Here is a 116,991-nt window from a genome sequence, read left to right as displayed (position 1 = left end):
TCTTATTGATAACTCTTCTACTCAGTGTTGCATCTCCTCTGAGTTATTTGCCTTTTCATAATTCAACAGATTTACCTACAGCTAGGGTGTCATACCTGAACCAATGTTTCTTTGACTTGCCGTATTGATTTAGCCTTTTGGTCAGTGACAACTCAATGCAATTGAGAGACTTTTGGCACTTCAAGTCACATTCCAACAAGATTAGGCATCAACTGTTTGGTCTGCATCTACCCATTGCCTCTGAAATTTTGGAAGATACAGAATTCTGATCAATTTTTTCAGTGATTACGCTAGTGTTTTTCAAGTGTCTTTGAATTCAGAATCATAATACTGCTTGTATTTGGCGAAAGCCGTCCCTGTAACAAGTGAATGATGCTTGTGCAAAGGAACAGTCATATGACTCAGTGAAGATAAGCTTGGAAATGTGGTAAGTTCTGCAAGGATCAAACATTGATATGGCATTAGCTGCTATTCATATTTGCAGAAGGGGCACTTTATATATATATATATATATATATATATATATATATATATATATATATATATATATATATATATATATATATATATTCACATTTTACATGGGATGGCAAAGTTAAGAAGTAATGTTGCTTTATTTTGGGGTTTTCATATACTATAAATATGTATAAATTTTTATAAAGCATCTCTCCCATAAATCTATGTAAAAAATCTCTCTCAAATATTTGGTTGGTTAGAAACAATGCTAAAGTGTTTTATAGATTCGTTCTAACATATTAGTTTTCAGGATTATTAATGTCAAATATAGCTTCAATCAAATAGTTATTATATATATAGTATTAACAATCGACAGATAGAAATGGCTTGGTATACAAATGAGATTTTGTCTCACATCATACAAATGATAGCTTCAATTTGATGTGGCTTCTTGGTATACAAATGAATTCCACTAGGGATAGATATGAGATTTTCTTTTTTTATCTACTTGAAGTATTTTCAAAAGAGAAGCATTTTGCAATACTCTATCACTATTTTTAATACTTGTCTATAATTATAACCTGTAATAAAAAATATAAATATAATATATTTAAAATTTATGCACACAAAATATTCACGGATCATCATTCATATATATGTTGGTATGTGTTTGCATGTATTTATTTTACTACTCAATCACTTAAGTGAGTAACTAATATTTTTATCTATAAAATAGGATTTATAATTGGTAATCACTATAATTCTTTATAGCTTCATACAAGTGAGCATGTATTATGTCATATATATAATATTTTAAAATTATTTATATAAGATATTTATTATGAGGCATCTCATCCTATTTATATAACCCTATAATATAATAAATGCATAATAAGAAAGTAAAATTATATGTCAAAATAATTCAAAATGATTATGTGCACAAGTAAAAATAATAACAAATTCATGGACTTCTATTTATCATATCATAATGTGTATGTGTACTTTCACATTGCACGCCAATGTAAAATATACATATACCCTTATATTATATATCATAACATATATATACGTGTATTTCCACATCGCACTCTCATTTTATATGTATGCAGTCTCATATCATATGTTATAGCATATAAGTGTATTACACGTCATAACATATATGTACACTCCTATATCGCACGTCATAGAATTTATATGCACTTTTGCATCTCACATCATCATATATATATATACATGCATATAAGATATTTTTATCACAATTCATATTTTTTTATACTTATAATATATATATATATATATATATATATATATATCATATTCATATTTAGCACATACTTAGCTCATGATAATCATATCATTCAAAACATACTTTCCAAAATATATTATAAAGACGATAATTTATATGATAATTATTTTTTAGTAAATTAAACTTATACTTACTTTATTTAAATTAAAAATAAAAGATGTCAATAAAAGATCAAGTTCCTTAATGAGCGAGTGTGCAAATTTGGTATTCCTATTAAATTGGGAGTATAGGGTCATTAGATGTCTTAATTAAGAACCTATCTCTTGAATTATTGATTTATAATAATTTATAAAAAAAAATTGATAAAATCCATGATAAATTAGACTATACTCAGCCTAAAAATTTATCTAAATTTTATAATTAATATTTTAATAATTTACTTTATGATTATTGAACTGGTTATGATAACTCAAACCATTGCACAATTCTATCAAGAAATTTTAATCTTATATGACGATCTTGAATTATTATAAAATTTTATAAAAAAACTAAGAGACATATAATTTTTTAATTTAAAATAGAATCATTGAGGCTAAATACCCTCTTAATTCACTAACAACATATATTTTATTCTTAAAAAATTGGGTTGGGATTGTTTGAACTTGTATATCTTATATCTTGGTGCATAAAAATAGTATTCACTTAATTCCAAATCTCATAATACCCTAAGAAATTTTTTTAAAAAATATATCAAAATGATAAAACCTAATCATATCACTAAAGAGGTCAATTCAGCTTAAATAGAACATCTTCTTAGAAAATAAAAGCTTATAAGTACCTTAGATTGGGAAAGTAATAACTAAATTAGAGTCATATCGGATGATTTAAAATAATAAGATATTCATACAAAACATATCTAAAAATTAAAGATAAATTAAAAAATCTATGTTACTCAAAAGTAGATAAAAAGATCAACCTATAATCTATAAAGTTGAATCCCGAGGTATAACAAGGAAAGAATTGAGTTTTTCTTATCTTAATTTTTTTTAAAGTTGGGGTTTATTGACCTCCATAGGAAAAGTTGAAAAAATAATCGAAAAGAAAGAGAAATTTGAGGTGCTTTAGATGTTATCTTGAGATATAGTGTTCAATCCTATTATAGCTTATTTTAAGTTTTTTTTCTTTTATTAATATCATTATATAGTTATAGCAATTTCAATTGAATCTAATTTGATTTAACAAAGATGTTATTTTGGTCTAAACTTATCTTTGAATTATGTATCTCAACATTTAGTATAACACTTCTCTTTGATTTATATTTTTATTTAATTTTTATTACTCTATTTATATTTATGTAGTTTATGATCTTCCAAATATATAATATTAAAACTCAATTTTTTTACATTAATCATGGTTAAAATTATTAAGTCTTGAGATTTGCTTAAAACCGATTAAAATTCAATCGATCAACGATTAATATGTTATGCTTAAAGTAAACATTAATGTTTATACATGCTCAATCAATATTTCATATAACACCAAAAACATATACTTCAATCTTCAAAGCCGAAAACATGAACATATAAGTTATCATATATATATATATATATATATATATATAGCATAGACATTACGAATCATATTACTAAGTGAGGATAACATGGTTAAACTCGAACTCAATGCCTATAATTTTAATATTTCAGCATAGCTAATTTTAACTTACTTTTAATATAGTTAAAAATTTTGTAAATACTAATAAATAGAATATTCTATTAGAGTTGCTACACACACACATATATATATATATATATATATATATATATATATATATATATATATATATGGTTATGATTATATTTGGATATATAAATAATATCTCTATAATCGTTCGAGTTTATATACTATAATAATTAAAAAAGAAAAATAAGAAGAGAACGAGAAAACCATCTCATAGAAAATGCTTATATTCCTCTTTCTTATTCCCGTCATCTGTCTTCCTCGCTCGTCATCGACGGACAACTTTGATCGTGCCTCTCCCGTGTCCTCGATCACCATTCTCCCCGATCGATAAGCCATCATCCCCCGAGATCTCCTCCTCTTCCCTCACGCCTTCCATCTCCCTCTTCCAATTGACTCCAATATTGTGCAGCGGATGAGCCTTCTCAAAGATATTGTCAATTCCTTCTCCGAATTTTTCGCCCGCGGCCCCGCCGCCTCCGATCGATCCCCTCCGCCGGCCCCCGACCGCATGGAACCCTCGCCCTCCACTGCGCCGGCGGTCGTCGGCGAGCGGGTCGCCCTCAAGCTCAAGGGCTACTTCGATCTGGCCAAAGAAGAGATCGACAAGGCCGTCCGGGCCGAGGAGTGGGGCCTCACCGAGGATGCGGTCGCCCACTATAGGAACGCGCAGCGCGTGATGCTCGAGGCCAAGGCTGCTCGAGTCCCCGATGCCCTCGCGTCGAGGTCGACAATTCTGTGGACGTTTGTCTCTCTGTTTGTTGTGATTCGAGAGCGAGAGGAGTCGAGCGGTTTTCTGGTCCTCAGGGAATGATCCTCTTTTGCAGGGACAAAGGTCAGGTGAAGACCTATCAGCAAAAGATATCCACATGGCAGGAGCAGGTTGCGGAAAGGCTACGAGTGCTAACCCAGAGGACAGGTAAAATCCTTCTAAGGAAACAAGTTATTATGATGAGTCGTATCTTGCTCAAGATAATTAATCATCTTCCTTCTTCTTCTCTCTTATGATAAAGCAGGACTACCAACTATGAAGGTATGCATCTGTCGACTGCACTTTTAAGTAATCTTTAGTCTCCAGACTGATTACTTTCATGCAATTATTAACATTGCTTGTTTGGGGGTTTTGGATTGTTATTTTGGTTTATCAAAGAGATGGATGTTTGATTTCATGTTTTCTGTAATTTAATTGGAGGTTTGGAGAGTTGTCTTCCATCAAGTGTAGGTGCTTCTTTTGCTTCATATACTACTATGGAGAACAGATTTACATTCATCATATTTCTAATTTTTCTGGGAATATCTAATTGGTTAAGTTTGCTAATACAATCTGATCTTATTTGCTAATTGTTGCCTTTTTTTTGTATTTAGAAAGCCTTTTAGTAAAGGGGCCACATATCTCATTAACTTCATCTGTTACGTCATACCTGTTTTGTTGTGGTGCACTAGCTGCTAAACATGATGTTCAGATGGTTTGACATTTCATAACAAAGGGATTAGGCAGAGTTGTTGAATTATGCAAATAGTAACTGGAAATTCCACAGTATCTTAGGAGCATATTGTAACGTAGATAGTGTAGATTGTGAAATGAATAAAATCTGCACTGATAATTAAAACAGCAAATATCTGTACCTTTCCTGCTTCAAGATAATCTAGAATGCTGTTCAGTCATTAACTTTAATTTGCATGATCTAGAGGCCTGTTTAGATGGATGTTAATGTTAACTAGTGATCTAAATTGATTCAGACTAAGGTTTTAAATGTTGACATCACTGGTATTGACTGGTACAACCAAATACTAATATCGAAGCATATGGCTAAATATCAGTTCAATACCATTATTTTTATGTTTTTTGTTATTTTATTCAATGATATCAAGGCCAGTGCAGATTGGTATACTGTTCAATGTACTGGTATAGTACTAGTCCAATAGGTTATTGTAACTGGTATAGGACTGACATTTAAATCCTTGGTTTAGATAATAATAAAATTGTTGTGTAACTATATTCGTACGGAGATGTCAAATGTGGATTTAGATAGATAAACTAAATTAAATATACACAATCAATATCTTCTCCCTAATTACTTTAATTACATAGACCAACTAACTGAACAACATATATGACCAAATGTTAATTTTTAAGTGGCATATATATTTTTTGACAATTTTGCAAAATTTATACCAGTTTTTGGCTACTTACATCAACTGTCCTTCCTCTGAGCTTGGCATTGGCTGAGAGAATATGACACTATGTAACATGTGGATGGAACTCCACTGATTTTAGTAATAGACTAAAATGCAATTAAGTTATCCTATTTTCCAATTGATTTCTGCTTGTCTACAAACACATAAGTTGGAAAAATGTAGGTATACATGTTTTTGTACTTGTCTATATGCATATGCATGCCGTGAAAGTAACCTATGATTTTTGCATTTTCATGTGTACAGTGTCTATTTTCTGTTGTGTTATTTGGACATAATTTTTTCTTATCCCTTTTCTCTAATCCATGTGCTTTATTCAACTTTATAGACCTCCCCAAGTTATGCTACAAGTAGACCCATCTCAACTACAGTTCCCACTGCACAGAAAGTTACCAAAAATTTGCCAAGTTTCAATAGTAGTCATCAGATGATTGGTAATAAAAAAAATAGCATCAGCAACTCAAGGCCTGGTCAAGAATCTATCAAAAATTATGATGATCGGCTAGTTGAAATGATAAACACAGCAATAGTGGACAGAAGCCCTGCTGTTAAGTGGGATGATGTTGGTAAGAAATTGTGAGATCATAATTTTATTGTACTTTTTACATAGTATGTGAAATACTTTTATATGATATGCAGCTGGTCTTGATAAGGCCAAGCAAACTCTCATGGAAATGGTAATTCTACCAACTAAAAGAAGAGACTTATTCACCGGCCTTCGAAAGCCAGCTAGAGGTGCATCTTTAGCAGAGGATATTAGTGCAAGCTTTGGTATACAGAGGAGCCCTAACTTTTGACAGTAAAATTTGAAATTTCTTAGGTTTGCTTCTCTTTGGTCCTCCTGGTAATGGGAAAACAATGCTTGCCAAAGCTGTTGCATCAGAATCAGAGGCAACGTTTTTCAATGTTTCTGCTTCATCTTTAACTTCAAAATGGGTACTTGTCGTTAATATATTTGCATAAAAAGGTTCTCTGGATCTTTGTCTGGAAACTTTGACAGCAATAAATTGTTGTTGTTCTGTATTATTGGTGAACTAGGTGGGAGAAGCTGAGAAGCTTGTGCGGACTCTTTTCGAGGTTGCTGTTGCTAGGCAGCCATCTGTAATCTTCATGGATGAGGTATTCTACTCCAGTTCTATGCTTTATTTATTTTACACTAATTATGATGTTCCTTTCAGATATCTTTAAAATCTTAAATTTTTTTATTTGACCAATTTTATGTTAAATATCGTGTTCTATGCATTGATAGTCGATCGTCAGATTGCTGATTATTGTTTGGTCATCTTAAAAGAAGATTAATGTTGAAAATCTGGAAAGAGGTACTTTGTTAAATTAGGGAATCCTTAAATGCATGATGATGATCAATGGAAGGAAGTGTTTAGCACACAGACCTTGTCACTTTAACTTTCATTTGCATCAGTGGGATTATGTGCACAAAAAGAAATGAGGATTATTTGGACAAAAAGAAATAAAAATGGAGGGTAGAGAAGATAATCATGATCATGGTTAATTACTGAAATGAAAGATGTGAACTTCTTATTATATTAGGTTTGTTACTAGTAATCATACTGCCTGACAGAAGAAACAGTAAACTATCCTAAATGCCAACTATTTATCTTAAATTACTCATTAAGTAGACGGTAATTCTTGATGACTTATGATTAACAATATTCGTTTGTTGGTTTTAATTATAAAATCGTTGTCCATGTATTATGTTCAATTTCCTCTCAGAGCTCATCCTTTGGGTTTCTAAGGTTTATGGTCAAGTTGAACAATATCATCAGCAAACTGCATGAGTCCTGAAACCTTAATCCCTGATCATGGACTGAAAAAGAAAAGAAATCCTTGCTTTCCTAGTAGCTTTAACATTTTATTTATGAAAGAAGTTTTGGATCTAGCTATGGTTTTCCACTTCTGATGGTAGTCAGAATTAGCAACAGGAATCCTTGAAGCATAAAATATTTAATAAATCTGATATTCGTTTATATGCTAAAATAAGAGGAGGCAGAATTTAAAGTAAGTTCCAGACCTTGTACCGCATCTTAGAGTTTTTGGATGATGAGGGATTGAATAAAACTGAACCACCGTCTTAAAGAATATATATATTTTTTGCTTTATCTGATTTGAATAATTGTGGATCCTACATATTTTTTTGTTATTTCATCATCATAGGATATTAAGAGAGTATTATATATAGAATTGCTTCTGAAATTGGATCAGTGACTTTTCAAGCATGGTTTTTTTCTTTTATCTTGATCAATTTTCACTAGCTCCATACTATCAATTCTTTCATAAAAGAACCACTGTGTACTTCTGTAGGAGCTAATCTTATCATCTGCCTAGAGGCAATGACTCATGTTGTTATGTTTGAAAATCTGATTCAAGTTGTTTCGTTTGAGGTCTAGCTGGTTCCTCTGTTCAATCTTATGTAAAAGGTGAAAAATCATTTTATTAATACTGGATTTTGTTTTTATTTTTCATATTATTTCAAGTAAATTACATTGCATTCTGCAGATAGATAGTGTATTGTCTGCTAGGGTAGCTAATGAGAACGATGCTAGTAGAAGGCTAAAGTCAGAGTTCCTCGTCCAATTTGATGGAGTGACTTCTAAGCAGAATGACTTTGTAATCGTCATTGGTGAGAGAATACCTCTCCTTTTAGTTTGACATGTACAAGTTTTTATCTTCCCTCTCCTTTGGCTTTATCTACTTTCTCTCTTCATGCACATAAATGCATATTCAAGGGGCAAGTATTCGTGCAGGTGCAACTAATAAGCCACAGGAGTTAGATGATGCTGTTCTGCGCAGACTGGTGAGTTCAATGTTGGCATGCCTAGAGAAGGTTCAGCACATAAGGGATTATATCCACCTAAGTACTCACTTGCTTTCTCTGCTTTTGTTTTATGATTTGGTTACACTCAAAACCAAATGTGTAATCACATGGATGGTAATTTACATGATATATTAAAATTTAGTATTAGGATTTATAAGAAAAAGAACAGTCAGCCTATTTGAGAGATTTTGTTCAAGGAAAATTCTAGAAATAACTAATATATGAAAAAGGAAAAGTTAATACATGAAGCTAATGATTTTTCTTAATTTTTCCTAGAAAAAAGGGAGAAATCTAAGAAAATAAACCCTGTATCTTTTTATCTTATGTTGATTACTCTTTTATTCTGAACTTCTTTGGAACTGAACTTGTTGTAGCGAAGTTAGCAAAGTATGATGCAATAAATTGTTTGAATTTTTGAAATATTTATTTATTCAATGCAGATATATACACAATAGTTTGCATATATACCACATGGCTTGGACACAACAACTGTCTTATATTGCCAAAACAAAAACAAGTGACAAAGGGTTGATCTTTGAATACGAAAAAGAATGTACACGTTGCAAATGTTTGATATGCATGTTTGCTGCTTTTCTTTTACCTTTTTTTTTTTTGTTGGGTACTTTTTCATTATCTTAATGAAAAGATTTGGTTTGGATAGGTTTGTTTATCATCTGCTTAAAAAAAATAGTCAAGTGAGTCTCCTCCCCATTATTTTCAGTTGCTAATACTTCTTTTGATGGTTCCAATCATGTGGGCAGATGGGTTCCACCCACCCAGTTAAAAGAAATTACCAGCACAGCAGCACTGTAAAATAATGGAGGATCCTGGTCTGATATAGTCATACAAGTGTAACATCTATGATGCTTGGTTAGGAGAAAGATAGGTTTTAGATTTTTTGCATATCTTAATGCAGCTGAATCAAGGAAATAGACAAGGCATGCAGCTGGTTGAAGAATCATGTATTAAGGTGGATTATAAGAATCATACTTGAGAAGTCAGTTAACAAGAGGAACCCTGGATGTTTGCTCTTATGTATGTATGTTTTTGGACATACTGGATGCCTAAATTAATAATGGATTCTCAAATTATATAGTCATGTGGTGGGACAGCAATGTCTTTGAGAGTGGAAATGGCAATAAGAGAGAGCACAGGAAGTGAGGTTTTTCACTTTGCTGAAGCCACTGAACAGCAGAGTGAGAAAATTTTATGATGCTTACTAACTTGGGAATACAATTCAATTTTTCTTACAAAATTTTCAAGTTTTGATGTAAGCACCTTCTGTTATGTGAAAAGATAACATATATATTTTGGCTATTCTTTCCTTTCTTTCCATATTAGTCTACAATAGATTTCCAATAATTAGCGTGAGATGGCTTTCATTATGTAATGACGTGAGCAATCATCATTTGTTCCTAGACCACAATATTGTTTGTCTAGGTAGAATTGATGCCTCTGATGAACCATAACATCCTATAGAAACCCAGTCATCTTGTTTTGCATCAAGCTCCTTAGGAATTTCAAATGTTGAGGGGGATATAGAACAATTTATCAGTACTACATAGTATTGGGGAATCCCTCTGGCCCATATATCACAGATCTCGTGATAAAGATGAGACATGTAGTTTTTGGCATGTTTATCTTTAAAAAATGTCATGTTGGTGCTCTTTAATGACTTGTAGGAAGGTAGACCAGGTCATAGAGATAATCAGAAAATTATTGACACTAACGGATTTAGATTGGGATTTTTGGTGTTGGATTGGGCAATGGTGATAATATATTTTCTCGTTTGATAATTGGCTATGGGATGTCTTTAGAAAACAGATTGGGCACAAACAGTGTCTCTGATTCAGATATTTGTTTGAAAGCAAATCTCTGTTGTAATAGCAAATATTAGATGGTATCTACTGCCCGCAGTTAATTTCAAACAGGAGGAAATATGGAGGTGAGGAAATATATCTTTAATGAACTAAAAAATGTATTTGTTTGGTTGCCAAGGCGAGATTTATTTCCGGTCTTGGGTTTATATTAAAGGGACAGGCTGTGAAGTGGATTGGTGCAGTATTCTGTGGTCAACTGAAAACACACCAGACATTCATGAAAATTGATTTCTAATTAGTTTATACTTTGTATTATAGTGTAGATGCATTTAGGAATATATGGGATCTGACCTTGCTTATAGTACAGAGATATTTGTTAAAAGCAGGGATAATTAATGAGTTTGAAGGTGTGGTGTCAATTCATTGAGTTAAATCTGTGTATGGTAGCATCTTTTTCTTGTCTCTTTAATGTCCCACTGTTTGCTAACAAATATATTAGGTATTGAGGTTTTTACCTTTTTATTTTCATGCATTGAAATCTTGGATCAGGTAAAGAGAATATATATCCCACTACCAGACGAAAATGTGAGGAAGCTCCTCCTTAGAAATCAGCTGAAAGGTCGAGCATATTCATTACCTAGTAAGTATGAAATCATCACTTTGACTGCAAACTTCTCCAATAACACTGCTACAGGAAGTAAAGTAGAATTTCCTAAACAGCAGATGTACTGAGCTTCATGTTATCTTTCTTATTTGATGATTAATAGCAATATGTTGTACAGGTGGTGATCTGGAAAGACTCGCTAATATTACTGATGGTATTATCTTTTCTGATTCCATATATATTCAGATGATATGTTTTTCTTAACTAAGTATTATATGTTTAGGATATTCTGGAAGTGATTTGCAAGCCCTGTGTGAAGAAGCTGCGATGATGCCAATCAGAGAATTGGGTCCACAGCATATTCTTACTATAAAAGCAAGTCAGGTGAACATCAAAGCTTGTACCATGTTCCGATTTCTGCTTAGAAGTTGCAAATCATAACTTTTAAGGAGTCACATCAATCTTTCTTTGCGGATTAATCTCTGCCTGAATCCATTTTTTTTAAGATGGATCTCTATTCCAATCAGAGAATTGGGTCCACAGCATATTCTTACTATAAAAGCAAGTCAGGTGAACATCAAAGCTTGTACCATGTTCTGATTTCTGCTTAGAAGTTGCAAATCATAACTTTTAAGGAGTCACATCAATCTTTCTTTGCGGATTCATCTATGCCTGAATCCATTTTTTTTAAGATGGATCTCTATTTCCACTTCTAAGCCATGGTCACTCTGTAGATCTACTGAACTGAAACTGTTAGAACTTGAGCATCATTTGCCTTGATGCCAAGCTCATGTTAAAGCTTTCATGATGGTGTGGTGGATGTATATCATTTTTTGTCATGATGATCCCGGAAGGGTTTCTATGAAATTTTGGTCTCCACAAACCTAATAAATGATATATTGTTTCACTTTCATTGCTCACATATGCCTTGAGAAAGAAAATAATTAGACTTTCTAATTCTGATGTAGCCCCTTACAGTAACTCGTTGATAGAAAATTGAAGACATCTTTGTACTTCAGGTGAGACCACTAAGATACGAAGATTTTCAGAAAGCAATGGTGGTTATCAGACCAAGCTTACGGAAGAGCAAGTGGGAGGAGCTCGAGCGGTGGAATGAAGAATTCGGTTCAAGTTGAGTTACACAGCCAGATTGGGCAGAAATTGTATCCAACTGAACGGTAAACTTTCCTGTCATATAGATACACCAGAAAGAGTAAAATTGTATGCCTTAGTTAACTAGAATTTATACTGTCACAAAGTTTCGTATGGTCCCAACTTTTTAAAGTCAAACTTGTATATGTACAGTTTATTCCATGGTTGCTTGCATCCATGTGACTGCACAAAGTTGTAAATATGTTTTTTTTCATTGAACATTGAGCATGTTTTTTTATGTGCAAATCTATTGATGTGAAAAAGGATCAGTTCATGATGATTTTCCTGCTTGTGTTATCAAATTTCAGATGTTGTTTGCTTGTTTAGGATAATATGTTGGCCAGCCAATGCTTGCTAAGCTGTGCTTGCTTGATCACTATGATTCCTGAACTTTATATTATCTTATCACTCAAGTACTATTGCAACTTTCTTCCATTAGTCTTAATATAAAAGGCACATGTTTTGTTTACATGACATAAATATGAATGAGAAAAAACTGTATCACTTGAACATTAGTTGAAAAATTAAAATCCAGAGCATACTGAAGATTTTTACCACTGACACTTGTGCCAAGTTGATATTGTGTGCCCAAGTCAATTTTTAGTGAAGAATTTGGTGTATGGAAGTTGGTATTTGGCTAGTGGATTAAAATTTAAGAAGTCACTGAAAAATATTTTAGGGGCTCAATTAAATTTTGACTAAAAATCATATTTAGTGGTGTAATTTACCTTTTTTGTTTATGGTGTTATGGGCAGACCTCCTGTTGAGACTCATGTCCTAGTCATAAAATGGTCCAATTTCAAGATTGGTCTTCAATCACCGGTCTAGTAAAGGTTTTGAATCCCGGAGTACGAGATGGGGCATACATTATTTTGTGGCTGGAGAATATAATCCATTTGTCAATGGTTCCTGGACAAAACCAATCCTAATGTGAGATCACAAAGAGAAAGCAACTATGTGAGTGTTGGTCATTTGGGCAATACTTGATTCATATTTTCACCATCCATGGTAATTTGCATCCTTTGGGTCATGTTAGGCGTTACAGAGGCATTTCACTAATGAAACCGGAGACACTACTCGAAGATAAATTATTACTCCTACGCGACTCAAAGACGGTAGAAAGAAAACAGCAATCATAATAGACGCACCAATGCGACACACTCCGACGACTTCGACGAGGTGCCCATAACCGATCCCTTCACAAGCCCAGGCAGCGCATCATCGACTCCCGCACCTCCTCCTCCACCTCGGCGCCGCGGACGAGGTACGGCATGGAGTCGAAGGCGCGGGCGATGGCGCACAGCACGGCATCCCCGGCCGCGCACTCCCCCGCGCGGTGCCCGAGCGCCGCGATCATCGCCTCGGGCTCATGCCGCATCGCTCGAAGGGTGTCCGCGCACGACCGGCCGGGCACCGCCAGCGTCACCGCGAAGCAGTGCGGCCCGTCGCTCTGGGCCACCCGCACAACGCTCGGCCCCCCGAAGAGGTTGTGCAGCCCGCCGAGCGCCTCCTGGTACGCCCCTCCAAGAAACATCCCCAGGTAGTATTCTCCCCCCTTGATCTCGTGCAGCGGGAGGCTCGACTGCCCACCGATGAACCGATCCACCTTCCCATCGCTGTCGCACGTCAGATCGGATAGAATGCCCTTGACTCCCGGCTGCTGGTCGAGGTGGTGAATCGGGACGACCGGGAACAGCTGTCCGATCGCCCAGAAATCGGGCATCGAGGCGAAGAGCGAGAGGTTGATATGGTATGTCCTCACTGGATCAGCCACTCCCAGCTCCTCTGCCACGAGGTCGCAGAGACCGTCGACGGCCGCCAGGTGTTCGAGGCCGAGAACTCCGTCCTTGAAATGGTCGATGCATCTCTGCTTCAACTGGTTAGCATACACAGCGCAGGTCTCGTACTCGCCGCGGTAGGCAGCCGCCATCAAGTTGTTGTAATCGGAACCAGCATCGTCCGCCAGCTCGTCGAGAAATAATGCAGGGTTTGGGCCGACGGACGACAACGGCGCAGCTCTGGTGGCGTTGGATGAGACCGCTTCGAAGATGAGCACCGACTGGTGCGACACGAGCGCTCGACCGCTCTCGCTGCAAATGATCGGATGGCGTACACGCTTTCGGTCGCAAGCGAACATCACCGCCCGGACCACAGCGCCGGCGTATTCGTCGAGCCCGTAACCCACCGACATGTCCGAGGCATCAGAGTGAGAGCCGTCGTAATCGATTCCGAGGCCGCCGCCTATGTCGATGACGCGCATTGCGGCCCCGAGTCTCGCGAGCTCGCAGTAGATTTGAGCGGCCTCGCCGACCCCATCCGATAGCAGCGACGTCGTCGGGATCTGAGAGCCGATGTGGAAATGCAGGAGCTGAAGGCAATCGAGCATATCCAGGCGTTGAAGCTTCCGGGCGACGGAAAGGATCTGCGCGGTGGTCAACCCAAACTTGCCCTTCTCTCCAGAGGTGGATCCAAAATGGCCGTAGTGTTTGGTGCGGAGCTTGGCCCGGAGACCGATCACCGGCCGGACACCGAGTCTTTGACTGGTATCCACCACCGTGTCCAGCTCCTCCTCCTGCTCCAGTACGATCACCGTGTTGAGATCCATGCTCCGAGCGAAGAGGGCAAGGGCGATGTACTCCTCGTCCTTGTAGCCGTTGCAAATGAGGAACGCATCCGGGCTCCCTCTCGTGAGGCAGCTCATGGCGAGGAGGAGCTCCGCCTTCGACCCGGCCTCGAGGCCGAACCGGAACGGTGCTCCAAATTCCACGACGTCCTCCACGATGTACCGGTCCTGGTTGCACTTCACCGGGTAGACCCCCTGGTAGCGAGAGCCATATACGTTGGAGCGGATGGCGAAGTCGAAGGCTTGCTGCAGTGACTCGAGCCGGTGTTTGAGGACGTCGGGGAGGCGGACGAGGAGCGGGAGGCGGAGGCCTAGCCCGCCGGCGGACTTGGGGTCGGTGGCTTTCTTCACCACCTTCATGAGGTCGATCTCTTGGTGGGCGAGGGTGGCTGCGCCGTGCGGCCGGACGGCGATGTCGCCGTCAGAATTGACGCAGAAGTAAGGCGCGCCCCAGCCTTCGATCCGGTAGAGGGAGGCGGAGAGGTCGGTGGACCAGTTGGAGGGGCGGTCGGCGGTGACACCACCCGCCGTAGTCGGAGTGTCGCCGGGGAATGTCCCCGGCGCGGGAAGAGCGCCATCCCAAGCGAAGACGTAGCCAGGGGGCGGCGCTGCAGCATCTACGCACGCGAGGGCCGGCATCTCTTCCCGATCGCAGAACAATAGTCTACTTCTTCAGATCTCGGTCAAGATGGGGGCTTTGCAAGCCGCCGAGGCCGGGGCCCCGGCCACCCCCCCCAGACGAAGCAGTAAAAGTCTGATACAGAGAAGAAGAGCCCTAGCACGCCCTCAGACGACCCCGGAATCCCCCACGCCGGCCCTCAGAAGACGGCGTGACAAACAGATCGTTCGACGATCGAATACCAACAGGAACCCCAGAGCTGCCGGGAAACCGCAGAAAAAGCCACCGCCGATCCTGCCGCAGCCGCAGAGTGCCAAGAGGGGATTAAGAGGACGGAGTACCCTAACGATAGACCCAACGGAGAAGGGGCAGCGTTAGTATTCAAATAGGAAGAGACGAGGAACGACAACCCGGCGACGATGGTGGGCGAGGCGACGGGGTTTATATAGTGGGCGGCTTGATCTTTATTCGGCGGAAACAGAACGGTGACGATCAATTGATTTATCAGGTTATATATGGGTTTTAGTTGTTGGGGCGCTCGTATCCGTGTCCGACCCCATCGAATCGCCGCGTGGCCCCGCAAGGAGGGCGCCACGATGAGCCACGCATCAGCGAGTCGTGTGGATATAGCGGATTGTCTCGTGGGAATATCGCGTGAGATTAGTCGGGTGCTGTTGGAGATAAGCACGTCACTGCGTGCCAACATCTTTCTGCCCAAACCTATCGCGTCGTTTGCCGATTCTGTTTTAACGCGACTCCGGCGGAACAACGTCACTATTTACGTCGTTTTCCGCACTCGTCTTCGACTCACCCTCCGGACTTTGCGCCGGGTTTGACTTAGTTGAAAAATCTGGGCCCCGCGGGAGTCCGAAAATGTGGGCCATGATGACCCCATCCGTCAACAAAAGCGGTCCCCGCAACAACTCGAAGGTACGTGTCCGCAACGTAGGGGCAAGTAATTTACTGTTCCCTGTTTAAATCTAAATATATTATATGTATACCATTTCAAATCCTGCTGGTTTTTCAGAGAATTCCAAGTTAAATTAAACACTTGAGAAAAAGACTTGGAGTTTGTTCCAAGTGGCATTTGATTATTAAAATGGCATTCCCATCACATCTAGTAGTACTAATTAAATTATCTTTTGATGCGGTTTTACTAAAATCAAGATGCCAGTACACAAATAATTCTATTTTCTTTGCATCTTCTTTCTTCTGCATGTGAACAGAATGGCCCAGTAGTGATTGGACAATTGTCCTACACCCAGATGCAAATTCCAAAACCCTAACACTAGATTCATACTTGAGCACATTGCTTAGACTTAGGGATGAGTAGGACATGTCCCATGATGTTAGGCATCATTTGAGGCAGCTGGTGATCGGTCATACAATAATTTGGATGAGCCACTTAGGCGTACTGAATCAAATCTTACGGGTGATTTGGTCTCTCACGGACTTGATATATGAAACCCATGCACATGTCATCTCCATGAAGATTACAGAAGACTTTTCCTTGATTTATGGGGTCCATATGATTCATTTACCATCTCAATTCTATGACCCAAAGTTGTACCAATCAAATTATTGTTTCACCGATCGCTTCCAACCGGTCGAATTGAATTCGATCAACTCGGACCGGGGAAACCGTCCGGACGAGTAATCTTAAGAATAAAGCGTATACATACATACACATCACACACGTCGACGTATCAACTCTTAGTATATAGGCTGCCGTATACCATAAAACTAAGTTATCTCAACAGCGCATTCACATGAGACAATAGAAAAATACGCACGAGATACATGAGAGCGTGGACCGTTGTATATATTTCGTCCCTTTGATCACGTGATTGTCTTGTGACTGATCTGATGCGCGAGCACGTCGATGGATATTACCTTCCGCTTACCATCCTCGTTTTTTCGCGCTGTGGTTACATATATAAGACCAATCACGAGGCAGGTATATTTGTGGGTAGATAATTGTGCAGGGATGTTATCGTTTGTTGGTGATGACTTATGGCTGATTAGAGCCGTTGGATCTTATGGTTGGTGAGTTTTTGACCGTTCGATGGCATGGCTACGCCATCCCCTACAGATGGCGTTGGAGCATTGGACAGGCGGGTTCTGCCATCCCGCCACGTGCCCTTCTGTAACCCATTAAATCACCCGCTGCTCCGCGCAGCGACGAACACTACGGCAGACACTCCAAACCGGAATGGACGAGCTCATCATTTCCCCCTCCTGCTCCTCCTCCTTGAACGCGCCGGCGGCCGCCGACCTCCAGTACCGGCTGCAGAGCTTCCTCCTCGCGCGACCTGAGTGGTGGGCCTATGCCATCTTCTGGCGCGCCTCCCCCGACCATCGTGTACTCTCCTTCGGCGACGGCAACTTCCGCGGCGCCCGCAAGAGCCGGGGGTCCGACGACTCCGTCGACGACGGCGAGTGGTTCTACGTCGTGTCGCTCAGCCGATCGTTCGTGGTGGCCCGAGGCGGGGACGCAAATCCCGTCCCCGCCCGCGTCTACGGCTCGCTGGCGCCGGTCTGGCTGGCGGGCGTGCGCGCGCTCCAAGCGTGCGGGTGCGACCGGACCCGCGAGGCTCAGCTCCACGGCATCGAGACACTCGCGTGCTTCCCGGTCCCCGGCGGCGTCCTCGAGCTCGGCTCCGCCGACTACATCGCGGAGAACTGGGTCCTCGTGCAGCAGGTCAGTGCCATCTTCAACACGACGCCCCACGACGCCGCCATCGCCGGCGCAGAACCGACGGCCGCCCCGGCCCCTTTGTCGGCAGCGAGGAAGGATGGGGCCGGTCTCTCCTCTTCGGTCGACTCCGAGCACTCGGACTCCGACTGCCACCTGTTGGCGGAGCGCCGCAGGCCCAAGAAGCGAGGGCGGAAGCAGGAGAGCGGGTCGCACGAGGTGCCAGCAAACCACGTCGAGGCGGAACGGCAGCGCCGCGAGAAGCTGAACCACCGCTTCTACGCCCTCCGTTCGGTGGTGCCCAACGTATCGCGGATGGACAAGGCGTCCCTGCTGTCGGACGCCGTGGCCTACATCAAGGAGCTCGAGGCCAAGGTCGACAAGCTGGAGGCCGAAGCCAAGACTGCGAAGAAGGAGACAACCACCAGCACCACGACACACGGCACCACCACCACAACCACCTCAGCGACGGCGATGGAGGTGGAGGTGAAGCTGCTGGGAGAGGAGGCGCTGATAAGGGCGCAATCGGATGACCGGAACCATCCGCCGGCGAGGCTGATGGTTGCGCTACGCGACCTGGGGCTCCACGTGCACCACGCGAGCGTGTCCTGCGTCAAGGAATCCGTGCTGCAGGACGTGGTGGTGGAGGTGCCATGTGAGTTGCAGGGCCATGAAGGCCTCAGGGCTGCGCTCCTCGCCAAGCTCCAGACAAGCTAAGCTGAGCTTAGCTGAGCTGCCACGTTACTTAGTGTCTTCTTCCTCTTCTCCTTTGTGCGCATGTGACTCGTGCTCTTAAGGCCTCAGGGCTGCGCTCCTCGCCATTGGGATCTATTGCATGCGCATGACGAGGAAGACGCTCGAAGGAGATGGTGGAGTCTGTGTGTGCATGATTGAGGTAGGTAGCGCTTAGTTGGCAGAGGCTGTCGTCGTCTTGGATACGTGAAACGACAAGGCTATAACTTCTTTGCCGATGATATGTATCGATCGGGACTTGTCCCATCAAACTAAGACTATGTGATGGGTTAGTGATACGGGAATAAAGTTACGTAAGCTTTGGTTGCAACCGCGAATGACATTTAAATGTGATGAGGGGGACTATTCGTGTCATGAAATAAATGCATGCTTTATTGGATGATTATTTTCATGATAATAATCAGTGATGAGGATAGTAATTATGATAAAGACTCGGCTGATATCAGCCGACACCTCACGCCTCGATCGGCACGACTGCACCCGGTCAAACGAATCGGAACACCGACCGAGGCGCATTAACGCCTACTCAGGCTCGGTTCTTCACGCCACGCCAACGCCCATGTCAGACGCTACCAGTTTGCCTCATACAGGCGGGCACATCAAACAATAGTAAGCTTCCTTATAAATACCCTCTCGTTCATCAGAGAGGAGGAGGAAGAGACACACTCAAAACACTTCTTCATCTGAAACTCCCTCCACGTTTGCTAACTTGATCGTCGGACCGATATTTGTGTAGGTGCGAAGCCGAAGGGCCCCGCGGGACGAGCAGACGAGGAGTGCCTGCCCGGAGGAGGCGGCTACATCGTCCTGATCGGACGCCACACCCGACCCCCTCAACGGGCTCGAGTAACGCCCCAGGGAGATCCCCGTCGTTCGGACCCGAACCAAACCACGTCGGTCCCGAGGCCACGGCTCAAGGTTGTTTCCCACAACAATTAGGGTAGTTTATTGATAATCTCATGACATGTCATGTGTCCTACCAACTACCTTATCACATCGGTTAAACCATTCTTACACGTCACTCCACACTATATATTGGAAACTTAGTCAACCGACTCATTGACTTTTGTTTTCGCACGATAGTCACAATGTTAGATGCAATCCTCCACATGTTGAATGATGATGGTCGATGATTCTGTCTTATTACCTTATGGATTAACTCTTCGCTTTAAGTCAAATAATTATCCCAACTCCTCTATCATATATTTATCGGACATTCCTTTCATGTGATGCATCTCTTATTTTTTCGATACCAAATTTGTTCGATCTTGATTGGCTCCGAACCCTTGACGTAACGAATACTTAGAACCTATAAAATCACTTATATTGTATTGATTATCTCAATTATTTACACTAGTGTAAGTCTACTTGCATTGATCCTCCCTGGTATAATAATCTATGGAGATCTATTTTTTGAATTTGAGTCGTAAATCTAGTAATTTTTTTTATAAAATGATATAATTATATATTATATCAAAGATACAAAATATGTAGGAAATATCATAAATTTGACAATGAGAAAACTAATAGCGATAGAGAGGATGATATCGACGACCACAATAGAGAAATAATTGAGATACAACAAATATCATCCTTCGAGAACAAATAAAAAATCAAGAGTAATTTGATCCTCGTAACAATCACATAAATATTTACACTCACATGAACCTCATGCATTGTTTTTATTAGTGCATAAACACCTATAATAATGTAAGATTAAGATAAGAATCGACTAAATATGTTTATCGCAAACATCATCGGATACACCAACGGATAAAATAGAAGATCTACGTATAGTGATGGTAGGAACCAAAGAAGACAAGTGTAGGATAAAAAAAAATGGAACTCCATTCTCCATATCTTCTTGGAGACCTAATCCTACTTGAACTTAGTTAAAGATTAGATAGAGTAATGGTCGGCAATGACATAGACAACAAAAAACCATTAGAAAGGAGGAAGATCCAAACATCAGTGAGAAGATAAGTGGTTTAGGATAAAAAAAATAGAACATAATCCATTCCCATTTGTACTTAGATACATTATATATTAGGATCAGATCTTAAACTCTCAATCATAATTCAACTTCTGATAGATTATTTATGATTCAAATGCATGTGCATGAGAAGACAAATGTGGTTAGTGTCGAAATAATGCATGCCTTTCTTTCTCTCTCATATAAACTAATGCAAGCAAACACTTGACCGACCATTGTTGGGACTTCGAGAATGAGATTCCCTGATGCCCATTATGGAGAAGAAGATTGGGTGTGGCATGTGAAATACCATTCAAATGGAGATTTTATATGTGTTTATCCTACCAAGGTTTAGAAATAGAATATTTACACTCCATTCTGACTTTGGAATTAACATCTTGCACGTGTTAAGAGTATATTTAATTTTAAATTGATCCGAGATCTAAGTAAAGGTTATTAGTCTCGTTCTAACGATGAGTCTCGAGTGAATTTCATCCTAAATATATTTTTTTCGAACAACCCGTATCGACCGAGAAAGACTCGTGATGATGATGATGATGATGATGATAAAAATTAGCTTATTTCTCATAATCATGATCTTCTTGTTAAAACTACTTGATTGGATCAAACTTTAAAATTCAAATAAACGAGTTAGTTCGGATCGACTTAATCATGTTAAGTTGACAATCGAAAGCTATACTAGCAAAATATTTATGTGATAAATAAATAAATAAACTACTATCAATCGTGATTGTTATTAAATTTAAATATTTAAGATGCTTTTTATTACTTCTATGAATCATTTGACCTCCTATGCTGCTCGATATATTTATAAGTCTCGATTCAAGGAGGGCAGTTGGGAAATGTCTTTGATTTTTTTTAGAAGTATTTAATAAAAATAGATAATGTTTAGTAAGCTTGATTCGATGATTTTGCTATTTAGTTTTTTTTTATACCTTTTTAGTCACAATGTGAAAAATTAATGATGAATCAGATCGAGTTTAAGTCAAGTCAGACATATAGATTCAAGAATATATAGTGTTAGAAAAAAAATAGTCATGTATTTTGAAGGAAAAAAAAACCCACTAATCAAACATCATTTACATTTCCATCTACAATTTTTAATCTACATGGAATAGTTCCCACTCAATTTTCTACCTAAATCAAACATCCATTTGAGTCCAAACTAACATGACTTTCTTCCACCATGTTCACTTGGATCAGCCTGTCAATTAGAATGTCTACGTGATCTCTATCAATCATCAACCAATGCATGATTAGAAGACGGTTCATGGAACAATGCTGATGAGGGCAATAATGGCGATGCGTCAGCTGTGCTCGGATGACGCCTCGCGCCTCGGTTGACCTGATAGTGCCTGGCCAAAATAGATCGGAACGTCGACTGAGGCACATTAACATCCTGCGCGTGCCCGGTCCTTCACACCACGCCAACACCGATGTTAGACGTTACAAGGAGTACGATCCTGCTCCCTACAAGCGGGCACATCAGGCAACGGTAACCTTCCCTATAAATACCCTTGCGTTCAGAGAAAAAAAAGGAGAAAAAACAAAGCCAAAAACCCCCTAAGACTATCAACTAACTTGATCGTTGGAGGGGTCGGATCGAGCCTCCCGACCCGACCTGTGTGCTGGGACGAAGATGGAGCGCCTCCCACCGCGTGCTCAGGCGAGGAGTTCCCTTCCGGAGGAAATGACCGTCCCGTCGCAATCGAACCACCGCAATCGGCCACCTCAACGGTCTCAAGGGTCGCTCAGGAAGATCCCCAATCATTCGGACCCGAATCCAACCGTATCGACCCCGAGGCCACAGCTTAAAGTTGTTGACACCAACAAATGCAATGTGTTTATGGATTAAACCTTGTTGGTGGCACTAATATCTATATAGCAAGTAATTGATAAATACATGAATGTAATGAACAAGTTATAATATAATATCCATGTAAAAGAAGAAACGATCTTACCATTGCCACCTCTGACTTACCTAAAAATCTATTTTATGAATAGAAAATTTTATTTTATTTTATTTTATAAATAAAAAATAATTATTTATCGGTTTGGATTAGAACGTGTTTATTATTATGACGACGGAATAACAATGAGCCACTCGATTTGGATTCGAAATATACTCGGGTTAGGTGTAATCGGATTCGGGCGAAGTACGCGGGTGCGTACCCGAGCCATTTGTCATCGCTAGTTGGACCTTCGAAGACGACCACACTGTGGGCTGTAGGAAGCTTAGTGTGGCCAGAGCGGCTACTGAAACCCACACACCGGTAAACCGACCCGCTTCACTCGGCTGCCTTCCTCCCCCAATCGCCCCCCCATCCCCTTCCCCTATAAATCGGCGAGCGTGTCTCCGCCTCTCGCTTCCCCAAATTTCCATCAACCTCCTTCTCCTCCTCCTCCACCCATATCGGCGGTCTCGATCCACTTCGAGCCCCCCCCCCCCCCTCATTCCCCTCCGCGTCGCCTGCCCAATCCTGCTTCTCCTTAACCTACCCCGACTCGCTTCGAGAATTAGGGTTTCGTTTGCGGAGGATCCTTCGCGCGGTCGCGTCCAAACCCTAGGACCGTTTCTTGATTCCTGGGATCCCGTCTTGGAGGCTCGAGCGTCCTCGCTTGGGTGCGGAAAACCCTCGCGCTGTGCTCGATCGGCCCTGTCGAGGGGTCGTTCCCGGCCTGTCAGACCCGATGGAGGCTCCCTCGGGCCTTGGCGGAGCCGTTCCCGTGCCCGCATCCCAGGCTGCCAAAAAGGAGTGGCGTGCCATCCCCGAGCACTCCTTTCGGAGCAACGGAAGCGAGGTAAGGTTTAATGGTGTGTAGCTGTGTTTCGGATCTTACTTAAGATTTTCGTCATCCGCAGGAGCAAGAGCATGTTAAATTGGGACAATCAGCTGAGAGAACGATACACGAGGTATTTTTTCGCCTAGCTTGTTGTCTGAGAAGCCAAGTTCGTAGAACAAAGAATTTTTGAGTAAGTGACAATGTGCTTCCGGATGGAGGACTAATCATTTAAGGGTAAAACTGCTGTCGAAAGGTGCAGGTGGGTACAGGGTCGCGGGTGGACTACTGTGCGATCACAATTGATGCTGATGATGCCGAGTTGAATGGTGATATATTGCAGCGGAAGCTGCAAGAAATCATGAGGCAAAGAGAAGAGCTTCAGCAAATGGAGATTGAACTACAGGCCAGGGTGATTGCCAGGTCAGAGATCTTGGAAGTGCAGAATAGTTTTGAAGTGCAGCTCAAGGAGCACATGAATATCAATGCCGATCTAAAGGTTTCTGACATGCTCAGTTTTATCGTTCACGATATTGTTAAGATTTATGCTTAATCAATGTGGATTCCTGGTGTTTCTGTTTCGTGGCTCTGGGAATGCCAACTGTTATAAGTTGCCTGTGATAATTGGTTTTTCTAATTCTAATAATGATTTTGTTGGTGGGAGTGGTTGACATTAAAATGTTACCAGCTGCTGTCATAAATTTCCTTTGCTTTCTGTAGTCAAATAAACTTGCATGGGCCCCTTCAGAATCGTGTGCAACTTGTGCTTGAATTTTCAAAGGCTAAGGTTGTGTGTCTCAGACGAGATCGCTATATCACGAGTTAAACTTTTCTTGGTCAGTAGTCAACATCAAGCTTTTGGTTGTTATGGGATTTGATGCTACATTCTACATTTATTCTCGGCTGCACGATAGAGATGTACTGTTGAAATTTGATTTCGGATGTTTTTAGCAGCTGCTTTGCGGAATGTTGTGAATTACTAATAATAGAATTTGTCTAATTTTTAACATCCAGGTAGGTTAAATATAGTTGCCTATACGTGCTCTTAGCTAAGTTGGCCTTATCTCTGTTATGCTTTGTGTTCAAAGTCTGTTGTTGTTGTTTGTGTAATGTGTTTGTCTGGTTGTGTTTACTTCACTTAGATCCAATAACTAATTCATGGAGCCTGCTTAGCTTATTATATATGCTATTACTCTTTGAACAGGAGCAACTACATGAAAGGGAACAAAGCATACTTGAGCTGGAGAGGAAACTAGAAGAGAAGGATAGGGAGCTACGAGCTATGAAAATTGACACAGAAGCGGTTTGTTTCTCATCTTCTTTGTTCCTTCTGAGTGAGAAGCTTGAGTTTTATTTTGAGGTTGTTTTTCTCTTTCGCTTTTGGCTAGGCATGGGCTAAAGAAGATCTTCTCCGAGAACAAAACAAAGAGCTAGCCACCTTCAGGTATATGACATTCCTCTTAAAAATTGATGTTGGTTCTTCATTAAATGTTGCATACTAAATGATTGTTTCGTAATTTTTTGCAAAACCAATGTTGGTTGTGCCTTCATTAAATCTTGCATTATTGGTTTCACAATTGTCTTATAAAACAAATCTTTCCCATTTATATGAATTCATTAACCAAAAAGGGCAAGTAAATTAAACTCAAATTATGATTTATATAATTAATAATGAATTAAAAAAATATAAAATATCATTACATAGAAATTCATGGTCGGTTGGATAAGTTTGGATCATTAAGATCTATTAAGTACCAAGCATTAATAAAATGGTAACAAAAACTAATGATTGATGTACAATTCATATAAACTTGAATTGATCATGATTAGATGATTTGAACTAAGAGAGAAGATGATATTGATTTGTGAATTAATTGTTCGACAATCAATTTAATTGAGTTATAGTGATGTTTAGGTCCAGTCAAATTAGATAAATTTGGCTAACTATCTCACGATGAATTACTGATATATGCCTTTCTTGATAAGCTAACATTCAGCTGCTCTTCCTTTGGTGTCTTAACTATTTGCTGTTACATTATATTATCATGCTTATGGTTTTTCACATGTTCTCTTCCATATTGACATTTTTTAATAGTAACAATTGAGTGGCTAACCTATACCTTGTGGCTCTCTTCCAATGACTACTTGTTGACATCAGGCATAGTCTAACTAAAGTTGCTCTCGACAATATTGGTCCAACAAATTTGGTAACTTTTTTATTCTGCAAGCAATTTGAACATAGCATTCACCATTGCCTTTGTTTTATAAACAACGTTGGGTGTTTACTTAGCTATTGTCTCTTAAATATGACTAGTTCCTTTTAATTAAAGTAAATTGTAGGAGAAAAATGTGGGCATCATATGGAACCTCATCTTGCTTTTTATTAAAAAATATGGTAATGGGATCTCCCTCTTCGTAAGTCATATTTTGTTGGCCTATCAAATTCAATGTATATATTTTTGAATTGAATAATCTTCTGCATGTTCAAAGTAGTCTGCTGCATGTTTGCCATGGGCTTACTGTTAACTTATGCAGAAGGGAGCTTGATAATTCGGAAGCAGAAAGAGCACAACATATGAGCCAAATTCGTGATCTCCAAGAACATATTCAAGAGAAAGAGAGTCAGATCCTTGCATTGCAGGAGGAGGTTGATGCCTCAATTCTTTTCCCTATTTTTTTAAATTTATCTTTGATGATTGAAATCTGCCTTCTATTCGGTGGAATTGAGACCTATCCTGATAAAGTGATATCTTGTGTTAACAGTTGATGACACTTTTAGCATTAGGTAATATCTACTCTCCTTTTTGCAATGGTTGTTGAAAGACCCTATTTTGTTATTGAAAGTGTCTATCGTGTGTATGCCAATTGGTAATAACCTAACACCATTTGCATTGTGGGAATCGAGTTTTGGTTAGGAATGACAGCAAGCTTTGTCAGCTTCTAAGAAGTCAGGCCACATTCTAAGTCACACGTGGATTTCCAATGGATTTTTGGATGGCCTACTTGAATAAGGGACATCTATGTCACATGTGGATCATATGGAAGACAAAAAATTTTATACAAAGTTTGCAACTCTTTAGTCATTAATCACGTTATGTGAGAATCAATATTCTTCTCTAGGCCTTCTTTCTACATAAGGAGATTTTTGTTGTCATCTTGTCACATAACAATCTTTGCATATCTGCTCATGCTTTAAGCTTGTAAACCTACTCGCAAGTAACGTTTGTTGTACCGCCTGAGTCAATATGGTACGGGCGATATTAACCGGTCCGATTGACGATTCAAGATGCGGATTATCCAAGTCCCCATTGGCATGCCCCAACGTACCATGTGTCGATACACCGGTACAGATCGATATGTACTGACCTGACAAATCTCCAAGATAGGTTTGGTACACGAATTGACAAACCCTGCTCGCAAGTGTTCATAAAATCACATACGTTTTCTTGTAAGGTGCTACTCCATGAGTTCGATATCAAGGTTTTAGAGTCATGAAAAAAGCTTACTCTGCATGAACGGGGAGATTGTGTATTAGATCCCATATTGGCAGGAGCCATAAGCACTGAACCACCCTCATTATTGCTGAGTATAGTGCTAAACAAGTTGTGATGTTAATTGTACTACCTAGATTGCAAACTACATAAGAAATTTATCTTGCTAGTCATTAGATCTTTTGTTTTTTTATTAGATTTTTTTGTTTAATTAGGTTAAAAACAATGATATGTAGATACATAAAAGTTTTGAATGGGATGATTCTAGTAAATGTTTAGGTAATGTTGTTTGGAGGTTGTCAGAAGTGGGTTTTGTTTGCAATGTCAAATTTCTATCATGTTTCCAAGGGGTTATGGTGTTCCGGGTGACAATTCTTTTAATATAGCATATTATTTTTATATATTTTGTAATTACATTTTTTCAATTCAATAGCTATTTATATTATATGACATATTATATCATATTTTGTTTTAATCATTAAATCATGATGTTTTTATCACTGTGTTGTTTTAAGTTTATTTTAATTAAAGTATGTATATCTATATTGTTTTGGTTATAAAGGAAGGAGGGTTTGAAAGCAGAAAATATCTCTAGGAATCACGATCAAATTTTGAGGGTGAGTCCTGAATGAGATTCCAGTTTATATGGATAATCTGATTCCACTCAGTAATTAGAATGAGAAAGACATTATTAGATTCCAAACGCCATGCTCATTCCCAGGATGCTTTCCATGTAACAAATGGACCCTAAGTAGGCAGGATTCAGATCTGCCACATGGACTTGAATCTGATTGCTGTATTCTAAGACACTGTAGGCTATTGTGAAAACTAGTGAATTTACTCAACACATGTATCAATATGTATGAATAAACAATAAACTTTTTGTGTTTGCGCATCTGTGGAGTGATAATTGCTTGCAGCCATTAGCCATGTTCAAAAAGTAGAATTATGAAGGCATATTCTTCTTGCTGGGATTCAGAATAAATATGATGGCTTCCAGTTTCGACAACTTGGTGCATTCTTATGAATGCTTGGGAAGTCGCAATTCAGGTGATAGTTTCCTGGTGTAGTCAGTAGCATTCATGGTAATTTATTTGGATTTTTCTATAACTTGGAGGCCCTTGAGTTAATGAACATCTATGCTCTTCTCATGATTCAATGCTTAATGGCATGTTAGGTGAATTCAAAGTACCAAGAAAAGGTGATGTTCTAATCTGTATTTAAGGGTTATAACAGATCAAGGAATTGAGCCCCGATAAGTTCTATTATATGTTGCTGATCCAACTACCTATTGATTAGGCTTTGAAGGTGGGTGGGTGATGGAATGTCATGACAACACTATGTTTGAAGTTTTATGGTAAAAATGCTAGAACTTGTTAGTGTCAACTTAAGAAGATTATTCCCAGTTGCTGAAATTGATGTATCATGTGACTGGAGGCATTTTGTTACAAGAGAATGCCAAACACGTATATAAATGTCCAAGCTACTGTGAACACAGTATCAGACAATTGCTGAATTTGCTAACCGAACAGCAGAACAAATGTTCTACAAAGAGCATCACAAAGTCACTTGTACAGTGTTTTTCTTGAATTTTTTGATTGTTTCAATTATTTTTGGAAACGTTTTGTGCTAATTTTTCAGTGAATTAGTTTTAATATTTGCTAATAAGTAGGCATTCTCTGTTTGGTGGTTTTGTTTTATGATTTTGCATTTCTGTAGTGTTTGTCTGATTGTTCATCTTCCTTTTTAAAATAGAGTATATCCTTTGGTTTCATTAATTTATAAAAGAAGAAATATTTAAACAAATTCTTCTTTCAGCATAGAGTTGCACGAGAAACTATTCTTTTCAAGGATGAACAGTTAAGGGAGGCACAAGCTTGGGTTGCACGGGTTCAAGAAATGGATGCTTTGCAGTCCTCCACTAACCAGTCGTTGCAAGCTGAACTAAGAGAACGCACAGAGCAGTTTAACCAATATTGGATTGGTTTTCAAAGGCAGGTTAGATGGCAAATGCTTTGTTTCACTGTTAGTCTCTTTTGATTTGTTTATTACAATGTACATATCGATTGCTTGTTTATTGCAGTAAATTTGTGATTGGTTATTATGTTTAGCTTTGATTGTTGGCATCTTTCTCTTTCTGTTATTTGTTGTTTGATGCCTTTTGCTAGTTTGTTGAAATGGAGCGTCATCATCTGCAAGCCATACAGCAGCTTCAGCTGGAATTGGCTGAGGCAAGGAAAAAGAATGGAAATTATGAAGATGGTTCACAAATTACTCATGAAAACTCAACCGATTCATCTTCGTATAATGGAAATCAGATTAATGTGATAGATGGTGGCAAATCAAATGGTCACTTGGGATTTGCATCTAATGGAAGTGTAGATGGGACTTCATCTCATGTTTTATCTTCCAGTTCATCTTCTAAGGTAAGGTGAAGTATTAAAGATTTTAAAATTTTCCTTTTATACTGTGGTCAATTGTCAACAATCTCTCATGATATGCAAAGTGACTAACCAATGTTTCTTTTATTCATTGGGATCTGAAAAGGTTAAAAAAAAAGTACCATGATGTTGAGTTCTCACACTATTTTGCTTCATATCTAGTCAGGCTGAGAGGGGGAGGGCAAATCCATATATCCAGTGACCTATGTTTTCAAAATTTATTTCTTGCATGGAAATATAACGATGATATGCCATAAGATCCCAACTATTTGGGCCGGTTGCATGAATGTTCCTGCCGTGAGCCATGTTAACATTAACACCACTGGCCACAGAGTTATTAGTTCTTTTTTAATGTTTCTAGTGAGGAAACCTTGGCTCTCACACCCTTATTCCTAACTGACCTTATTTACTTCTTGCTTGTAGATGCATAAGCACCTTGGAAAATCATTTTCATGTGGGTTTATAAGACATGCTCTATTGCTATATTATCTTGTAGCTAGAATTAGAAGATTTTAGTATTTCACTAACTCAAAGTCCCGAAATTTTATCATTCTAAATTTCTAGTCTTTTGGACAACTTAGGCATGATCCATATATGAAACTTTGAGAGCGGGTGATTGAACAAAGACTGACATACAAAGTGAGTATTTCCAGAAATTAATTTGATTTTATACCTTAAAAGATCCACCATAGACCTATCTTTTTATTGAGACAATCAGTGAGAAACATCTAGGGAAGAATAAAGGTTTGCATATGCATTTTTTTGACTAAGGAAAGTTTGTGGTAGGTTAGAAGGATAGCATTGTAGGTGTACGTCTAAAGTTTTGCTTTGAGTCCTTATGTTTTCATTTTGGTAAAATGATTAACTTACTGTATTCAGGATAAACCTTTCTGGTATATGTTGTTGATATTATTATGCATTGATGATAGTTTAGTTGAGATTGATTTTGAACTTGAGCCATGGAGACAAATGTTAGAAACTACGTGTTTTAAGTTTAGAAAAACTACTACCAAAATACATCAAGTCTAACTTCAGCTTAGAAAAATATTGAAAGCATAGCTAAGGTAGATGAACAAGAGGTTTCCAGAAGTATGTGAATCTAACTCAAATTGGTATCATAGATTAATGAAGATGTTAAGGAGTCAAAGTGGGATGTTTAAAAAAGAGAAATAATAAAGAGTTTTGTGTAATATCTTTATGCCCTTTTAGGTTGGAAGGGGCATTTGTAAGGCTAGCATGTTTAATGTATATAACAATCAGTGATTGCAAAAGGCGCTCGGGCGAGGCGAGGCGAGGCCCGAGCGCCTCGCTAATGTCCCAGGTGGCGCGCTTCAATCAGGCGCCGCCTGGGCGCTCGCCCGAGCCCAGGCGCTGGGCGCTTCGGGCGAGCGCCTGGGTAAACCGAACCAGAATTTTAGGTCTGGTTCGGTCCTGGTTCGGTTGTTAGTTGGTTCAATCGAACCAACTAAACCGATATAACCCCAACCCTAACCTGCTGCCGCTGCTCGCCGCTGTCGCTGCTCGCGCCTCCCGCGAGCCTTCCCGTTGCTCGTGCCTCCCGCGAGCCCTCTCGCTGCTCGCGCCTCCTGCGAGCCCTCCTGCTGCTCGCGCCTCCCGCGAGCCCTCTCGCTGCTCGCGTCTCCTGCGAACCCTCCCGCGAGCCTTCCCGCTGCTCGCGCCTCCCTCGAGCCCTCCCGCTGCTCACGCCTCCCGCGAGCCCTCTCGCCTCCTGCGAGCCCTCCCGCGAGCCTTCCCGCTGCTCGCGCCTCCCTCGAGGCCTCCCGCTCCTCGCGCCTTCCGCTCCCTTTCCCTTTCCCGCTGCCGCTACCGCCGCTGCTGCTGCCGCCACTGCTGTCGCCGCTCGCCGCCGCTGCTGCCGCCGCTCGCCGCTGCTTCCTCGTTTCTCCGTCAGCAGATTTATACTGTTAATGTGATTATATTTATTAATTATATTATATATTTTTATATTTTTATTTAAAATTTTAAATAATTATATTTATTAATTATATTTTATATTTTTATATTTTAGCGCCTCGTTTCGCTCGGGCGAGCGCCTAGCGCCTCGGGCGTTTTTGGACCTTGGCGCCTTTTGGCGCCTAGCGCTTTTTAAATCACTGATAACAATTAGGAAACATGTGCAAAAATATTTGTTCAATTGTGAATGTTGATATGGATGTGTAGGGTTACAAAATAAAGGAAGAATGCTTTACATTTGCAATAATTAAGTATACCTCTAATAGAAGATTAAAATGGGTTAAAACCATTTAAGGCAATACTAACATCTCTAAATGAGGCATATATATGCCCTAGGTAGATGAGGTAAATATATTAGGATTAGTGGTGTTATTTGAGGTAGAGGGAGTTGTAGAAATAAGAAAACAAAAATTAGATGCTTTGAACTTGTGATATTGCCCTGTTCAGAGTTCAATGGTGGAAGATCCCAGTTTAAAAAGGACTGCACCATGTGTAAGGATCCTGGAAAAGATTAAAATCTTGATCCCATATCAAGATTGGTCATCTGTTGTACCTGTGTGGTACTGGGTATAGTTTGGTACCAACTCTGGGTCTAACAATTCCATCTAAACCCTGTATTTGGTTTTTGTCTCAATAATGAATCAAAATATGTTCTTGAGACCTATTATGAACCCTATTGTAAACCTTGTTTCTTTTTTTCTCTTTATGGATAAAATCTCATGTGATATTATGTATAATCAGAATAAACATTACAAGATTTCTTTTCTTGTCAGATTGAACATGCCCCCAGTGTTCCTGTTGTGCCATCGTCCATACTTGGAATGAATGCCTTCATTCCTCCTGGCCCAGTGGCTGCATTACATCCTTATGTAATGAATCCATTAGGTGTTCCACAAGCTGTAGCTTCCAGCAATTCACCTATTCCACAATCTCACATAGATCATTTTCAATCAGTGCCTGTGGTTCTAACTCAACAACATTTGCAAAATCAACAGGTATGGGTACCAGAGTATTTCAAAGGCTTTTTTTGGTTGATTGTATAATACAACTACCAGTATTAATCTCTAGATATCTCCTTTAGGCCCTTTCAGATATCTCACAGATACCTGAAAGCAAGCATCCACCATCACAGACAGAGCAGGAATTTTTAAGATCAGATACCCATTATAGCTTTGATATGCCTGGTGAAATGCAGATGGTTCATCTAGACAATCTTAACAGCCATAGAGACCAGCAACAGATGTCTGGACATTCAGGCTTTGACTCTAGTGATGAAGTCCAGGTTATCAATATAAACTGTATTTCTAGATCTTAATTATTACTCTGAGGTCTTATGTTAAATGTTGTACTAACTTTGATGCTAGGTGCTCCAATCAAATGTGAAACAGCACCCAGTTATCCAAGAATCACAAGGGACCTCAGATGCACCTTCTCACTTGGACTCTGCAAGAGGGTTCGTGCCACCAGAAAAGAAGAATGCAACCAAGGTTTGTTTCCTTTTAAGCCGCCTTATGATGTTACAGATTGATGCAGGAAGCTGGCAAGTTTATGTCTTAGTGAACATTGATATCCTTGTTAGAAAAGGTAATGAATCAGTCTACAAGTGTGAAGATAGTTTTATGTAGTATTATTGCTTCATTGCTTGTGCAGGCCGAGGACATTGTGGCTGCAGGGAAACAATCACAAGAGCAGGTGCCGAGAACTGGACAACAACAACCTACATCTAACATAATGTTATCCGCTAGTAAAAACTCTGTCAGTTCAAATGAATCTACCGCCTTGGCTGCCCCAATTTCAAGTACTTTGATGTCTAGTAAACCACCAGTGGATCCCAATCTCTTAGATGAAAGATCACTTTTGGCTTGCATTGTGCGTGCAGTGCCTGCTGGATCAGATGGAAGAATCAGAATCAGTACGACGGTAAGTCTAACTATGTAGACACCAGACTGCGTAGCCAGTTTGTCGATCACTATATGAAGTCCTCTCTTTTTCTTACTAAGCTTGTGTGCTACATGTGTTTTAGCTACCAAATAGGCTTGGCAAAATGCTTGCGCCCCTTCATTGGCATGACTATAAGAAGCATTATGGAAAGCTTGATGATTTTGTTACTCGTCATCCTGAAGTAGGTCCTTACATTTGAATTGTCTTGATAATTTGAACTCTTAATTTTAATTAAAGTTTTTTTTTTGTGAATCCAGTTATTTGTTATTGAAGGTGACTTTATCCACCTTCGAGAAGGAGCCCAGCAAATTATATCTGCAACTGCAGCTGTTGCTAAAGTTGCTGCTGCTACTGCATCTTCTGCTCCTTACACATCGTTGTTGCCATCAGTTGCTGTCACCCCAGTTTCTCAAGTCAATCGCCAAAAAAAGGTACAATCAATTGAATCAAAAACTGCAAACACTATGCCCTATGCAGATGGTGCTGCTGTGATTAATGCTGGAGAGACTAGTGACAAACGCACCCAGATTTTGATGAGACAGGATGAACAACCAAATGGTGTCAGATTAAATATTATTCAGGGGCTATCGGATGTAACAGTTTCAAGTAAATCAAAGAATATCCAAGAAGCTAATGGTTCACAATCGGAAATCAAGTCTGGTCACTCATCTCTGTACTTCAAGGTTGGAAACACAGCAAACCTTGATAGAACAGGTTTGTCTCCTCCTCAAAACAAAGGACTGACTAATGGAAGACATAGTTTTGGAGGAAAGCAGCTGGGGAGGTACTATTAGTTTTGCCTCATACATATGTTTGAGAGATTATATATATATATATATATATATATATATATATATATATATATATATATATAATCTTAGTCTGGGTAAATTTAATTACTGGCTATTGGTTTTCCTTCAGGTCTTCTGGGGCTGGCTTAATTTCAAGGAGATAGTAAGTGCATGTTTACTGAAATCATGATCTTTTGGTTCAATAAAGTGCTCTTGATGTCTACAATTAAAAAGTTCTTTTGAAGTCACTTTTGATGTCTGATGTATCTTTTCATTTCAGACCAAAAAATTGAACCAGTTGGTGGTATTATGATTTAGAAATTTTTACATGCATGTCTATTTAGTTAATTTCATATTGTTCTGGTGGTGCTAAATATATCATGTATGCCTGATGATAATTCCAACACACTTGATTTGTTGGATGTCAGGAGCCACTGATTGAATGGAAATTGCTGCCAAATGGAAGTTTGAAGATAATTTACTCAGGATAAAGCTCTGTGTCATCTTTTTGTAAGAATTTTCTATTAAATCGTAGCCTTGGGCTTTTCCTTCACGTGGAAATTTTTTCTCTGCCAATGTGTACTTGGATTCATGTTACAAATTGGAAACAAAAAAGGAAACAATATTTCTTTGCACTGTGCAATATCTAACGCATCTACTTGTGAGTTTCAAGCGTTACTCTGCTCCTGGTTCAGATTTTCCAGATTTTGAACTTCTCCATGGTTGAAAAGTTACTACACTTATTTAATGATTTTGTGACAGCACATGCAATATTGAGAAATGAGGAACTGTGTCTTCATGCTCATTATATACTAAATTTATTTAGTTATCATTAATCATGAGGTTAAATCCTGTTATGCTCGCAATGTTCATACATTAGTAAGTACCGAAGCAGGCTGAAGGCCGAAGGATTAGGCTACCGAAATGAACTCTCATCAGCTTCCGTGTGATGCAGGACTGAAATGTGTCAGCTCTTGGTGTTGAGAAGAGACGAGAGCTCTTGCTGGGAGATTGGCTATCTACTGATCCTTAGAGATCCGTAGTTACTGAAATGTGTCGATGGACTTGTTAGGCTGTGGATTTATGATGGCCCCTTGCTCTTTTTGTAGTATAAAGCTGTGAGTCTCTTCAGTATTAACAATTCACGTCTCTCAGGCGAAATCAATAAAAAGAGGCTATCGCAAGACGCGGGTGTGGCGACTAAGGTGTTCTGCTTATATTTTATCTGCACACTATTGCGTGTGAAATATGTTTAATTTACTTATAAATGATGCCTATTTTATGTTCCTTCGTTTGACGTTGTAACTTCGTGTTGTAATAATTTCTTAGGTATCGCATTTCCCAGATGTCAACCTCGAAAAGGACAATGCACTTTGTTTCTAGATCAAGAGTCGAATGATTCAAATCTTACATAATTATTTTTACGATGAATTAGAAAAATTGGAACCGCGTGTCTCTTAATTATTTGTGCTAATTTGGATAATAATTCAAGAGAAAAGAATTTTATAATGATATTTTGTACTAATTTATATAGGATCGGTTCCTTTCCCTTTATTTATTTATGATCGGTTGCAATCATATCACTACCACTTGTCTTCGACACGTGTACTAAAAGAGAGAAGTACTTCACTCTCTCTCCTTTTTTTTTCCTTTATTTATTTAGGATCGGCTACGATCATATCACCACTGCTCGTGTCCTAAGACATGTACTAAAAGAGAAAAGTTAGTTGGTTCCAAGTCCAAACAAAACAACCCACTTCTCCTCTCAGATGAAGAAAGGGATCGCGAGCGAGCAACCGCGATGGGGTTTCTCCTCCGGGTGAGGTTGGCGTCCTTCGTCGCCGGCGCCGCCACGGCTTCCGTCGCCGGTTTCTATCTCCTCTCCACGGACTACTTGCTCGCCCACGATGCCGTCTCCCGACAGGTCGCCTCTCCGTGCCCTCCTCTTCATTTCTTTGGTTCGCTCTTTTTGGATGTTTGTTTACGATGAGTTGATGGGTTGGTTGAAGATACTGTTATGTTGTAACTTATCTGCATCTCCCATTACTCGTTGAAACAAATCGCAAGCAAGACTGGCCATTCCGAAAGCTTTGGAGAACTTGATAGGGTAGGGAAATTGGTTTGCTTGGCTTTTGATTCGTGCGGTTAGTTTTTAGTTGTGTGTGAGTCGATCGTCCGAAGGGAAGAACCTATTATATTTGAGATGCGAAACATTGTTATTTGGAAGTGTCAATTTTATGATTTGTATGAAAGGAAGAATGTGAGTTTATTGCTTTTGTCCATATTATGATTTAGAGAGGGTTATATGGGTGGGTGCAAGTGGGGATTGTTCTTGAGATAAATCCTCATGGAATTTGTTTCCTAAGATCCTTCTTCTCTTATGCTAAACTGTGCTTCATTGATCTTCAATAATTGAGCAACCCTACTCTGATACTCCATGTTGATTGTGATTCACGTTCCTGTTCTTATGCCAAAAGGAATTTTCATGATTGTCTTTATTTTTCTGGTTCCTCAAGACAATTATTCACTGAAGCAAATACAAGGAACTCTATCCAAGTCATGGTTCATGGTTAATCCTCTGCACTGGGCCGTCTGTCATCTATCTTCTACATGATATATCTATATTTGACTTCCTTTCTCTTGTGCTTTTTCTAAAGACAAGTTCGAGACAAAAGGTGTGCATCTCCTCTTGTTTCTTCCTTTTCTGCTTGCTTTTCTGGGGTTTGTTCTGTTATACTCTTTATTTGATTGTGGGCACTATGTTGCATGCACAGTGTTCTATAGTAAAGTAGATGGGAGGACTTATTTTCTTAAAATAAAGTTTTTCTTTTAAGATATATATATATATATATATATATATATATGTATATATATATATATGTATATATATATGTATATATATATATATATATATATATATATATATATATATATATATATATATATATATGTATATATATACATTATGTTAGCAAGTGACTTGATTGGGCACAGCAGAATGTTTCCATTCATCAGATTTAAGAAGTGTCTCGTCTGTTAGATTTGCACAACAATGTCGGTATTCTCATTATAGTAGATGATGAATTTTAAAAGAAACTAGAAGGAAAGTTTTCTGACTACAGTCCATCTGATCGAGCATGACTGGTGGTTACTAGAACTAGGGTTTTAGAGTTGGGTGCTCAAAAACATAAAAAGTTTAGATTAGGGAAGTTGTCAATTCCAGAGATTTTGAAATTATGCAATGCTTTGAACCAATTAATTGGATTACTAGTAAGAAATAAATAAAGGAAAAGAGAGAGAGAGACAGTACTTCGCTCTTTTAGTACACGTGTCGAGGACAAGTGGTAGTGATATGATTGCAACTGATCACAAATAAATAAAATTATGCAATGCTTTGAACCAATTAATCTGCAAAGTTGTAATGATAATTGCATTATGCACTTCAATCACAAACAGGTCGCAAGATTTGGAAAAGGCTGGAGGAAACCTGTATGAGACTTCAAATCAGCAGTTGATGTTGCTGCACAAAGTAGTGTTATAATTGTCGAAGCTTAAAGACACAGAATAGTAGTTACCAACAACAACAACAATTGAGCAGTTACCAACAAATAACAAATGCCCATGGGGTAGTACATAAAACTCCATATGAGGGGTTAACAATCACAGACTTTGGCGATTGTTATGGTGTCAAATAGCCAGAATAGACTCAGAAAGTAAGCGGTCTCGACAAGTACAACACTGTGATATTAATATGTTTTGTATGTCAGATGTTAGAGATAAAACTTAAAACCATGAACTATGTGAACTGATGGCTACAAAGAAGCAAAACCCCTAAGCAGATTTAGCATGCATAGCATCGTAAGATAACCACCGAATCAGTAAGGGCGGTAGCGGCGTCCACGGTTTCCATCGCTGCCCCTACTTCCGCTTTCGCTAGAACCACCACTGCGATCACCCCTCCGAGGCGGCGGAGGTGGCGAGGGCTGTGCACCAGGCTGTTGCCTGAACAATTCCAACAGGAAGAAAGTATTACGAATGAATGAAAGGAATCAAGTCGGATTAGTCATTTTACATGGGCAAAAGCCAGATGATGCTCACAAAACATAACCAAGGCGGCCATCAGGTAGCATCATTGGCACCATTCTCATCCCTGGTGGCATCGGTCCTCTGCCATATATCATTGGCTGCAGAAACATTTTTCATTTTTTTTTTAGCAGTTAAAGTAGAAACATATTGTGATTAATCGTGGTAGAAAGCAAAGGGACAGTAATAACTACTCATCCCATTTAGTGAGTGCAATAAGAGAAACCAACCTGACCAAACCCTGCAGCACCGTACCCTCCACCATAAGCCCCATATGGATCTCCTGAATAACCATAAGGTGGATACGAAGGCAAATTTGGGATGAGGCCAGGTTTTGCAGCATGCTCAGGCTTCTTGTCTGCCTGAGGCTTGGCAAGGGAGACCTCCAAAACATGCCCTTGGATTTAACATGTGCCAAAAAGAAAAGGTTATGCAAAATGAGACTGCATTATCCAGATCAAATAAAGCTAAAAAAAAATAATCCCTACAACTTTAGTCTAAATTCAAAACAATTATATAGCAGGCAAAACAGGCACAGGACGGTTCTCAAGGTATGCATTGACATTAAAAGTCTAGCCCTCCTTCTCAGAAACATACCTAATGAAAGTAGCAATTTATCAAAAGTAAATAAACATAAGATTCCTGATCTAAGATATGATAAATTGTAATAAAGGAAAACAGCTTAAGACAACATGGAATTTGCAGTTTCATAACAATGTCATAATATCCAACCACTTAGGGAGTTCATGAAATTTGACATAGCTCTGCATTGGCTGCACTGTTTCATTGATATTACCAAATATTTGAGACACCTGAAGACAATAATAAAAAAACATTTACCATCAATCTCAAATTTTTCAGTTGCTTTAACTGCTTTTAGTGCACTGGACCTATCTGCAAAATGAACGAAACCAAAGTCCCGCTTTCCCTGCCCAGCTTTAGCTGGGGGCAGAACAACCTTTGTGACCTCTCCATTGAGTTCAAAAAGTTCCTTTAGTCTTTCCGAAGAGACATTCTCTGGCAAATTTTTCACATAAATTGCCTTTACCTGTAAAATCAAAAAATCATGAACATAATGCAACAGGGAACTCACAGGTTCTACTAGTATAATGACAAAGTAACAGCAACACAGCATTATATATGGCTTGGATTCTTTAACATTTAGAACTAAGCAAAAAAATAATATTCATAAAAAAATGAAGCATGAAGAAAATGCTAATTTCAAGATGGTATATTGATCGTATTTATTGTTAAAAAAAATACAGTACATTGATCCAGTTCGGAACAAATCATTTCATAGATCTTACATGACATATGACCAAACATAAGTTCCACTATTTACAGACATAATTATAAACTAAAATTAATACTCAAGTTCTGTGCCTGACTGAGAACAAACAATTGAAATCCGGTTAGTCCATCAATCCTAAGATCTGAAGAATGTTGCACTACCTGATACATTTACTCAAACATGTATAAACCAACCAGAGAACAGATCCACATGCATCTATATTAATAAGATTGAACAGGGCTAGTTACGGAAAAGCAACTGGAAATGGCGAAGTTATCAATGCAACAACAGATCAAATTGGGATTCGTCCATTAAAACCTCTAATTTTTTATTTAGACTAGTGAACCATTAATTTATCCAACAATAAAAAAAACATGACAGGCTACAATCAAAATATAAAAAAGGTAAAAGAAAGGATAATATGAGCATTTGAGGAGCAAGAGAATGCCAACATCAATGAAGAGGTAAAAGTTGGATTCACCATCATCATTCCAACTGTAATTACGGTGCCACTGCAACCAAGTGGTTAGAAGTTTCATCAATTTGCATACAAGTAAAGAGAGAGAGAGAGAGAGAGAGAGAGAGAGAGAGAGAGAGAAGGAAAGAGGAAGGTGAGCAGTTTCTGCCCTATTTTTGTTTTGAAGGGATAGGAGCCAATGGATATTTGCAAATATCATCTGTCAAATAAGGCCAACACAAGAATAGGAAAGCTAGGTAGTGACAACTGGCAACCACATATCAAAAAGCAACCATTCCTTTCATTGCTCCCACATATTTGATGCAAAATTGGATGAAACCGTTGGTCTCTAAATTTTGACATGCAAAGAACACCTGTAGAAAGTTTATTTCCATCTTTAAACCTTACCAAAACAAAACTGCCATACCATTTGGCTAAAAATTGTGAAAAAGCATTTTGAGGCTTAAGAAATCCTCCTAGGTCACATCTTCTATAGCTAGCTGGATCTTGACTTGGTTGACTTGGACAGTGGTATAAATAAGATCTGATATAGAAACTCTGAAGTTTAGACCACTAACCAATGATCATTTTCTATCAAAAGTACATGGATAACTAATTGACGGGCATCAGGAAAACCATGCACCAGAGATCATTAGGCACTAGCAAGATACAACCACCAAAACACCTATAATTGGTAATTGCTGATCATCAACAGAGTTTTTAGTGGTAGTTTCAGTGCTAGTGCACAACTAGCAGTTAACAGAACATTACATTATGACTTGTAATAATATGCAGTCTGCAAACAAAGACTGATGATAGCTGATGGACCAAATGTGAATATCAATCTAACTCACGATGACCTACTGTCCAAGATATTGTTTGGAATAGATCTAAAAATGTTCCCCAATATACTTCAACTTAAGTTGTCCTTAGCAATTAGCAAGAAGCACATCACATCATAAATGATAATCCAACTCTTTCTATCGACCATGAGACTAACTGCATCATAATCCCCCACTCAGGGGTCTAACATGCTCATTAGGACCAAGGTTTTTAATTTCGAATAATACCGTATGTATCGAGCGATACGTACCGGTCCGCCAGTAGACCGGTATGCTGACCACTTGCTACCGAGCGGTACCGTTGATTGGGACTGTTTCCACCTTGTTACCACCCACCATTGGGTGGTATTAGCCAAGGGAGAAGAAGAGGAGAACCTAGAGATCCGACGCCGCTGTCCCTCCTCGTCCGAGGGGACGAGGCCTCGGCGTCGTTGAGGCGGCGTTTCTTCGCCCCACGCAGGCAGAAGAAACGAGGCAGCGACATCACCTCGTCGCCCTTTTTTGCGTGGGGAGAAGGAAACAATTTCTTCTCCACACCTTCTCTCTGTGCGGGCAAAGGCAGAAAAAAAGGGTTTTGGCACCCTTTTTTGGCGTGTGGGGGTTTCTTCTTCCCACACGCAAAAAAGGGTGACAGCCTTGTCGCCCCCCCTTTTTTTTTTCTAACATATAATAACATATATATATATATATATATATATATATATATATATATACGAAACTCTGATTCAGTACGAAATTTCAATCCTTAATTAGGACAATTGCAACACCACAATAGACCATACTAGGAATAGACCATACTAGGAGATGATGATTCTAGTAGGTGTAATGAATTTTAGTACCTTGCTGCTAATAACTTAGGCTACATTGAATTACCCATATTGGCTGAGGGCCAATCCATACATCTTTAGTGTTGGTAACCAACCAGATCAGGACCCTTATTGATAATGGGCTGGTGAACTTTAGTCAATAGATAAGCCAATAATCATCATCAACTAGCAAAAAACAAACCAACTAACTTATTGACAAATTGTTGGAAGGCAACACAAAGCACCAACAGGAATTTCTGGCCAGTTATAGGACAACTGCAACTGCAGGTCAAATACACTTTGGATGACTTTATTCCTCAACAAACCAAAATCACTAAATCTATAATTTTCTGTAGATGCTCACTCACATGCTTCAGCTCAAAACAGGTTAAAGCTCCAGACCACTGATTTAGTTAAGTATGACTTCAAATCCTTTTTTTTTAGGAACTAAACATATTCTTAACGCACAGAAGACCCACATCTAGGTTATGAGAGATTAATGTGCAAAACTGAAAAGGCAAGGGATCAGATTCAACAACAATCAGAAACTAATATGCAAAAAACCTGAAATAAATACAAAATTAAAATCCACAGATCTATAATATCCTCAGAGACCATAATCACATAATGCATTCTTGTATAATAAAAGGAATAAGGATAAGAAATAATTTAATATAAATGGGTAAGTTAATTCGTGTATATGATGAGACCAAAGTCAAGAAAGCATGAAGTCAAACAATAGTCAGTCACATGCATTCATAATCACCTCGACTCTAATTTGAATATATCTAATTCTAACCAGACCAGCCTAGTCCCAACCTAATGTAGCCCAGTCCCAACAAAATAATATACATTTAGTCCAAATCCTTTCTAAATCTGAACTTCTAGTCTCGTGTATTCTAGTTATCTCTGAGCATAGTGTTTAGAGGAGGAAATCTATTCAATATTCACACAAAATGACGAAATAATCAAGATATGATATCCTAGTTTTAGTAGAATAAGCCGCCAAGTTCAATTAATGTCATGGAAGGTAGAAACATAATGGTCTTAAGATAGTTTTTCTAATTACTTGGAATTTAGTTAATTGTCAGCATTTCTCCTTGAACAGTGAGTTTTGAAGATGTGTGTGAAGCAGAAGGTCCATGGTCCTCAACCCTAGTGATTGACTACTGTTACTATTCTTAACCTAAACATCCTTAAGGTATCATAAACTCCAAGGTTTGCATCATAGAAAGCCATATCTGAGGCCATTTAGGTGCTTTGTAAAAGGCTCCAAACAGTTAAGCTCTGTTAATTAAATATATACACAACCTGTTGCAGATATCAGTAGGTCAAATGTGTTCCAATCATACAGAAGTCATTGTAAGACTTCATGGGCATTTTTTATGCTGTCTTATAGACAATCGCACCAACTAAATTTTATATCCCACTGACTGACCATTTGCAGTCACTGCAATCTTTCATGGCCAATTTCTTCTGGATTATCCAATGCCAAGTTTCTTCACTTGCATGCAAAAATAACATATGTTGCAAAGTTTATCACCATCTTTGACGACTACTGGATCATGATAGCTCAAATCAGAAACAAGAGAATGAAGGGTGTTGAGATTCCATGACTTAAAAGGCTGAAGAGAGAGAGAGAGAGAGAGAGAGAGAGAGAGAGAGAGAGTAGCAATAATTTCGTAACTAGACTTCATCCAGCACAATAAGAAGAAAGATAAAAATAGAAGGAACAAATAAGGATTACTGGACTTTCTTGTGTTATGATTTGCAATGCAAACTGAACCCACACAAACTGACAAGGATCCCTATTACCATCTCAATCGAAACCATAGTTAATCCAATCTGGTGAAAGCTCCACAATAACAATTCCTAAGTGAGGACCAAAGATAATTGTGAAAGCTCCACAACTGATGGTCATTTCACTAATACCATAGAAACATGAAAAATAGTCCATGAGATATACCCAATTCCATGGTTCAGTAACCTTTACCCTAAAGCCACCAATGCATGAGCCATCATCCCATAGTAAGGAAAAGAAGAAAAAAGTCCTCTACAAACAAAAAATAATAATAAAAGAAGCATAATGCAGGGCTCATTATCCCACTGTTCATGGAAATTAAAAAAAAGCACTCAAAAATACATCAACCACAAAATGACTATATAACCACCCCAACTGCCAAAAACCCAGACCATACAACAAATTTTCAGTAAGTGATGGCTTCTTCTGACACCATACAATTCCTTTAGTGACAAAAACTAACATCCCAGACCAAAAAGTACCTTAGATGTTAAACCACAATATTAAACATTCCTGACCACAATTATTTTTTACACAATAGTTTCCTATCCTATAGTATCATTAGTAATATATTCATATCAAATTCAATCAAGGGAGTATAGCACGCAGCTTCTTTAGGCTTCCTTACATAGTTATTTATAGAATTTGTATACTGATGTTATGTTTAAATCAATACTGGGATAAAATGAGGCAATTTGACTGCAGATATTGCTTAAAAGATCATAAGCATAATGATGATCTTTTGACTTTGGTTTGATGCAATACCTCAAATGGATAACAAATGTAGGCAGACAAAAGACATATGACCTTAGAAAACAATTCCATACATGGAATGCATAAAATCCTAATTCAAATATCCAGGTAATGGATAACAAATTTTAGGATGAATGGAAATAATTTCAAAAGACTATACTTCCAACATGTACAACATGATATAAAATTTACGAGAAATAGAAAAACATTGCAAGCAACACTAATCACATCCAATGAAATTAGAACAGTGGTTAACAGTGAATAAAAATAGTAGGTTGTATTACTATATGCTCCTGGTGCAAATTTCATCAGTTTGCTAATAGGAAACATGCAAATTCAGCCACCTTAACATCACCATAAGCAAGTCTCTTTTATGATTGGTAAATTACCAAGCTCAGATGCATAAAACATAACATCTCTAATGTACTGAGCAAGTTCATAACAAATGTTTAAAGGTGATTGTAGACTAAAAAGGGACGCAACAAGCACTCTCCCACTTTAAAAGTCACTTCACCTGAGCAGCAGCAGAGGAATCTGCAGAGTTTTTTGGGTCAGCCCAGCTGACAGTTGGATTGGTTCCATCAATCTTAAAGTTTGAATTCGTCATTTTCTGCCTTGCATATTCAGCACAGGCATGGTTATAGTACTCAACAAACAAGAAACCACGATTACGTGCCGGGTTCTGTGGATCCTGCAAAAAATATTGGAAGAAGAAAAGAGGGATAAATGGGGAGCTCCAATGGAGTGTCTGATCATTTAATTTTGTGTGATAAATCGTACCTTGAACATTTCAATATGTTCAACTCCTGGACCACTATCCTCGAGGATCTTCCTCAGCTCATCTTCTGCCAAGCTCTTGGGCACATTTCCAATAAATAACCTATGCTTAGCTTGTGACAAGGAACATCTTAGTTTTCTTCCCTGAAACAGCAAGATAAAAAGTTCATTCGTATAATTTAATACAGCAAGAGAATGACTCCCGGGAAACCAAAACACATGTTACCTTGAACTCTCTCTCATGGATCCCCTCAATGGCCTTCTGAGCTGCATCACTGTTTGTGAACATTATGAAAGCAAAACCCTTGCTTTCTTTTGTATCCTTGTCCTTCATCACCCGTACCTAATACCCATCACAAGCAATTACACATCAATCCAATCGAAAAGAATGCATCACATAACCAGCAAGAAGTACCATTCTCACCTCATAGATATCGCCAAAGGGTTCAGCAAGCTCTCTAAGGTCCTCCTCGGAGGCATCACGTGGCAGCCCACCAATGAAGACCTCCGATCCGTGAGGAGGAAGAGCGAGCAATTTGGCCCGCTTCCTGCTGTCTTCGTCATCTTCAGCCTCGACCTGCTTCTCTACTTCTTCTTCTTGTACCCCTCCTCCTTCCACAGCTTCAGGCGCATCATCATTAACCCCTTCTAAGGTCGGAACTTTCTCACTCCTCCCATCACCAGCGCCATCCTCATCATTGTCATCATCAGCACCGTAGCTTCGCTCCTCCTCATCTTCCTCGCCAAACTCTTCTCTGGCCTTCTGGTACCCGTTGTCCTCCTCCTCCTCCACGGGGTCCTCGTCGTCCATCATGTCCTCCTCCTCCTCCTCCTCCTCGATGTCGTTATCTCCGTCGAGGTCGACCTGCTCCTCCGGCTCCACCAACTGCTGGCGCTCCGCCATGCCTCACCGATCTGCGCTCCACCCAAGTTCACATTTTTCACACGGCGGCACCAAGATCACAGTAAGATCCTAACAATCCCATCAAAACCGACCAAAAATAGAGAAATAACCTGACAAAGAATCAAAGTACCGTCTAATTGGCGAAGAATTCCAAAACCCTAGCGATCCCGAGTGGGAGGGGGGCGGACCCTAAGGGGCAAAACAACAACAGGAGAAAAGAGCAGAGAGAATAATAGCAACGGACTCCACATGAATCGATCCATGCGAGAGAGAGAGAATACGAATAGAGTGAAGAGAAGAAACGGAAGGCGATCGAGCTTACTGCTTCGTTTGGTAATATTTTTTGGATTTGGTTTTGGTTCGGCGTTGGATCGCTCTCCTTGCGCTGCAACGAGAGAGCGGCTTTGCTGCTTTATACCAGGGGCTCCGTCTCAGAAGCCAACATCCGTGGACGTCTGATCAGGATCCAACGGTGGGCAAAAGAAACCGCTATCCGTGCCCTGCGTCGCTGCTCCGGTGCCTCACGCGCATCGTAAACCGACCACTAGCGGCGAGCCACGGTGCAGTCAAGAACTCACAAATTTCTGCACTAATGACGTGGCACAGTATGGCTGGTCGGATCTTTGAGTATGTGTTTTGGGTTCCATGCCGCGGGCATTTGGTGGGTCTTTGGGAGGATACTGGTTATCGCTCCGCCAAATGGGATCGATTTTTCACCTTTTCTTTCCCTTGGATGTTTTTACAAAACTATCATTGGACACAATCTATTGGCCCCACAAACTTTAATGTAACATCAACATCACAGAGTTATCGACCACTGATTTACGAACTGTAGTTAACTACCACTGATCATAGGTACCAAAAGCTAATTCGAGATTAAAAATTTACATTTTTAAATACCTAAAATACGTATATTATTCTCTTATTGTTACACTTATCGTTTCTTTTTTCTCTTCTCGTTAATCGTACAATTCTCAAATTTTGCCTTTTCTCTTTCCATTCCATCATGAACTTAGATATGGGTAGCAAGATCTTTTAGATTGCATCATATGTCGAATTATATCCACATTTGAAGTTTTTGGAGTTGTAGGTGTTGACCACATTAGATAACAAAACTCGCAAATGAGCTAGAAAATCTGGAGAGAATTAATGTTAATTGAAATTTCAATAGCATAATACTAATAATCGATTAATGGATTTATTTATAATATCATATCTATAACTTTTTTTTTGCATATATATATATATATATATATATTTGCAAAAAAATATTATAGATATGATATTATAAATAAATCCATTAATCGATTATTAGTATAATGCTATTGATTCAGAGTAAAGATGCAACCCAAAACACTAGCGATTCTGTGTAATCTTGCAACGATGTCTGCCGTCAGTGAAACGGCCATTTGAATCCATGCAGCTCCATAAACATGAAACAACACAAGAAAAAGTCCATGCAGCTCATAATTTAGTTTCACCCGACCTAAATGGAACCATAAAAACTTTGCATCGTCATAAAAGTAAGCTACCATAGCATGGAATTTATCACAAAAATATATCTGATATGCGAACAATTCATCAAACCTTTGGGGTCAATGATCAGAAGCAAAACACACTACCAAGGTAGTGCTGCGATGACTACAATCGCACGTCGGATGGCAGAAAACATATATAATTGACTTTGGCAGCAGGTATATTTCAAACCTGGATCTTTTAAAGCCCTTGATGTGTAGGCTTATAGATGAGGGCAACAGAAGCCTTCTTTATCTAACATGATCACAAAAAACACCTTCAACCATATGATCTTGTATGAAAGCTAGGCAAGATCTAAACACAGCTGATCATTTACTTTCGCAGAACCACAGAAAGTCTTGATGTGTGATCATAGATAAATGTCAGCCCCAATGTTCCCGTAGCCTCTATGTGCAAGAAAAGTATTACGAACCAGCCTCCTAATGCTATTTTTTTCGTGAAATAGGAACGAAAAAAGAACTACATGGGATTAACTTATAAGCCAAAAGATAAACCTTAGATGTCTGTATATGTGTGTATATACTACCATCAGCCACCACATGGAAGTCCAAGATTCAGTGCATGGGAGGGCGAGGCGCTCGTGGACGCACAGGAGTCTTCGAGGGGCTTATCCTAAAGATTAGGAATGGTATAACATTGTTTTCAGAGAAACTAAATGATGGAAACCATACAGAAGACACCATGTAAAGCATACCTTATTGGCAAGGATCCTAAAACCACGCCACTACAGTTCAGAGCAGCAGTTGCACTCTCAGCCTGAAATTAAAAGTTCCACAAAATGAACTCAAATATATTCTGGCATCAGAGTTGAAGTTAAATTGTTCTAAGTAGTGATTTATCATATGCAAACAAGACCAAAAATAATAATAAATCAAGTCAGAGAAAGAACAAAGATGTTAGCAATAAAAAAAAAAAGAGAACAAGAAGCTCAACAATACACAATACAAACTGAATTATCTGCCAATGCATATTTGAAAAATCACTTAATGTTTTGGACAATCAAAAGTATTAAATATCACGCTTAATAGGTGGTTGACCAATACCAAGATAATGAGATTCAAAATCCAGGATAAGGTAAAATGACTTAAACTTTAATTGGAACTAAGACATGACAGATTAAACAAACGTAATGTAGTAAAATTGGAAATTCTTGACCCAAACCTGCCAGAAATAAGCCAGTTTTGTACGATTATATTTGATACTTGGGCAAGGTTTGAGTGAACGAAACTTAACCAATTACAAACGAGTTGGGTTTGGGTTTACTCTCTGGATCAATGGGTCAGCAAGTATTCGACTACATAATATAAAATAGATTGGTATGATCAATCTTGATGCTAGAAAATATAAGTAGAATGTATGAAAGAACAACAGAATTGGTATTTCGGGTTTTGTAGATTATCTAGTTTCTCTAACATGGATGATGGAAGGTTCAATCAAGATGTTCTTAATAGTTATTTCAATCCTAACCTCTAGATACTCCAACCATAAACATGGATACTTTGAATTTCCTGCCAGATCCATATCGGATACATTACAAACACAATACTTAAATACTTCTTGATTTTTCTTATAATTAGGATAGACATTTGATTCTTACAAGATACTTCATGATACTTTATATTGTTTTATGCAAGAAATAAAATATCACCCAGACTAGTACGCACCACCAAATATTTATCAGTCTTACTAAGACCCTGTATCGAACCAATATAGGTCAATAGCTGTCAGTATTTACAAGGTTCATCATACCACAGTGTACTGCTTGGTATGGACAATATACACCGGTCCAATAGGGGACTAGCATGAACGGTACATCGGTACGCCCCCATGTACCATGTCTTAATATGCTCGATACGACTTAATATAGCTCGGTACGTACCGTACCAACAGCTGGTCAACACACCGATATGGAACGATAAGACGAATCATGAGTAATTATTTAGTTATTTTTTTGATGATACCAAGCAATCCAAATCAGTATATCATCCAAATATACAAATATTGCTTTCATCTGATCAGTTGCCGAAATTAGCATCAGAACAAGAAATAAATCTTCACTTTGATGCCGCTTGTATATGATTAATGAAAGTAAAACATCAATCTTACCATGCTAACTAGCTGTTATTTTGTATCATGATAAGTGACTACACACTTTAACATTAATTTTATATTAATTTGTTATATACAGTATTACATAAACATACATATATGGTAATTTCGTTGTTGTATTTGAGTAACATATCCTATTTATTAAGAGTTCATGCACCGGTGTACGTGTGTTGATCATATTAATCTCTCTTATCTCTATCTAGGCTTCATCAATTTTAAATTTTTAACATTATACTATGTTTCCATAATTAGTTTTACTAAGTCAACCTAAATCCAAACTGATTGTGGAGGAGATGGACTTTGCCAACCCATTTATAGATTGAATTCAGGTTGAGCAGACCAATGTTGACCTGAAATCAGCCAGACTCTTAACTTGATCCACCCCACCTGCATTGCAACCCCTAACATATAGCATTCACCGAAAACCATGCTAAACCTAAAAGAATAGGAGAGATATTTTTCTACTCTTCATATTCGATCTTTTCCAAAAAGGATCTCTTGCAGCCAAGATCTGGCAGAAAATGCTGATGGAGATGAGTTTTCATAGTTAAATTCTAAGGACTTCAAATATAGATGTGGCACCACTAATCATACATGTAGCATTAACCGAGCACATATGAATTGTTTATTTTTTGTGCTATCAATGGAAAGAAATCGACAATCCTAGAACTTATTAAGTTCAATATGATGGTCCAACCTCTCTTTTATTTCAACAGTTCTCTGATGACTTGCTTCCCTTCATGACCCTGAAATAATCAGGTATGGTAGATACTTTACAATCCCATTATACCTTCATACTGCTATACCAAGTCCACAGCTAGTTATGGGATCATAAGTTGTAGGTTTTAGGATCTTGAGCCATTAGAATTGACCAAATTGGAAAGGAGTGATAGATGTTGAAGACAAGCATGCACAATATAGCATTAGAATTATAGAGAACTCTTTAAGATGTAATATTTAATTGTTTTGCTCTTTATTTGTGTAATAGCAATAATAACCAAAAACCTAAGTACCTATTTGAACAATAAAGATGCAGAAACGGAAGAACACATCAGCAGCAATGAAACCAGATATTTATAAGTACATTGAGCACAACGATGACACATTATCTGCAGGATTTTGGCAGGTACACTTTCATAACAAACATATATTTAAATAGCGAAAAGATGGATGTCTATATTACTTACTTTCATTCATTACATTAAACAGCAACAGCATACAAGACGCTTTTTTAAGTGGACTTGAATATGGGACGTATCAATTGTGCAATAATGCACCATCCACTACGATGACTACATTACTTATAAATCCACTACATGTACAAATCCAATTAATATTTAATACAGACATATTTTATGCATTGCCCTGAATTTTAGAATTCCAATGCTTACAAATATACCTGTTTTCTTGTTAGGAAAGTATAACCCTCAGCTAACTCTTGCATATATCTTGCAAATTTGTCAGTATGATATTTGTATACCCATATTACAGAGACACCCTTACGTTTATAAAGATCATTCGATGTACAGTTCTCTGAGATGATCAATGATATTGTAGCACTGATTAGTCCGATATAACAATAAATGAACTAATTAAGATTGTCCCATTAGAGAATAGGATACCAAAACGCAGCTGTTTCCGAAGTCATTGACCTTTATGTCAAATATAGATCATCAGGAAGGAAACATTCTTTTGGTACAGTCTGGACATTATGATCACATGTACACGAGAATCATGTACATATATTCATGATATGGGTGACTGTGCATTTGATTTGTTATCAATCTCATATGACACTTTTTTTTTCAGATAATCAGAAACCACAAATAAGATAATTCAGCATTTATCAAGCCAGAGATGCTAACCATCACAAATTCAACAAAAGCAATCCTTGTGGAATGATGATAATCTCCAAGAAGTCTCAAGCGATAAACCTGTAACATATGAGACGTGCTGTTAATTTGTTGTACTTTACATTTTTGAATCAGAAAATTAAATACATAACTTAATCCATAGAAATATTATTGCTGTTAATTTGTTATCATTAACATTCAACATATAAAGTATGTCTCTTAGTCCACAGAAATTCTAAGTTGAGTCGAATAACATGATAAAGTGCAACTAACCTCTCCACAAATAGACTCAAAGAAGAGTTTAAGTTCTGATTGAGCAACCTATGGCAAAGAATGTCATGAAAGAAGAATGCAGAAGCAACTTGTTCAGACACAAATGATTAATATTAAATACAAATGATTAAATTGAATATTGAATACTTTCATCAACCTTCTTGTCAATATTTGTACAGTAGACAGTCCTTGAACACATCTCACGTTCATCATCAGACTGAAATCACAGAAATACTCAGACAGGTATTAGTGAGAACAATTGCATGCTGGAACTAAATGCCAATCATAAAAAATGTACTTATTGATTTCATATCTAAAAAGATAAAGCTAATGATTTCAAGCTTCTCTTACCCTAGGCAAAAATGTTGGGTTGACAGGTGCAATTGCAGTTTTTGAAGGCAGCACTCTTACTGGGTAAAACCCAAGAACAGTTCCTGACAAATTTAAGGCAGCTCGTGCACCCTCTATAATTGAATGAGCCCATATAAATGATCAGTGATGCATAAATATCATTTAATTCAAGACACAGACCAAGAGCATAAAGAGTCTTACCCTCATCAGTGAACTCTATAAAAGCAAACCGAAGAACTGATTTTGGGTCCCCACACATGCGACAGTCAACAACCTGCGGATTGGAGATTATTCATTTAGAGCATTTAGCTCTTTGACAAGACATAAAAAGGGATGAGATAACAAACCGGCCCACAGTTGATGAAAAGTGTTGCAAGCTGTTCTTCAGTAACCTAGACATAAGCAGAAACATTTGTCAATGACTCCATTATAAAGTTTAGAAAGGTTAAATATGTGTTTGTGCTGCACTAAATCATTTACCATTTCTCTTCACTGTAGTATTAAGTTAACCTTGTAAAAGTTACTTCTTAACATTAAGAGTTTCTGGTTCAGCTTACAGAAAACTTACAAACTTTACTGAAGCATGATAATTAAAAAAACAACAGTGAACAATTGCAGACTATTTAAAACCAGACATTGCATCGGATTTATAAATTAATGTTGTGGCATCTCTACTTGTTCCCAAAAAATCAAGAGCATGCTGGATTGAATCTGACATTGTGGTTTTGGCAACTTAGGTGAGAGTTGAACGCTTCCCGAAACAAGTTCAACATGGATCTAATAAATCTCATCATAGAGATCTTTGAAGAATGTTATTGCTAAACTTCGCGAGTATAATCCATCAGCTACATTAGAAACTTTCAAAACATAATCCAGGATTATTTTATAAAATAGGCTGCAGAAGGAGCAGCTACTTTTTTGACAACAGAAACAAGAAGTGAACCCATCGAAACATGTAAAAGAAAATGTGCAACCAATATGCTGCCATCTGATTTGTTGTTCATGATCCTAAAGCAAGCTGATCTAGAGATAAAATTGCATAATTCAACTCATATCACTTTACGACCTACGGAAACTTCATATGTTTGGTGGAATTAGATGCTTTTATGATACACAAAAAACCTAAAACAGGTCAAATTAGTGTTGTAAGCGTGAAGTGTAGCTTAGCAATCTCATGAGACAAACAAGATGCTTGTCATTTGTCCCATAGTAATTAATTTTCATCACTTGCCAATCTACAGCATTTTGAGTCCCAACAAATTCACATTTAGTTGTGTGTATTATCTTGAATTAGACACGGATAAAAATCCAAATAAACATTTGTGTCTATCACCAACAAGGCTGCTTGTCCTTTATTTTTAATATCTATGACCAATTTTAAGCAGTAGGAAATCAAAGGATACTCCTACCTACTGATGGTAAAGAAAAATCACAAACATCTTTGTTTGTCCTCAAAACACATTAGTACCATATTGTTTTGGTCAAGGATGAAAGAAAAGCTCCCATTGAGCCTTGGCAACGAGTTGATTGGAGTTGCAGCCAAACAGTAAACACTACTTTCTAGAATTACCAAATTAAAAAGACAACCGGTTTAACAAGGCTGCTTCTCCTTTGATCCATTGAGGCACCACAGATTACACTACTGATCCTTTGATCCCTTCCAAATACCACCATGTTGCCAATAGCTAAGTTTAAAATACTGCTTACCAAGAGAAGGGGGCAGAGAAGAGGGAAAGAGGAGGAAAAGGAGAAGGGAGGATTAAGAGAACTGGCAGAAGGGAAGGAAAAGGCGAGAGAGTGGAGGACAGAGAGGAAGAGGAAGAGAAAGAGGAGGATTGGCAGAGTGGATGGAGAAGGCAAGAAGGAGAGAAGGGGGAAGAGGACATGGAGGAGGAGGAGAAGAAGGAGGAGAAGTAGAGGAGGCTGCTTACCAGAGGTGAAGTGATAGTCAAGATGGTACGGCGAGGAAGGACATTTGATATAATCATAGATATTTACAAACTACAAAGATCCGATACTAATCCATGAACATTTGACATCTTAGCTCAAGTTATAATCATAGGTTTCTTGCAAAGTATATTATCTTGTACCAAACTGAAATTTAACTCAAATAGATAAGATACGTAAATAAGTGCGATAAACAATGCTGAACTAGATCAAAATAGTAAAACCAAAAAAACGAACACATAAAAGGAAATATAGAGCAAACTTATCTTCATGACAGACAACAGATTATCTGTCTGTAATATCAAATCAAAGACTGGGCATTATCCTTTCCTTTGTTGCTTTTATTCACCCTATCATGTCACAGTTACTGATCATCTGCTACATCACATAAGAGAAATGCCGCATCCATGACTTAACTTATGACCCGATACATGAAAAGTGGAAGTGGCACACATCCATAAGCACACCTGCCCCAACCTGACACCCTACTTTCCCCCATGATTTATGGTGCATCCCTTTTGTTTGAGTCATAGCTCAAATCAGGACACCTTAACAACATTCCTACTTGTCAATCTAAGAATATAGTACATGCTGATTGACCACCTCCATGTTATTGGAGTCTTAAAAACTATTCCAAAATTTCATACCTCACTACACATGTTATATGCCAAACTTGAATGTTCAAAGGCCATAACACATAATGGGAAAAGAGATTTATCATAAGGAGACAAAGACATAATATGATCATTTACAATCAGGACCTAACCATCTCTAAAACAATTCAGATATGATTTAAACCCTAAAAAAAACGCCTATAAAAAGAAAAGCACATAATTCAAAATTTGTGGACAAATATCACTACCTGATGATCGATGTCTGAGACGTACACAGTTCTCCTAATCACTTCATCTCGTTGTGCCAAGCTAGTCCGGCTGTTCATCCGACGCTTCCCTTGGCCATACCCGTTCTTCTTCTAACGAAAAGCACCAAAATATCATATCAGAACCATCTTGAGCATCAGCCAACAAAAATACTACCAAGACATAACAAAATAATCTCATCCAAGAACCTTACCCGCCTCCCACCAATCCCGACAGCGCCGCCGTTCCCCACTCCATCGCTCATGTCAGAATCATTCGCAAAAAACTCTCCGCTACCGCCGCCGGAGGCGCCGTAGCTATTTCCCATACCCGCGAGAGACGGGGGGACAAACTCCTCCGCCATCGGGTTCAACTTCGAGAGAAACTCCACTAAATCCCGCATCTCCCGCTTAAACCCCTCGCCTCCGGAGACGACGCCGTTGGGCCTCGGAGCCGCCGCCGACGCGGACGAAGACCCGTCCCTGGTCGGATCCTGTGCGCGCAGGGGCTTCGCGTGAAACGCGTCGGAGGCATCCGGGTGAGATCGGAGGACAGTGAGCCCGGCGGCGTCGGAGGCGGAGGCCAGACCCTTGGGGCTGCGGGGGTCCGGCGCTACGCCGCCTCCGGTTAAGGGGCTCCCGGTCGCCGCCAGATCGACGCCGCTCGTGCTCTCAACGACGGCCATGATCTCAATCTCAAACAACCAGCTTCGCTTCTCCCTCTTCCTTGTCGAGGGATTCAGCTGCCACATAGAAAAAGAATAAAGAGTGGAAGGAGAGGGTAGTTGGCGTACGAGATGGCGGTAAGGTTACCATGTGAAGGAAGGATCGCGTTAGTTGGTGGGAACGGAAGAGGCATGCGGTGACCAGATCTCACGCCTGCTCTTTTACGGAGCATTCTCTCTCCTCTCCACTGTCACCACTTTCTCTCTCTAGCTTTTTTTTGTCCATTTCTTATCCCAGAGGGCACGGTTGGATTTATCTTTATGATTCGTGAATTCTATTGATCCTATCGATCATAGCGACGGTCTAATTACCGGTCCCAACAACCATAGGATGAGGAGCAGCATTCATGTACCCGACGATTACACCCGCATACCTACGTAACGCCGGGTACAGAGAACCAACAACGGGCTCCCCAAGGCCGTTCTGGAAAACGAAGCAGGTAAGTCTGATGGCGGTTGGGAAAGTAGTGTGGATAGTAAATAGGATGATGGGAAGAGTCACATGATGCCATCGCACGTATGGATGTTACGTAGACGCATGAAATGTCATAGGGTTATAATTTCAGTTAGATTAAGGCAATAATATTCATAATTTGCATATTTTCCTATATCCATCGTTATGATAAATACATAGTATTAATAAAAATAAAATGAGCTTGAAGAAAGTTTATAACAGACTTTATAATTCATGTTAGAGACGCCAACTTTGTTTAAATATATAACTTTGACCTTGTAATATAGTGTATTATACAAGTTAAAGAATAACGGCGTAGAAGTGTAGAAAACTCGTCCACATTAACGTGCACGATGCAACTTATATCAACATATGAACATTTTCTACGAGTTTGATTGAGTGGGTCCAACATCCTCATGTTGTTTAGACCAAGTTGGGATGGTATACCACCCAGTAATACTATTTCTTTGAGAGTTGGACTCAAAATATGTGGAATTGATTCCTGTTAAGAGTCAAGACGGAATATGTATTTTAGGGTAGAACTTGATGTAAAAAGCATGAAACATTTGGTTCAACAACCTTTGCCTACCTACACTTCAAGAGAGTTTCGATCGTCATTATGCAAAATTAAAATAAAATAAAAGGTAAAAAAACCTGTTTAGATATATTAAAATAAGTAACAACAACATTAATCATCGGCTCAAAGTGCAATTTGGGGCAAGGTGGAAGAGCCTTGTAATAGTTACTGATCAATAGAAGTCACTCGGTGAGGATCAGAACCAATCCATAATATCAAAATAAAGATCACTGGAACATTTTTTCCCTGAGCAACAGCAAGTTCAATTGCCCAAAAAAATGACTGGTGGCCAAAAACTAAATCAAAGTTCATCATAGTGTCCTAAATCAATCATCGATAAGAGAAAATAAAGCACTCGACCTTAGTTCATCGATCTGACATTACCACTTCAATCTCCACAAAGTTCACGGTTCTGCAATTGTGACTTCAACTTCCACACCCGGTTCAATGGTGATCGAAGTAATCTGCTTGACGACCTCAGAGGAGCTGACAAGATCAATTACCCGTTTGTGGACACGGAGCTCAAACCGATCCCAGGTGTTGGTTCCTGCAATATCAAATTTGCAATTAGGTACACCTAACATGTAACTTACAGGAAGTAGTAGCATGGACACCTACACAACCTGATGGCATCTTTTTTCAGAAGAGATTCAATAATGAATTTGATGGCCATTATGTGATCAATATACATAAACAGACATGTAAAAATAATTCCCATCCCCTTTTTAAGCATGTTCAAGTAGGAGTTTTACATGCTCATTCTAATTTGATTCCATGGAGCTTGTTAGACCATGCAGAGGATAGAAATTGAAATTAAACAAATACTAAAAGGTTCTGCAGAGAAAGAGGAACAGCAGGATCATGCCAAGAAGATAACGAGACAAAACAGGCAACGGATGTAGAGACCTCGGTTGGTCTGACTCTATCCATAGACGAACAAACAACTTGATGCAAAATATCATGAATCATCAAATCACCTAGCTATGTGGATGTCTCACCTTGCTCGAATGTCTCGGCACAAATTCGTGATAATGTCCGAGTTCCCTTTTCTTAGTTTACTAAAGAGATATTGCATTGGTATTTGAATGAAGAATAGGCACATCTATAATGGCACAGAAAGCCAACACTAATACCCCTATATGTGATAATACCCCTTTAGATAAATGCATATCGACAACTTTCTTCTTTGAAAAGATAAATTGACAAAAAACAAACCATTAAGGCATTATTGAAGAGCATTGCTGTTCACACGCTCGAGGGTTGATGATTGCTTTCCTTTAAATTGTCCCAACACACATCTACTACGTCATTGGTTTTAAGAATTTGAAGCCTTCTAGTAACTTCACAAGAATTTACAATGCACATCAATTAAGAAGTTCAATTCTACGACTCAATATCGTATGTGACGATTGTGACTTCATGTCATCATTTGCTCATTCATTCAACAAACCATGAAGTTCATTGTTCATCTAGTTGCCAATTACAAAATGTAATAACACTACCATCTTTTGCTTGCTATAAATTATGTTCCAGCACACCATGAACCAAAGTATACCGTCCGAAGAAAGAAAGAAACGGGCCATCATGATCTGTATGCAGCTTCTTGACAGCCAATATCGCAATGTTATAAATTATGATTTCAATATAAAACCTTGATTTATCAACAATCATTGACCATGTTGCAAAATCAGACTTGTGAAAGATGAAGTAGCGACAATTCGCCTAGAGAAGTGATGATTAGAAAACACAAGTGGACAACCTAATAAGGCACTAGCGATGACAATCAAACAACCTGATAATAAACATGGTTTAATGTCTATTAAACATTAATATATTGGTTAAATAAAAACAAAGTGCAAATTGGATATTAAAATCCATAAAAAAATGAACAAAAAGAAGTACAGAACCACACTGAGATGCTTCTGTAGGAGTACAGAAAGAAAGGATAACTACAGAAGGGGCATTACCTTCACCGCAGGGCGACTTCCTGGTGGTGATATGGAGGACCTTGGTGGGCATCCTCACCGGACCCTTTACCGTGAGCTTCTTGTCCTTGGCACCCCTCACCAGATCCGCGCACACTGCCATACCCACAGAAAAGAAGATAGTTCAAGACGACCGAATCGAGCACTAAACCTGCAGGAATCGAAGCGGGATTGCAAAGAAGGGGCGTTACCCTTCTCGAGGTTCTTGACGTTCTTGGACGAGAGGGTGATCCGGATGCGGTGCAGCTGCTCCTGAGGCTCTTCCAGCCCCGGCTTCGTGGGCTTCATACCGTACGCCATCCTCGAAGGTGAGACCGATGGGAGCCGAAGTCACCTCTCTCTGTTTCTCTCTCCGGCGCCGACTCTGCTCGCAGGAGTTGGCGGCGTTAGGGTTTACTGGTCATGATATATAAGGAGCTTTTGGAATTGGATCCTCTCCAACCCGCATGGAGGATTCAAATCCTCAAATCTCAACCGTCCATTGAATCCTCCTTGACATCTCAACCATCCAAGCAAAAGAAACCCCAAGGATCCATCGTTGCCTATGAATTGTATCGTAGTATTCGTAGTTCTACTACGTTCTTTTTTTATAAAATAAAATTTTCATCTCATTATTACTTCATTTAAAACCCAAGAAAATAATATAGTAAAACTAGATTTGATATTTTAAATTTATTCATCATATATTTTTTAAATTCTACTAAGTTAGATGAACTCATATATATAATATCATCGATATAGAGGTAAATCATTAGAATATTATGTTCACCTTTAAAGGGTAGATTCATTATTGTTCCTTTAAAATCTATTTTGATGAAAATAATAATCAATTTTACTATACCATACCCGAAGCTTGTTTAAGCTCATAAAATTTTTTTTTTAGCTTATACACCTTTTCTTCATATCCTTTAACCAAAAAAAACCTTCATAATAACAAAAATCTCTTCGTATAAATCTTCATTTAAAAATATAGATTTCATATCAAATTGATAAACATGTCAACTCAAGTGTGCAGCTAAAGCTAAAAAAGTTCTCACGGTTTCAAATCTAGCCACCGAAGAAAAAGTATTATCAAAATCAATACATTATTACTATGAATATCCTTTTACTATAAGTTGAGCCTTATTCTTTTGGATATTTCTATCTGCATTAAACTTTGTTTTGAACACCCATTTTAATTCAATAACTTTTTTTTTTCTTTTGATAGATCCATTAGCTCCCAAGTTTTATTCTTCTCAATTGACTTGATTTTCTCCTTCAGTGTTTTTCGTCATTCCTCTTTTTCAACTGCTTGCTCAAAAGTCATAGGATCTAAAATAAACAAAGCAAATGTTGAGTCATAAATTTCTGTTAGTGATATGAAATTTCCTAGAGAGGTTTCATCTGAGTAATCAGAATTTAAACTGTTATGGGTGAAGTTGACGATAAACTTGTTGGAACAGGATCTATCATTTAATTCTATGGAGTGTCTAGGTCTATTGGAATGTGAATTTATTTTTCACATTTATTAGTCTCCCAATTCCAATTTGCCCTTTCATCAAACATAATATTTCTATTAACAATAACTTTGCCACTAACATAATTATATAATCGATATGCTTTGGATTATAAGGAATAACTAATTAAGATGTATTTTTCAGATTTTTCATCAAGCTTATGATGATTTTTTAAATTCATCAAAGCATAAGCAATACAATAAAAAATTCTTAGATGGCTTACACTTGGTTTTATACCATATCAAGCCTCAAAAGGAGTTTGATCCATAACCGCCTTTGATGGTGAAATATTTAACGAATAAACTGCTGTTGCAACTACTTCTGCCCAAAAGTGATTTGGAAGGTATTTTTCCTTTAAGCAAACTTCTTATCATTTCAATAACAGTTTGATTTTTACGTTCAACTACACCATTTTACTGCGATGTATATGGTGCTATCAATTCTCTACGAATATTATTTTCTTCATAAAAAAATTAAATTTATTAAATAAAAATTCACCACCTTTATCTATCCGAAGTGTCTTTATGTATCTACCACTTTGCCTTTCTACAAGTGCCTTGAATTTTTAAAAATTATCAAATATTTTATATTTTACTTTCAGAAAATATACTCAACTCATGTGACCATAATCATCAGTAAACAATAGAAAGTATTGACTTCCACCAAATGATTTTATATTCATAGATCTACATAAGTCAACATTAATTAATTTAAGATAATTAGATGCTCTCCATGCTTTTCCAACAAGAAATGATTTTTTAGTTTGTTTGTTATAAATGCATCATTCACATACATCAAGTGTATTAATTTTGGACAATCAGAAAATCATTCATTTTTTATTTAACAACCTTAAACCCTTAATGTTAAGGTGTCGATATCTTAAATATCATAAATTAGACTCATTCTTTTGAGTTGTAACAAGAGCATATTTTTCAATATTTGAAACATCAAGTGGAAACATATTATTTTGCGTCATACAAATATTTACCATAATCAAATCAGATTTTTTATCTTTAATAATGCATAAATCATCATCAAATATAATTGAATATCCATCATCTATCAATTGTCTAATACTCAATAAGCTATGTGATAAAGTATGAACAAAGAAAATATTATCAAGGTATTTTACCTTCCCTCGATTTGTTTTCACCTTAATTGTTCCTTTCCCTTTCACTTGGATTTGTTTGTTATCTCCAAATCTAACTTTCAACTTATGAGTTTCGTCAATATCTCTAAACATTGATTATGTTTGATATATGATTAGAATATTCATTATCCAGAAACCAAATATCATTTGAGATATCATTAACTTGTGAATTAGTTATAAACAACTTACTATTTTCTTCATTTTCCTTCATATAGCTGGCTTGCTTTTCTCTTTTCCAACAATCTGCCTTCGTGTGATCAAATTTTTTACAATAATGATATTGAATTCCACTCTTGTAATTTTTTTTTATCATAATTTGATTGCTTTTGTTCATCATGCCCATTAAAGTGTCCTCTTCAACTTCCATTTCTTTTATCTCGAAATCTGTCACGTCCTCTTCTTACTGATTTTTTATTTTCTTTTGAAGTAGAAGACTCTCCCTTAACCTGAAATATTTTTTCTTCATTTTTCTCAAGTAATATATTCAACCTTACTTCACGTGCTTGTAAGGAACCCATTAGTTCATCAAATGAAAATATAGATAAATCTTTTCACTCCTCAATTGTGATAACAACATGGTCAAAATTTAGAGTTAAACTTCTCAAAATTTTACAACAGTTATATAATTAGAAAGATGTTCACTATAAAATTTCATTTGACTAACAATTTCAATCACTCGAGAAAGAAAATCTTGCACCGATTCATTGTTTTTTATGAACAAAATTTTGAACTCATGACGAAGGGTTTGAAGCATTATCATAATCACCTTTGATGAATATTGAAATTCATTTTGAAGTATCAACTAAGCTTGTTTTGAGATTATCGCTGTTGCAATTCTTGAGAAGATTGTCTCATGTATAGCATATTGAATGAAGAACAATGTATTTGAGTCATTTCTATTCTCCCTCAACCTGATTTCTTCATCTAGATTGATATTCATTCTCTATTAAGTCTCAAAAATCTTGAGACTTAAATAGAGTCTTCATCTTAAAACTTCAAAATTCATAACATTTACCCAAGAAGATGGGAATAAGGGACTAAGGTATGAAATTACCATTGAAAGTTATAATGCTCAATTCAAATTTAAAGTTAGCTTTGATACTTCAAATGTTTGGGGATGGAGGAGCAAGGAAACGATAAAAACAGAATACTATGATGCAATTAAAAAGAATCATTTCGATCAAGAAAATCAATGTAGTATTTAAATAAGAGGAAAGACATAGAATACTTACAAGATATTCCTATGTGCACACTTCTTATCTTACTTCATGAACTATGGTCCTATTTATAGGACTTAGTAGTAACTACTTCACTTCACCATGTCACTAATGATTGAGTTAGGTGTAGGAACTACCATATACTTCTAGATTATGGGCCACTTCTTAAAATATGTCTATAACTACCTAGATAACTACCTAGATATCATCAATGTTTGAGATTATTGTATTCTCTCGCCTGTTTCCTTGTTCCGCCATCAACAAGATGTTTCCGGCTCTTCATTCAACATGGGAACTAGAACGGTGTACGCGACCATTCTTCACTTCTTCATCTCCTCCTCTGCCTACTACTATTACTCGTTGACAGTAGCTCTCCAGCCCAATTTGTAACATCCCCCATTTAAAAAAAAAAAATTAGTAAATGCTTGTTTGTAAATATGAGGATTATTTAATAATTTTTTTATTAAATAATATTATATTAAAGTTTATGGCTAAGGACCTAAGAGTAAATATTAAAAGTTTGAGATGATTTATAGAATATTCAGAATTGAGTAAATAAAAAATAAAATAAAATGGAGGACATGTGTCATTAACAAGGATGAGCCACTTAGCATTTATTCTAAAGTTGACACCTAAACCCCCATGCATGCTTGCCACCTCACTATTTTAGCATGAGCCAAACCTAAGTAATTTAAGGCACCATTAAAAAGAAACTTTTCAGCCAACGTTAGTTTGAGGAGAAGAAGAAGAAGAGAAGAAGAAGAAGAAGGAGAAGAAGAAGAGGAAACTTTGTTCGAGGTTTTGCATCAACTCCCTATATTTGGGAATCAAACTCATCTAAGGCAAGTGTTCTAACCTCTTCCTACAGAATTCCTAATCTCTGTTTTCCTTTTAATACTTCATAATTCAAAAGATTTCAGCTTAGTACCAAACCTTTCTTTCCTTTTTATACAAAGCCATGAATTTGAAATTTTTCGGTAATCTGACTTCTATACATTATTTTGGATCTAACTTTTAGCACTAAACTATGATTTAGGCAAAACCTAATCCATTTGAAAGTAGACTCAAATATCTTTATTTTGACACTAAGATTGAATGATTTGGAGTTTAAATGCCTACTGTTTCAATTAACCCTACAGATTCTGCAAAGGAGCTCCCAAACGTGGGAGACTTATGCTTGGTGGTCATCCAGAAATGGATGAATCACATTATGTATGTGGTCCCACAGCGCCCTCTATGTTTATTGATATGATATCCAAAGCTTTGTTTATAAGTTCATATTATGCTTTGGATAAAAATGGAATGCATGCTACATCAAAAATGACATACAGCTTGTGTTTATTATTCGGTTCACTTGTTATACCTTGAAGTGTTTCGTTTGTCATTATTATGCCCCCAAACACTCTTATGCCTTTGATATGTGCCTAAATGCTTCATGTGCCATTCGATACATGCCTAAATGCTTCTTTTGCCAATTAAATGCTCCAATTTCCTTTATCCTATTGTTATGTCTAATGCCTGTTTTTGAACGAGGTAAACCTTTGTGATTTTATATCAAATGAGATGACTTTAAATGAACACTTGTATTTCTACTTTTGTAACTTGATACTAAGCCTGCTTGAATTTCTCCTATCGCCATGGATATGTTAGACGCTTGCTGAGCTCTTTATGCTCACCCCGTTGCTATATAAATTTTTCAGGGTAGCTTGTCACGCACTGAAAAGCTAGAATTGGGTTAAAGCAGTGAAAGGCTAGAAGATTTTTGAGATAATTTTGTTGGATGATGGTTTTTGTTGTATAGTAAACTTTACTTCTGATGTAATGTTAAGGATCTGTTGATACTTATGTGTTGTAAAAGTTTAAAGGATCGCTCATGTGTATGGAATGATAAGTTTAAGTTGTATAAGGATAAGAACTCATGGTAAATAATTATCTTTTTGTGATTGTATATACTTCTATGTTTATGGATTTGTGTTGTGGTTGATGTTTAGTTGAGTTGCCTTTGGATTTTGTGAATCTCTGAGTGAAGTGGATTATGATTTATGTAACGTACATGTTTATGAATTGTGAATATTGATTTTTGAATGATTCTTAGTATCCTCAAATTGTTAGATTGGATCCTGGATTGAATTGATGATGAATTATAATATTATTGATTTTAGATAGGGTCACACTTCCTAAATGTGATAATTCGGGGGGGCGTGACAAAGTTGGTATCAAAGCATGATTTGAGGATTTCTAAAAAAATTGATATGCTAGATGTGTAATAAATTTTGAGGTTTAGTGATTTCTATTTAGAGACCGATCAAAAGTTTTTTTTTGTTATTTTTAGGAAGCAAGGATGACAAAGTCATCTGGTTCTCCTGTTGCATCTACTTCTGATCAATTGAGTGGAATTATGAAAACTCTAGAGGTGATGACACAAGTAATGCAACAACAAGTCCGGCAAGGAAGAAATGATGAAGGTGGGAATTCAAACCAGACTGGGTTGGGAATTGAATAGTTTAAGAAGCTTAGTCCTCCCAGTTTTGGTGGTGAGCCTGATCCAATGGTAGCAGAACAATGGATGATGCAGATGGAGAAAATATTTGATGTTTTAAATTGCCCAGATGATAAGAAGGTTTCTCTTGCTACCTTCATGCTAGAAGGAGAGGCTGAGCACTGGCGGCGAACCATGAAGAGGATTTCTGAAGCTCGACAAGAGCCAATCACTTGGAAGGTATTTACAGAAAAGTTCAATGATAAATATTTTCCAGATTGTATGAGAGCAGAAAGAATTGGAATTCCTGAATCTCATCCAGGGAAATTTGACAGTAGCCAAATATGAGTCTAAATTCACCGAGCTCTCTAGATTTGCCACACATATGATTGATGATGAATATAGGAAAGCAAGAAGATTTGAAAGAGGATTAAGGCTGGCAATAAGAAGCCGGATATCAGTTTTAAAACTCCAAGTATACACTGATGTAGTAGAAAGAGCTTTCATACTTGAAAAAGACTTGGAGGAGATCCAAGAAATCAGGGACAAGAATAGCAAGGATAAGTTTGTTGGTAAAAGTAAGAGAGGAAATGAAGCAGAAAGAAGTAACAAGAAGGTAAAGGTACCTAGATTTGAGGAAGGAACTCCATCGCAAAGAACTCTATCGTGTACAAAATGTGGACGTAATCATGAAACTAGTGAGTGTTTTCGGGTGACTGGAGCTTGTTTTGCCTGTGGAAAGTTAGATCATAAAGTCAGAGACTGCCCACTAAATAAGAAGAAAGAGCCGCTACTCCCTAAGCCGACAGCCCATGTTAGAGTATATGCTATCACAGAACAAGATTCCAGAGCCTCTAAATCAATGGTTGAAGGTATTCTACATGTTTCTAATAGAAATGCAAAAGTTTTGTTTGATCCTAGCTCCAACTTGTCTTTTGTTTCACAATATTTTGCTTGTCACTTGGGCATTCAACCTAAACCACTAGATTATTTGCTACATGTAACTACTGCTGTTGGGGATTCCTTGACTACAAATCTGGTTTATCCATCTTGTTTGATTTCTATTGGAGAACATGAACTCCTTACCGATTTGATACTCCTAGAAATCCAAGGTTTTGATATTATACTTGGCATGGATTGGCTATCTTCCTATCATGCTAGTATTGATTGCTATACAAAAATAATTACTTTCTACATACCAGATCAGCCTATATTTTACTTTGAGGGTATTAGGCATGATTTGCCTCCTTGCTTGATATCAACACTTCAAGCTTATCGTCTTATGCAGAAGGGTTGTTTTTGTTACATTGTGTGTGTAAAGGAGCATTCAAATCAAGAAACTCACCTAAATGAAATTACAGTGGTCAAAGAGTTCCCTGATGTATTTTCAGACGAATTGCCTGGTTTACCTCCAGATAGAGAGGGAGAATTTGCTATTGATTTGGTCCCTGGGATAGCCCCAATATCTAAGCCTCCCTATAGTATGGCACCACTCGAGCTCGAGGAATTGAAGAAGCAAATACAAGAGTTGTTAGATAAGGGTTTCATTCGACCCAGCGTCTCACCGTGGGGTGCTCCAGTGCTATTAGTTAAGAAGAAGGATGGGACGTTGAGGCTTTGTATTGATTATAGACAGTTGAATCAAGTGACCATAAAAAACAAGTATCCCCTACCTAGGATTGATGACTTGTTTGATCAATTGCAGGGTGCACAAGTATTCTCCAAGATTGATCTAAGATCAGGTTACTATCAGTTGAAGGTCAAGAAGGAGGATATTCCAAAAACAGCCTTTAAGACTCGATATGGTCACACTACGAATTTTTAGTTATGCCTTTTGGCTTGACTAATGCTCCTGCAGCTTTTATGGAACTGATGAATAGAATATTTCAGCCACTCTTAGATGATTGTGTAATTGTATTCATTGATGACATATTAGTATATTCAAGAAGTAATCAAGAGCATGATAAACACTTGAAAGATGTATTATCTATACTAAGAGAAAAGAAGCTGTATGCAAAGTTCAGCAAATGTGAATTTTGGTTGAAGGAAATTGCTTTCTTAGGCCACGTGATTTCAGGAAGGGGCATATCTGTTGATCCAAAGAAGGTGGAAGCAGTAGTTAATTGGGAAGTGCCAACAAATGTAACAGAAATTAGAAGTTTCTTGGGCATGGCAGGTTATTACAGGAGATTTGTGGAGGGATTTTCTCAAATTGCTCATCCCCTTACCAAACTGACTCAAAAGAATGCGAAATTTGAATGGAGTGGTGATTGTGAGCAAAGTTTCCAAGAATTAAAAAGAAGATTAACTAGTGCCCCTATTCTCACTATTCCAAGTGGTAATGAAGGATTTGTAGTTTATACTGATGCTTTAAGAAAGGGCCTTGGATATGTTTTGATGCAAGAAGGGAAAGTAATTGCTTATACTTCAAGGCAGCTAAAGAATTATGAATTGAATTATCTAACTCATGATTTGGAATTGGCAGCAATCATCTTTGCTCTAAAGATTTGGAGACATTACTTTTATGGGCAGACATTTGATATCTTTACTGATCACAAGAGTTTAAAGTACATTTTTACATAGAAGGAGTTAAATATGAGGCAGCGAAGATGGATAGAACTTCTGAAGGATTATGATTGTACCATCCGTTATCACCCAAGTAAAGCAAATGTTGTAGCTGACGCACTTAGTAGAAAATCTACAAGTTTTATGGCTAGTCTGGTTATGAAGCAATGGAAGCTATTAGAAAGAAATTATGATTCGAATGTAATAAGGAAAGGGCAAGACTCAATAATGTTGATGGCCTCTATCCAGGTGCAAACTGATCTCATTCAACAAATTAAAGAAGGACAACTACGAGATCCACATTTAATATACTTGAGGAATGAAGTTGAAAAGGGATTGAAGTTGAATTTTCAAATTTCAGATGATGACCTATTGAGATTTGGGGATAGAATATGCATTCCAAATGACTCAGATATCAAGAACCAAATCTTGAACGAAGGCCACAATTCAAAGTACACTATGCATCCTGGTAGCACAAAAATGTACAGAGATCTCCAAAGTCATTATTGGTGGAAAGGCATGAAGAAGGAGATTGCAATATATGTTTCAAGGTGTTTGACTTGTCAGCAAATCAAAGCAGAACACCAGAGACCTGGAGGTTTGTTGCAGCCCTTAGATATTCCTAAATGGAAATGGGAATGCGTTACTATGGACTTTGTTTCAGGACTACCCAGAACCTCTAGAAAGCACGATGCTATTTGGGTCATTGTTGATAGGTTAACCAAATCTGCACATTTCTTACCAATCAATATGACTTATTCTCTTGATAAGCTTGCAGATTTGTATGTTGATGAAATAGTAAGATTTCATGGTGTCCCGAAGGAGATTATCTCAGATAGAGACTCCAGATTTCTTTCTAGATTGTGGAGGAGATTACAAGATTATATGGGCACTAAAGTAAAGTTTAGCACTGCCTATCACCCTCAGACCGATGGTCAATCTAAAAGAACAATTCAAGTACTTGAGGATTTGCTTAGAGCCTATGTTATGGATTGGAGAGGTGAATGAGATAAAGATATTTCTCTTATTGAGTTCACTTACAATAATAGTTACCATTCGAGCATTCAGATGGCTCCTTATGAGGCATTGTATGGGCGAAAATGCAGAACGCCTATATGTTGGGAGGAAGTTGGTGATAGAAAGTTGTTAGCACTAGATAAAGTACAAGAGACTACTAAAAAGATTCAGGTTATCATAAAAAGGCTAAACGCTGCTCAGAGTCGGCAAAAGAGCTATGCTGATAACAGAAGACGAGATATAGAGTTCCAAGTAGGGGATTTTGTATTCCTAAAGGTCTCCCCTTCTAAAGGCGTTGCAAGATTTGGAAAGAAAGGAAAGTTAAACCCAAGGTTCATTGGACATTTTGAGATCCTTGAAAGAATTGGCTCTGTCGCTTATAAGATTGCCTTACCACCATTGATGTGTCATATTCATGATATATTTCATGTGTCAATGCTCAGAGAAAGTATATACCTGATCCCTCTCATGTCATTGAGTATGAGCCGATTGTGATTGAGAAAGACTTATTTTACAAGGAAGAGCCCATTCGAATTATTGATAAAAAAGAGAAAATCTTAAGAAATAGAATCATTACTCTGGTTAAAATAATTTGGAAGCATCATTCTACAAATGAAATGACCTGGGAGCTAGAGGAAGAAATAAAGAAAGCTTATCCTCATCTTTTCGCCGAAAGAGGTATGACAAATTTAGATGACTAAATTTTCTTTTAAGGAGGGGAGAGTGTAACATCCCCCATTTAAAAAAAAAAAATTAGTAAATGCTTGTTTGTAAATATGAGGATTATTTAATAATTTTTTTGTATTAAATAATATTATATTAAAGTTTATGGCTAAGGACCTAAGAGTAAATATTAAAAGTTTGAGATGATTTATAGAATATTCAGAATTGAGTAAATAAAAAATAAAATAAAATGGAGGACATGTGTCATTAACAAGGATGAGCCACTTAGCATTTATTCTAAAGTTGACACCTAAACCCCCATGCATGCTTGCCACCTCACTATTTTAGCATGAGCCAAACCTAAGTAATTTAAGGCACCATTAAAAAGAAACTTTTCAGCCAACGTTAGTTTGAGGAGAAGAAGAAGAAGAAGAGAAGAAGAAGAAGAAGGAGAAGAAGAAGAGGAAACTTTGTTTGAGGTTTTGCATCAACTCCCTATATTTGGGAATCAAACTCATCTAAGGCAAGTGTTCTAACCTCTTCCTACAGAATTCCTAATCTCTGTTTTCCTTTTAATACTTCATAATTCAAAAGATTTCAGCTTAGTACCAAACCTTTCTTTCCTTTTTATACAAAGCCATGAATCTGAAATTTTTCGGTAATCTGACTTCTATACATTGTTTTGGATCTAACTTTTAGCACTAAACTCTAATTTAGGCAAAACCTAATCCATTTGAAAGTAGACTCAAATATCTTTATTTTGACACTAAGATTGAATGATTTGGAGTTTAAATGCCTATTAAGACTTCTGTTTCAATTAACCCTACAGATTCTACAAAATAGGGACTGAAATTTCTGACCTTCTATTACTAAATTGCTCATAACTCTCTAGAGAAAATTCTGAATTATACAAAGCTTAGTTCTTTGGAAACTAAATTCGCATATCTTTCTTTTGACACCTAGTTGGAAATTTTGAAATATGTTTGCCTTCTGAAACATCTATTTAAATTGATTCTATCAAGTCTGCAAAACAGGGATGATCAATTCTGACCTTCCTTTACTCTATTTGTTGTAACTTCCTGTCAAGAACTCAAAAAATTATAAATCTGAGTTCATTGGAAAATAGATTGATGCAGATATAGCTTTCCAATGACACCTATTTTTAGTTATTTGGAGCATATTTGGTCACTCAAACAATTCAGAAAATATACCATTCAAATTCTGTCATAATTGAAAACTTTGTTGGGTTTTGCCTATTCAATTTTCATCCTATTAGAAATATGATTTCTGCTAAATTCTTCTTCAATTGAGCTTTATATTAGTCCTTTGAAGTTCTAGTATTGTTCATCCTGAAATTATTGTATAACTGAAATTTATTATGTAATGCTTTGTTTGCATTTCCTTGTTTGATAAAGGCACATGCATATCTTCGTTGTTCCGCATGTGCTTCTGATATGTGTCAATGTTATTGTTCATACTACCCTTTTGTACTCTGGTATCTTGTGGGATATTGTGAACCTTTACCAGAAATGGTAAAGAGAGTTATGCTTAGAGCCCGCGATTGCTCTGCCGACCCCATTGACTTCACTTAGACGTGGGTGGATGGAGCTCCCAAACGTGGGAGACTTATGCTTGGTGGTCATCCAGAAATGGATGAATCACATTATATATGTGGTCCCACAGCGCCCTCTATGTTTATTGATATGATATCCAAAGCTTTGTTTATGAGTTCATATTATGCTTTGGATAAAAATGGAATGCATGCTACATCAAAAATGACATACAACTTGTGTTTATTATTCGGTTCACTTATTATACTTTGAAGTGTTTCGTTTGTCATTATTATGCCCCCAAACACTCTTATGCCTTTGATATGCGCCTAAATGCTTCATGTACCAATTTCCTTTCTCTTATTGTTATGTCTAATGCCTATTTTTGAACGAGGTAAACCTTTGTGATTTTATATCAAATGAGATGACTTCAAATGAACACTTGTATTTCTACTTTTGTAACTTGATACTAAGCCTGCTTGAACTTCTCCTATCGCCATGGATATGTTAGACGCTTGCTGAGCTCTTTATGCTCACCCCGTTGCTATATAAATTTTTCAGGGTAGCTTGTCACGCACTGAAAAGCTAGAATTGGGTTAAAGTAGTGAAAGGCTAGAAGATTTTTGAGCTAATTTTGTTGAATGATGGTTTTTGTTGTATAGTAAACTTTACTTCTGATGTAATGTTAAGGATCTGTTGATACTTATGTGTTGTAAAAGTTTAAAGGATCGCTCATGTATATGGAATGATAAGTTTAAGTTGTATAAGGATAAGAACTCATGGTAAATAATTATCTTTTTGTGATTGTATATACTTCTATGTTTATGGATTTATGTTGTGGTTGATGTTTAGTTGAGTTGCCTTTGGATTTTATGAATCTCTGAGTGCAGTGGATTATGATTTATGTAACATACATGTTTATGAATTGTGAATATTGATTTTTGAATGATTCTTAGTATCCTCAAATTGTTAGATTGGATCCTGGATTGAATTGATGATGAATTATAATATTATTGATTTTAGACAGGGTCACACTTCCTGAATGTGATAATTTGGGGGGGCGTGACACAATTACCACTAGATGATTGTCATTCTTCCCACCCTAGCCATGGTCATTCTCTGCCTCCCCCAACGTCGTTGGCTCGAGCCATTCCTTGATCTTTGTGCTTCGCCACCGCCTCCACCACTTCATCATTGTAGCGGAGAGTCCTAGAAGAGCGCCTCCACTTGGCCTCCGTCTTCCTCTTCGTGGTCCCCAACTCCTTGTCGTCCTCTTCCCGTTGTTTCTATGGTGTCGAGCAGATCACACATTAAAATGATTCAAGGAAAGCGTGAATAATTTAAACAATGATGAGAAAAGGGTAAGTCATAGCAAATGCCCGAATTCTAAATTATAGCAGAGTAAGGTAGAACCATATCCAATATCCAATAATATTCAATAAGTCATAGCACATCGTTTTTTCTTTCAGTATATCACCCATTGCATCGGTACATGAATTTTCTTATGACATCCAATCTTTTAATACAATGTTCGATCCTTTTAGTATTACGTCTAAACCTATAATACGAAGTTCGATCTCTGGGTACATCGATCAATCTTTTAGCTCAACGTCAAATTTTTTACACGATAATTTTTTAGCATAATGTTCGATTTCCTATTTGATAGTTAGCCCTTTGATAATACAAGTCCATGATCAAAGTATTTCCTGTATCACTTATCTTAGAAATATATTTAATCTATTAAATTTATCAATTAGTTTTATCATCAAAATTTTGGATTCAATGAGGAATGATTATATAGTGGTTAATGAGATTATGAAATCATGCATAAAATCTAAGAACAGACAGTAACAACTTGTCATTAGCACTATGTGGCCAAGCTCATAGAACTATATCAATCTCCGGTACAATGTTATTAGGCTCGTGGACTCGAGTCCTCACATCATGTATCGATTGAATAAGTTTAGAGTGTCAATCAAGTAAAGCTGATATATTAGCCAGGTATTAACCAAGATAGAGATGACATTTTAACTAAGAATTCAATTACTTAGCAATTGTGTTTTTGTACGAGCTTGTAGTGTTTTGATGGAAGTGCTAAAATTATTGTAAACATAGTCAAAAAAATACTAAAATTGATATAGAAGTTGGTTGTTCTTATTTCTAAACAATTAAAAATTATTAAAAAAATATTTTTCCGTATGAGTTGATTTATATAAGGTTTTGTATTCATTTGCTTCACTCATAACGTTTTTCAATAAAAAAAAATATAAATCTATTCAAATATATTATAAATATTACATGTAAGAATTAGAGCGATCGATAGTACAGTATTAATCGATCTAACTTGATGAACTGATTCATCATATCAACCAATCCATATGGTGTAATGTGGTATTTTAGAAACATATCTCAAGAATTATGATGAATAAAAATATCTGAGAAATATGAAAAGCAGCAACCTCGAAAAACAAAAACAAAAATCCATCGATCGGGATCCATTGCACCATTTTTTGATACAGTCCACAGCACCATTCACCAATCACGAATCTGGACTCGCGACAACGACGTCGGATGACTCGCCGCGTGGATCCGCAACGACGACACTTAGTCCCACATCACAATTCCCAAGATATCTTCAAGCTATATTATAACCCCAACGGGAGAACAGAGAACGACCTTACTTGAACAGGATCTGTTCTATAGGTTCGTACAACTGTCTCTTAGAACTCTAACGAGACAGGCACAAAAGTCTGGTTGATGATATGGGACCTCAGGATCGGAGCGTGATTAACGGTGGGGATCTCTCGAGGTCTCTCACAGTAGGGGATCGTTCTCAGCTGGTGGTGCCCATCGGCTGGGTCGATCCTGGGGTTGTCTGACGGACCCAAAACACGTTTTTCGGACGTTCGACTCGAATGTTGGGTCAAACACGATAATGAAAGGAAGACTGTCTCTTAGAACTCTAACGAGACAGGCACAAAAGTCTGGTTGATGATATGGGACCTCAGGATCGGAGCGTGATTAACGGTGGGGATCTCTCGAGGTCTCTCACAGTAGGGGATCGTTCTCAGCTGGTGGTGCCCATCGGCTGGGTCGATCCTGGGGTTGTCTGACGGACCCAAAACACGTTTTTCGGACGTTCGACTCGAATGTTGGGTCAAACACGATAATGAAAGGAAGAGCTTATGAAGATAATTGTGAGAGCAATAACAAAAATATTTTGAAGTAGTTTTTTTGACGTGCACACGTGACGAAGATAGAGAGAGAAGAACCTGAAGCTTAGACGCATCGCTCAACCTGAATCTACCATTGTTTACAGCTTAAGGAACCCCAACCTGAATCTCGTACGCATCGTTTAGAGAGAGAGGAATATGGCAATGTATGCAGCTTGGCATCGTTTAGAGAGAGAGGAACATGGCAATGTATGTAGCTTGGCAAACACCAGCCTGAAGCTGGCGGGCATCATGACGTGAGAAACTCGCCCAACACTTCTCTTCACTCGTGATAGAATTATCCGCTTCAGAGACAGGAATCCAATAATATTTAGTCCCACATCCTAAATATCACAACGTTCCAAGCCATATATTAGAGATAAAGCCAGCTCATTAAAAGGTACACGAACTATGACCCTTGGGATCAGATTAGATCCCGATAGATCTAAATAGCAGAAGGATTGTAGTCCGTGAGACTACTATCCGCTGAGCTTGTCTGACCGACTGCCCAATCTTTTTGCCGGTTTCCCTTTTGCTTGTGGTTTTGTGTGGGTTTTTTGTTTTTAATGTACATGAGTTTAAATGAAAAACGTATATGTTTATAATCTATGTGCAGATGTTAAACATCAATTTGTATAAGGAACATTTTATCGTTTTATTTAGTAAGTTAGGATGTTTAAATTTGTACACTTTTCTAATGTGTTATATTTGATAGCATTGATAAATAAAAAAGGTAACATCATATTTTAATCATAAATATAGTATATGAATAAAAGTGAAAATAGAGTGTTATAACAGAAGAACTAATTAGAGATCAGGTATTGGTTGGTATCTTCAATCTTCCTATTATTTTTGGGTATGCAAAGCACCACATCAATAATTTATATTTATTTAAAAGTTGACAAAGTTTATGTGTTAAAATATAATTATATATATAATTAAACTTTATACATGTTTAAATTAACATTATCGTTGTTATGATAAATTATGGTTATTCAACTGTTGGCAAAATTGTAGAGCCAACCAATATCAACTTCTAAGTTTGGTATATGTTTTGATTTACATAGTGCATCATGATATATCCGACAAGACCCGTATGATACTTAAATTAGTATTGAATTACATAGTTCTATCAGATATTAAACGAAAATGGTATAATTCATGACAGGGCATAAGAGACAATCCTCGAAAAAATATATTGAAGTCTTTTATAGTACGATATGTGACTATTGGGTTAAGATCATAGTTAATGTTGGGAATGGTTATCTAATCGTTAATGAGATTATGAAATCAATGCCATGAATTTAATAATATAAAGTAACAATTTATCGTTAATGCTACATGGCCAAGCTCGAGCCCACGTGATGTATCGATCAAATGAGATTGGAGTATAAGTTAAGTAGAGATGAAATTATTAGGAACGAGTCGACACTAAGAGGGGGAGTGAATTAGTGCAGCGGTAAAAACATCGATTTAAGAAAAAATCTTCGATTAAAATCGATTTCGAAAATATGCTTAGATTGAAATCATGTTCATTAACGCATTGAAGGTAATTTGCAGTTAATGTAAATTGTAAAAAGTAAACGTAAAATAAATTTTATAGTTGTTCGATCGTTGTGACCTACATCTACTCCGTCGATGCCACTAACATCCACTATTAGTCTTTCTTCAATAGGCGAAGACCAACCACCTTTTACAACTTATTCTCCCTTTACCGGGTTTAGGAGATAACCCTTACACCCCCACTTACTCCTCTCTCAAACTATTCTACACTTAGAATTTTGAGAGGAGTTTCACACACAATTGCAACAAAGTTTTCTTTTTTTTTTTGCTCTCAGTTGTGTAGTTTAACCAGGGATGAGATGAATATTTATAGGCTTCAAGTTGATTCAAACTTGGAGCCTAAAAAGGTTTTATCCCGGGTTTCCCGGGTCCTGGCGGTACCACCGCCTACAGCACTAACACTAGGTGGTACCACTGCCTAGAAGACTGTGTCTGGGCGATTCCACCGCCAAGACTAACGGTACCACTGCTTGATACAGTCTCGGAGACTGTGTCACGACGATGCCACATATTGGGTCACTGTTTGGGCTTTCTACTTGGCCCAACACAACCCAAACTTGGGTCACTGAATGAGCCTTTCTCTTGGCTCAAAACAGCCCTATTTTGGGCTCAATTGGCCCCCAATTGAATTGGTCTAATTACATTCTAAATCAACCCAATTAGACTCTAAAACCTAACTCGATCTAGGCAAATTATTACAAGCACTAATCATGTGTTGTCCAGCATATCATTAGTTCTTCCGGCGCTTCGTTCGATCATTTAGCACTTCGTCCTCTTTTGCGGTCTTTGTCCAATCGGCATATTAACCTTCGCAACTCTGATCTCCTTGGCGCAATGTCCGTTCTTCTAGGCTCGATGCCTAAATTCTCGACCCGAAGCCCTCTGCCGACAAGTCGACCGTTCCTCCGGCCGAACGTCTAATATTCTAATATGTTCACTCCGGCCTAATATTCAATATTCTGACATGTTTAATTTGTCTCTCCTGATCGACGTTAGCCCTACGTCACTCAAACGTATATTAGAACAACACTACAATTAGTTTCATCATCAAAATCCGAGATTCAACACAAATATTAACCATGTGTCAATCAGATAGAGATGACATTTCGACCAAGTATTTAATTTCTTAGTAATCATGTTTTTGAATGATGGAAGTGCTAAAAATAAATGTGATAAAAATATTGTAAACATAGTTAAAAATACTAAAATTGATATAAAAGTTGGTTGTTCTTATTTCTAAACAATTAAAAATTATTAAAAAAATATTTTTCTGTATGAGCTGATTTATATAAGGTTTTGTATTCATTTGCTTCACTCATAATGTTTTTCAATAAAAAAATTTATAAATCTATTCAAATATATTATAAATATCACTATAAATCATACATGTGAGAATTAGAGTGAACATAGTTCAGTAGTGATCGATCTAAATTGATGAACTAATTCATCAAATCAACCAATCCATATGGTGTAACGTGGTATTTTAGAAACATATCTCAAGAATTATGATGAATAAAAATATCTGAGAAATATGAAAAGCAGCAACCTCGAAAAACAAAAATAAAAATCCATCGATCGGGATCCATTGCACCATTTTTTGATACAGTCCACAGCACCACTCACCAATCACAAATCTGGACTCGCGACAATGACGTCGGATGACTCGCCGCAACGACGATACTTAGTCCCACATCACAATTCCCCAGCTATCTTCAAGCTATATTAGAACCCCAACGGGAGAACAGAGTACAACCTTACTTGAACAGGATCTGTTCTATAGGTTCGTACAACTGGATCATTCTCAGCTGGTGGTCGCCCCATTCGGCTGGGGCGATCCTGTCTGACAGACCCACACACTTTTTTGGACTTAGATGGATAAAAAACTTGGTCAAAGTGCATATTTTGCTAATTGGACAGGTTATCTATCTTCAATTGTTGTTAAAATGAGACATATATATCTAATGCTAAACATAAATATAGTTATATTTGTATATATCCATGTTGTTCAGATGGATATATAATTTTTACTTTTCTAATAATAGTTGGATTATATCATCCCATTATTTAAAATAATAAAAATTGTGCCCAGAAGCAAACAGTCAGTGCATCGGAACATTCCTTCCATCTCCATTATACCATAAAGCTCGAAGAAGCTTATATATATATATATATATATATATATATATATATATATATATATATATATATATATATATATATATATATATATATATATATATATATATATATAGCCCACATCAGGTCCCAATCAGGCAAGTGCTACTCCCAATCATTCAATTCAAAATTCCCTTAGTTTCATGATTGGTATACAGGCAATGTTTAAAGTAAACGTGGGCGAAGCACTTAACATGAGTGCTTGTGCAGAAGGGAAAACCTCATCATTACAAATTGAAATGTTAATTTTCTCTGAACATTCTTTCCAATCTTACATTTGGAATGCATTCATGTAATCACCGTTCCTACTACCAGAATAATAGAATCTGGTAACGCAAGATTCCTAGAACAATGAAAAGATTAAGATTAATTCTCCTATATCATCTCATATTCAAATTATTGTTCCTCAAATCAATGAAAGAATCGATGAGGATGAACAATAAAATATTATCGATGAACTCTCACATGATGTTGATATCGTCGCTGATGATTTTGTAGAATAATTACAATTCGTAGTTTTGAGAAAATCTCAAAGGAAAAAAAACATGTTATTTTTGATGATTATATAGTATATTTATAAGAATCAAATTATGATATAGGAATAAAATGAGACCCCTTATAATTTCACAAGTCATAGAAAGTAATAATTCTGAAAAATAACATAATGTAATAAAAAATAAAATAAAATCAATCGACCATAATGGTGTTTGAGAACTCATTAAATTTTTTAATAATTATAAAAGAGTTAGTTGTTAATGAGTACTTAAGATAAAACGTGACTTAGCGGACAATATCGAATGATATAAAGCCAGAGTCATGGCCAAAGGTTTTTCTAAAAAAGATTTTTCTTTTTCTAGAAAGAACTCGTTGAGGATCATCATTGTATTAGTAGATCATTATGATCTTAAGTTACATCAAATGGACATGAAACAATATTTTTGAATGGGGATTTTGATAAGGAAATCTATATGGAATAACTTGAAAGATTCATACAAAAGGGAAAAGAAAGTTGGGTTTGTAAACTTAAGAAATTCATGTATGACTTTAAAAATGCTTTTAGACAATGATATATAAAGTTTCATGATACCATTATTTTCTTCGGATTTAAGAAAAACATTGTTGATCAGTGCATATATCTGAAGGTAAGTTGAACAAGTTTATTATATTAGTCTTATATGTGGATGATATTTTATTTACCAATAGTGATCTTGGTTTATTGCACGAAACCAAGATATTTCTCAAAAAAAACTTTAAGATAGCTGATATGAATGAGACAGCCTATGTTATTGGCATTGAGATATTGATGTATAGATCTCAATGATTATTAGGAATGTCTCAGAAAGTATATACTAATCATATCTTCAAGAGATTTAATGTATTACTTTGCTTAACCAATAATATACTTATTACTAGAGATGAAAAATTCAGTCAAAATCAATGCCCGAGAAATGACTTAAAAATGAATCAAATAAAAAAAAATATTCTTTATAGGTGTAAATATCAAAGCAACTTAGGAATAAAATATTGGAAGGTTGTAAAAAAAGTAATGATATATCTATATGAGACGAAAGATTATATGCTCGCATACAAGAGATCGGATCAGCTTCAAGTGATGAAATATTTAAAATGTTGATTTTGTAGATTACTTCGACAACAAGAAATCCACTTTAGGATTTGTATTCATGTTAGCTTATGGTGCAATTTTTTTTAAAAAATACAAAGCAATCACTTATTGTTTCATCAATAATGGAGGCTGAATTTGTGACATGCTTTGAGTCTACAAATCAAGCTTTATGGTTGTGAAATTTTATCTTAGGACTGGTGTGGTTGACTCAATTACAAGACCGTTGATGATATTTTATAATAATGTCGTAGCATATTTCTTCTTTAAGAATGACAAGTACTCTAGTGGTTCCAAGCACATCGAGATAAAGTACTTTGTGGTTAGAAAAAGAGTCCAGAAACAATAAGTGTTAATTAAGAATATGAGCAGTACTATGATTATTGCTGATCCATTTACCAAAGCTTTACAATGTAAAATATTTAAAGATCATGTTCCTAGAACGAGGCTTGTGAGTAAGCCATAAAAGATACGGTGATGCATGTTTAGGTGGCTGATATTATTGCTATTTCTTTTGCATAATTAAAATTATTTATTTTTATTATCCTATTTATATTTATATTTATGCATATTATAGTTGAATGTAATAATAAGACTATGTTGACAAGATAAATTACAAGGGTCATTATAAATTATATTAGAAAATATTAATAATATGACATTGATGATATACAACCGTTATAACGCGCATTGATAGTTGAATTTAATGTAGTATTATTATGTTTATTGACTTGTTTTTAAAATTCATGGTCATGTATAAAATACTTTCAATTTTTTTTAGAATCCAATTATATAAAATTATTTTCAAATAAATTTTATTTTATTTATTTTGATTTTGAATATCTTTTATATCTTATCAATTATTCGATCAAGTAGGAGAATATTAGATTATGTGACCCTTTATAATTAAAAAAATATATAATAGAACTAATTAAATTATAATGATAGATATTAGCCAATAGAAAAGAAGTCCAAAGTAAAATTCAGGGATGTGAGGAACTCTCCTAATAACTTATCCTAGACACTCTGCTCTCTCCTATAAATAGATAAGACATCTAAAGACTAAAGAACACATCTCATAGAGGACGTAGTTGAGAGATTACAGTTTCTTTCTCAACCTCCTTGAATTATCAATCTAAGTGGTCTTGTAAAAGGATAAAAAAAAAGGAGAAGGAGAGTCTAGTTCTTCTTACAGATAGTGGTTTTGGATCTAAAGACGGTGTCACGTAGAGATCATTTTCAGATGACATCAAAAGGTATGTAAAACCAATCTAATATTATTTGATTTCAATCCTAGCATAATAGATTTTTTCTGTATTACATATAGAATTTAACAATTTTTATGCGAACAAAAATATATAAAAGCATCAACACCTACGTAGATATTTTACAAAAAAAAATCTTTCAACTTAATAAGCCATATTAGTGGACTTAAATATGAAGTTATATCATGACAATAAATATATACACGATGGTTATAAGTGATTCTTCCGGTTTGAATTAGTTTTGATTATGTCTAAAATAAGATTGTCTAAAATAAGTTTGAAGTTTAAACAATATGTAAACGATATTGATGGAGTAATAGATAATTAAATAAAAAAATAAAAATATTATACTAAAAATATTAAGCTATGTGTAGATGTTAAACATTAATTTGTATAATCTATGTATAGATGTTAAATATCAATATGCATAAGGAAAACTTTATCATTTTATTTAGCAATTTAGGATATTCAAATTTGTACACTTTATTGATGTGTTATATTTAATATCATTGATAAATAAAAGGGTAGCAGCATAGGATATGAATGAAAGTAAATATAGGATGTTATAAGATAAGAACTAAGTAGCTATCAAGTTTCCAAGAATGTCAGATCAGCATACTATCTTACTTGCTTTTAAGCGCAAAGTCAAGTTCTATTTAATCATTCGACTCTAAATGCAGGTGTTGAAGCCTAAACCAAGTCTCCCAGAGAATATGCGTGTAAAGATGCAGTTAGGTGACACGTCAATGGAATATAAGTAAAAGTTGACAAAGCCTATGTGTTAAAATAATATTATATAGTTATATATATGATTAAACTTTATATATGTTTAAATTAATATTATTATTGTTATGATAAATTTTGGTTATTCGTCTCGTGACAAAATGATATAAATATATTTGAGTCTTTTATTATGTCATATGTGACTATTGGGTTGTGAATTATTATTTGGTCATTAATGAGATTATGAAATCAATCTAAAGATATAGAGTAACAATTTATCATTAATGTTATGTGATCAATCTCATGCAACTGTATGAATCTCCTTTTCGTTACAATATTATTAGCCTTATAGACATGAGCCCCGCATGATGTATTGATCGCTTAAGCTTGGAATGTCAGTTAAGGAGAACTGATATATTAGTCGAGTGTCAACCGAATAGATAGAGATAACATTTTGATCAAATATTCAATTTTTTAAGTAGTCGTGTTTCTAAATAAGCGAGCTTATAGTGTTTTGATGGAAGTGCTAAAAGTAGTTGTGATAAAAATACTAAAAAAATTGATATAGAAGTTGGTTGCTCTTATTTCTGAACTATTAAAATTATTTAAAAATTTATTTTATGTATGAGCTGATTTATATAAGGTTTTGTATTCATTTGCTTCACTCACAATGTTTTTCAATAAAAAAATATAAATCTATTCAAATATATTATAAATATCACTATAAATCTTACATGTGAGAATTAGAGTGATCCATAGTTCAGTAGTGATCGATCTAAATTGATGAACTGATTCATCAAATCAACCAATCCATATGGTGTAATGTGGTGTTTTAGAAACATATCTCAAGAATTATGATGAATAAAAACATCTGAGAAATATCAAAAGCAGCAACCTCGAAAAACAAAAACAAAAATCCATCGATCGGGATCCATTGGCACCATTTTTTTTTATACAGTCCACAGCACCACTCACCAATCACGAATCTGGACTCGGAACAACGACGTCGGATGACTCGCCACGTGGACCCGTAACGATGACACTTAGTCCCACATCACAATGTCTGAAGACATATTCAAGCTATATTAGAACCTCAACGGGAGAACATAACACGACCTTACTTGAACAGGATCTGTTCTATAGGTTCGTACAATTGTCTCTTAGAATTCTAACGAGATAGGCACTATAGTCTGGTTGATGATTCAGGACCTCAGGATCGTAGCGTGATTAACGGTGGGGATCTCTCGCGGTCTCTCACAGTAGGGGATCTCACGACCTTACTTGAACAGGATCTGTTCTATAGGTTCGTACAGGGGATCTCACGACCTTACTTGAACAGGATCTGTTCTATAGGTTCGTACAACTGTCTCTTAGAATTCTAACGAGATAGGCACTAAAGTCTGGTTGATGATTCAGGACCACAGTAGGGGATCGTTCTCACACGTTTTTTAGAACCTCAACGGGAGAACATAACACGACCTTACTTGAACAGGATCTGTTCTATAGGTTCGTACAATTGTCTCTTAGAATTCTAACGAGATAGGCACTATAGTCTGGTTGATGATTCAGGACCTCAGGATCGTAGCGTGATTAACGGTGGGGATCTCTCGCGGTCTCTCACAGTAGGGGATCTCACGACCTTACTTGAACAGGATCTGTTCTATAGGTTCGTACAGGGGATCTCACGACCTTACTTGAACAGGATCTGTTCTATAGGTTCGTACAACTGTCTCTTAGAATTCTAACGAGATAGGCACTAAAGTCTGGTTGATGATTCAGGACCACAGTAGGGGATCGTTCTCACACGTTTTTTAGAACCTCAACGGGAGAACATAACACGACCTTACTTGAACAGGATCTGTTCTATAGGTTCGTACAATTGTCTCTTAGAATTCTAACGAGATAGGCACTATAGTCTGGTTGATGATTCAGGACCTCAGGATCGTAGCGTGATTAACGGTGGGGATCTCTCGCGGTCTCTCACAGTAGGGGATCTCACGACCTTACTTGAACAGGATCTGTTCTATAGGTTCGTACAGGGGATCTCACGACCTTACTTGAACAGGATCTGTTCTATAGGTTCGTACAACTGTCTCTTAGAATTCTAACGAGATAGGCACTAAAGTCTGGTTGATGATTCAGGACCACAGTAGGGGATCGTTCTCACACGTTTTTTGGACGTTCAACTCGAATGTTGGGTCAAACAGGATCTTGAATCACCTCAGGATCGGAGCGTGATTAACGGTGGGGATCTCTCGCGGTCTCTCACAGTAGGGGATCTCACGACCTTACTTGAACAGGATCTGTTCTATAGGTTCGTACAACTGTCTCTTAGAATTCTAACGAGATAGGCACTAAAGTCTGGTTGATGATTCAGGACCTCAGGATCGTAGCGTGATTAACGGTGGGGATCTCTCGAGGTCTCTCACAGTAGGGGATCGTTCTCAGCTGGTGGTGCCCATCGGCCAGGGGCGATCCTGGGGTTGTCTGACAGACCCAAAACACGTTTTTTGGACGTTCAACTCGAATGTTGGGTCAAACAGGATCTTGAATCACCTCAGGATCGGAGCGTGATTAACGGTGGGGATCTCTCGCGGTCTCTCACAGTAGGGGATCGTTCTCAGCTGCTGGTGGTGCCCATCGGCTGGGGCGATCCTGGGGTTGTCTGACAGACCCAAAACACATTTTTTGGACGTTCAACTCGAATGTTGGGTCAAACAGGATCTTGAATCACCTCAGGATCGGAGCGTGATTAACGGTGGGGATCTCTCGCGGTCTCTCACAGTAGGGGATCGTTCTCAGCTGCTGGTGGTGCCCATCGGCTGAGGCGATCCTGGGGTTGTCTGACAGACCCAAAACACGTTTTTTGGACGTTCAACTCGAATGTTGGGTCAAACAGGATCTTGAATCACCTCAGGATCGGAGCGTGATTAACGGTGGGGATCTCTCGCGGTCTCTCACAGTAGGGGATCGTTCTCAGCTGCTGGTGGTGCCCATCGGCTGGGGCGATCCTGGGGTTGTCTGACAGACCCAAAACACGTTTTTTGGACGTTCAACTCGAATGTTGGGTCAAACAGGATCTTGAATCACCTCAGGATCGGAGCGTGATTAACGGTGGGGATCTCTCGCGGTCTCTCACAGTAGGGGATCGTTCTCAGCTGCTGGTGGTGCCCATCGGCTGGGGCGACCTTACTTGAACAGGATCTGTTCTATAGGTTCGTACAACTGTCTCTTAGAATTCTAACGAGATAGGCACTAAAGTCTGGTTGATGATTCAGGACCTCAGGATCGGAGCGTGATTAACGGTGGGGATCTCTCGCGGTCTCTCACAGTAGGGGATCGTTCTCAGCTGCTGGTGGTGCCCATCGGCTGGGGCGATCCTGGGGTTGTCTGACAGACCCAAAACACATTTTTTGGACGTTCAACTCGAATGTTGGGTCAAACAGGATCTTGAATCACCTCAGGATCGGAGCGTGATTAACGGTGGGGATCTCTCGCGGTCTCTCACAGTAGGGGATCGTTCTCAGCTGCTGGTGGTGCCCATCGGCTGGGGCGACCTTACTTGAACAGGATCTGTTCTATAGGTTCGTACAACTGTCTCTTAGAATTCTAACGAGATAGGCACTAAAGTCTGGTTGATGATTCAGGACCTCAGGATCGGAGCGTGATTAACGGTGGGGATCTCTCGCGATCTCTCGCGGTCTCTCACAGTAGGGGATCGTTCTCAGCTGCTGGTGGTGCCCATCGGCTGGGGCGATCCTGGGGTTGTCTGACAGACCCAAAACACGTTTTTTGGACGTTCAACTCGAATGTTGGGTCAAACAGGATCTTGAATCACCTCAGGATCGGAGCGTGATTAACGGTGGGGATCTCTCGCGGTCTCTCACAGTAGGGGATCGTTCTCAGCTGCTGGTGGTGCCCATCGGCTGGGGCGATCCTGGGGTTGTCTGACAGACCCAAAACACGTTTTTTGGACGTTCGACTCGAATGTTGGGTCAAACAGGATCTGTTCTATAGGTTCGTACAACTGTCTCTTAGAATTCTAACGAGATAGGCACTAAAGTCTGGTTGATGATTCAGGACCTCAGGATCGGAGCGTGATTAACGGTGGGGATCTCTCGCGGTCTCTCACAGTAGGGGATCGTTCTCAGCTGCTGGTGGTGCCCATCGGCTGGGGCGATCCTGGGGTTGTCTGACAGACCCAAAACACGTTTTTTGGACGTTCGACTCGAATGTTGGGTCAAACACTTCTTTATATAGATATGATAATGAAAGGAAGAGCTTATGAAGATAATTGTGAGAGCAATAACAAAATTTTTTGAAGTTGTTTTTTTGACGTGCACACGTGACGAAGATAGAGAGAGAAGAACCTGAAGCTTAGACGCATCGCTCAAGCGGATGATATCGAGATGCGTGAGAGAGAGAGAGGAAGAAGAAGAATCTACCATTGTTTACAGCTTAAGGAACCCCAACCTGAATCTCGTACGCCTCGTTTAGAGAGAGAGAGGAATATGACAATGTATGTAGCTTGGCAAACACCAGCCTGAAGCTGGCGGGCATCATGACGAAGATAGAGAGAGAAGAACCTGAAGCTTAGACGCATCGCTCAAGCGGATGATATCGAGATGCGTGAGAGAGAGAGGAAGAAGAAGAATCTACCATTGTTTACGGCTTAAGGAACCCCAACCTGAATCTCGTACGCCTCGTTTAGAGAGAGAGAGGAATATGGCAATGTATGTAGCTTGGCAAACACCAGCCTGAAGCTGGCGGGCATCATGACGAAGATAGAGAGAGAAGAACCTGAAGCTTAGACGCATCGCTCAAGCGGATGATATCGAGATGCGTGAGAGAGAGAGGAAGAAGAAGAATCTACCATTGTTTACAGCTTAAGGAACCCCAACCTGAATCTCGTACGCCTCGTTTAGAGAGAGAGAGGAATATGGCAATGTATGTAGCTTGGCAAACACCAGCCTGAAGCTGGCGGGCATCATGACGAAGATAGAGAGAGAAGAACCTGAAGCTTAGACGCATCGCTCAAGCGGATGATATCGAGATGCGTGAGAGAGAGAGAAGAAGAAGAAGAAGAAGAAGAAGAATCTACTATTGTTTACAGCTTAAGGAACCCCAACCTGAATCTCGTACGCCTCGTTTAGAAAGAGAGAGGAATATGGCAATGTATGTAGCTTGGCATCGTTTAGAGAGAGAGGAACATGGCAATGTATGTAGCTTGGCAAACACCAGCCTGAAGCTGGCGGGCATCATGACGTGAGAAACTCGCCCAACACTTCTCTTCACTCGTGATAGAATTATCCGCTTCAGAGGCAGGAATCCAATAATATTTAGTCCCACATCCTAAATATCACAATGTTCCAAGCCATATATTAGAGATAAAGCCAGCTCGTCCAATGATACACGAACTATGACCCTTGGGATCAGATAGATCTCGAGAGATCTAAATAGCAGAAGGATTGTAGTCCGAGAGACTACCATCCGCTGAGCTTGTCTGACGGACTGCCCAATCTTTTTGCCGGTTTCCCTTTTGCTTGTGGTTTTCTGTGGGTTTTTGTTTTTAATGTACATGAGTTTAAATGAAAAATGTATATGTTTATAATCTATGTGCAGATGTTAAACATCAATTTGTATAAGGAACATTTTATCGTTTTCTTTAGTAAGTTAGGATGTTTAAGTTTGTACACTTTTCTAATGTGTTATATTTGATAGCATTGATAAATAAAAAAGGTAACATCATATTTTAATCATAAATATAGTATATGAATAAAAGTGAAAATAGGGTGTTATAACATAAGAACTAATTAGAGATCAGGTATTGGTTGGTATCTTCAATCTTCCTATTATTTTTGGTTTGCAAAGCACCACATCAATAATTTATATTTATTTAAAAGTTGACAAAGTTTATGTGTTAAAATATAATTATATAATTAAACTTTATACATGTTTAAATTAACATTATCGTTGTAATGATAAATTATGGTTATTCAACTGTTGGCAAAATTGTAGAGCCAACCAATATCAACTTCTAAGTTTGGTATATGTTTTGAGTCACATAGTGCATCATGATATATCCGACAAGACCCATATGATACTTAAATTAGTATTGATTTACATAGTTCGATCATATAACAAATGAAAATGGTATAATTCACTATTGGGCATAAGAGACAACCTTGACTATTGGGTTAAGGTCATAGTTAATGTTGGGAATGGTTATCTAATCATTAATGAGATTATGAGATCATGTCAAGAATTTAAGAATATAAAGTAACAATTTGTCGTTAATGTTACATGGCCAAGCTTGAGCCCGCATGATGTATCGATAGATTGGAGTGCAAGTTAAGTAGAGATGAATTAGTGCAATAGTAAAAATATCGGTTTAAGAAAAACTCTTCGATTAAAATCGATTTCGAAAATATGCTTGGATTGAAATCATGTTAATAAACGTATTGAAGGTAATTTGTAAAAGGTAAATGTAAAACATTTATAGTAGTTCGATCGTTGTGACCTATATCTACTTCGTCGATTCCTCTTCCGTCGAGGCCACCAGCATCTACTATCGGTCTTCCTTCAATAGGCAAAGATCAACTACCTTTTACAACTTGATTCTCCTTTTACCGGGTTTAGGAGATAACCCTTACACCCCCACTTACTCATCTCTCAAACTATTCTATACTTAGAACTTTGAGAGGAGTTTCACACACAATTGCAACAGAGTTTTCTTTTTTTTTTTTTTCTCTCAGTTGTGTAGTTTAACTAGGGATGAGATTGGTATTTATAGGCTTTAAGTTGATTCAAACTTGGAGCCTAAAAAGGTTTCATCCCGGGTTTCCCGGGTCCTAGCGGTACCACCGCGCACTGACACTAGGTGGTACCATCGCCTAGAAGATTGTGTCTGGGCGATTTCGTCGCCCAGACTAACGGTACCACCGCCTGACACAATCTCGGAGACTGTGCCACGACGATGCCACCTATTGGGTCACTATTTGGGCCTTCTATTTGGCCCAACACATCCCAAACTTGGGTCACTGAATAAGTCTTTTCTTGGCCCAAAATAGCTCTATTTTGGGCCCAATTGACCCATAATTAAGTTGATCTAATTATATTCTAAATCAACTCAATTAGACTCTAAAACCTAACTCGATCTAGGCAAATTATTACAAGCACTAATCATGTGTTGTCCGACATATCATTAGTTCTTCCGGCGCTTCGTTCAATCCTTCGACGCTTCGTCCTCTTTTGTGGTCTTTGTTCAATCGGCATATTGACCTCCGCAACTCCGATCTCCTTGGCGCAATGTCCGTTCTTTTAGGCTCGATGCCTAAATTCTCGACCCGAAGCCTTCTGCCGATAGGTCGACCGTTCCTCCGACCCGACATCCAATATTCTGATATGTTCACTCCGGTCCAATGTTCAATATTATGACATATTTAATTTACCTCTCCTGATCGACATTAGCCCTATTGTCACGGACAAACTTCTAAACAAGGTGTTTGATGTAATGCTTATGTATGTCCGTGTCGTTCGGCATGTTCTTGCCTTGTACAGAATGTAGAGGGACGGCCGAAGGCTTAATAGTCCCATTTTAGTTGGGTTGGTGGCCTCTTTAGGCTTGTAAATAAAGGTTGTGTCGTGTGGACACGCTCGAGAGCTTTTCGGTCTGTAATGGACCATTTTACCCTTTGTTGTGCCACTATTCAGAGCTTGTAAAGTCTGTTTGTAATTTGCTTTGTCTATGAAGTGCTTTTCGGACATGTTTGCTTGTGGATCCCGTTTGAGGCGTTCTCTTTAACCCGTTCTCTCTTTTGTTGGTCCTAAGGGACAATGGGAGGCTTCGGGGAGGCTGACCTTTGCGGACGGACGCGCAAGGGTGCCGCACGACTTAGGCAAAACCAGCTAAGTCCGTGTCATATGGTATCAGAGCGGGACAAGCACTCATAGAAACACTTGACATGCAAACGTGGGGGACCTAGCGAGGCTGCGTTGAGGGCAGTCAGCACACGCGCGACCGTTTGAAGGAAAACGGGCATGGAGATGTAGGGAAAAGAGTCGCTCAGAGGAGCGGGCATCTGAGATTGGCATTCAGAGGAATGGCCAACCCTTCGCGCAAGAGGCACCACGAGAACAGGCAAGCTTGGAAGAATTTGGAGCGCACAAAGGTTGGGATGGCTGAGTTTGAGCTACGGCTCAACGTTGACAACTATACTTGATGGTGCTCTAGGCAAGCGAGGCGCTTGGCAAGAATGAGACCATGCAAGGTGGAATGAGTTGTGCAACGACCAAAAGAGTTATGCAAAGCTCACAGAGGTGAGGGGAATTGCTAACTCGAAGAATTTGGTACTCATGCATGGGCTTGTATGCGGACGACGGAATGTTCGTGGCCATCCCAAGGCGACCGAGACTCGGCGCCATGGAGCATTGAAACTTTCTCTTCGGCATGCGAAGGATACGTCCATAGGAGGCTGAAGTGTGCAATGAGTTCAGCATGTTGCTAGGCCTTGAGGGGTGCAGTGGGGGCTGTATTGACGTGGAGTCGCAATCTAGCAAGTGCGTTTGCAGGAGGCAGAACAATGCACAGTTTGTTCAGCAGATCAGAGTAGTCCAAGGGGATGGTGGTCTCCGAAACGAAGAGAGATGTTGCTCCAACGGGATAGTTATCCAGGAGGGATAAGTCCCGGCTCTCCAGAGGAAGAATCATGTGAGACGGACCTCACATGTTGAGGGGGAGTACCTAAAGCAACTTAAATGAAGGCACACTTGGAGTCGATGTGGAGATCGAACTCAAGGGAGGGCTGACCCGTGGAATGGTGGGCACGAGGGCCACCATCGACTCAAAGCAAAAACGAGGAGCGGAGCAACTTGGGTGTAACTTGGCGAAGTACCCAAGCCGCATGAAGGGAGCCAGCATAGAAGTTGGAATGTGGAGCAGAGGCACAGTGCTTTCCTTAGATAGAGGTCAAGGACATGAACTCTTGCAGAGGCAATAGTAGGATCATGTTGTTCCATGGGTTCTTCATTCTGACGGAGCGGACTCATCTTGCATGGTGCCAAAGACGAAGGGAGATTCGGGGCACATGCACCTTATCTCGGAGAAGCATTTGATTGAGGAACTAAGGCGACTCAATTTGTAGAGGCGAAGTTGGGTTCAGAAGGCCTTAGCACGGGGCAAGAGGACGCAGAGGCGGGTACTCTTGAAGAATATGCCACAGTGTTGCCATTCGAGTTGCTATGAAGGAATCGGTGTGCAGCGGAGATTGTGCTGGTAGGGGCAGAGGCCCAGGATCCAGACAATGGTGCACAAATTACAGTGAAGTCGGTGGACTTCGGGAGCTACTAGGCGACGGACTGTCCTAGAGCGGTGCTTCATCTAGGTGTGACCCAAGAGTGGGTGGATGAAGGTCGATTGCCAAAGGAGCGAACAAAATCGAAGGTGGAGGAGACTCTGCGATGTATTGGCAGAGGCCACACATGGAGGGTTCACAATTCGAGTTTATTCCACAAGGATCAGAATACAATGGAGATGTCACCAGGAGGCGACATGGTGCAGCGGATCGTGGTGGAACAGTTCGTGGCAATACGACACACACGATCTAGTCCCGGGAGGGACTAGATCATATGGAGGTATGATCGGGAGCTACTGGAAGCTCCACTTCGGTGAACAACACGACGGCAAGAAGGGCTATGGATTCAAGGAGTGAAGGCCATGGTACCGCAGAGGCGGGTCTTCCGGGCGTGCATCGAATTTTGCATCGGATGAAAACCTTGGTCATCAGCATATGGGGGCTGTGTTCCACCAAGGGAAAAGTTCGAATGCAAGTACCAGTGAGTTCCATGGGAGGGACTTGATCATGCAGAGGTATGATCGAAGCAGCTGGAGAGTTGGACTGCTCCAGAGTTCATATTCGCTTAAGGGAGCTCGGCAAGTCAGAGGACAAGGCCGAGTAAGCGAACGTTGCTACCAAGGAAGCTAAGGAGAACAGAATCGGTGCAAACTCTACAACGTGATGGCAGAGGCCATGCATGGGAGTTGCAGTTTGTCTTTCCATCGACAAAACAGACTGCTTGGAGAACACAGAGGTGTTGAAGCAGGGGGTCGAAAAGGGCGAGGAAGCGACGACAAGTCCAGAGGGACTTAGCTACCCAAAATCAAGTAATCAGTGAGAATGGAGGTGGACTTAGAGGAGTGTCACGAAGGCATATCTACTGATTGTGAAGAAAAGGGATGTAGATGCGAGACGACGGATAGTAGTGCCATGGGCATGGCAGCGCCATGGTACCGCAGAGGCGGGACTTCCGTGAAAGTCATTGATCCCTTGCTCTCATGGAGGGAGAGCGCTTGGTCGTGAAAGGGGCCGAGGAGGTGGAGAATGCAGAGGCAATCATCAAGTACCGAGACAAGGCTGAAGGGCAGAGGCCGAAGAACTTCGTAAGACCGGTGTCAACAAGTTTCTCATCAAGATAGCCGTAAGTGAAGGACTTCGGGTCATGCAAGAGTGCACGACCAAGGAACGAAGCAGGCAGTACGTGGTGCTGTACCTTTGCTACTCAGTGGAGTAGGCGGCAGGGTTGATGGAGAAGACGGTACAATCCCAGAGGCGACCTCATCTATCAGAGAATTACTCCAAGTTGGGGTGAAAACTTCCTGCATTCCAGAAGTTCAATGGCATTGAGAAGGTGAATCACAGTAGCTAACTCAACGCAAGGAGTGCAAACACTTCAAGTGCTTCAGAAGTGTGAGCAAAGAGCAGGCGAAGGCCAGTAACCAGCTCGATGCATGAAGTACAACCTCGAGGAGGCGGGCGAAGTCAAGTAACCTTTGCCTTCTCAACTCTTAAGAGAATGGGCGAAACCGAGTACCCCAGTTCTCTTATCTATCCAGCAGAGGAGCTCTGCACAAGTTCAAAGACCCTTCGAAGATAATGGAAGACAATAGTTGTCAAATCCTCACCAACGGTGATCGGTGCTACTGAGAGTAGATTGTCCGCTTCATTTCCCAATGAAATGCTAATCGAAAGCGGAAGTGATGCGAACCTACTTGGATGTGACAACTAACTGAAAGAAGAGTCAATGAGCAGATTTTGTGGAGGAAGGACCCAAAACTTCAGAAGTTTGCGAGGCGATGCTCGTTAAAGCTCCAACAAGCATCCACCCAGTTCAAGCAGCATGTGGAAATTTTGAGAAACTGGCGCAGTAAGAATAGTCTTTTCCTTCATTTGGTGGATCCGCAGGAATCAACGAGGATCAACACAACTCAGCCAACCCCACACCAGAGTCAGAGTCATTGGCGAGTTGAAGCAGCATGGCGGATCAAAGGTTCGACTACTCAAAAACAACAGCGGAGAGCAGCTGGGAGCCAGGAGGCGCATTGCAGCTGGAGCAGAAGATTGAAGACTCAGCAAAGGCGAAGAGTTGCAGTGTTCACAAAGGCTTCGACGAGGACGTCGAAGGGATAAGTGGGGGAGAATGTCACGAACAAACTTCTAAACAAGGTGTTTGATGTAATGCTTATGTATGTCCGTGTCGTTCGGCATGTTCTTGCCTTGTACAGAGTGTAGAGGGGCGGCCGAAGGCTTAATAGTCTCATTTTAGTTGGGTTGGTGGCCTCTTTAGGCTTGTAAATAAAGGTTGTGTCATGTGGACACGCTCGAGAGCTTTTCGGTCTGTAATGGACCATTTTACCCTTTGTTGTGCCACTGTTCAGAGCTTGTAAAGTCTGTTTGTAATTTGCTTTGTCTATGAAGTGCTTTTCGGACATGTTTGCTTGTGGATCCCGTTTGAGGCGTTCTCTTTAACCCGTTCTCTCTTTTGTTGGTCCTAAGGGACAATGGGAGGCTTCGGGGAGGCTGACCTTTGCGGACGAACGCGCAAGGGTGCCGCACGACTTAGGCAAAACCAGCTAAGTCCGTGTCACTACGTCACTCAAACGCATATTAGAACAACACTACAATTAGTTTCATCATCAAAATCCGAGATTCAACACAAATATTAACTATGTGTCAATCAGATAAACATGACATTTCGACCAAGTATTTAATTTCTTAGTAATCATGTTTTTGAATGATGGAATTGTTAAAAATAAATGTGATAAAAATATTGTAAACATAGTTAAAAATACTAAAATTGATATAGAAGTTAGTTGTTCTTATTTCTAAACAATTAAAAATTATTAAAAAAATATTTTTCTGTATGAGCTGTTTTATATAAGGTTTTGTATTCATTTGCTTCACTCATAATGTTTTTCAATAAAAAAAATTATAAATCTATTCAAATATATTATAAATATCACTATAAATCTTACATGTGAGAATTAGAGTGAGCCATAGTTCAGTAGTGATCGATCTAAATTGATGAACTGATTCATCATATCAACCAATCCATATGGTGTAATGTGGTATTTTAGAAACATATCTCAAGAATTATGATGAATAAAAACATCTGAGAAATATGAAAAGCAGCAACCTCGAAAAACAAAAACAAAAATCCATCGATCGGGATCCATTGCACCATTTTTTTGATAGACTCCACAGCACCACTCACCAATCACGAATCTGGACTTGCGACAACGACGTCGGATGACTCGCCGCGTGGATCCGCAACGACGACACTTAGTCCCACATCACAATTCCCAAGATATCTTCAAGCTATAATAGAACCCCAACGGGAGAACAGTGTACGATCTTACTTGAACAGGATCTGTTCTATAGGTTCGTACAACTGTCTCGGTGGGTAGGGGATCGTTCTCAACTGGTGGTTCCCATCCGCCTGGGGTTGTCTGACAGATCCACAATTATTTTTTGGACCATGCATGTTTTGTTTGTTAATTGGACATGCATCTTCTATTGCTGTTTAAGTTCTTTTACTTGCAAAAAGTCCTCAATTAAAATGAGACATATATATCTAATGCTAAACATAAATATAGTTATATTTGTATATATCCATGTTGTTCAGATGGATATATATAATATTTGCTTTTCTAATAATAGTTGGATTATATCATCCCATTATTTAAAATAATAAATATTGTATCATCCCAGAAATCTGCTGTTTCTCTCCTTAGCAAACAGTCGGTGCATCGGAACATTCCTTCCATCTCAATTATAGCTCGAAGAAGCTTATATATATAGCTCACATCTGATCCCAATCAGGCAAGTGCCACTTCTTGCAGTCATTTAATTCAGAATTCCCTTAATTTCATGGTTGGTATACAGACAATGTTTAAAGTAAACGTGGGCTTGTGCAGAAAGGAAAACCTCATCATTACAAATTGGAAATGTTAATTTGCCACATTTATTTTCTCTAAGCATTCTTTCCAATCTTACATTTTCCAATCCAACATTGGAAATGTTGGAACAAATTCACTTAGAATCGAACAAATTCACATTAAATTATGTGAAATATTATTATGCATATGATAGTTCAGTATATTACAATCAAATGTTAGAACTTCTTAGCTTCTTAATTTTGTGTAATAATTCTCTGTTTTGGGTTTAGAATGAATATAGAAATAAAAATCCTTATTTGATGAAAATGACAAAAAAAAAAAAGAAAAAAGAAATGAATATTGTTCCAGAATTTTTAATATTTTGACAGAAGATGTACCACTGAGATAATCACAAGCAATATTCTTATAAAGTAGGTTATCATTCTTTCAATCTTTGGTTGATGGTAAATCTCTAATGTCTCTACCTAGATGAGTCCACAAAATCCTCCTCCTGATGATCTGTTCAACAATGGAAGTGCTATTGGTGAAGTCAAATTACAAAATAAGAGAGATTCATTGGCCATATCTCCAAATTCTCTTGCCTCAAAACAACACAAGAAATTGTCCCACTCAAGAGCCTTTATAATTGAGGGTATTCTTGGCAAAGTCCAATTAGTTCAAGGAGGACTGTCAGTTCAAAACATAATATGAAGACCACAGAGGGAAACATAAAAACAGGAATTGTTTCTTACCATTATAGAGAGAAATAACTTTCATCCCAAGAAAATGCCCATCAAAACATATTTTATGATTGATAGCAAAGTTATTTGTCAAAAACAGGATGACCTGGGACTGATGAGACATTTCCCTGACATGAAAGGTGGATATCATGGGCATATGATTTGGTATAGTTACTTAAGCTAAGCAGTCTTTTCCAAAATTTCACTTTTCCTCATCTACAGATCAACACTGTTTCTCCATTTACACATGTATCATGAAGCATTGATATATATCAATAACACTGTTTCTTCCAGTTCACAACATAAAGTTCTACAGAATTATGTTGCATGGTGACAAAATTGATGGCTCAGTTTGGAAGCAACTTCTCCATTTTTAGCAAACTATCTTATTAGCATATCATGATGTTGGACAGTTACATTGCAAGTCAAATTTGATATGCTTTACACCGTTCCTTGAAAGTGACAGACAGCCTTGCACTCGAGATAAAAAAATAGGAAGAAAATATGGAAGCATAATAATCAAATAAATGGTTTTAGAAACAGAGGATAGTACGATAAAATTGCTTGTAGACTGAAGACTCACGTTATCAAATGTATGCCCTAGATTTATTGTCGTCATTATTATTACGGATAAAGTTTTAAACAAGATATTTGATAGGATATTTGATGTAATATTTATATATGTTCGTGTCTTTCTGTTTGTTCATGCTTTACACAGCATGTAGATGAATGGTCGAAGGCTTAATAGCCCCATTTTAGTTGAGTTTAATGGTCTTCTTAGGCTTGTAAATAAATATTATGTCATGTGGACACTTGTGAGAGATATTCAGTCTATAGTAAACTATTTTGATCCTTTGTTGTGTAACTATTCAGAGTTTGTAAAGTCTATTTGTAATTTACATTGTCTATGAGGTATTTTTGAAAATGTTTACTTATGGATCTTGAGTGAGATGCTTTCTAGGGACTATGGGAGGTTTCGATGAGACTGACCTTTGTGGATGGACACGCAAGGGTACTGTACGACTAAGACAAAATCAACTAAGTTCGTAACAATATGTCATTTTCCTTCTCATCTAAGGAAATAACCTCAGCTTTGTTTTCACAACAGCGCTTGATAGCATATGCTAAGGTACTTGGGTCTACGAGAAAGTCATACATGAATAAGAAGATTGAGAACCAAAAGGTTCTTTCAGTGAAAAATAAGAAAATCCAAGTTTAACCATTGAGTCAAAAAGGGATTTCACAAAATTTTTCTATACTGATTGGGTGTCAAACTACTTGGCAAAAACCCACAAAAGTTACATTGCTTGAAAGTCACAAAAGAGATTGATCTTCAATGATTTAACAATTTAAAAATGGAAGCAAACTAAACGTCATTACATACATTTTTTATTTGAGCTAGAAGAATATTGTAAATTTCTTTACTAAAAGAACTAACGACCCTAGACATCAGAGATATGATGATGAGATGCATATTGCTAAAAGTAGTGAAAAATCATTGAAAACAAAAAGAAATTGAACTAATTGGCATAAGTCACATCAATCTTGTTGGAACTTTAACGAGCATCGCCTCGCAAACTTCTGAAGTTTTGGGTCCTTCCTCCACAAAATTTCTCCATTGATTCTTCTGTCACTTAGTTATCACTTCCAAGTAGATTCGCATTACTTTCGCTTTCGATTGGCATTTTGTTAGGAAATGAAACGGATAATCTACTCTTAGTAGCACTAATCACCATTAGGAAATGAACTTGTGCAAAGCTCCTTTGTTAGATAGATAAGAGCATTGAGGTACTTGGTTTCACCCATTCTCTTAAGAGTTGAGAAGGCAATGATTACTTGACTTCGCCCGCCTCCTCAAGGGTTGTACTCTATGCATCGAGCTGGTTACTGACCTTTACTTGCTCTTTGCTCACACTTCTGAAGTACTCGAAGTGTTTGCACTCCTTGCATTGAGTTAGCTACTGTGATTCACCTTCTCAATGCCATCGAACTTCTGGAATGCAGGAAGTTTTCACCCAAACTTGGAGTAATTCTCTAATAAATTTAGTCGCCTCTAGGATTGTATTGTCTTCTCCATCAACCCTGTCGTCTACTCCACTAAGTAGCAAAGGTACAACATCGTGTACTGCTTGCTTCATTCCTTGGTTGTGCACTCTTGTATGACCCGAAGTCCTTCACTTTCAGCTATCTTGATTAGAAGCTCGTTGACACCGTTCTTACGAAGTTCCTTGGCCTCTGCCCTTTAGTCTTGTCTCGGTACTTGGAGTTTGCCTCTGCATGCTCCACCTCCTTAGCCCCTTTCATGACCAAGTGCTCTCCCTCCATGAGAGCAAGGGATCAATGACTTTCACGAAAGTCCTGCCTCTACGGTACCATGGCGCTGCCATGCCCATGGCCCTACTATCCGTCGCCTCGCATCTGCATCCCTTTTCTTCACGATCAATAGATATGTCTCTATGGCACTCCTCTGAGTCCACCTCCATTCTAACTGATGCTTGATTTTAGGTAGCTAAGTCCCTTTGGACTCATCGTCACTTCCTCATCTCTTTCGATCCCCTACTTCAACACCTCTGTGTTCTCCAAGCAGCTCTCTTTAATTGATGGAAAGATAGACTGCAACTCTCATGCATAGCCTCTGCCATCACGTTATAGGATTTTCACCGATTCTGTTCTCCTTAGCTTCCTTGGTAGCAACGTTCGCTTACTCGACCTTGTCCTCTGACTTACCAGGCTCCCTTAAGCGAATATGAGCTTTGGAGTAGTCCAACTCTCTAGCTGCTTCGATCATACCTCTGTATAATCAAGTCCCTCCTATGGGACTCACTGGTACTTATACTCGAACTTTTCCCTTGGTGGAACACAACCCCCATATGCTGATGACCAAAGCTTTCATCTGATGCAAAATTCAATGCACGCACGGAAGACCCGCCTCTGCGGTATCATGGCCTTCACTCCTTGAATCCATAGCCCTTCTTGTCATCGTGTTGTTCACCGAAGTGGATCTTTCAATAGCTCCCGATCATACCACCGTATGATCTAGTCCCTCATGGGACTATATCATGTGTATCATATTACCATGAATTGTTCCACCACGATCCGCTGCACCATGTGGCCTCCTGGTGACATCTCTATTGCATTCTAATCCTTGTGGGATGAACTCGAATTGTGATCCTTCCATATATGGCTTCTGCCAATACATTGCAGGGTCTCTTCCACCTTCGATTTTGTTCGTTTCTTTGGTAATTGACCTTCATCCATCCACTCTTGAGTCACATCTAGATGAAGCACCGCTCTAGGATAGTCCGTCGCCTAGTAGTTCCCGAAGTCTACCAACTTCGCTGTAATTAGAGCACCATTGTCTAAATCCTAGGCTTCTGTCCCTACCAGCATAATCTCCACTGCGCACCGCTTCCTACCTGGCAACTTGACTGGCAACACTATGGCATATTCTTCAAGAGTACCTGCCTCCATGTCCTCTTTCCCCGTGCCAAGGCCTTCTGAATCCAACTTTGCCTCCGCAAGTTGAGTCGCCTTAGTTCCTCCATCAAATGCTTCTCCGATATAAGGTGCATGTGCCCAGAAGCTCCCTTTGTCTTTAGCACTATGCAAGATGAGTCCGCTCCCTCAGAATGAAGGACCTATGGAATAACATGATCCTGCTCTTGCCTCTGCAAGAGTTCATATCCTTGACCTCTGTCTAAGGAAAGCATTGTGCCTCCGCTCCATGTTCCATCTTCTATGCTAGCTCCCTTCATGTGGCTTGAGTACTTCGCTAAGTTACACCCAAGTTACTCCCCTCCTCATTTTTTCATTGAGTTGATGATGGCCCTCGCGCCCACCATTCCATAGGTCAGCCCTCTCTTGAGTCAAATCTCCATATCGACTCCAAGTGTACATTTATTTGTGTTGCTTTGGGTCGCTCTCCCACTTAATCTCGTAATGCATCCACCAATACATTCTCTCAAGCGAGATCATGCGACGACTCCTCATCGCTTGCTTGATCCATTGAGCTTTGTGAAGTTATTGTTTATTGAGGTACTCCTCCTCAACACGTGCGGTCTGTTGCACATGATTCTCCCTCTTGAGAAATCGGGATCTATCCCTCCTATATAAATGTCTCATTGGAGCAACATCTCTCTTCGTTTCGGAGACCACTATCCCCTTGGACTACTCCAATTTGCTGAAGAAACTGTGCATTGTTCTGCCTCCTACAAACACACTTGCTAGATTGCGACTCCACGTCAATACAGCCCCCGCTGCACCACTCAAGGCCTAGCAACATGCTGAACTCGCTGCACACTTCAGCCTCTTACGGACATATCCTTCACATGCCGAAGAAAAAGTTTCAATGTTCCATGGCGCCGAGTTTTGTTTGCCTTGGAATGGCCGCGAACATTCCATCGTCTACATACAAGCCCATGCATGAGTACCGAATTCTTCGAGTTAGCAATTCCCCTCACCTCTGTGAGCTTTGCACAACTCTTTCGGTCACTAAGCAACTCATTCCATCTTGCATGGTCTTATCCTTTACCAAGCGTCTTGCTTGACTTGAGCACCATCAAGTATAGTTGTCAACGTCGAGCCGTAGCTCGAACTCAGCCATCTCAACCTTTGTGCACTCTGCATTCTTCCAAGCTTGCTTGTTCTCGTGGTGCCTCTTGCGGTCATTCCTTTGAATGCCAATCTCATATGCCCGCTCCTTCGAGCGACTCCTTTTTCCTACATCTCCATGCCTGTTTTCCCCCAAACGGTCGCGTGTGTGCTGACTGCCCTCAACACAGCCCCGCTATGTCCCCCATGTTTACATGCCAAGTGTTTCTATGAGTGCTTGTCTCGCTCTGTTACCATCTATCACGGACTTAGCTAGTTTTGCCTAAGTCATGCGATACCCTTGCGTGTCCGTCCGTAAAAGTTAGTCTCCCCGAAGCCTCCCATTATCCCTTAGGACTCACAAAAGAGAAAACGGGTTAGAGAAAATGCCTCACTCGAAATCCACAAGTAAACATTTCTGAAAACACTTCATAGACAATGCAAATTACAAACAGACTTTACAAGCTCTGAATAGTTATACAACAAATGGTCAAAATAGTCCAATATAGACCGAATATCTCTCGTAAATGTCCACATAACATAACATTTATTTACAAGCCTAAAATCAAATCCAACTAAAATAAGACTTTTAATCCTTCGATCATCCTTCTAGGCAAAGCATAAATAAATCAAAAATACAAACATATATAAGTATTATCTCATGTGACAACTCGACAAGGTTTTAAAGCTTGCGGGCGATAGCGCGAGGCGTAGGTGGGGAGAATGGAGGCCGCGGGTGCTGGAGACCACAACTTCTGTTATGTGTAGCGTTTTATGGGGACGAAGGATCCGTCGTCCATATTGGGGTTAGAGGTAATCGGGCCCGTCGATTTGGTGCGACTCTTATAAGGTTCGTAGGAGGTGATGCGGGAGGCAGAGACGTCGCCATCGACCGCGGTAGGTGGCAACGGGGAATATTTGCGACTGCATATGAACTTTCACGCACGTGTCGTCGTATTTGGGGTGAGAATGGAAATGAAAAACGTGACGCACGAACACGTTCGTATTATTTAATCCTAAAAAACTTTAATCACTAAAATATATTTTAAAGATAGAATGCCTATCTTTCCCGATCCACATAAAATAAATAGAATTAATTATTATTTTTTTATCTCGCCATCTAATATGATAAATATTTTTGGTCACATGGAGTGGGATCAATTTGGATCTGATGAAATATTGATTGGATGTGCAACGAAACACAAATTTAATATAACATACCAAGCTAAAAAACAATATACAGTAATCTTCACAAATATATATTTTTTTAATCAGATGCCTTTTACTTAATGGGATTAAGATGATATCCGAGTTTTTATTTTTTATTTTTACCTCTAAGTAAAATTCTCTTTGATCCGTGATCAATTGCTTCAAGTTGGATTGTAAAATTGACTGTATCACCATTCTAGAAATAGGGATGAGAATCAATTTCCTCATTGATTTTGTTTTAAGGAATATAATATTATCCCAAACCTCTGAAATTAAGATTTTATATATATATATATATACTCAAAATTTCTTGATAACCCAAGCGTTGATCGAAATCATAGTCCACAAATTTGTGGATGTGACAGTATACAATACATGAATTTGCTGTTGATTTGTCATTTTGGCTAAATCATTGAACTTGACTTCATCTAGTTATAGATCGAGTGTACCTAAAAATGCTTTCTTTCTAAACACAAGCTGGAAATGCCCTTAGATACATATTTTTTGTCTATCAGGCAGGCCCTTTAAAAACACAAATAGTATGACTCCTACTACAAATCTTAAAAACTGATGAACTACATGACAGAAAAATACAGCAAACCTCAAAGCTGTAACCCAATAAAACAAACATGATTTTGATTGACTCAATATTAACTCTAAACATAATCTATGCAACCCAAGGCGCTAAGAATGGGCACAGCATACCAATTGCACCATTTCACCCACACAAATGAGAAATCCGGAGGACATTCTCAAGGAGTACTTTTAATTTCATCAGACCAATGGCTCAAGAGATTCAATGATGTCATCCTAAATGCACCATATAAAGTCTTTTTCACGAGTCAAATGCATTCCTGTTCTACTTACAATCATAAACTACAGATTGACGACAAATAGAGTCCCAGAACCCAGAGAAAAGTCTCCATTGATAAAAGAGGCTTCAAGATCATGTAGGGGATAACAGTCGCATCACTCGAACGCCCACTGGTTCTCCCTCCGAACCTCTTCCTCTTCCTCAGGCGTGAAGTCATTCTTAATGTTGAAGGTCTTACGGATCTCTTCAGGTGTCTTACCCTTGATCATGTCAGCTACAGTTTGGCAAGTCAGATCCAGCAGTCCTTTAATGTTCAGATAATTTGCTGCCTGAATGCACCAGACAAAGAATTAGCACATCATTATATGTACTCAATACCATGAGAATATCATGATTGGCCAATAATATCCTCCGCGAATCAACACAGAGAAAAGCAGTTTCCAAATGCATGACCTATTTTAGAGGGTAATTTTATACGAATCATGGGAGGAGGTGGAATGAAAACCCTCTCTTTCTACCCCTAGTAAATGCCTTTACTATATATTTCCCTGCAAAAAGGCAAAGAGTACCATAAAAACAAGGTTGGGCCAGGCAAACTTGGCCGGAAAAATTGAACCCTATACCAAATGCTGCACTTCGATTCTAGAGAATGATGGCCAGTACAAACATGAAAACTAGCAAAGCTGCACTTCAATCGTAACCAGCTTGAGGCTCGACGGTGGAGGCTCTATCTGGCAGCATTTATATAACAGACAATAAAATAGAGAATGATGGCCAGTACAAACATGAAACTTAACAGCTCTGGTTTCTGGCTAAACAGCCCTCAGCGATGCAGGCTTGGATGGAAACAGGCAGGATATGTTGCAGAACATTGCACACGTAATAAGCACAAAGAAAATTTTAGGGCAAAATATGGAGAAGCAAAGAAGTATGTTATAGGGGATCTACACCCATTAACCAAAAAAAAAGAGAAAAGGAGCCATGAAAACAATAAACCACATTTATTTTTTGGCTTTTATGAGAAGGCTGAGATCCTCAGAACTTCATTTTGCTCTGCCTAAGATAGCTATGCTTGCTTGGATGGGAACAGGCAGGATATGTTGCAGAACATTGCACAAGTAATAAGCACAAAGACAGCTATGCATGCTTGATTTTGCTCCACCTAAGACAGCTTAATCGGATGAGCTTTTGGGTTTTGTGAATCATCTTTGTCCTTTGGCATTATGGCTCCATCACTATGTTATCTCTATAATCAGTATCATCGGGTCTTCTTGGATATCTACTCAATTACAGAGCAGAAGTGAAAATTAAAAAGGTTTGGCCAAAGTTCCAGTTTCTGTTTCCCTCAGAGTCCTAAGAAAAGAAGGGACTCAAAAATACAGAGGCAGTCCTACAACAGAAGATTCATTTAGTTTGCTCGGTGTCCTACTTAGGCAGGAAACAAGCACAGTATTCAGTTTTAGCTAAGTATTTATACTTTTTAGCATAAAGATTGACGAGTCCCATTAAACAGTAGCAAAGTACCTTTAGCAATTTTTTTCTTCTAGGTGCGTAGCAAAGTACCTTCAGCATTTTTGTTTCTTGTAGGTGCATATATGAATGCATATTAAACTAAAACTGTAAACTACAACAAAAGCAGCACGCCTTTTAAAGAAAATGAAGTACCAATTATTTTCAGAAGAATTTCATTCTTCCATTTTTTAGGAGTACATGAAGAATGACAACAATTTTTTTTACCTTTTATGTTTATGCATCATGTTTAGGATACAACTTATCAATAACCGTTAATTAAGAATGAGTTATTAGATTTGAAAGGAAGAATAAGATGAAAAAACCAAATTTATAGGAGAAAACCAACTCCTAGTAGTGTCACCACTTTCTAAACTGCTCATGAGTTCCATTTTTCTTGAACCTCAAGTATTGCCTTGATAAGTGTCGAACCTCATGCCAAACCCATTGCATATGTGGCCTTTCCTACTGATGCAACTTTGTTGCAGTTAGATAACATAAATCTAGAGAGACTAAGAAAGGGAGTTGATTTATGTAAGTAATAAGTGCCTTTAAAAATTACAGAGAGCTCATAGAATCCTCCATGATAATTAGATATCAAATAATAATCTGAAAACTAATAAACTAGCACAAGCTCATAACTTCCAGGTTAAGAAAACCAATCAACCAACCAAATACTTCACATCAAACAAATTCAAAATTAAAAATGGACCATCAAATTCTAAATGATAACACAATTTCTTGAAAAGAAAAAATATATCAAAATTATGAAATCATAATAACAAATGCTGATAATAAACGCATGGAACAAATTTGACCAGTAATATGTCCGAATTTGTGTTAATACCATGAGAGTTGTTGAGTTGACAAGAACTATGAACAAGAAACATGACATATAACAAGAAATTACATATCCAGAGATAGACCAAATTGTAGTCTGCACCAGTTTTGTACCAGACTTTATCAATACCTTGTTATAGGGCATAGTGAACAATGAATTATCTCATTCAAATAAGTGATCTAACGTCGATAGTGCATCGTTATGGAAAGGAGATATAAATAAAAAAGAAAACATCAAAAGAAACAGTGGCATCACATGGGATCAATTTCATATCAATGAAAAAAGTACAAATAAGAAAAGGATAAGCTAGAAAAGAGAAGCAACCATATTCAGTAATCATTTCTCTTCGCTCAAAAGAATGTATGACCCGTCTCTAAGGTCTGTAGGAGGAAGAAAGTCCAAGATATTCCGCATCATTTCAAGTAAGAAAAACAACTATTTTAAAGGTAATGTTACAACCAATTGTGTTTTCAAGGTAGAAATTAAATTCCTTAAGATCCATCAAGAACAAAGTACAAATAACAACAAGGATATTGACATTTCCCATAAACAAAATCATACGTAAAAAGAAGAATTCAGAAAAACATGAAGAATCCAATTGATTATGGAAAAAAAAGGTACAACAACTAAAATTTTATCCAAAACAAAACTAATTGAATCTTTTTCTTCCAATCACAACACGTGCAGCTTAAAGATCTCCAACAGAAGAGTTAAAAAAGGATCAACAACTCCTCATAGTGAAGGAATTCTACACATATAAAAGGACTGAAATATCAATGAAGAAAAAGGAGGAGAGATCTCACCAGGATGAGGTCGAAGAGGGTGGCCTGGTCGACTTTGACGAAGTCAGCGTCCCAGGTCTTGAGATCGTCTTCGGTGACGCTCGGGGCGTCGTCCGATGAGGAGGACCTAGCGGCGGCATCGACGTGCTTCTTGCAGTACTCGACGACCTTCGCGAGGATCTTGGAGGTGACGTTGGGGAGGGGGATGCCGTTGTCGGCGCAGTCGTCCTCGATCATGTGCTTAATCGTCTGCGACTCCATGGCCACCGCCTCCTCCACCTCGAACACCTCCCCATCCGAGCTCCTCAGCGTAATCGTCTTTGCCATGGTCGCCTTCCCCGCTTCGATCGAGATCCAACAGAAAAAGGAGAAGAGATCGAGAGAGAAAGCCGAAGAAGAAGGAACAAATGACTCGATTTGGGGTTTCAAGATCATCTCTATATGTACCGAATGTGGTTGGCCTCCTCGGACGGCTTCTTTCCCTAGAATAGGTGCTAATTATGGACCCAGTAGCGGGTCCCACCTGAACTTACGGTCATCCGGAAGGTAAAAACGTGGGTAAAATGTGAACAGATGTGAATGTGTTGCTTATTATTGATGGCCCGTTCGACCTCGGTTGGGAGAGACGTAGCGGTCGAGTTCAACGAGGAAACGCAGGAATCGGGTGCGGAAACGACAAGATTGAACAGTATATTAATCACCTAATCATGATCAGATCTCGAAATCCAAAAAATCTTCACGGGGATGTTGAGGTAAATCAATCTTAGAAATATAATCAAATATTTTGTTTTTTTTTTTCTCTCTCTCTCTCTCGATCTTAGTAGTTCGTCTGATTTGATCAAATAATTTTTTTGATTTTGAATGCATTTAAATAATAATTGGGCTTGCGAGATGTAACCTCAAGCAATTTCTCTACCAATATATAAGACCGAGCTATGCAGTTAATACCTGATTAAACGTGTAATATTGATTATTAAACCCATAAACCATAAATACATTTATCAGTTTTCATGAAACTTGGTTTATAGTCTCACAAGAATTTTGAGACGTAAATACATTTATCAGTTTCCATGTCCGACCGGTACGTACCGACCAACCGGGTGATACAGTATTACAGAAACTTTCATCTTGAATGGTTTATAAGTATTACATTTTAGAAACAAATACAAAGCCAAAAAGCACACTATTAAATTTTAGAGCCAATCTAACCCACAGGAAAATCTAAAATAAATTGTTGTTTATAAGTATATCATCAGAAGGACATGGCCAGTACATGAGATTTTCATTAGTCTACTTGGATTTTCTAGTACCAGTAGAGAGATTATTTTTGTGAATTAAACTTTGATCATAGCATTCTACCAGTTAATGAATAGTCTCGACAATATTATGCTAGTTGTCCATCTCTAGTGGACTCTAATGAAAATATTTCACAACTTGTGTGGTACATTATTGGCACTCCATTAAAAGGAGCTGCACTAAGTTCATCAATGTAGCTGAAATGCGAAAAAAACCAACAACAGGCAAAGATCTTGCCAACTAATGAGAGGAGGTAAACAAGAGATACCTAAAGATCCGTTGACTGACTAAGCCTGGAAGAAATATGCATTTATCCATTTGTGCCGAGTGCAAAAGTCTTGACAATGCCGCTGACTCTTCCAGCAAAGATTCTGGAGGCTATCTTTTTTCCTGGAACATGGAAAGGATTGGAGACAGCATCCACGTAGGCGGCGTGGAACCTCCTAAAAAACTGAGTGCCAGCAGAATATAAAAAGAGATAAGGAGTTACAACAAGATTTATGATAATCCTCGGATAAATCTTACATAACATACTACTAATGTTGTTCCTGGAATTTCTGAGTCTCATGCTCATAGAATAACTGAGTCTTGATAAATTAATTCCGATGATGTCTTGCAATCATTTGCATCCAAGTAAAACCAGGAAGTTCTGTTTTCTGTATGTTTGTGCACATGATCAAATGTGTCTGTGTGTGACCTCTTTAAGAGGAAAGGTGTTTTTATGTCCAAGTAGCTTGTCTTGTTAACAGATCATTTTGCTTGTTATCCTCAAACACTCTGTACTCTCAAGAAAAGACATGTTGGTGTCTCTTATTGTTGAGTAACAACAACAGACATATGGCTACAGAAATAATTGAATTGATATTAGATGAATTAAGCATCATGTTCCAAGGATATGACACTTATCTCAGCTTTTACTTCTTGTCAAACATGCATTAATAGACAAATAAAATGTTTCAAAAAGGATGCACTAGGACTAGGAAATGAACTCCATGAGTGCATCAATCCTAACCTGAAGCTGTCAGATCAAGTGACTACGTGTTTATGCATCTAATTCAATGGACCTTGCCCATGACAACAAAATACTGCAAAATCCACAGAAGACTACAAATTCAACCGTCTCTCTTTTAGATTGGCTACGATCCTACCGGAACTGAACCCATTCACATTGTCAGCCCTAACTGATGCATTTGACACAGTTATAAGGCTAGTATCATGGTATATTGTTGCTCATATAAACCCTCTAGTAGATTTCATCAAGAAACATGGAGTGAGGTATTACAGTACCTATCTTGAACAAATGACTTTGCTTTCTGTGTCATTGTTTTCACTCTTGTTTTATTTGTGTACTGTACTTACCGTTCCTTAGCTAGACTTATAATGCAAAGGGAACTGATCTAGATGTGCTGAGCCTTACGCTTCTAACATCAGCATCTTTGACATCCAGATCAGTTGTCACCATGATGAACTTCACCTTAGTGTTAGTCAGGTACCCAAACCTACAGAAAGAATACTACAATCAAGAAAACAACCAAAAGAGACACGTCCAATAATAAAATTGAACAAAAAAAATCTTAACGCAAAGAACCAGAAATGACTTACACTTTGTAACTCTCCGTTGGAAACAAAAGACCAAGGAAGGTCTCGTTCAGAGTAAGCACACTCCTCTTAGGATTATTTACTGCCAAAAGGAAGAGCACAAAAATAAGCCACAAAACCATAGATGCTTTCTTACAACTTTGGACTATGTAATAAAAAAACTGCTCTGATTTGGCACACACTGGAAGCTTACAGATTTTGTTGTTGTCACATATAATAGGATAATTTTTAAAGATAAATCAACCACAGAGGCAGCAGTTCTGATGGACATTAGGATGGTTAACACATGATGGTGTTCTGTAACTTTGCTTACCGTTAATCATGTAAATTTCTTGTGGAACTTCTGTCATACGAACACATCAGTTTTTTAATTGCATGTGAGCAGAGAGAATAAAAATGAACTTGCGGTGACCTACAAAGTAAGCATTCACTATGATGATACTATTTCCCTGAACAAGTTCCATTGTGGAGAGGATTTAGCACCAAAATTCCCTTCTGAACAGTTTATATCATTACTATTTTAACCCAGTTAAAGCATAGTAAATGATTTTGCACAAGCAAAACATTTTATCTAATGTAATAAGTGACAAGTCGCTGATTTAATAATACTTATTATAAGAGGATCTGCCAACTTACCAAATCCTACTCCTCACAAGAGGTGTATCTTATATAACAACAACAACAAGGTCGTAAGTCTCAACTATTGTATCTTATATGTTTCAAAAAATATCTACATGAGACATTGAGATCTTCTTAAGCAACCTTGCCCAAGAAAAATACACCATGGACTATCGTATCATCTAGAAGACACGACAACAACATCGACATTTATACATAAAGAGTGAAAGTCTCTGTCTTCTAAGACTCGTATTAGGACCTATAACTGATGCTCGCTCATGATCCCACAAGGTGCTCTAACCCTAGTTGGTTAGCGAGCGACCTTACCCGACTCCTACAACGATGAAGTCCGCTTTCAACAGTCCTCAACTGAGAAGCTTCCAATTAGCCATTGTATGTTGTTCTCATTTCTCCTGGAACAAACATAATCCCTACAAAGACCTGTTTATCGTCGCCTACTACACATCAAGAGATCTCTTTTACGTTGATCTAGTTCATACCAAGATGTCAGCGCACAATTGGAAGAGGATTGTGACAATAACAGGATCAGTATTGTCGAAATTTCCGACAATTGATCCACCGTCAAAGCCAAAATCATATGTTCCAAGAGGAAGAAAGGGGAGGGGAGGAAAGGGGAAAGAGGAACCTCTCTCGTCGATGACGTCGAGGGAGCAGTGGACGATGTGGTGTAGCTTGAGGGCATCGTCAGCCTCGGTGAAGCTCTGCAGGTACAGCGGATTGTTCTGCGGCACACAAGAAGCCGCCAGATTCAGACGGTGGACAAACATGTCATTCGGGTTCGAAGACCAACCTGGTGACCGACGACGGCGACGCAAGCGATCATCACGTCACGGGCCCTTCGTCGGCGGCGCCACCCGTCGGGATCTCGGTGTATCGAGGAGGATACGAGCGGGATGGGGCGAGGCGCTGCGACTCGGGCGGCCAAAGGTGGTTGAATCGATCAAAGCCCCCCCACGAACGAATCGATAGTTCTGTTTAGGCGAGCAGCGTGAGCGGTTGAAACGTAGCGCAGTCAAAGGTCTGACCTTTGACTCCCGTTGCATGGCGTATTTATGGGATAAAAAAATAAAAATTATAAAAACATTAAAAATTAATGAATAATAATAATAATAGGATAAATCCTCCAGAAAAAAAAACCCATATTTTCTTTTTTTGTTCCCTCATTTTTCGAATTTTCAACAGAGCGTCTCAGCTTTTCTCTGTACAAAAATGTCGCATGATATTTTCCTCTCTGTTCATAGTTGTTGGTAGCATTTTTCTCCCTTACAAAACACACGTGTTTATCCTGAAAAAGAATTAATCAAATTATGTTGGACAATTGATCCATTCCGATAGAAATAAATGGAACCATGCCTTAGGGAACATAAAATCGTGCCTTTAGCTTAGTTCTATGTTTTTGATGTAAGATACGACCTTTTTCATATTCTTTTAATTGGGCTGGTTTTTAATCGTATTAACATTAATGTACTAACAACATAAATAATTCGCGGGACTACGAAAACAAGCACTAAAAGAATAAGAGAGAACTTTCAATGAGTAAGAAATGACATAGTTTAAGTACTAATCACATAATCTTTACAATAAACAAAGAAATAAAAGAATGCTCTATTGATTACATCCTACAATCAAAAAGATGCCCTAAAACTTAGAATCATAAACATTGCAAAGCAATAAAATGACACTGGAACTGCTAATCTATCACTGGCAGAGAAACGATGAACCCATTAGAGCAGGCATCCCCCCCATAAGTCATGAAGCAGAAATTTTTGGGATGTGATCAGTCCATGTATTATGCTCCAACAGCGGTTGACTCTCGACCCCTTCCTCGTTGGCCCCTCCCACGACCGCGACCACGACCACGACCTGCATTATCTCATCGACTTTTAGTTATGGACTAACTTAAATCTTAAAAAACCTGTCGAACAGATCTCAACTTCAATCGAGGGGGCAAAAAACTGCTTAATATGGACATCATATCAGCCATTAGCATTTTAATCTAAGATAGGAGATAATTAAGTAGATGATAAAGTCGTCAAAAAACTGTCTAAACTGGGCTTATAGTCATCAAGGTAATCTAACCTATACAAGACTTGGCTCTTAATCGATCTTATGAGTTGAATAAACCTTACCTCTGCCGCGAAGAGGTACAGGAACCTCATCATCATAGCCATTGTTTTCCAGTTGATAATCAGGCAGACCACCATAACCACCTCTACCACGTCCACGGAAACCTAAGCCTCTGCCACGGGCAAAGCCACCTCTACCGTATCCGCGACCATTGTTATCCCAACTTCCATCATTGTAGTCTGTTGTGCCATTTTCTAAACAAAAGACATAACTAAACCCTTGAGTATTATATCTTAGAGAATAAGCACAGAAAAAACATGCATCCCATAGATAAAATGTCTAAAAGATATTTCCGTACCATCATATTTACCACGAGCCCTTCCGCTGCCACGCCCACCACGGCCTCTACCTTGACCAGTAGGTGAGTCTTCTATATTTGTTTGTAAATAAGACATCAGACAAAATTGCATCAAATATTTAACATCATATGGTTGATTGCAGTTTACAAAATTTACCTCCTTCATAGTCGATTTCAGCCAAGGGTTTCACCTGGTCTTTGGGCAAAGGAGGCTGATACCTGTGCCAAGAAATGATACCTTGTCGATATGATGTCCAATGAAAAACTTAAGTAGAATGTGAAAAGTAAAAGGAAATACATCAAAACAGTTCCACTCTTGATCCTTTGATGCACTACTGATTAGCAAGAAAACTTTGGATGATTAAGAATTCATCAAAATTTAAAGCATTCTCCATGAAAAATATGTTTTGCCTAGATCTTACTGACTTTAAGGGGATGGGAATTGCATACAGTAAATTGAAAGATGACATTTGTCTGGGCACGAAACTATTACTTTCCTTCAACAACTAGTTTCTCCAGGGGAAATATTTGTCTAGGTGTGAAACTTACAATAAAATTATCTAAATTTAAAAAAAATATAGTAAACATGAAATATTTATATATGTTCAACCTTAAAATTTACTTAGTGTCAGGATATACATTTAAAAATCATGACAAATAGTCACACATAACTAAAGAGTATCCTTCAATCAAGAAAGAAATATTCTTTAAAAACACCTCCAAAATACAGAGAAGGTAACAAGGACTTGTAGCATGAAGAGAAGTTATCATCTTATCTTCATTAATAAATGCTCCGTACAAGTTACACATAAAAGGTCAGCTTATGCAAAATTCAAAAAAAAAATTAATACGAGATATTATTTATGCCATACCTTGACATGTATTTAAACCATCAGAATATATATTTATATAACATAAATAAGAAAATATAATAAAAGCACACCCTTTTTCATCAAGAAGTTATCTTTAAACATATTACATAATACTAAGGGGTCAGCTTATCAAAGATCGAAAGAAACTTAAGAGGAGATATTATGTATGTCAAACCTGGACATGTATATAGAGCACCAGAAACATGTAACAGAAGTGCATCCTTTTTCATCAAGAAATTATTTAATATATAATGATCGAAATGCACAATAGGTAATACAAACTTTTTAAGTGTGAGAACAGAGTTTTATCATCTTATTTTTCATTAGCCTACACTATAAAGAAGTTACATTAAAGTCGAAACTACAATCATATATCCATCTTGTCCATCATAAAATAGACAACATTCAATAGAAACATTGTCCTCTAACAAAATATCCACAAAGTATTCCCAAAAATTCTAAAAGCTTATTGTGTCTCTAATAACTATTTACAAAATCAGAGAATTCAGATAACTTCTTGTGTATATCCAAGAAGTACCCAAAAAGCATCATATCCAGCAAATGTCTAATATGGGTACCGAAGCATTTTAAAGTACCCAAAAAGCATCATATCCATCAGTGTTACGTTTTGAAGGCCCAAATTATGGAATGTTGATAAATTTAGAGCAATATGGATATGTCCAGTAGAGCAAATGCGTCGGCAGCATACAGAAGTTGACAATGATCCATAACATACAAATGCATAGACGATCAAATATCAAACATCTTGATAAACCAGTTGTTGATAATATTGGATATAAAAATTCTATCTATGAGGTCCTCCGTTCTCCTTATGTAAGAAAATTAAGAACAAAGTAGCACACAAGGTATCAAAAGATTAACCAAATAATCATGGGAAGACAAGGAACTTGAAAGAAGATTCAATCTTCTAAATGAACTTTTTTGGCTTCCATTATCTTGACAAAACCACTAGATGGTCTAAGATGAGGCTACCAAGTCAGACTGGTTTGTCAATTGAATCTTCTTGGCACAACTTTTTCTTTGAACGCTGAAAATTTAGCACATTAATAACAGTTTCTTTAACACAAAAAATAAGGAGTGAACCCCTTAAAACAACAAAGGATCATGCCTCATAGGTCAACCACATGGAACATTTATCAAGACTGCAAGTAATCTTAGAAGTTATAGAAGCTACAATACAGTGATTCTGTATATCTGACACAAAATTTAGTAATATCCATTCTAATAAAGTGCCAAAAGTAAAAGAATAATATCCAAAGCATGGTCACTGAAGCAGCCAAATTGGTGTCAAATCAACATAATTTCAGATTCAAGGCCACACAGTGAAGATACATTGACAACAGTTTAATTGCAAAAAAAGGTTCCTGTAGAGAAGGAAAGAAAATTGGTCGCAATAACTTATATGTTGTGCTATAAAGAGATTAAAGAAACAGACAATACATATTTTTTGAATGCTTGAATCATCAACTTCAGAAAATATACTGAAAAATTATAAGGAAATGCTTCTTGTACTTACCCCACAGCAGATGCATCCAGTTCCTTCTTTGACAAAGTTATACTGATCACAGAGACATGCCTGGTAGTCTCAAGACTGAAAATAACAATTGTAAGTTACAAAGTGACTTTTTCAACATTTGAACATGGAAAAACCAAAACATTTTGAAGTTCCAGGCATGGCAATTTTGCCCCCAAAAAACCAAATTTCTTTCAATCAAAAAATGACTTCTTACGGAAGTAGGCCTTCTTCTAATGGCTCCCATGTATCGGTTATGTCAGTAGATCCAATAGAAACAATTTGATGAAGACCACCTATCCTTCTCTGCATCAACATTATAAAACAAACCATTAGTGGGGGAGTTTCTTCAATTATATTTTAAATAATAAAGAGGAAAGAATCGGCATAATAAAAAAAATAAGAAATCCACTATAATAACAACTAAAGGTAATAACAGAACACAAAGAAGAAGTACCTTGATCAGTTCCACTATCACAATAGCTTTGTTGATTGCTCTACCCATTGCCTTTAAGACGATTTCATTTGAACCTTTTTCCTTTAAAAGTGAGTATGAGGAGATGTCAGTAGTAATAGTGTAATACAGACAGCCTTTTGTGAATCTTAATTGCAAAATGTTAAAGACAAAAGCACGATGAAGCAGTCAAATTACTATTTGCACCCAATTAAAATTCATCTAAACTAACAACCATCATTATGCAAGCATAAGGAAAGTTCATACGATAACCTAATAGAATAGCTTAAGCATAGGAAAATCAGCATAGGACTTCATGGGTGCCACTTAAAATTTACCCTATGAAGGTTCAAATGAATTAAAATTCCAGTTTTCAAAAGATATAATTACTAAAATAATTGTTTTTTCTGCTGTTTAAATCTAGATAGAAAAAAGGTCCAATGCACAAGGCTCTTACCTGTGTGGATTTTGGTGGGATCAATGTACATAATCCTACCCATGCAAGCAAAGATATTATTTTCATTAATCAAACCCTATTTTCACAAGCTGCAAGGAACAACATCGCTGTTGCGTAAATGTAAATGGGCATCATAAAATGTTAAGAATCGATTGAACACTGCAACTGTGACCAAAAACAACAAAAGAGACTAGGGAACTTTCTAACTATAAACTACAAGCCTTGGGCTATCAACTCCGCCCACATAATTTTTCACATTCATTTATGCCTGACATGGATATGGTAGAACATTGTGGAATCCAAGGTGATCTACACAAATCTACTAAAATCCCTTATTTTTTTAATCAAATATGTAATTAATTAATTAATTTGACATAACTGTTTATCTAAATATTTCTAAAAACAACATTATTTGAATATTTAATTAATTTATTTGACATGGATGTTTATCTAGACTCTCATCAACCAAACAACATGCGCCATGGATGTTTATCTGAATATTTCTAAAAAGTTCATCCATTGCCAACGTCAAAAGATAAGGACTCCAATTTGATCTTAAAGGACCTCCCATTAATTTAACGCTTGGAGACTCCAGCACATATATATTTTTATCACTGCCATATTCCTATCAGATAATTTTTTTTTTTATAAAACCAGATATTATCCTTTGAACCCTATGGCACATTTTGGGCACTTAACATAAATGAGCTCCAGTGTGGTCCATCATTGTTTCAAGTATTGAGACAATGGCGACTATGTCAGTATCTAATACAAAACAACTCTCGTCTTCTGTTATTCAGTTCATATATCATTGTGCCACTCTTACATGTACACATGCTTGCAAACAGGTTAAAGACATAAATAGTTTACTTGTGAAAGTACCATTCAGTGGTGCGCTACCACCATCCAAGTTTAAATTTCATCGCCATAATCTTTTAACTACATGATATCATCAACATCTTTCATTTTAAGTCTGCTTAAATGTCATAACCATAAAAACAAGCTTCTTAATCTCCCGTAAACTACTACTACGAGCAAGAATACAATAGACAGAATCTATGAGACCAAGATACAGGACTCAAAAAATCTTGGTTCCTCGGGTGACACATACCTGAAGCAAGCTGGTGGCATACGTGATGTAGTTGCGGATCCTCCCCTGAGTCGTGATGCGGATCTCATTCTCATTAATCGGAGTCTCCGCCCTCGGTTTCTCCACCCTCTGGTACCGATCCATCTTCCCATCCATCGAACACCATAAAGATCAAAAAGTTGGACAAGAAGAAGCACTTTATCAGCCTAAACACCTCGGACTACACGAATGATTCCAATTAAAGCAACAAAAGCAAACAATAACACCTAAAACCAACTGAAAAAGCCCGCTGCACACCGTAGGACTCAGATATCAACATAAAACAAAAAAAAAATGACGTAAATATACGTAAAAATCATTTCGGTGACATTGGACACGAAACTGGGAGTGTGCAGAAGGAAACCAAAGAAGAAGGCAAACTTCTACCGTGTTAAGAGCCACGAACACCGAATCAAGCAACGAGAACAAAAGAAACAAAGGGAGAACAACATTGAGGGGGTTTACGATCTCTCTTACCTCGGTTTTCGCTACCGCTCGTGGCCCTCTACGGCTCAGTACTTCTTTTCCGCCCTGAAGGAGAGTGTCACCGCCAACCGCTTCTTCTTATATAGCGATCCGCGAGGGAGAGAGGCGAACTGGTCTTCTTCCCATTAGGGTTCCTATGCAAATAAATAGCCCAAAATGAGTTATTAATTACCATCAAGTCCAAAAATCATCACCGTAGGATTAATATGTATGGAGATGCCCTCTTAAGAGTCCAAATAGAAATGATTAAGCCATTTATGACCCTTGATTTGTGTGACTAAATCCTTTGACATAATTGATTTTAAAAAATTAAATAAATATATTGAATTTAACATAAACAAAAATATTTATATTTACTAATCTATATGATATGTTTTAAGTGAATTTCCACATTTTTAGTTTTCTTCCCTTAGATTAGCTTTCATTTTTAGTTGTTTTTTAATATGACAAAACTTCTCTCACTTTTTTTTTTCTCATTTTCCAATCCAGTCTTCCTCCAAATGAACTCATTCGACACAATTATTTAGAGTGGTTTAAAATAGTATTATATTATATTTATTTATATCTAAATTATCAAAAAGTGTCACATAAAAAATGATCTTAGAATTTATAAATACAAATATTTAAAAAATTATGAAAAATATAAAAATCCATGTAGTGAATATTGATAAAAGCAAAATATAAGAATGCTATTTATGCACTTTTAGATCAAAAATATGATTATTAGAAAAATACAAATTAAAATATCAAATTATAAAATAATAATATTTAAATTATTAATTTAATAAAATATTCGAAAATAATTGAATACACCATGTGTAAATGTTTCCACCTTAGTATATTTGTTTATGTAACATTAAGCACTCTTTTTTTATTATTTTAATGTAATTTTACTTGAAATATATCAAAATTGATAGAATATTATCAAAAACTCAAATTAGATTTATAAACTATAAAATTTCTAAGATAAAAGTTATTTACATAGAGTTGAAATATTCAATTTTGGTTCTCAACCTAACTTATCAAAATTAACCTAATGTATTTTCAAGTATTGTTGTGTTTAAAAGAGGGAAAGAAATTCAATTAGTTGGTAATGATATATTTTGGGAAAGGTTATTGGTCTTATATCCATCATAAATTTACAATATTAAGTGTTTTAATAAGAAAATATTTCTCT

At 38.1% G+C, this 116,991-nt stretch overlaps 10 protein-coding genes, 7 non-coding genes and 5 pseudogenes across 30 annotated transcripts; 15 read left to right on the top strand and 7 right to left on the bottom strand.

Moving 5' to 3' along the window:
• The first annotated feature begins 3,679 nt into the window (after nucleotides 1-3,679).
• LOC104000466 (uncharacterized) lies at nucleotides 3,680-12,324 on the top strand. The gene is made up of 13 exons (XM_009422526.3): nucleotides 3,680-4,165; nucleotides 4,267-4,358; nucleotides 4,456-4,472; nucleotides 5,964-6,201; nucleotides 6,275-6,370; nucleotides 6,456-6,571; nucleotides 6,674-6,754; nucleotides 8,150-8,273; nucleotides 8,398-8,447; nucleotides 10,838-10,928; nucleotides 11,071-11,106; nucleotides 11,176-11,276; nucleotides 11,912-12,324. The coding sequence occupies exons 1-13, from the start codon at nucleotides 3,855-3,857 to the stop codon at nucleotides 12,026-12,028; spliced, it is 1,470 nt and encodes a 489-aa protein (XP_009420801.1). The 5' UTR covers nucleotides 3,680-3,854; the 3' UTR covers nucleotides 12,029-12,324.
• A 776-nt stretch (nucleotides 12,325-13,100) lies between these two features.
• LOC104000467 (arginine decarboxylase-like) lies at nucleotides 13,101-15,770 on the bottom strand. The gene has a single exon (XM_009422527.3). It carries the CDS (start codon nucleotides 15,304-15,306, stop codon nucleotides 13,243-13,245), a length of 2,064 nt encoding a protein of 687 aa, XP_009420802.2. The 5' UTR covers nucleotides 15,307-15,770; the 3' UTR covers nucleotides 13,101-13,242.
• A 1,716-nt stretch (nucleotides 15,771-17,486) lies between these two features.
• Nucleotides 17,487-19,080, top strand: LOC135624200 (transcription factor MYC1-like). Its single transcript, XM_065127608.1, has one exon. The coding sequence runs from the start codon at nucleotides 17,499-17,501 to the stop codon at nucleotides 18,696-18,698; it is 1,200 nt and encodes a 399-aa protein (XP_064983680.1). The 5' UTR covers nucleotides 17,487-17,498; the 3' UTR covers nucleotides 18,699-19,080.
• A 3,956-nt stretch (nucleotides 19,081-23,036) lies between these two features.
• LOC104000469 (uncharacterized) lies at nucleotides 23,037-35,490 on the top strand. 8 transcript variants are annotated; one of them, XR_010491712.1, is made up of 18 exons: nucleotides 23,041-23,529; nucleotides 23,591-23,641; nucleotides 23,765-24,007; nucleotides 24,713-24,811; nucleotides 24,897-24,952; nucleotides 26,044-26,155; nucleotides 28,818-28,997; nucleotides 29,168-29,425; nucleotides 32,188-32,409; nucleotides 32,496-32,696; nucleotides 32,779-32,901; nucleotides 33,065-33,334; nucleotides 33,438-33,536; nucleotides 33,613-34,139; nucleotides 34,277-34,309; nucleotides 34,575-34,656; nucleotides 35,102-35,188; nucleotides 35,321-35,490. XR_010491712.1 is itself a non-coding variant. In XM_065128225.1 (16 exons), coding segments are annotated over exons 1-16 (2,472 nt in total). In that variant the 5' UTR covers nucleotides 23,037-23,418; the 3' UTR covers nucleotides 34,576-34,789. The 8 variants fall into 8 exon arrangements, 5 of the variants coding, with proteins under 5 accessions (XP_064984297.1, XP_018675393.2, XP_009420806.2 ...); XR_010491713.1 differs by lacking the exon at nucleotides 34,575-34,656; XR_010491711.1 differs by having other exon boundaries at nucleotides 35,102-35,490.
• A 2,254-nt stretch (nucleotides 35,491-37,744) lies between these two features.
• LOC135624520 (heterogeneous nuclear ribonucleoprotein Q-like) lies at nucleotides 37,745-46,292 on the bottom strand. Of its 4 annotated transcripts, none has more exons than XM_065128220.1 (10): nucleotides 46,183-46,274; nucleotides 45,991-46,049; nucleotides 45,381-45,871; nucleotides 45,183-45,299; nucleotides 44,960-45,100; nucleotides 44,694-44,870; nucleotides 39,070-39,277; nucleotides 38,460-38,626; nucleotides 38,245-38,330; nucleotides 37,745-38,148 (listed from the first exon to the last, which is right to left on the bottom strand). In XM_065128220.1, exons 3-10 carry the CDS (start codon nucleotides 45,858-45,860, stop codon nucleotides 38,022-38,024), a joined length of 1,503 nt encoding a protein of 500 aa, XP_064984292.1. In that variant the 5' UTR covers nucleotides 45,861-45,871; nucleotides 45,991-46,049; nucleotides 46,183-46,274; the 3' UTR covers nucleotides 37,745-38,021. The 4 variants fall into 4 exon arrangements, with proteins under 4 accessions (XP_064984292.1, XP_064984294.1, XP_064984295.1 ...); XM_065128222.1 differs by having other exon boundaries at nucleotides 45,971-46,049; nucleotides 46,183-46,255; XM_065128223.1 differs by lacking the exon at nucleotides 45,991-46,049 and having other exon boundaries at nucleotides 46,183-46,292.
• A 1,394-nt stretch (nucleotides 46,293-47,686) lies between these two features.
• LOC135624519 (polyadenylate-binding protein-interacting protein 11-like) lies at nucleotides 47,687-55,559 on the bottom strand. 3 transcript variants are annotated; one of them, XR_010491710.1, is made up of 11 exons: nucleotides 55,004-55,557; nucleotides 54,792-54,902; nucleotides 52,330-52,374; nucleotides 52,184-52,256; nucleotides 51,983-52,095; nucleotides 51,789-51,848; nucleotides 51,632-51,679; nucleotides 51,371-51,439; nucleotides 48,091-48,152; nucleotides 47,891-48,008; nucleotides 47,687-47,782 (listed from the first exon to the last, which is right to left on the bottom strand). XR_010491710.1 is itself a non-coding variant. In XM_065128219.1 (10 exons), the coding sequence occupies exons 1-10, from the start codon at nucleotides 55,538-55,540 to the stop codon at nucleotides 47,951-47,953; spliced, it is 1,173 nt and encodes a 390-aa protein (XP_064984291.1). In that variant the 5' UTR covers nucleotides 55,541-55,559; the 3' UTR covers nucleotides 47,687-47,950. The 3 variants fall into 3 exon arrangements, 2 of the variants coding, with proteins under 2 accessions (XP_064984291.1, XP_064984290.1); XM_065128219.1 differs by having other exon boundaries at nucleotides 47,687-48,008; nucleotides 54,792-54,899; nucleotides 55,004-55,559; XM_065128218.1 differs by having other exon boundaries at nucleotides 47,687-48,008.
• A 1,175-nt stretch (nucleotides 55,560-56,734) lies between these two features.
• Nucleotides 56,735-58,918, bottom strand: LOC135625383 (small ribosomal subunit protein uS10y-like). Its single transcript, XM_065130120.1, has 3 exons — nucleotides 58,721-58,918; nucleotides 58,512-58,625; nucleotides 56,735-57,091 (listed from the first exon to the last, which is right to left on the bottom strand). The coding sequence occupies exons 1-3, from the start codon at nucleotides 58,827-58,829 to the stop codon at nucleotides 56,949-56,951; spliced, it is 366 nt and encodes a 121-aa protein (XP_064986192.1). The 5' UTR covers nucleotides 58,830-58,918; the 3' UTR covers nucleotides 56,735-56,948.
• A 14,419-nt stretch (nucleotides 58,919-73,337) lies between these two features.
• LOC135626092 (small nucleolar RNA U3) lies at nucleotides 73,338-73,551 on the top strand. The gene has a single exon (XR_010492260.1). It is a non-coding gene; the product is annotated as a small nucleolar RNA U3 (small nucleolar RNA).
• Nucleotides 73,552-73,589: 38 nt separating this feature from the next.
• Nucleotides 73,590-73,785, top strand: LOC135626065 (small nucleolar RNA U3; annotated as a pseudogene).
• An 8,551-nt stretch (nucleotides 73,786-82,336) lies between these two features.
• On the top strand, nucleotides 82,337-82,541 carry LOC135626064 (small nucleolar RNA U3). The gene has a single exon (XR_010492238.1). It is a non-coding gene; the product is annotated as a small nucleolar RNA U3 (small nucleolar RNA).
• Nucleotides 82,542-82,546: 5 nt separating this feature from the next.
• LOC135626069 (small nucleolar RNA U3) lies at nucleotides 82,547-82,652 on the top strand (annotated as a pseudogene).
• Nucleotides 82,653-82,699: 47 nt separating this feature from the next.
• On the top strand, nucleotides 82,700-82,904 carry LOC135626063 (small nucleolar RNA U3). Its single transcript, XR_010492237.1, has one exon. It is a non-coding gene; the product is annotated as a small nucleolar RNA U3 (small nucleolar RNA).
• A 5-nt stretch (nucleotides 82,905-82,909) lies between these two features.
• LOC135626068 (small nucleolar RNA U3) lies at nucleotides 82,910-83,015 on the top strand (annotated as a pseudogene).
• Nucleotides 83,016-83,062: 47 nt separating this feature from the next.
• Nucleotides 83,063-83,267, top strand: LOC135626062 (small nucleolar RNA U3). The gene has a single exon (XR_010492236.1). It is a non-coding gene; the product is annotated as a small nucleolar RNA U3 (small nucleolar RNA).
• A 5-nt stretch (nucleotides 83,268-83,272) lies between these two features.
• Nucleotides 83,273-83,435, top strand: LOC135626066 (small nucleolar RNA U3; annotated as a pseudogene).
• A 72-nt stretch (nucleotides 83,436-83,507) lies between these two features.
• Nucleotides 83,508-83,722, top strand: LOC135626095 (small nucleolar RNA U3). The gene has a single exon (XR_010492262.1). It is a non-coding gene; the product is annotated as a small nucleolar RNA U3 (small nucleolar RNA).
• A 686-nt stretch (nucleotides 83,723-84,408) lies between these two features.
• LOC135626097 (small nucleolar RNA U3) lies at nucleotides 84,409-84,625 on the top strand. The gene has a single exon (XR_010492264.1). It is a non-coding gene; the product is annotated as a small nucleolar RNA U3 (small nucleolar RNA).
• A 152-nt stretch (nucleotides 84,626-84,777) lies between these two features.
• LOC135626098 (small nucleolar RNA U3) lies at nucleotides 84,778-85,004 on the top strand (annotated as a pseudogene).
• Nucleotides 85,005-85,208: 204 nt separating this feature from the next.
• On the top strand, nucleotides 85,209-85,427 carry LOC135626105 (small nucleolar RNA U3). The gene has a single exon (XR_010492271.1). It is a non-coding gene; the product is annotated as a small nucleolar RNA U3 (small nucleolar RNA).
• A 16,299-nt stretch (nucleotides 85,428-101,726) lies between these two features.
• LOC104000474 (SKP1-like protein 1A) lies at nucleotides 101,727-105,380 on the bottom strand. Its single transcript, XM_009422540.3, has 2 exons — nucleotides 104,945-105,380; nucleotides 101,727-102,120 (listed from the first exon to the last, which is right to left on the bottom strand). The coding sequence occupies exons 1-2, from the start codon at nucleotides 105,356-105,358 to the stop codon at nucleotides 101,947-101,949; spliced, it is 588 nt and encodes a 195-aa protein (XP_009420815.2). The 5' UTR covers nucleotides 105,359-105,380; the 3' UTR covers nucleotides 101,727-101,946.
• Nucleotides 105,381-106,307: 927 nt separating this feature from the next.
• Nucleotides 106,308-109,466, bottom strand: LOC135624517 (uncharacterized). Its single transcript, XM_065128215.1, has 5 exons — nucleotides 109,248-109,466; nucleotides 109,083-109,179; nucleotides 107,822-107,900; nucleotides 107,637-107,718; nucleotides 106,308-106,670 (listed from the first exon to the last, which is right to left on the bottom strand). The coding sequence occupies exons 1-5, from the start codon at nucleotides 109,278-109,280 to the stop codon at nucleotides 106,530-106,532; spliced, it is 432 nt and encodes a 143-aa protein (XP_064984287.1). The 5' UTR covers nucleotides 109,281-109,466; the 3' UTR covers nucleotides 106,308-106,529.
• A 499-nt stretch (nucleotides 109,467-109,965) lies between these two features.
• On the bottom strand, nucleotides 109,966-115,922 carry LOC135624951 (uncharacterized). 2 transcript variants are annotated; one of them, XM_065129104.1, is made up of 9 exons: nucleotides 115,806-115,922; nucleotides 115,311-115,433; nucleotides 113,746-113,826; nucleotides 113,506-113,594; nucleotides 113,292-113,366; nucleotides 111,040-111,101; nucleotides 110,883-110,954; nucleotides 110,587-110,778; nucleotides 109,966-110,320 (listed from the first exon to the last, which is right to left on the bottom strand). In XM_065129104.1, the coding sequence occupies exons 2-9, from the start codon at nucleotides 115,431-115,433 to the stop codon at nucleotides 110,247-110,249; spliced, it is 768 nt and encodes a 255-aa protein (XP_064985176.1). In that variant the 5' UTR covers nucleotides 115,806-115,922; the 3' UTR covers nucleotides 109,966-110,246. The 2 variants fall into 2 exon arrangements, with proteins under 2 accessions (XP_064985176.1, XP_064985177.1); XM_065129105.1 differs by having other exon boundaries at nucleotides 110,883-110,951.
• Between the last annotated feature and the right edge of the window lie 1,069 nt (nucleotides 115,923-116,991).

This window comes from Musa acuminata, chromosome BXJ2-10 (assembly GCF_036884655.1).
Source record: "Musa acuminata AAA Group cultivar baxijiao chromosome BXJ2-10, Cavendish_Baxijiao_AAA, whole genome shotgun sequence".
Lineage (NCBI taxonomy): Eukaryota > Viridiplantae > Streptophyta > Magnoliopsida > Zingiberales > Musaceae > Musa > Musa acuminata.
Note: the sequence above shows the minus strand (reverse complement) of the source record. Positions and strands in the feature narration are given on the sequence as shown.

Coding starts and splice junctions, on each gene's coding strand:
- LOC135624517 (XM_065128215.1), bottom strand. CDS start 109,280: ATGATCGCTTGCGTCGCCGTCGTCGGTCACCAG. Junction 109,180..109,247: donor TCGCCGTCGTCGGTCACCAG/GTTGGTCTTCGA, acceptor TGTGTGCCGCAG/AACAATCCGCTGTACCTGCA. Junction 106,671..107,636: donor AAGATGCTGATGTTAGAAGC/GTAAGGCTCAGC, acceptor GCTGGCACTCAG/TTTTTTAGGAGGTTCCACGC.
- LOC104000466 (XM_009422526.3), top strand. CDS start 3,855: ATGAGCCTTCTCAAAGATATTGTCAATTCCTTCTCCGAATTTTTCGCC. Junction 4,166..4,266: donor CCCGATGCCCTCGCGTCGAG/GTCGACAATTCT, acceptor CCTCTTTTGCAG/GGACAAAGGTCAGGTGAAGA. Junction 8,274..8,397: donor TGACTTTGTAATCGTCATTG/GTGAGAGAATAC, acceptor GTATTCGTGCAG/GTGCAACTAATAAGCCACAG.
- LOC135624519 (XM_065128218.1), bottom strand. CDS start 55,540: ATGTGGCAGCTGAATCCCTCGACAAGGAAGAGGGAGAAGCGAAGCTGG. Junction 52,257..52,329: donor TTTTCATCAACTGTGGGCCG/GTTTGTTATCTC, acceptor TCCAATCCGCAG/GTTGTTGACTGTCGCATGTG. Junction 51,849..51,982: donor ACCCAACATTTTTGCCTAGG/GTAAGAGAAGCT, acceptor CTGTGATTTCAG/TCTGATGATGAACGTGAGAT.
- LOC135624520 (XM_065128223.1), bottom strand. CDS start 45,860: ATGGCGGAGCGCCAGCAGTTGGTGGAGCCGGAGGAGCAGGTCGACCTC. Junction 39,278..44,693: donor ATTCCTCTGCTGCTGCTCAG/GTGAAGTGACTT, acceptor TTGATTTTACAG/GTAAAGGCAATTTATGTGAA. Junction 38,149..38,244: donor GGCCGCCTTGGTTATGTTTT/GTGAGCATCATC, acceptor GGAATTGTTCAG/GCAACAGCCTGGTGCACAGC.
- LOC135624200 (XM_065127608.1), top strand. CDS start 17,499: ATGGACGAGCTCATCATTTCCCCCTCCTGCTCCTCCTCCTTGAACGCG.
- LOC104000469 (XM_009422531.3), top strand. CDS start 23,419: ATGGAGGCTCCCTCGGGCCTTGGCGGAGCCGTTCCCGTGCCCGCATCC. Junction 32,697..32,778: donor ACTCTAGTGATGAAGTCCAG/GTTATCAATATA, acceptor CTTTGATGCTAG/GTGCTCCAATCAAATGTGAA. Junction 34,140..34,276: donor GGAGGAAAGCAGCTGGGGAG/GTACTATTAGTT, acceptor GTTTTCCTTCAG/GTCTTCTGGGGCTGGCTTAA.
- LOC104000467 (XM_009422527.3), bottom strand. CDS start 15,306: ATGCCGGCCCTCGCGTGCGTAGATGCTGCAGCGCCGCCCCCTGGCTAC.
- LOC104000474 (XM_009422540.3), bottom strand. CDS start 105,358: ATGATCTTGAAACCCCAAATCGAGTCATTTGTTCCTTCTTCTTCGGCT. Junction 102,121..104,944: donor CCCTCTTCGACCTCATCCTG/GTGAGATCTCTC, acceptor TGGTGCATTCAG/GCAGCAAATTATCTGAACAT.
- LOC135625383 (XM_065130120.1), bottom strand. CDS start 58,829: ATGGCGTACGGTATGAAGCCCACGAAGCCGGGGCTGGAAGAGCCTCAG. Junction 58,626..58,720: donor CGTCAAGAACCTCGAGAAGG/GTAACGCCCCTT, acceptor TGGGTATGGCAG/TGTGCGCGGATCTGGTGAGG. Junction 57,092..58,511: donor GAAGTCGCCCTGCGGTGAAG/GTAATGCCCCTT, acceptor TTGATATTGCAG/GAACCAACACCTGGGATCGG.
- LOC135624951 (XM_065129104.1), bottom strand. CDS start 115,433: ATGGATCGGTACCAGAGGGTGGAGAAACCGAGGGCGGAGACTCCGATT. Junction 113,595..113,745: donor TGATAGTGGAACTGATCAAG/GTACTTCTTCTT, acceptor ATGTTGATGCAG/AGAAGGATAGGTGGTCTTCA. Junction 110,779..110,882: donor GGCTCGTGGTAAATATGATG/GTACGGAAATAT, acceptor TCTTTTGTTTAG/AAAATGGCACAACAGACTAC.